Below are 112,760 nucleotides of genomic sequence, written 5' to 3' on the forward strand. Positions count from 1 at the left end.
AATGTGGCTGGTTTGGGGTGGCGTTAAAAACAAGAACCACTAACTACGAAATGTGGTTATGAAACTAGTTTGCCCCGCACGGCTACACTAACTACTAACCGCGAAATATGGATATCCAACAATCTTAAACTATAAATCAGTCCCCGATAGAGGAAGGGCCTGAAGAATCAAGAAGTTATGGGGTAAAAGAGGAAAAAAAGTGGAAGTATGAAATGGGCGCCGTCTGTCTCTAACCTTAAGAGTACGCATTGTTTTCATGACCTGCAGGGGCCATTATATTGGGATCCACTTGGGTGTGTGTCCCACTTACCCCATCTTACCCTATGCAAAATTTCTCACTGCGCTCGCATTATATGATAAGCCTAATATTTTAAATTCAGGTTCCCAAAATCTTGCTGTATAAGGAGGGGGGTGCAAAATGATATTTTGGCACATCGAAGGGGGGGTTGGCACGTCGAAAGGGGTGGGGCAAAGATTTTTTGGCACGGCCAGAGGGGGGGGGCAAACGATTTTTGGCAGACCATTTTGAAATTCACCACCCGTGGTATGACACATACGCCCTAAGTAAGTATTGCAGCACCCTAAATTACGAACTAACGAAAGTCATTATTATTAAATAATGACTAAAGATAGATATGAAATTAAATATCATTTTCACAAGAAAAAGTAGGCCCTGTCCGAATTTATACTGCTTCAGAACAAGTTTTAAAGCTAGTTTTGTTGGTGAAATATAGTGGCGTCGCTTTTCAAAAGATTTTTAATAATAAAAAACAAACAAACAAACAAACAAAAAAACCAAAAAACAACTATACAGGTAACCAAAATTAATTCTCAAATGAAAATTTAGTCCTTAATTATTAAATACCAGAGATGACGTAAAAAGTGAAAAATATTGTCACGCGGGGAGAAAACCGGGGAAAACGCCGCGTAAAATGTTGATTTTTACGTGCTTTGTAATGGAGAAGTTATTTGGTGGTATGCACCTGAACATGCTGAAGAAACGCGATACATGCTTGCCTCCAGCCAGCCTCCATGTTTTTCGCTTTATAAATACTAATAATGTAACCTAGATCCGGACTAGACTGCCAATAGATATAGAATGATTATCTGCAAAGAATATTGATACAGTCTTGCTAACCTAGAGTTGAACTTTTATTGTATAAATAGACCTTTGAATCGAACATTTCATATCTGATCATAGTACCGTATTCTGCTATTCAAAATCCAGCCGAGTCAACATGACTCAACGTTTTACGTATATATAATAGTAATTCCGTCCGACGACAAGCATTCATGATTTGAAGCACATTATATTGGTGAGTGGCTATGTTTTATGCTTAATTTCTATAATAGTTTCGCAGTGTTGTAGGTATTTTAATACCTACAAATCACAAATTTTCTCAGCTCTTAAAAGAGCTGAGAAAATTTGTGATTTGTAAAATTGGGATGGTTTATAATCAATATATTTATCGGCCGGGATTATCGGAGATATTTATTCCACACTATAAGCTTAAAAGTGGCTGTTCAGTGTTGTTTTGAAAAGCAATCAGGTCATGACATAATTATTAGTATTAAACTCCTATATGATGTAGCGTGTGGGGGTGCATACGCGTGGGTTGTGTGATGGGGTAGCACGGCACACGTTTGACAGCGGGTCAGGTACTCGGATATCCATGCATGTAGGTGATGATATAAATTATGAGAGAGAGGCATGTCGACTCATGTGTGCGTGCGACAGGTTCGTTTTGCTGCATGCATAGTGCATACTGCATATTTTTAGAGTTTCTTAAGGGCTGGGGTATGAACGTTTGGACAGTATTTATTTTGGGATATCAGAGCACATCAGACATATCGAATTGCATTCTGAATACAAAGAATGTCATTCTGATATCAAATAATTTTGATTTTTTGAAATTCGCAATTTAATACACATTTTATGGCAAATCATTAAAAATTGATATTTTTGATATTTAACAGTACTTGAAGTAAACCTTAGAAATCTGATGATTTATACTTAAAGTGTATATGTAGGTGGGATGAAAAGCCGACGATCAATTAAAAATTTTGACCTTTCGTATTGAAGATATGGATTTTTTTCCCCAAAACATCAAAAAAAATTAGGTCTTTTTGGGGAAAAATCCATATATTCAATATGAAAGGTCAAAATTTTCAATTGACCGTCGGCTTTTCCTCCCTCTAGGTGCTAGGTACACTTTTAAGAATATAACATTAGATTTATATAATTTACTTCGAGGACTGTTATATATCAAAATTTGAAAAATATCAAATTTTAATAATTTGTCATAAAATTTGTATTATATTGTGATTTTCAAAAATGACAATTATTTGATATCAGAAAGACATGCTTCGTATTCAGAATGCAATTCGATAGGTCTGAGGTGCTCTCATGTCCCACAAAAAATACTGTCGAAACGCAATAAACGCTCATTTTAGATCCCTTAAATGGGCGTTTTAAACAATTTAAATCAATTTTTAATAATTTGCCATAAAATGTGTATTACATTGCGAATTTCACAAAATCAAAATTATTTGATATCAGAAGGACATTCTTCGTATTCAGAATGCAATTCGATATGTCTGGGACATGTAAAACATTACAAATATGCAAAAAATCATATCAACAATTTCATGAAAAAAAGAAAAAAAAAACAACAACAACAACACCAAAACAAACAAAAACAGCAACGACAAAACAAAAGATAGTCCTACGTACGAGGGTCATTCAAAAGTTCTACCTGTATCGTCGCATTTCTGTTATCTTACGCGCCATGATAGTGAAATAGGCCTATAGGCCTATATTTTTTTTCTTCAATTTTTCAAATTTCATTGCTTTGGTAAAATATTAATGCTGATTAACACGTGTTTTAGTCAGCATGAATCACTTGTTTTTGTGGAACTATTAATGGTATCAGCGTTTTCTTGGCAGATGCTGAAAACTGCTAATGTTACTACATGCAGACTCGATGTAGGGCCTATTTTGTCAATTTAGCAATTAAGAAAAAAACTCTCTCTCCTCACTTTTCCAATAAGGCGGGGATGTGAAACGAATTTTAATTTTACATAGCCTAATTTATTTATTATTTATTTATTTCATTTTTAGTATAATAGGAAGCTATAACAAAGGAATATGGTGAAGGCAAAGTTAACGTATTTCAAAGGCCGTGGAAAGGCTGAAGTCATAAGATTGGCACTTGCTGTAGCTAACATTGAGGTAAGTGGGGTGTGGCCGGCGATTGACACACTCATCACCCACTTTACCCCTGTCAAAACATAAAATGTTTTGAGAAAACGTTTAAATGTCAAGGTATATAATCATGTGACGTGTCATGTCAGAAGCAGACACTTTTGGGCAGGTTGTCAATTTTAAGGTTTTTACATATCTTAAATAAAGAGATATCTTGCTCCACAACGCCGTTTTCTCCAATGAAATCGGACATTCCTAAAGCGAAGATATTGAGTTCGTAAGTTATGGTAATATAAAATTGGAAATTGAGGTATCGGCCTTTAAAAATATTATTGACAATGTTGAGAATAGGAATTAATTTGAAAAAATCTCCCAAATGCAAGATGCCAATTATATTCCGGTCTTAAACTATCAGACAATATTTTTAACAATAATAACTTTTGATATGACACGTCACATAATAAAGGGAAAAGGGTATAAAACATATTTATAAACTAAAACACATTTTTGCAAAACGTTATGTAAGTTTTGACAAAATTTAGCAAAAAAAATTTAACAGCATTTTTGAAATGTCGTTCTAGTTTTTTTTCTAGAAACGTTGAAGCCTTTATATACCCCGACATTTAAATGCTAATGCTATTTTAAAAAACATTGTGACCAAAAGCAAAGCGCATATTTATACGTTTATATATAATGTTCTATACCCTGGATTCGGTGTGGGTCGCTCTACTTGACATACTCATAACTATTAATATTTTTATTTTCATTTTATCCAAACTCAGCTTGAGCAAGAATTCGTTTATGAACTAGAAGACCTAGAGAAACTACGCCAAGGTAAGATAACACAATTATTCATATGAGCATTTTCAAGCAAACAGGGAATGACCCAATTTTCTTTGGAATTATCAGAGGCAGGAACTCTCTATTGTGCGTGATATTTACCGTAAAGCAAAGGAGTCCATGTGCGCCATTAGGCGAAACTTTACGGTATGAGTTCATTAGCTTACTAAGAATTTATATTTCTAAGTTAGAAAATCAAAATCACAGTCATGATAGCTATCTCCATAGCAATAACGATACCTGATAAATTTGTTATGATTTGTGCAGAATGGCGAATATCAATTTACTATAAATCGTGCCTATCAAACAGGCCATATTGCAAAGGAAAGGTTATTCGCCGAGCGAGAGTAGCGATTCTTTTCGGCAATATGCCGTGATCAAATGTGACGTGTCATGTCAAAAGGAGACACTTTTGGGCAGGATCGTAAATGGAGAAATAGCCCGGGTGTGGTTTTTTCACAATTTGGGTTTGTTGCGAATTTGTGATGTTATTAATGTTGCAAATATCGTCTGATAGTTTCAGACCGGAATGTAACTGGCATCTTGTATTTTTTGAGACATTTTTCAAGGTAATTCCTACTCTCAACATTGTCAATAATATTTTTAAAGGCCGATATCTCAATTTCCTATTTTATAATACCATAACTTACGACCTCAATATCTTCGCTTAGGAATGTCCGATTTCATTGGGGGAAACGGCATTGTGGAGCAAAATATCTCTATATTTAAGATATGTAAAAACCTCAAAATTGATAACCAGCCCAAAAGTGTCTTCTTTTGACATGACACGTCACAAATATGTATGTGCTTTATTTTATAATTTTATAGGCATTACGTTAAATAAATGAAATTGTGTATTTGTTGTTGTTGTACTCGAACAGATGGTAAACTTAAATTCCAGCAAATGCCACTGTTAGAGATCAACGGATTGAAACTAGTACAGTCCATGGCAGTTGTGAGATATATCGCAGACAATTATGACTTGATGGGAAAGACGCCAGAAGAAAATGCAATGTAAGAATGGTTTCAACTTTAGTTTTTAATGTTTTTTTTATTTGATTTGTTCGGATTTTGACAACCCTGGATAACCCACGAAAGCATCTATTGAAGCTTATTTCCATTGGGGTCCATTTGAATACCGGGACGGGTTAGGAACAGTCAGGGGTTAACACCCTACTCTTTCGAAACTGGCTGCGAGATACATGTACAGGTATGGCTCTCTGCACACGGGACCGACGGCTTAACGTCCCCTCCGAATGACGGAGTACTTTTATGATATGATTCATTTACCCAACTATAAATGAACCATGGGGAGAGCGGAAGTCTGAATTTATTCTACAGAGGTTGCCAACTAATTTCAGACTTTTTTTCCAAGTCAATATATCCCAGCAAATCGCCATTCGCCGGGAATTAAATCCGGGACCTCGTGTACGAAAGGCAAGTACCCTAACCATTGCGCCACACTCTCTCAAGAGTATTTTATTAAAATGTTGGATGATTAATCTACATGATAATGGTTTCAATTATTTATTATTTTACTTTATTACACTCCAAAAGACAAGGATAACATTACAAAGTATCTGGCCAGATATATACCGGATATTAAACGCATGAACTTCGTGCCCAATAATGTCCTATAAAACCAGATCAAAATGGTACCCACGTGGAATTTGTTTAAATTTGGGCTATTCCATTTAATATCCACACTACCCCTGTGGAGTTTTAGTTAAAGTCTTCCACAGAGGGAGTATAGGAGTTTTAATTAGAATAGACAAATTGGGTAACTTCCATTTTAAATACTCACTCCAATTATGGAAGATATAGGTAAAGCCATAATACAGAGGGAGTCAAAATGGTCACATAGATATTTCCTAAATCTTCCACAGGGGTAGTGTGGATTTCAACGGGAATAGCCCAGTTTGCCCCTTATAACCGTTACATGTACGTCACTGTTTGCTCTTATCGTTACCAGGCTGCATAATCTCTTCCTTTAATATGTTTTTCGTGTTTTTTTTTGTGTGTGTGCAGGATTGACATGCTATCTGATGGTGCCAGAGACATGTACGACTCTGGCTTTCATTTTGCCACATTTACATCAGACTATGAGAAGACGAAAGCCGGAGCATTAGACAAGTCAAGAACAAGATATCTGCCCGTATTTGAAAAGGTAAACATAAAACGCCTATTTGAAAGAGGGATATAAACACAGATTTTATTACCTTTTACCACGCAGTGTAACAAAATCTGTGTTTTATATTAAAAAAAATCTCAACCATTTATTGGTATTGATTGAACACTATAAAGCTGTCTGTCTTGTATTTTGTTCTCATCCATCTCGTATTTTGTTCTTTTTATTTAGTATGGTTTTAACGATGGAAATAAAATATCTATGAAGTATGATACATCTACTTCTTAAAAGAAAAACATTATGTACCTTTACAAACCGGAGCAGAAAATGTTCATGATGATGATGATTATTGTTATGATTGTAATGATGATGATGACGATAATGATGATGATGATGACGACGATGATGATGGCGATGACGACGACGATGATGATGATGATGATGATGTTGATAACGATGACGACGACGATGATTATGATAATGATGATGACGACGATGATGATGTTGACGATGGTGATGACGACGACGATGATGATGATGATGATGTTAAAGACGAAAATGAAGAACAAGATGTTGTTGACGATGATGATGTTGATGATGACGACGATGATGATGTTGACGACGACGATGATAATGATGATGATGATGACGATAAGTTTTCAGGAACTTTCTCAACTTTTTAAGAAATCTATGTAACTCGTGGAATCGCGTGCCAAATAATTGGGTGTGAGCAAGTGGGGGTGTGTCGGTGTAGTTTGGTGTATGGGTGTGTGTCAGGGGTGGAGGTGGGGGGGGTGTTGGGATGTGTCAGGGGTGGGTGGGTGGGTGTGTGAGGATAAAAATAACGAAGTTGAGGTGATAATCTTAATTTTATTTAAATCTATTTTTTCAACATAGACTTTACAAGATACTGGTAGTGGTTATCTTGTGGGTGACAAAGTCAGCATGGCAGACGTAGTATTCCTGGATGTGTTGTTATGGGTACAAGAATGGGATGAGAATCTCCTTAATGAATTTCCAGCGGTCAAGGTAATTACTGTAAGAGACCGTTCACAAACACTTGTTGGGGGGGGGGGGGATGCAAAAAAAATCATCGCGAAAAATTTGGCCCCCTTTACTAAGGCTGGCATTTTCGGTCGGGTAAACGGGTACCTGCCCGAGATTACATTACCGGTAGGAAATACCTCCCGGGTACCCAGAAATTCAAAAAAAAAAAATTACCCGAAAATGCCAGGCCTACCCTTTACAGATCACCACAATTTCAGCCCCCCCTGTTTTTGACATGAAAATTATGGGTCAACCCTGTAGAAAAGCATATAAACTCATTTTTCATAGGAAAATTTGAGGTCATTTTAGCCCCTTAGGAGGGTCAACACTTTTAAGGTCCTCCTTTTTTGTGAACGGTCCGAAAAAGGTTTATTCTTAAAAAGAAGTTCAAGAATTAAAGACAAAACGATCAAAAAACCCAAGGTAGATGCAAATTTAAAAGTTTGCTCCATTGCATGCCCTACTGATTGGTACACAACGCGTGCACTCTCGAACAAGAAAAAAATACTAGCGTCGTGCTTCCATTATTAGCACATTAAAACTAGCGTCACGCTTTCATTGATTAGAACACAAAAGTGCAACTTTTGATTTCGTTTCTTCCTTATGTTTTAGATTACCGTTTCTTTAATTCTCAACCAATTTCAACAAAATAATGAGGTCTTAAATCAGAGCTAAAGAGTACATGTATTAGCTGTTTGTTTAAATTTTGACATGTTTGTCTTTTTAAAATTTTATATACAGGTTTGAGCACAACTGGTACCCTAATATTTTGGCTTACTGTATATAAAGACTGCACAAAAAGTAACACAGCTGTTAAAATACTGTTATAAATACGTATTATTGTTTTCACAATATTTCAACAAGGATGATTTATTTACGCACATTTTCATATCACATTCATCCAATTTCGTTCAATATTAACAACACAGCACGTATTTCAGAGCAGTCGGGGGGGGCAATTTTAGAAAAATATATAAAAAACGCAGGGGGTGTCTGAGGGTGGATGTGCCCCCACCGAAGTTAGAAACTTTAGGAAAATGAACACCCAATTGAAGCCATTTAGTGGACCGTTTTGTCACTATTATTGTGTGAAATTTTAGTTTGAAAAAGCCTACAATTTGCGAAAAAAACGGCCCAGTTAAAGCCATTCGTTATTGTATTAAATATTGCTTTATATGTACCCATAAAGTTTCGTCTTTCAGAAGTGAGAAACTTTTGCAAAATGAAGACCTAATTGAAGTCATTTGGTGGACCACTTTGTCACTATTATTGTGTAAAATTTTAGTTTGAAAAAGCCGAAATTTTTTTGTTTTGAAATGACAGGCCAATTGAAGCCACTTTTTACACTGTTATTGTATAAATTATTGGTAAAAACATTAAGTGCTGGGCGTGAAATACGCAGGGGGTGTATATGCGGAAAGGTCCAATTGAAGCCGTTTGGTGCATCATTTATACATTATATATCATTGCTTTTTAAAACAAAAAAGGCCCGAACTCAATTTGCAAAATTTTAAATGTTACACTGACACTTTATAGGCCTAAGATTCCCACTAGATCTCACAGAGCTCTTATGATGCTATGCGCTCAACAGTGTATAGTATAATCACAGACTCGTAAAGGCTAGACTCGATGTGCTTGGAAATCTGGGAAATGTCTGTGTACTTAGGTGTATCGAGGTGGAAACTGTGCGTAGATGCATTTATAAGAGAATCGTTTTTATAGCCAAACCTTTTCTAGGTTACTCACTATGCCTAAATTATTATCCTCTCCCGTTCTTCTTTATCTCCATTTCCAGGCATTCTTATCGAAGATGACTTCTTTACCGTCTGTAAAAGCTCACCTAGAAGGTCCCAATCGATTCCCGCAACCAACTGATGAATACGAAGCCACTGTACGAAAAATTCTTAAATTTTGAGACTAATACAACCAAGCTCACTATATTAGAGACTGTGTCACAAAATTCGGATTCTTTAAGAATTGTCTTTTGTTACCGTTGGCAACAATATCATGGAAGAGCACACTTATGCTCATGGAAACCTGATACTCCAGTTCGAACGTAGAATAATCTAGCTATAGACGGGCAATTCCAAGCATCATTCCGCAACACTGAAGTTTTTATAGGCAAATTACTGGAAATAACGGTCGTTTGGAAAAGTTTCTCCTGCCTTAATCATTCTTTGACCAAAAATAATTCTCATTATGCTATTTACCTACATGTTTGATTCCTGCATTAAAAGGAAATTCATAATGCAAACTTCGCTTTGCGGAATGATGCGCTGGAATTGCCCAGATTTAGTATGCACCAGTTTGAACTGAAATATAATAAAAATTATTCTGATACGGATCGATGAATCCTGGATCAAAGAAAGGTTTATATTTCGTATGGATCTATATGAATTTGATTTTGAACCGGGCTTAAAGCATCTGTGCAATCTCAGACATGCTTTTAGTAAGAGTGCCGTAACTCATTAATTATTCACGCAAGATATATGAAAGTTACATATCTTTTAAAAGGCAGTTTATCAAGGAACCTTCAATAAAGATATACATTTTTTAGTAAAAACAACTATGGAGGAAATCATAAAAAAGTACATTTTTGACAAACTTTGTTTTGGTATATCGTAACGCCTGACAAATAATACTATTTTCAAAATTGTTTGTCTTAATCTCATTTCCAGGAGAGTTTTTATTTATTTACTCTTCCTATACCTTTGTACAGGAGCCAACCGTTGTTAATCCATGATGAATCCACCCTTTTACTGTAGCGTATACGCGAACGCGAGCGAGACTACGCGTTACGCGAGAGCGAGTAAAATTCGTCATGCCTGGAACCGTTGTGCGTATGCAAGCTTACAATTATTTGAATTCAGTATTTTTCAGGTAGCGGCTAAACATTGTCGTTTTATTCTGTAGTTTTATTGCTGCTATCAACAGAGAAATCATCGAAGTTTTTGTAAGGCAATGATTGACTGACATTCCTCGTAAAATAATCGTGAATTATACGATCTTTAGCTTCTTTTCGTTGTTGAAAGGGATTCAATCATGTTTCACCGTTGTTCATCACCGATTAACAACTCGCGTCTGGCGCGTCTGCGTGGTTTACTTCGCTCGGGCAGCTTTAAACCACGCAGACGACGCGGACGCATCGTTGTTAATCGGTGATGAACAACGATGAAACATGATTGAATCCATAAATAAATAAATAAATAAATAAATAATAAATAAATAAATAAATAAATAAATAAATAAATAATATTAATTATTTATTTATTTATTTATTTATTTATTTATTTATTTATTTATTTATTTATTTATTTATTTATTTATTTATTTATTTAATTATTATTATTATTATTTTTTTATTTTTATATTCGCCTTATTTTGTGAGAGATATTGACCATAATAGGCAACAAAATGAACTTTTAAAAATAGGAATAGACCAAAAAATAAAATAATTAAAAAAAAACCCGTTTCTGGAGCCGATATTGCTTACATATAGACTCACCAAACACACAACATTTTACAGAAAAGGTCGGATTAAACGTTTTAAAACGTGATGCGAAACATTCTAACAGAATGTTATTTATTTTAATGTTGCCAAAATATGTTGCAGTAATGTTTGCCCAAAATATTTTACATGAACGTTTTAGAAATGTACTCATGATTTTTATGAGATATAAATGCTATTAAAACATTTTGAAAAAAAGTTCTAAGATCATTTTTGTGTTTGCTATTGTAACCGGATTGAGTTTGGGGTCGACAATCAATCGCAAATTTTCGTCGCATTCCTAGCGGAAGGAATTTACTTATATTTTTTGACTGATATTGGCCTTATTTTTTGAGATATTGACCATAATAGGCAACAAAATGAACTTGTTAAAATTCACACATGTCAATCTGCACAAAATGATGGATAAAATTGGAAATAGAGCAAAAATTAAACAATGAAAAAAAAACCCCTGTTTCTTGAGCCGATATTGCTCACCTAAAGACTCAGCAAACACACAACGTTTTACAGAAAAGGTCGGATTAAACGTTTTAATGACATTCAAAACACAAAAACGTGATGCGAAACATTCAAACAGAATGTTATTTATTTAACTGTTGCCAAAATATATTGCAGTAATGTTTGCCCAAAATATTTTACATCACCCGACACACATGCTATTAAAACATTTTTAATTAAAGTTCTAAGAACATTTTTGTGTTTTCCTAGCGGAAGGCATCAAAACTGCATGTTTACAATAAATACACGAAGTCACATAGGTATGAAAATCATTATACTAAGTTCCCTGGGTTAATAGGATGAACACATTTTAATCTAACCAACTGAGCTAAAGAGGCACGTTGGAGAAGAGCGGAAGATATAAATCTATAGGTATCAGGTTCGAATGATGTTCGTCGCATTCCTAGCGGAAGGCCTCAGAACTGCATATTTATAACACATACACGAAATCACATAAGGGAATGTTCAGAAATACTTTGGTGGGGGGGCTGGTAAAAAGGGGGGGCCAAAAAAGTTTTGGACCTTAAAAGAGGGGGACCAAAAAGTTTTAGGTGGTAGGAAAGGGGGGGGCCAAAAAAGTTTTCCTCTTCAAAACCCAAAATTTTCACGCGCTTCGCGCGCATTGAGACCCTCTATATCACTTTTAACATGGGCAAGTTTTGGTTTTCAGTGCTTTTGGTTGAAAAAATGATGGCACTTAGTGTACATATATCTATTAATTAATATAACATTAAAGATGATCAGCAACATGCAACATCTGGGTTGGTCTAAGAAATACTGGCACTTCTTATCATAGAATTTTATATCTCTTCATAGTTGGCTACAAATAATTATGTTTATTATTGCAAATAATGCAAAAAAATTGGATTTCTTTGCACGTAAACTGCACACTTCAGTTTAGGCCTACTATTTCTCATAGCAAAATTATTTTGTACACATAGGCCCATGGGTAGATTTACCATAGGGCAGAGTGGGCACAGGCCCAGGTACCACGGTCTTTGGGGCCAAAACTGACGGGTGTACATTTGCGTGACCAAATTAATCTCATATTTGACCATTTTAGTTTTTTGCATAAATTAGTTTCAATTTTAACAATATTTGACCATTCAAGTTTCAAATGGCCAACATTTTGTGATTTGTACTATCATAATAGCCACGGATCCAAATTATGCTAATGTGCCTATGAACCGCCAAATAAATTCTCTATTTCATTGCAAAATCAGATAAACACCCTGATTGGGACAAATCTAAATTAAGTATAAAATGAAAGTTTCCTTGTGTTTGTATTTCGTGCACAATTTTCACCGGGAATGTTTCAAACATTTGCCTCCATCAATGACATGTGACCCAGATACCACACCACTGGAAACAACACTATTAAGTATGTTTGTTATACGATAATGGGGGGGGGTCAGAAAAGTTTTGTCTGTCAAAAGAGGGGGGGTCAAAAAAGTTTAGTGGTCCATCGAGGGGGGTCAAAAAGTTTTCGAGCGAAAAATTTGAGGAAGACCAGCCCCCCCTACCAAAATATTAATGAACATTCCCTAAGTATGAAAATTATTATACTTAGTGCTCTTGGGCTACACAAAAATGCCTGCCAGCAATTTAACCGGAGTAGCTTACAGCGGGTAAAGCTCATTGAACTTTACACAGGGTCGAATTACAAAGTTGCTCAAATTGTGTTAAAAACCATTGCAATGTATTTCGAAAAGGTCAAAGGTCACGTTTGCGGCTCTATGGGGGTCAAAAACATCAAAAAGCTGCGATTTTGCCAAGAGGTGTCAAATTGTTCGTTTTGATAAAACAATTCAAAGAAGGATAGGATTGCACCATCTAGGATGTTTCGTTACCTACGTAACAAAGCAAAATATATCAAGTACCATTCAGTGAATCAGGATATACATCAGTCATTGCGTGCTACAGAGCTTCAACAATCAACAAGAAGAAGGGTAGGTAACATAATAAAGCGCATGTATTCATAAAGGGTGTCCCATAATGATTTATACCGTGTTTAAACAAAGTATCAAAATATATAATAGTCAACAGTGTATCTAATTTTAACAGTGGCACACATGTCTCCTACTTATTCTGTGACTTTCATTGGAAATAGCTTGATTCGTTTTGGCGTGACGTTGCTATTACTGAAAATGGACGAAAACTGCAAATGCTTCATAACACATGGATCCTTTATTCAGATTCAGATTCAGATTAAATTTATTTCAAATTCGTGGCCCGTAGGCCAAATTACATGAAATATTACATTTGCAATGTTTACATGAAAAGACATAAAAAACCATATAAAATATACATGAAAACACCATAAAATTACTCAAAGAAATTAATTGCACTTGTTGAGGCAAAATCTCACAGTCACACAGCTCACACACTCCTACATCTTCTCCACACCTCCACACACACCCTACATACACCCCCCCTTATATACACTCACACCCGAACTATCAGCCCTCCATATACACACCCCACACATACCACAGATGCACTAAAGAATTTAATTTAATAAAACAGTAATTAATAAATAACATAACAAAATATTGCACATAAATATTTGGACCAGCCAAATTGTAAGGGACAAATTCAATACATCAAGATAAAAATGCTGTCATAAAATCACAGTTAAACACACCAGCTGAATATGAACATGATGAGATGCACTAATTAAGTAGATGAGTGAGATAGGGTATTGAGCTGTTCCCATATCTTTTTGTTTTGGTTCTGGGGACATGATACTTATTGCACTGTCTAAGGGTCATATTCATGATCAAGGGAATCTGTGTAGGATGAGTAATAAGCACCAAGGATAATGCGGCAAGCCCTCTTTTGGATGCGCTCTAATTGATGTGCCTGGTCGTTGGTAATACTACCATGCCAGACAGGGGCTGCATATTCGCATGTTGGGCGAACATAACCAATATAAACAGAGACTAGGTCACCAGTTGGAACACCAAAGCGTTTGAGACGTGAGAGCATGTACAACCTTCGACTGCTTTTTGATACCATATTGTTAACCTGACACTGCCAGCCAAGATTGGACTGGACAGTCAGGCCCAGGAGCTTAGTCTCAGACACCACCTGAAGCTCAATCCCAGCAATGCGAAGACTAGGAGGGCGGAGGTTCCTCATGAAACAAACCTGCATCACCCTGCACTTACTCGGATTGAGCTTGAGATGATTGTCTTTTGCCCAAGCATCCAAGTCCTGAACATCAGGTCCAATCTGGCTGACTTGTTTAGCAGAACGAACCTCTCCAAGGGTGAGATCATCGACATACTTAAAGCTTTTAGTCAGAGACTCCTCAGAAGCATTGTTGATTACACCAAGAAATGTGATGGGGCCCAGCTTAGTGCCTTGTGGGACACCACATGAGAGAGTTTCCCATTCTGACAGGGCAGAGTGGTACTGCACCCGTTGACGACGAGCTGTGAGGAAGTTTATAATCCACGGCAGTAACTCGCTTCTGACACCAAGCTCGTAGAGTCTCTGTATAGCTAAAGTATGGTCGATGCAATCAAATGCCTTGGGGAAGTCCGTCACAACTAGGGTTCCTACAGTTCCTCCTTTGTCTGTACCTTTGAAAAAAACATCAAGAATTTCAATTAGACAATGAGAAGTAGACGACCCTTTGATACTACCATATTGGTTGCGGTCAATTGCACTAGAAATATCATCAAGCACCCAATTTGCAACAAACCCCTCACATACTTTTGCCAAAAGGGAAGTCAATGAGATTGGCCTTAGTTTTGAGATTGTAGCAGGGGTTTCCTTTGGAATTGGGGCAATTGTTGCATCTTTCCAAACTTGGGGGACCATTCCATCTTTTAAAGATGAGTTGAATATATCTGTTACTGGGATGCTAAACTCACAGGCAAACTCTCTAATCAACCTCCCAGGAAGACTGTCAGGTCCTGCTGCTTTTTTAACATTCAGTTTTTTCAGAGCATTGTACATATCCCATACCTGGATCTGAGGTGGCAATCTTGCAGGTAGGAAGGAAGGCAGGCAGCTCCTGTGGGTTGATTGGAGGTCTACTTTGTGAGACTGAGGCAAAGTTATCATTTATAGCCCTTGCGATTGCTTTTTCATCATTTTGCTGGACACCAGGGACTGAGATAATTGGCCTTTTCTGGCATTTGTTGGTTATTAGTTGGATTCCCTTATGCCAGTCTGATGGATCACTTGACTTGAGGTTCTGAATGCGATCTTTGTAGTAAAATTTCTTCGCTTGATCGATGGCACGACTAACCTTATTGCGGAGAAAGCGCCAGAGAAACATTTTCTTCTCAGCAAAAACTACCTGACGTTTCCTGATTAGGTTCTTAATCTCTGGAGTGATCCAAGGTTTATCCTCGGAATGTAGTTTGATAACCTCAGAGGGGAAGTGAAGATCAATTGCTTCCTGGACAGTAGCATAAAATGCATTCGATTTATCACCATCGTCCAGTCGTACTGTGCAATACATTGGAGAAATCCTACATTCTTTTATAGGAAATACACCAAATTTGGCACAGATGTAGAGCTTACAATGCTAAATAATTCTTGATATGGGATTAGGTAAACATTTCAATATGACATCAGATATCCAGGTTGAAAAACATACTTTTTATGTGATTTTTACCACAATTTCTACCCCAAAATGTCATTATTACAGATGATATAACTTCCTCAAGGATCCTCCGCAGTAAAATTTACGTAGCTGTGGGTTTTCCCATATACTGTGGACATAAATGCATGCTGTGACACTAAGGACGAACCTTCTCTATACTTTTATGAAAAATCCATCTCTGCCGGCATTTCAAATGATGAAACTCGCACACCTCAATAATTGTCTTCAAAACTGCCGCCAAAGAAAGAATAGTTTAAGGTCACTCAATCGTAGCAAATCCTTTATTCCATACAATGATTGATTCGTAACATCATAGATAAACGATAGATATCTACTATTTAGTAGAAGTAAGAACATGACACAGCAATGTACTGCAGATCATTAATTTGTGCTGAACGGTTAGTAATTTTACAGATTTTCAAAATAGGTTGCTTTGTCAAAACTTGGAATTCACCATTTTTCTGCAATCCTTTCTATCTTCTACTAGAAACGTCCAATTTTTAAAATCTAAAAAATCTGAGAAAGCTAAATATATGTAGAACTAAAAATGCAAAACAATATGATCAATAGAAATGCCATTCATAGCTAAAAAGTTCCATCTTTCTCGGTATAAATCATTCTGGGACACCCTGTATTTATGTATCAGATCAATTTCAAACATTTTGTTCCTTTTCATTAAAGATTCACATATTGTTAACTTAATCAAACAATATGTTTTGTTATGCATTCTTAAGTGGATTTGGGCATACGGTGTTTTTGGCCTTGAGTCGTTATCGACTCGCAACAACAAATTCATAGTACATAAACGAAGGGGGATACCCGGGTGAAAATGTACCTCTCTACGTATAGTTCCGTATAGAACATACTGCAATAAACCAACCGAAACGGCAATCTATTTGCCCGGGGGGACACTCCAACTTTGAAGGTGACGCATATGTAGGGCTGTTAAGACCCCCTTTTTCAGCATCGCTGTCACCCAAATACCCCATATTTTTCATTCGAACACATGCTCTGTCACCCGAAGACCCCATATTTGTCATTCGAACACAAGCTCTGTCACCCGAAGACCCCCTATTTGTCCACTTAATCTGTCACCCAAAGACCCTTACAAGTTCAAGTTGAACAGCAACTTTCATTTATCGCTGATTTTGTTACTTATTTTGAAAAAACAAAGAAATTTGAAGCCATTTAGAACTAGAAATTCGATTTTCGAGGTTTCTGTGGCGCTGTTTCGGTTCTCACCCAAAGATTCCATTAAAAAAGTCATGTTCTCACCCAATGACCCCATATTTTTTACATTTTGCTCTCACCGAATGCCAAAAATCATGCTCTCACCCAATGACCCCATATTTTTTACATTTTGCTCTCACCGACTGCAAAAGTGCCAGCCCTACACCTATATCGATTTCAAATTGAAGTGGCAGCCATTTTGGTGGACAAATCTACACAAGCACGTGTTGAGACAGGTATGCAGACAACCACAACCATTCATACCGACTACCTGTTTTATTGCATTATCATGGGAAATTCCCTCTTGGAGCTCTTTTGCACGGATAATGATTTATTCACGAGGACAAGTGACGTCACAACATGGAATGAATACACAGGGAAATCCCCTGTGAAAGCAGCGATATAGCAACAATGCAGCAAATAGTACTCACCTCTCGTCACTTCACAAAAATAAAACCAAGGTAACCAACTACTAAAACACTCCAAAAGAATTCAATAGGCCTACCTGGGAAGGGGTAAAAACGTGCGAAGTTTGAGCATACGTTTTGAAAAAAAAAGCCGCAAGAAGCTCAAATAAGCTTTGGACTATTTTAACCGCATTTCGTTGTACATAAAACGCGGAGTGATTTAGAGTAGTACATTCTTGAAGGGTCCCTAGGTGCTTCACTCTATAACGCCTTAACACGGAAGTACATAGTTCTCGAATAAGGTTAATAGCTGGTGCAGGGCTTAACATAGTAAAGCAAAATTTGGTCAACACTTGAAAGTGAAATGCATCGGATTAAATTCCTCAATTTTCCATCTATACTTGCCAAGTCTTGTCGTGTAAGTCACGAATCATTTCTTGGGGATGTATTACGTCAGAGGAAGTACTTCATAGCATACAAGCCTGAAATCAATACGCCATGCGACGGAGTTGCTATAAGAAGAGCGTTCAACGTTCCGTTACCTATGAAATCTAGCTGGTTAGCTACGGTAAGGATATTAACTGCAAAATGTAATGATTGTTACAACAATGTTATGCATACTTAGTTCTTTGGTAGCTAGTTTAGTTGAGTTACAGCATTATACTGCTGATGGCGGAGAATGTCCATTATATCAGACGGTGTTTTTAAATACCGAGCTTTTTAAAAGTTTGTTTTAATCAGAAGAATCCAAGGGCGGAAATCCGTTTTTGAAAGTGTGGGGGGGGGGAGGGGGGGGCAATAATCTCCCACTGATGTCACTACCGATCCAAAATAGTTTGCTCTATCTGCGAACATTAGTTACGACGTTATGGGCAGAAATGTGTCAAAGGTCAACACGCGTTTGGCAGGGGCCAATCTAACTACCGTAAAACCCCGTCTACAAGCATATATAGTGGGTTTTTTTTTATATAAAAGCTTAATTAATTCGAAGCAAACGTTAATATGCCAATACAATTGATCGGTCTTAAAATAATACTTGTTTGTATATGCTTGGATCCGTAATTTATTTGCTCAAACTCCATAATGGCGACTGGATTAATGTAGCTTTCATCAGAAGCACACTATATGCTTGTAGACGGGGTTTCACGGTATACGGTTAAGATTGTTTAATTGGACAATGTTAACGTTTCTGCCCATTGCATCGTAACTAAACTTTGCAGATAGATCAAACTATGTATTTTTAGATTCCTTAGGTCCAAACAAATATTGTACTTTCCAACAGGATTGGGATATTTGTCGACTTGTTACCCCTGTTTGACCTTAATTTACCACTGCCCAGAACCAGAATAGTTGAATAGGGCAGTCCAAAGCTATTTTATTCAGTAAATTTAGGCAAAGTCAAAAACACTTTCAAATTTTTGTTACAACGATCTGGTCACGGAACATAGCACGGTTGCTCTACTAACATAATGTATGACGTAGTGATATTAATATTAACATATTAATGAAACCATTCTTCATAAGAGGAGTTAGTCATATCAGACCGGGCGAAATCTCTCTTCTTTCGATTCTCTCTATAATTAACGCTTCTGTTAACTGTGACTTAAAGGGCATATATTTTGCAAAAACAAGTTTAACTCCATTCGAACAGAATAATTATTACATTACAAGTTGACACTCGTTGCAATTTATTTTTATTCGGTTTTTTTTTCTGAAAAAGACAAATTGTGTTGGTAAAATGCTGGCTCGTACGTCCCTTTTCAGCGTTCGAAGCGAACTTGATTTCCAGCAGACTGATGCCGTACATTACATGAACAGTAGTCTCCTGCGCAGCTAGTTTGGTTACGCGTAACAAATTGGCTGTGTAGGACACTAAAATTAATGTTCACGAGCAGTACATACACATGAGCTCTCGGAGAACTCTTTTGATTAGAGGTTAATGACTGCGCATCAGTTGTTTTGAGGGTATTGTGAAATATGTAAACATTGTGCTTTGGAACCGAGGGATATTCCGAGGTCCAAAGCAAAATGTTTAGATTTTTCACAATGCCTGACATATAACTGATGCAAAGTTATTAACCGAATTCATAACCGTCATTTTTAACTCATGTCAAGATTTTATTCTCTGAAATTTGTTGAAATAAACAATTTTTATCAAAACTTATATTTCGCCCTTCAAAAAGTCGAACAGGCTAAAATGGACTTACCAATCACGTCATGTGCAAATATGGTAGTTGCGTGCGAGTGAAGTGTTCCGGCGCAAAAGATGCGCACACGCGGAAGTCATTGTACTGTGTAAGCATACGCGGAGGTCATTGATGGATATTCATAACCTCATTAATAAACGCGATGCGTGCGATCCAATCATATTTTAGTATTTGTGAAAACGCGAACGCAAATCGAGGTCATTAATATCTCACAATTGACCGCAAAATGCGTAATTGTTCCAATGTCGCACACAATTGACTTCTGCGTGCGCCGTATTGTGCGTCCAACGAACTGCGCGCGCGCTGGCTGCCGTATTTGGATTGCGCGCTACCATATTTGCACAGATTCTGATACGCACTTTTGTTATTGGTCGTTTTGTTTTAGCCTGATCGATTTTGGGAAAGGGAAGATGTAAGAATTGTTTATTTTACAAACTTTTGAGGACAATTTTGTGTTATTTTGTTAATTTTAAAGATCAAAGTGACGAAATGAATGAGGTTAATAACTTTGCATCGAGTTATATGTCGGGCATTGTGAAAAATCTAAACATTTTGCTTTGGACCTCGGAATATTCCTCGGTTCCAAAGGCAAAATGTTTAGATTTTTCACAATGCCCTCCAAATAACCGATGCGCAGTTATTAACCTCTAATCAATAACCTCCGCGCCGGTACACCGCGGTGTGCGTAAATCATCTAACGACCAATTTGACTGGGACGCACATATGGCGTGATACGTGATGGTTATGAATCTCCATCTGTTGCGCCGGAACACTTCACGTGCAAGCAACTACCATATTTGCACATAATCAGTTTTGATCAAGTGCGAATCTCATTGTTCAGCAAAGTCCACTGAAGACTTTCATATCCTATGCATAAAATCCTCGCAAAATTGTGCTATTGTCACCTTTCACACAATTTCTTCAGGAAAGCAGGACTGCATTGCAGTTGTCCCACTGTTTCCAATTACATTGACAGCTGTGTTGTTTTATAAACCATACTTCAGCAGGTTATTTGAAAAAACAAAACAAGCCTAGATAACAGCCTTGAAGAATATCTATTATACATGAATTATTCTTCAAGGCTATTACTTGTTATTCAAGTTTGTAAATCAGAGAAATACTGCTACTAAAAAAAAAAAAAAAAATTTTACAAAGTTGGATAAAGTTGTACATTTTAATTAATTTTGCTTCTATTGAACAGCTATCAATGCATACTAATTCAATGTGTCCCTGACTGTTCAATAGAAGCAAAGATATAGCCAAAATGTTGATAGAGATACTGCTTGACCCCTGCACAGCGACAACGCCTGTGAAATAATTACATTGTACGGTAGGGAAACAGGGGCGTAGCCAGCTTTCTTGGTCAGGGGGGGGGGGGGCAAAATAAAATTTTGGGGCACAGACGAAAAAATTGCAGTTGCATCATACAATACATAGAGACTGTATGTCTTCGAGCTTCCCGAAAAGGGCATTATTGGGATGATGTGCGCGCGTAGCGCGAAAAAAATGGCATTTTACACTAGTTTCGCCCATTATCCGATAAAAATGGGCTTTATTGTTATAATGTGCGCGCGTAGCGCGGAAAATTTTTGTATTTTACACTATTTTGGCCCTGAATTTTGCTAGAAAAGGGGCTCCTTGCCCTTTTTTCTTTTCCTTTGCCCTCCTGATTTTCTCTTTCATTTTTTTTGTCAGAGGGCACTTTTTCTTTCATTTTTTTTTGTCAGGGGGCACTCTGCCCCCTGCCCCCCTGCTGGCTACGCTACTGTAGGAAACTATACTAATACCGTATGCTATGCACGATTTGATACTCAGACGATATATCTTTACATACCGGGGTAGAAAATGATAAATATCTCCCGTAATTTTGCTTTATAAAGAAGCCAATTTGAAGGCTTGCACTTGAATATATGTGTTGAGAGAACATGAAATCAAAAACTGACAAAAATTCAGATTTTATATGGCGCAGAACAAACAAATGATCGCTGCCCTCATTCAAAAACACTCGGGTCACGGAACATAACACGGTACATGTACTAAGGTGCAGAGCATACCACTGGTGAAGGCAGTCTGAGATGACGTTCCAGGCTCCAACATCTACAGAGGTCAGTCACTAGGCTATTGTCAGTAGCCTTAGTCGGATGTCCCTCGGTCCATTATGCGTCTCAAAACTATTCAACAGGTCAGAACAAAATGGCCATGCGTGGCTGTTGAAGAACAACTGGATTCGGCCTACCATCATGGCGATTTCTGCCATGAAGATATCGAGGCGATGACACTGTGCCCTGACAGTCGTCTTAGGGCATTTAAATAAAGGCACTTAATTTAATGCCCACGTGACCAGATGGGCGCTGACATTAAAGCGTCTAGACAGGATGTCTGGAAAAGTGACCTTTGGCACTGCGGGTGGTCTTCCTGTGTATTTCAATTGGAAACGCGGGATGCGTGTCCACATTTTCTAGCAAATGTGTCATTTTTTTCGCAACTTTGTAGTATTATTGTAAGAGTTTCCGTCGATAACTTTTTTCCGTCGATCAATACTTTGAAAATTTAGTTCTTGAAAACATACTAAAAAACAGAATCCATATATAATTAAGTTGCCTTTTAAATTTTCAGCAATTTTGATGATATTTGTCTGAAAAATTCCTATCTCTTAGCATTGTAGCACATCTTCTGTTCTTGGTATGGCGGCGCCCATGGGTCATTAAATTTAGTGCCTTTTATTTAATACCCTATGGTTACTGCCTGATGACACTTTTTGACTTATGACATGTTCCTGGCATATCAATGATTCTTTTCCATGTTTAAGTCCAATTGGGCATAATCTAACATTTGACCCCATACAACCTTTGACCTCGGTTTGAAAAACAAAGACAACAATGCACGAAGGACGCAAAAGGAAGTTATGCGAAACCAGCCTCTTGTCACACTTTCACTATATCCGACGGGTACCTAACAAGCGCTACGAAATGCTTACTAGCGTTGCGTTGAGTTGCGTTCCGTTGGAGTTAGTTAGGCTACTGTTTTTTCCTCTTACTTAATAAAATAAAACGAAACAAGTTAGATTTAAAATTCTACCAAGGATCGACCGGGGTTCGAACCAGCAACCTATCGATCCATAGTCGAGGCACTACACACTATGCTACAAGTGGTTGTGCTAGAAAGCCGTCTATTTATTATACTTATTGTTATCGGAATAAAGCGCGCGCACACGGTATACTATTACTATTATATTAATAATGAATAACCCTAACCCTAACCCTAACCCTAACCCTAATCCTAATCCTAATCCTAATCCTAATCCTAATCCTAATCCTAACCCAACCCTAACCCTAACCCTAATCCTAATCCAAACCCTAACCCTAGTCCTAATGCTCTGCGCCGGGCAAAACAGGTACGCCGGGCAAAACAGGTACCTGATCGACGCTACGAAGCGAATCCCAAAAACACCTTTTGATCGCTACGAAGCGAGCTAAAATGTGACAACGGGGTGGCGAGACAAGCTCAAACTCTAAAAATCAAATGGATCCTTGATCAGACTGATCAGACGGATGGCAGTATTAAAGAAAGTGACCTTATCTTGACCCTTGGAGTGAGATGGTACTCAAGTAAAATGCATTTTCATATTATTCAGGACAACAGTTATGGAAAATTTTAAAAACATGGCTAAGTTTGATTTGGACTACTATGTCTTCACTTGATATAGTATACCCACCATATCTAATTCTTTCTGCCTAATATGAGTGCGTGGCCCCACATCTAAAATGAAACAAACGTACGGTGTACCATGGAAGAAAGAGATGAGAAGGAACCACAACGACTTCGATCGGCCAAGTTTTAATCCGCGAAAAGAAAAGCTATCAATGGTACTTACTTTCATGTATGATCCATTTACCGCGATCGATGCTTGGCGAAATCATTACTGGAAAAAAACTATAACAAACCCATCCAAGAACAAACAAACGCTACCCAGAAGTAAGATTATGGAATTTCACTGATGCTCTGAACATGTATAGTAGCTTTGTTTTGGGATCTACAGTCAAACTGTTTTCTTGATCGTGTTGTGTAGAAAATGTCCTTTAAAAAAAAAAAGGTCATTAAAATCGGCCGTTTTTTTGCTGAGTTTCATCTTTAGCAAATAAGGTAAGATTTTGGTGACTTTTTCGATGAAAAATAGATGCAAAATGTTCTTAAATAATGTACAATGTTCCGGTTGAGTCCGGTACATGAAACCTGTTTAATTTAATAGTTTATATGTGTATAATAGTAACTAGCTAACTCGTTTCAGTGCCAAAGACTGCCAACTCTGAGGAAAAAGTCATCAAAGTTCGGGAAAATTGGGCGAAATGGAAGAAAAAGATGTAGGCCATCAATGACCGATGATCACGTCACCAGAGAAAATCCTATAGAGTGCTTGCACGGAAGGTCATTAGTTCAAATCATCCTTCAGACACGCTCCAGAAGACATGCAAATACACGGAGTACAATACCAATCACCTATTTAACGCGGGGTATTGATCAAAGTAAATCCTCATGAATAACAATGTCAATTTAATGTCGGTAAAGGGAGTGGACAAAGTGAATGCGTTCGTTGTGGTTCCTTCTTATCTCTTTCTTCCAAGGGTTTACCATCTCCGCCAAATTCCTTTTTAATTCCCCCTTTTTTTAATTTCCTTTTTTTAATTTCCCTTTTTTTAATTTCCCTTTTTTTAATTTCCTTTTTTTAAATTTCCCTTTTTTGTTAATTTCCCTTTTTTTAATTTCCCTTTTTTTTTAATTTCCCTTTTTTTAATGTCCCCTTTTTTTCCCCTTTTTTAAATTTCTCTTTTTTAATTTTTTATTTTCCCTCTTCTTTTTAATTCCCCTTTTATTTTCTCACAAAGCAGAATCTTGGCCGAGACACATACTCAGTAGTTGTCCAAGAATTTGCTCGCTTCCCGCTGCGTATGCTGGTCTTTACGCACTGTAGTCTTCTTTACGTGTGACAGACCATGGATATAGTATATGGACAGACCCACTGTGTAGAAGTCAGTGGTCAGACCATGTGTGTGTATTATTTACACCACTGATATAGCCTGTGCCGGAACCTGTGTGCTAGGGCCGTAGACTTATTTCAAGTCACGGGAAAACCATAAGAATACTAGTATATAAATCGCAGTGGTTTTATCCCGGCCCGTGAGGGGGGGGGGGTGTAATTTTCCCAAGGCGTGCCAAAAAAATTGCTTGCTTCCCTTCTCGGCCTGCCCCCCCCCCCCCCTCCTTTGCACATGCCAAATGTTTTAAAATTGCCATGTAAAGGGACGGCATATTCGTACTATTTAATAGAGCTATTTTATGACTATTAGGCCTATGTGACTATTTTTGCATTTTTCTCACAAACTAATAACACACTGGTAAGGAACTGCATTGGCTTCCTGTGTTCCAATGAATTGTTGCTTAACTTATGTTGATTGTATATAAATGTAATAATGAGACGCCTATTGCTCCGTCATATTTATCTGAACTTCTTTCAAATTATGTTCCCACTCGTAGGCCTACTCTTTGATCTGGAAACATGCAACTTCTTCAAGAAACAAAATAAGAGCACATGAGTCATTTGAAATTGCAGCTCCACGTCTATGGAATGAATTGCCTATATATTTTAGAACTGCTAAAAATGTAACTATGTTTAAAAAAACTCATCTTATGTCGGGGTTTGCTCAGGGAAATTTGAAAATGCCACCAAATAGTGAAAAACTGTATAAAATGTCTAACTTTTGTGTTGATTTGTAAAATAAAACAAAGAAAAGTGATTATTTAGCAGTAATCAACCATTAAACAATCAATTCTAGCATTAATTTTAGGCCTACGATCCAAGATTCTGGCCATAGTGGACACGGAAAATCACGGAATCGTCCAATTTGCAACACGGATTTTAGATTTTGTAACACCATGAACACGGAGAAATCGTGGCTTTAGCTATAGGCCGAATAAAGACTTATACAGTGGAAGGGTCTAAATATTTAATATATTATTAACAATTATTATTCTAATCTAATTCAAATTAGGCCTTCTTTAATATAAGCCTCGTGATCACTCTATTGGATTCGGATTGTTTTACTAGGTTTGGATTTAATTTTTGTCTTCACTATAGGCCAAGATATAAAAAAAAATAGAAAGCTATGCGAGCGCTATCCATGTTGGACAGCTGTGTTCAAATATAAAGTACGGACGAAGCCTTGACTAAGGCTAATGCTCCCCGCGGTATACTAACATGAATCCACTAGCTGCAACATTATACGCACATCAAAAAAAATATCGGGGAAATTTAAAAAAAAGGGAAATTCAAAAAAAGGGAAATTAAAAAGGGAAATTATTTCGCCAAAAAAAATGCATATCTATCAAAAAATTAAACTTTGTCCGATCGGGCCCAAATTTGGTGGGTGGCATCCTTGATACAAGGGGAATATAATGCGCGAAATAAAATCGAGGTCAACCAAGGTCAAAGGTCATTACAGAGGGGTCAAATTTCAAACTTTGTCCGATCGGGCTCAAATTTGGTGGGTGGAATCCTTGATACGAGGGGAATATATTCCCGAAATAAAATTGAGGTCAAGCGAGGTCAAAGGTCATTACGGAGGGGTCAAATTTCAAACTTTGTCCGATCGGGCTCAAACTTGGTGCGTGGAATCCTTGATATGAGGGGAACACGTAAAACTTAAAATGGAGGTCATCCGAGGTCAAAGGTCATCCAGGAGCTACATTTTAAACTTAATCCCTAAGCTTCCCTGGGTGGGCGCTTTATATTGGGGCATGGGCGCTTATTGGAATGAATACGGTTGTTATCAATTAATTTATTAAATGAAAACGATTAAATAAAGAAATAAATATAAATAAAATAAATCATTAATTGATCAATAAATTAATAAATAAAAGAATTCATTGATTGATAAATAAGCACATAAATAAGCAAATAATCAATTACCGGTAATTGTTAAATAAATACATAAACAAACAAATAAATCAAGGCAGAGAATTTTATTTCAATTTTATATACGCCAAAATATTTTCTGAATTTAGTCAAAATTAACACTCTATTGATGGTAAAAATTTTATGTAATTTTTACGTAGGTCCTAGACTATGCCATAGTCGATTTTTGATAAATAAAACATGTTACTAATCATGATGAAAGCATTCAGTTGAACTCGAAATTATACTGATATTTATTACATCAAAATACTAGTAGGCCTATAAAATGGTTATGAAAAAGTTTATATAATTATAATAGTGACAGTAAAGGTAAAGTAAAGTATACGTAGGCTTATATTATTGAATGCAACATCGTGTCATTATATAAAGCACTTCAATAACTGGAAGAAACTTTGGGGGACCTACGTGTAATTATCCTATAAATTGCGAAAATCCAGACCGTGTATGCACAGGTATGCCAATGGCAGGTTCTATATGTGAACCACATGTAGGCCTATATACATGTACCAGGTATCCCGGGCCCGGTATATAGGAGTATTATAGCACGTGCAGCCGGTGCGGCCTTACGGCCTAGCGAGTTCAAATCGAAAATGTATTGTGCATGTATAATAATTGCCCATTTGTCATGTTTATTATTGTCGGATTTCTCAACAATTGAGCGCTATTAATACACATTAATGTTTTTTAGCAAATAAAATTCCGAAATATGGTACATTTTCTGCCTTTGCTTGTCACGTGGTAGGCCTATGTTGAAGTTGCGACCATATGTTCAAATAAGTTTCATATGCATAACAACATGAAAAGTGGCCGAGTGGTCTAAGGCGCTAGGCCCACAGAGTATCCAAAGCCCTGCGCCGTGATTCCGACCCCGCCTCTGCCAAATTTAATTTTACTTGGGGAAATTTAAAAAAGGGAAATTAAAAAAAGGGGAATTAAAAAAATATCGGGGAATTGAATAAAAAAAAAGGAAATTAAAAAAAAAGGAAATTCAAAAAAAGGGGAAATAAAAAAAAAGGGAAATTAAAAAGGGAAATTGCCGGAGATGGTACACCGTACAAACGAGAGGTCCCGGGTTAAATTCCTCGCAGGACCAAAAAAATCTCCGCTCTTTTCGTGGTTCATCTGGTAATGGCGGGCAGATGATCCATGATTAAGACCTCGTTTACATGTGGTTCCGATCAGGTAACGCCCGATTGTCGGCTACACTTGCCTGTCCTGTAAAAATACCCCGACCAGCTATCTACGGCGACCCCCTTCGTTCACCAGGTCACTTGTGCCTGGCTGAAGTTTCGTCAGCGTTATCTCATAGATTTCAGCTGTTGATGCCTAGATATGCCCGACATAAAAAAATGTATTTGTGGTTTTAAGATAACTCTGTATACTGTTGTGGCGATATATCATTTTATATCCCGTGCCTTCTATTTTCATTTATTTATTTAATCAAAATTATGGTGTCATTCACCCCGAGTGAGAAATCACTCTCTCGTATCATTTCGATTAGACTATCGTAAAACGTCACAATGGTCTTTTGTAAACGGAGGTCTTGTGGACGACGCAAACTGAGCATGAGTTGTAGCTTGTAGCTGTCACTCAGAGAGGTAACACCTCTCTATAAAATCTCCGTGTGCGTCAAGATTTGGACACAACTTCTTAGTTTAGAGCGAGAACAATTCACGCTAATTATTACTTTGATAATGGAGTTTGTTCTAGTCCCAGTTCACTTGTTAGTTTTAATATAAAGTTTCATACAGAATGAAGATGTAGTAAGGTAATAAATAACTTAAATATTAGTAAATTGTGGTTTTGATTGTCTTCATGTTGGTGTGATAATATTCGTGCTTGGCTGAGTCTGAAAGCCTAATTAAGACCCTGGTCGGACCTCTAGTTCTATGGAGAGCTTTTTATTAGCGTAATCAAAGAACAAGCGTAATCAAAATGACATAAAATTAAAGCTGAACACAGTGTCTTGCGTGTTTTCATGAATAAAAATTCAGCATGTCTGTACAAGAGTAATTTTGAGTCTCCCACTTGCTTTTTTGATGATATTCACCAAAAAAGAGTATTATATTAAAAACAGTGAAACTATCAACTAAATTTAGCTGCTTCCTTTTGGTACCAAATAAGATGGCCTCAGTCTTGCCAAGATGAAGAGCTTATTATCTATCATCCATTGCCTGCAAGAATCCATTTCGCGATTCAGCAATTATTTAGGGATCTTTATCAGAAACAAGCAAGGCACTATCGTCAGCGTATAAAAGTGATTTGCAGTCGACACTGATGGGCATGTCATTCACATAGCAGAAAAAAGGATAGGACCAAGGATACTGCCTTGCGGAACTCCACAGGAAATATCAAGTGGGCAGAATTAACCTGGTTAACATTGACAATTTGCCTCCTACCAATTAAATAAGATCTAAACCACTCAACCGAGGACCAAGAATAACATGTTCAACAGAATATGTTATTTCGAGGGCAACATTTCGTGGAATGACATGGTCAACATGAATTTGTTGAACAAATTCATATATGAATAATGTTGGACCGGAGAAAGAACATTTCTGTGTTTGCTGGGTGCAAATATTTTAACCTAATGTTATTTAAGTTTTAACAAAATATTTGGCAAACAATGTTTGCAAAAATAGTTTACAATAACATTTTGAACACATTTTAAAAATAGTATTGTAGTGTTTCATACAATTTTAAAACGTTTTTATGACCTTTATATAACCCGACATTTAAATGTTATTAAAACGTTTTATGAAAAAAAAAAATTAAGACATTTCTGTGTTTGCTGGGTGCAACTATTTTAACATAATGTTATTTAAGTGCATTGCATATGTACACGGTCGGGGATTAATTTCGCACGTTCCAATCTTAGAATTACTGAGAGAATATGGCGCCAGGAACTATTGCTTTTTTGAAAACGGTCTAATGCCATTGTTTAACTTAGTCGGTTTCATTTTCTTACAGGCCGCCATATTCTCCCTCCTGGATAGGAACATCAAAGAAACACAGGAGGACACCATCGCACGATATTGCAAGGATGTGCTGGAGTATATTCGCAGGAACAACCCAGAAGAATACGCCAAACTTAACGAAGACCCGGAGAAGAAGGAAAAGTTCATGCAAGCGGTGAAGGCCGCGGTCACCAAAAACATCCAAAACAAGAACTTGACATCAACGGAGTTCAAGAGCCCTCTGACGAAGGTTGCCAAGCTACTTGCAAAGGTGTTTTATTAACAAATGACATACATAATCTGACACATTATAGAGATGTTGCGATGTTCCATACGCCCTGATTCTTGTGCCCGTTCATTCGTGCTTTTAAACCGCATGATAATAGTGTACGTACATCTCAGTTGAAGACATTGTCCAGCATATGGTCACTCGAGGGCGACTAGTAATTTTTCTAAGTCTATGAAAAATACGCCGCTTAAAAAAAAATTGTATTTCAGGAATGCCTGAATATTATCGTTGCAATAAAACAAATATTATTGACCACTGCGTGCCTATATAATGTGGTTTTATATAAATTATGCCCGCGGTTTGTGTCTAAAATATATATTTTTAAATACAGCCGATATAAAGATTGATAAGATAAAAATGCTGGTCACAAAAATACCAAGTTGACAGCTTGGAGATCATAAGCAAAAGGAAAGAACCACAGGCTGCAGCATGCAGGCAAGTGCAAGGGAGCCCTCCATTGGCCACATGAGGAGAGGGAGAGAAATCCAAAGGAGAAGCTGTCTGCTGCCCTCACAGGTGGAGGCCAGGGGGGACCAAGCATGCTCCTTCTAAACCCAATTAAAGTTTTAATTAAAACTCTAATTGGTCTTTAATGGACAATCTGCACGTATGAACCGCGTGCACATCGAAGTAAAAATTTAACACCTCGCTGTAACTTTATTGATATCTTACAAACAAAATGGATCATATTAATAGTTTTCTTCGTATGTTGAATATCCTTGATTTTATTTGATATGTTTCTGTTTCCGGCACATTAGGCCTATAGCACCCCATTGAATCAAATGTGACTTCAAGAAGCAAAGTTACAAGCATTTGATTAGACGAAAATCCCGTTTTAAAAGTGACAAACAGGCCTATTCAAAACTCCACGGATTAGACATCTGGTAACTGTGTCCTACTTCAGACGGCTATATAAATAATAATTGAAAACGTCTAATTTATGCGTGCCTTTAATTTAAAACAAAAGGAACAAAAGAAAACTGAAACAAAACAAACGAACTGACAAATATAATGAGAGTTATGAAGAGTACAGAGAAGTAAAAACTCAAATAAAAACTGCTTTAAGTAGAGCTTAATTGAAGAAACTGCGTTGTCTCTTTGTTGCGCTTGTTGGAATCTTTTTGCGCCTTGTCACTTTTTAAAACTGGATCTTCGTGTATTCAATTGCTTGTACTTTTACTTCTTCAAGTCACATTGGATTCAATGTGGTGGCATAATGTGCAGGATTTGATAGTGCATCTATTAAAAACAAACTTACCCCAAATATGGTTCAGTTTTGAAATTTTGATTATTTTTCCAAGTGTAAGGATACTTTTTGGCGCAGTATATGTTCCAAGTATGAAGTTGATGTGATGTTCCATCACCAAAAAAATATATTCCCAGGTCTACCACCTTAAATGGGCGTACACGTTCACGGCGTATGGGAATCACAACGTACCTCCTGGATCGTACTCTTCTAGGGCGTGCTGGAAATAATTCCGTGAAAGCACAAGGGTAACATATATGTTTCTGGACAAGCTTAATATTGGTAGCTAATAATGTAGCTCCTAATCTTAATGTATCCCGTTTAAATAAAGAAATGATAGACAAAATCCTCCATATTTACACATTTACTGGAATAATAATCATGTTTTACATTTCCAGTCATGTTAACATTCTCTGTATATTTAGGTACGTTTGATTGATAGCTGTAAGGCATGGAATCATATGCACGATACTCCTACACAAGAAAACATGACAATATCGGAGGAAGAGGTGAAGTTTATTCTCGAAGAAAAGGTAAGGCTCACGGGCACAAATTATGAACGGTTTGCCGAGCTGTGTTAAATTAACTGATAGCACAACATATTTACCATAAGGATAATCGGCATAAATGATTTCTTATAACTGCTATCTGTGCACAAGGCTTGTGAAGCTTGGGCCAACAGTTTTTGGGCGAGAAATGCGCAGCATTCCTTGCGCTATTGCGTTGGGTTTTGGCCTATTTATTCCTCACAGCGTTGCAGAAAATAATCGTGCTGTCTATGTAATCAGGAAACTACAGAGGCGATAGTGTACATTTAAATTTGTCATTACTACTTCATGTTGATATTCAAACAGTGCTATAAAGTTGTCTTACCAAGGAATGTGTTTGTATTAAAAGAAATAATTGTTTTACAACTTGGATGAACTAGAATTACTTTTATACAAATCCCAAAATTGCAACAGATATTTTCATTTCTTTAAGATTTACCGGTAGGCTATTGCCAGATTTTACGTACAGTTGGGCTACATTAATAGCCTCATTAGTTTTATTAATACTGGCAAAATACTTGCTTGTACATTACTCGTTGATGGTCGATAAACGTCCCAATAAATCGGACTTAGTCACCGGTCAGTTCTACAGCATAGATATCCATGGCTAACGATGGTTAACTATGGAAACATGTTAAAGGACATCAAGAAAATTTTCTAAGTTATTTATTTTGAGCTCTTTCGAGACGAGTAATGGATATATTCTGATTTAGGTTTTGTCTGTGACTGCTAATGTGAGGCCATCGTAGGTCGTACGGGGCTCAAACTCGGTGGGTGGGTGTAGTTCTGTCCTGGCAAGAAGAAGTTTATGTTCGTTAAGTCATCCGACCCAGGGGCCCCCTCCAAGGGGTCATTTGAGGTCAAATGACTAAAAACTGTCATATGGGCATGAACCTAGGTCCTACGGGACTCAAACTCGGTGAGTGGGTGTAGTTCTGTCCTGGCAAGAAGATGTTCATGTTCGTTAAGTCATCCGACCCCGGGGCCCCCTCCCAGGGGTCATTTGAGGTATAATAAAATGACTAAAAACTGTCATATGGGCATGAAACTAGGTCGTACGGGGCTCAAACTCGGTGGGTGGGTGTAGTTCTGTCCTGTCAAGAAGATGTTTATGTTCGTTTTAAAGTCATCTGACACCGGGGTCCGCTCCCAGGGGTCATCTGAGGTCAAATTACTAAAAAGTGTCGTATGGGCATGAAACTTGGTAGGTACATTCAACATTTAAAACAACATTTTTTGAAGGTCATTTTGGGGTCATCCAAGGTCACCACGGGTCATCTGAGGTCAAATTAGTAAAAACTCATATATGGGCATGAAACTTGGTGGGTACAGTCAACATTTAGAGTTATAAGTTTAGATCATTTTGGGGTCATCCAAGGTCATCCAGGGGTCATCTGAGGTCAAATTACTAAAAACTGTCGTATGGGCATGAAACTTGGTGGGTACAGTTAACATTTAGAGCCAAATTTTGGAAGGTCATTTTGGGGTCGCCAGGGTCATCTGAGGTCAAATTAGTAAAACTGTCATATGGGCATGTCACCATCAGCCTGGTAATCGCGCCCAGGCGAGAACCGCCAAATATGGTAACCGCCTAGTCTATTTTAAAACTGATGCATCAATGACTATGTTCATCATGTCATTATTGTATCATTCTCACATACATTAGGAAATGTATTGGGAGAATAGAGGCCTTGCATGTGACATATCATCCCGTAAATATGGTGGACTACTCAAATGCATTCAACAAATGCATGATTGCAATCAAATAGGTTGATGACAACATTTGATTGAATGGACTGCACTCCGCCATAACTACGGTGAAGGACACCGGCTCAAATCCTTTGTTTGGAGCCAATCGATAATTTCATGCAGGGCCTCTATACTTTCTGTTTATAAAATACTATGCTGACCTCACACTCCAGTAATTACAGATCATTGAGCTCAGTAATACATCAAAGAATGTCTTCCAATTCATGAAAACAAATAGATAATCTGCATATCGGATTAAAAGCTTGAGGCATTTCAATTGCAAGGCCCATTACTTATACACCAACAACAACATAGGCCTACAAGTGTATATACATATAATGTAGCATGTGCACACATTATCATGTTGTGGATGGTGAATCAAGCTGCAGTGCCTACCCATTCCCAAATAAATGCATGTGACCAACCGGTGTTCACTCATGATTGACGTACTGATCATTATGTATGATTTAAACTCATAGGTTTTGGCAATTTGGGATGGGGTGGGTTCAAAATGATCCCATAGGATTATACGGGGGTAAAAATTTCAAATTGCTCAAATACCCCTTTCAAATATATCAAATTATTTAAATAAATAAATCAATAAATAAATAAATAAATAAATAAATAAATAAATAAACAAATAAATAAATAAATAAAAGAAAAAAATATTGAACAAATTGTAGCGTAGCATTAAAATCATAATAACCATTGCTGGCAGGCGGATTCGAACCAACGATATTGACATTACCAGTCTGATGCTCTAACACTGAGCTATGCCATCATCTGGTAATGAGGGTCGAGTTTTTAGCGTATACAGTGTCTGTCTGTGATAATGCCGCCTTGTGAAATAAATAAATATAAAGTCTCAATTTTTAATTTAAATTTATTTGATAATTTTCTAACCTATATTTTCTTTAGAGCAGGGACAAATATTTCCCCTTTTATCCAATTTGGCCGCTAAATAAGAATCTACTTCTTTACTGATTTAATTCCACGATTTATTCCATTCAGCAATATCAAAGATTAATGTAAAGCATCTCACGACAGATATTTAGTTGGCTTAGTGGTTTTGCACAGTGCTTTTTACCCGGGAGGTACCGAGATCGATTCCCACCTCTGCCGGCATTTTTTTTTCAAGACTGGGAAATAATAACCTGACATTCGCCGCTGATATTCGTACTGCAGAAGCGGAGTTGTAACTTGTTAAACTTTGCTCCTTCCGTAAAAGGGTACATTATTTTGGCACTACATTATTTCTTTTTTTTCCACATTGCTGGTATTAAATATCAAATGGTCATAATTGGCGGTCACTTCAAATCATCGCCAACTGAACGAGGTTCAGGAATGTCCTCTCATTGTTAATTGTTGGTTAACCCACCACTTGAACAGGATTTAACCAAAGCAAACAAAGACTTAAGCTTTTTTACGAATGCTATACATAACTATAAGCTTATTATCCTCTTCAACAATAGGATTAAATATTGGTGCTTGACTGGAATTATACGTGCTAGTGTCATTGGTTATTGTTAAAAGGCAATAAGGTGTGTAATTGCAATATTTCCTCTGAATAGGAAAGACTCTCTACATCGAACCATGGATGCTGGTGGTTCGAATTAAGCCCGATCCTGACTCCACTTCGCAGCGGTATGCGATGCTGCGATGCTTTTCAAACATCTCAGTATCCCGCGATGAAATTAAAATGTACAGGTGGAGTCAGTATCGGGCTTTAGGAATAAAAACCCAATTCGAAATGATGCGCTTGAGAATTCAACAATATAAATAATGGTAGCTCTATTATAATACACATTAATGATAAAATTCCAAAATATAATACGTCTTTGCTTGTCACGTGGTAGGCCTATGTTGAAGTTGCGATTATATTTTTAAATAAGTTTCAAATGAATAACAACAAGACAAGTGGTCGAGTGGTCTAAGGCGCTAGGCTCATAGAGTACTAAGCGTTGCGCCGTGAGTTCGAACCCCGCCTCTGCCAAACTTTAAAAGAAGTAAATTAAAATTTGACTTTTTTAATTTCATATTTGGGAAATGTGACTGGGAGAATTTATGTATGGTGTGGAGTGGTGTGATAGGGCATGTACTTTAACTGGCCGGCGCGGTCATTGGTCTTTATTGGGCGTTTTATCGGCAGTCAACGAGTAATGAAGAATAAAATTTGTTTATGTGCCGCTGAGAACATGTTGCCAAAATGTATGTAAAAGTTGAATATTTGAAGAGTATCTACTATTCAAGTTTTCTCTGTAGCGCTACATGACCCGTGCTGGGGGTGACCGAGGAGACGTCACTCAATCAGGGCCGTCGCTATAGACGATTTTCTCAAGGGGGGGGGGTGGGGGGTGGGGTGTCGAGATATAAATTTTGCTGGTATATATCATGGCCGGATTTACCCTTTGCTGGTCCCTGCGCAACATGGTTGCCACCTATCTTCAGTGGCGTACCGTGGCCGCTCTTACCCCGGGGGGCTGTAGGAAATTCAATTTAGCCGCCCCTTCCTCAACAGCCCGAAAAGGTTGGGGTTTTTTTCGGTGGAGAAAATCTCACGCCAAAATTGAGGTATTGTTACATAATTCAAAATATTTCGAGAATAAAAGTATGGAATCTGGCGCGATTTTGCAACTTTGTAGACCTATAACATAGGGTTGATGCTAAACTCTTTTTAGACCTACACCATTTGTATTAAAAATAAAGGAATCATGTTGAATATCTTCGATTTTGAACAGGGTTTTTTCACCTGTTGTTCTTACATAATAAGAGATAGCAAGATTAATCGAAGATCTTTCTATATGCTGGCTGCTCCGATTAAAGAATAAAATTTGTTCATCCTAACAACCCAGAAAACTAAATAATTTTCAACCACCTTGGTAAACGCCCCCAAACGCTCTTGTCACATATATTAAATGCGCCCTCTGTTGTTGTATCTATGTCAGTTTTGAAACCAACAATACTCAAATTTGCAAATAGCACATTATTTTGAGATAAGGTGACATACTGCAGTTACTGTCCGTTTTCCTATACACAATACACAGTGCTCTTACCATTGACGCGTGACCTCTACAAATAGCGTACGTTAGAAGTATGGGGATTTGCCTAGTTAACGTCGCTGTGTGAAAAATGACCGGCCAATATTAAAAGTACTCTTCTAAAGTTCTAGAAAATATAGTTTTGTAACATGTCCTAAATTTGTAGCTAATTTAGATGTTTGGAAATATGCGTACTTTGGTGTTTTAGTGTATGTTATTGGTAATAGTACATTGCCTAGTTAACGTCGCTGTGTGAAAAATAACCGGCCAATATTAAAACATACTGCAGTTACTGTCCGTTTTCCTATACACAATACACAGTGCTCTCACCATTGACGCGTGACCCCTACAAATGATGTATGTTGGGAGAATGGACACTTGCCTAGTTAACATCACTGTGTGAAAAATAACCAGCCAATATTTTATTTATTCTCCAAAACTTCTAGCAAATATATTTCTCTAACATGACCTAAAATTACAGCTAGGTTAGATGTTCAGAAATGGTCGTACTTTTGTAAAATATGAGTGAGGGCAAGGCATAGCTAGCCAACTCCCCGTGTTATTTGAATGGATATTTGACCGAAAATATTGGTATCGGACCGCTCACTTCTGAAGGATGCCACAAAAAAACCGGTAAAAGCTACATTTAAATTATTCTAAATAGGTTCTAGAAAATAAAGTTTTGTAACATGTCCTAAATTTTTAGCTAATTTAGGTGTTTGGAGAGGGTCGTACTTTTGTGTTTTAGGAAGGACATGTAAACGACAGATAACACCAAAAATATGAAGAAATTATTTCTAAACCGTGTTAAGTCAAAAATCATTATGTTGCTCATTTTCAAGAATGCTGGTTTACAAAAAGCACGACATTGTCTGATTTCGTGAACAAAGCCACACATAACATTGTTTCCTTTCGTTTCCTTTGTAATCGGTTACCCAACTGAAGCTATGAATACCAGCTTTATTGCGATATCGCACATGAAAACAGTCACTTGTGCACAACCAGAGAAGATCCGATTTAATCAGTTGAGCTGTTTCAATGAGTGTTATCTTGGTTTAATAGCTTTTAATGGGGTTAAGTCCTGCAAAGGTCGAGATGAATTCTACTGTAGACATGACTGCATCATGAGTCCTCTTCTAAAATTCTAGAAAATATAGTTTTGTAACATGTCCTAAATTTTTAGCTTATTTAGATGTTTGGAAATATGCGTACTTTGGTGTTTTAGGAAGGATTATGTAAACGACAGATAACACCAAAAAATATGAAGAAATTATTTCCAAACCGTGTTAAGTCTGCAAACCACCATGCTTCTCATTTTCAAGAACGCTGGTTAACAATAAGCACGTATTGTCTCATTTCGTAAACAAAAGCCCACATAGAATTGTTCTCTAGCGCTCGCTTTATAATCGTTCACCCAACTGAAACTATAATCCCAGCTCATTGCTCCATTGTACGTGTAAAGCAGAAACATATATTGTGTGTATTTAACCAGAGAAGATATGATTTAATCAGTTGAGCTGTTTTCAATGAGTGTTATCTTGGTTTAATAGCTTTTAATGGGGTTTATGTCCTGCAAAGGTCGTGGTGAATTCTACTGTAGACATGACTGCATCATGAATATATGAATATATTTTTGCTATCTTCACACTTTGGGGATCTGCCCAGAGGTGAACTACAGAAGTGAAAATCTAATCACGTCCCTAATAATCGTCTTCTTGAAAATCTATCTTGTGTTTGTGAGCTGCGAGTGGGCTTTGAAGCGCATGATCGAGGGCAGTCAATAAGTTTGTTGAACAAAGTACAAATTATTTGAATTAACACCCGCTAAATTCTTTGCATCTCACTTTACTTTTTAGCATGATCATTGCATAACTTAATGACCCTGTCCCTACACTCTAAAAATACCTATTCAAAAATTAATAGAATCTATTCAAATTTGAATAGGTAAACATGTACGCCGGGCACTTAAGAGAATCTATTCAAAATGAATAGACAATTCTATTCAAATAAATGATCCCAAATTCTATTCAAAAATGAAGAGGTCACTTGTCAGAAAATGAATAGTTTACTAGTTACAGTTGATTTGAATCTATTTGACTCTAGTCAACAGGGAACGAATAAGAGAGGAACACTGCGACTCATCACCGTGGTGTTGAATAGCCATCAAGTGTATTTGAGAGCAAACTTTTCGCGTACATTGTGCCCTATTATTCGATCATTTACCTTAAAATTGGCAATTTCCCGCGCTCCGCACGGAGTTTGTTTCAATAAATTCAATATGGGAGCAAAAGTCGCTAATTCGAATTGCGCGTATTTGACCAGGTGAGCGGTTCATACTTGGATCATTTTAGCTTCAAATTGGCTTAAAATTGGCACATTTTTGCACTTTGCGCGGATGTTATTAAGGGAGCAAAATACCACTTTCAAATTGCAAATTTGTGCTCGCTTAACGCGCATTTGTCTCCTTCAATGTTCATATTTGATTATTGGCAGCTAAACATGCTACTTTTGCTCCGCTTCAACATATGTTCAAGGATTTTACACCAACCTCCCTCCTCCATGTCACAAAGAAATTTACACCACTGCTACCCCTACCCCCCTCCCCCAACCCACACGCACACACTTATGAAGTCCTGCACCGTCATCACTGATCAAAGGAGCCCGTACGTTCACATTGCCCCCGGACCTGTAATGGCTCTCGGCGGCACTGTCTACGGGCCCGACCGACCCAGGTTTTGAACAAATTGGGAAATACATTTTGAACAAAATGAATGCCGAACCAAATTTCGGAAATGTTAGGAACAATTTTTTTATTTTTTTTTATTTGATTTTCTCAAATTGCAAATTATTTACAGATGATGGTGATTTTGGGTCATTTCTGAAAAAAAAAAAAAGCCCGACCGACCCAACTTGAAAGGTCCGTCCTCCCGTAGTTTTCGTCGCCTGATGGATGAGGCGCAGCCGAACCCATTATTTAAACGTTTTTACTGCCGAGGATACAATATTTGCGTGTAATGGATAATGCTGCACCATTTATTTCTATTCTATTACCACAAAATCGTGCGATTTAAAGAGAAAATATCACAGAGCCGCTAATCTGTACCACGTCCGCAATTAAGTGATATAAACGCTCATCGTGCATACAATCAATCAATCGGTCCATGAGTGGCCAAACGGTTCCTGGTAAGCCGTATACTTCTATTACAGTATATGCAGTCTACATGTTCTCTGTTGACAAGGGGCAGTCTTCATTGAACAGCTCTTCCTCAGAGCGCACAAACCTTTAATTTAGCAGATATGCGAGGTCTGCTTGTTTTCTGTTGACAAGGGGCAGTCTTCAGTGAACGGCTCTTTTCAGAGCCACCAAAACTTAAAATCAGCAGATAGGCGAGATCTGCTTGTTTCTGTAGACAAGGGGCAGTCTTCAGCAAACGGCTCTTTTCTGAGCCACCAAAACATTTATATTAGCAGATAGGCGAGATCTGCTAGTTCTCTGTAGACAAGGGGCAGTCTTCATTGAACGGCTCTTTTCAGAGCCACCAAAACTTACAAAAATCAGCAGATAGGCGAGATCTGCTAGTTTCTGTTGACAAGGGGCAGTCTTCAGCAAACGGCTCTTTTCAGAGTCATCAGTAGACAAGGGCGGTCTACATGTCTCATTCTTAGGTACTTTGTCCTGAAGAAGTCAGAGCTACTCCTGACGAAAGCTTGACAGTTCTAAACTTGTCCGACGGCGAACCCGCTAAAAACCCACTAATTGTTATGAATTCCCGTCGTAAAAGCCTATCCCACAATTAGAAAATATCACGTTTTGCCCAAATATTTGAAGCAAATAATATACATACTGCATCGCGCTTGGGGACATTCGGTGAGCGCAAAATGTACACCATATGGGGTCATTAGGTGAGAGACGGGCCGCCGTTTGGATCTATATTCGGGGGCATTGGGTGAGAGCCAAATGAAGCCTCGAAAATTGGATTTCTGGTTCTAAATGGCTTTGTTATATCCAAAGAAGTAACAAAATCAGTGATAGATGACTTGTTAATGTTCAAATGGAAATTTGATCGAAAGGAACAATATGTGGTCTTTGAGTGACAGAGCATGTGCTCATAAAAATATGGGGTCCTTGGGTTACAGCCCTACATACGCGTCTCGGTCACCTCCAAATTGGGAGTTCCCCAAAGAAGTCGAGAAACCAAAATACTCTCAAACAAACTGGGGACTAGTATAGTACATGTGAACTACTTCATGAGGTCATTTTGCGGTCCCCATTTTAAAAGGTCTTTTTTCTCTCTCCCTTGCCAAACCGTAGAAGTGGGGACATGGCCAAAATGTGGGTCCCCAGAACGCGCTAACTATACGTCCTAGCCCCGGGGTCCTAGCATTATTTTGATGTCACTAGTCGATAGAGCGCCCCCTATTTCTATTTGACATACGCCCTCAGAATTAATTCTGTGCATACGCCACTCTTACCCCCGATATATGCTTCCTTAAAAAGTGAGAGACCAAAATGCTCTCACCAAAACTGGGGACTAGTGCTTTTGACCCACACAATGGGGTCATTTTTTGGGGTCCCCACTTTTTAAAAATCCCTCTCAACTCCATACCCTACACCCTACACCCTCTCTCTCTCTCTCTCTCGCTTTGACGACTTGGGCTAGCAACAACCCTGATTAGGAAAAAAACATGTTCAGATGTTATGTCTCAAAGCCCATGGCAGTTTCAAAAACGAATGCGAAATGAGGTTTTTTTTCAGATTTTTATTTTCTAAGAACTTTTATATAAACTAAATTTTCAATTCAGATATCATTTTCGAGTTCATAAGTACACAGCATAAGATTGCGGTTGATTTACACAATACAAATATCAATTGTGTTAAACCTAAAGACCAATTCAGTGATCCCAGCGCATGTGTTAAAAAATAAAATTGTTTATAAATTGCTTAAAAGTGAAGGATAAGTCATTCAAATTGTCATTTGGTATTTTTGAAATGACAAATTTGGCAAAAACGAAGAGTGCGAGTATCGAGCCAAGTAACTTTTTTTCCAAATTTGTCTCAGAATTTTATGATTTTACGGCAAGAAACTATATAAAAAAAGGAAATAAAAAAATAATTTGCCGTTTCAGCTGACATGGACGCGCTAAGAAAAACGAACGCGCGCGGCGGCTTTGAGACATAACAATTTTTAAGCCTAGCATTCTCGCAAAATTATGTCATCTGCGCCGATCACGTCACCAACATTACTAACATCGTTTGCGACTGGGTGTTGAGACTAGTGGATGTCCCTGAATTATGATACTCTCACGTGACTCGGCACGTCAAGGGTACATAACACAAAATAGCTATTTTTAGGTCTTAAAAAGTATTTTGTTATCTTTTTCACTATATTTTGAATTTAAAGAATTGTTGGTTTATTTCCTTTTATACTTTAGACAGGATGTCGATTTCAAACACAAGTATGATAGCCGACAATTGCCATTCGTCATTTTGATGCACGGCATGAACGCATACTCATGTAATGGTTGCTGATTTGCCATTTTCATGAAGATATTAATTGATGTTAAGAGTAAACGTTTTTTGAACATCTTTTACAAGTGCATAACTTCAAAATTCAAACATTCTCAGTACGTGCAGAATATTTCTTTTAAAAAGACGAGAAATGTCAATTACCGTTCAGTTATGTTCAATGCCGTTTTGTCCAAAAAGCAAATGTAACGAATGGTTATTTGAAATTAAATATTAATATAAATTAAACTTTGAATGTTATAACAATTTACAATACTGAACAGTGGTATAAATAAATAAAGCAAACTAGAAACTTAAGGTTACACAAAGAGACGTATAAAAAACGTATAAAAGACGTATAAAGTTGTTCTCTAAAACAGAGTTTTCTCAGTAATCAAATATCGCAGCGAGTGAAATGTTGGTGCATTGGATGAAGCTTAACATTTTTGTGTGTGTTATATACAAATTATTAGAATAAATTTGAAAATCCTTCGTTTAAAGCATTTTTACCCACCATGTTCACAAGATCAAAAACACGTTCCATGAGGTTTTTTTTTCAAATGTGCGCTCCGTATAAATCCACACCGAGCGATTGTTTTCTTCTTTTCGTATTGTATTACAAATCGATCAAAGAAATAATGTTGCCATGGGGAAGAACCAAATACAGTACCGATTAAATTTTAAAAGCCCGTTTTGGGGGACAATTTTGGAGAATTTGCTTGAGAAAAAGCTGGTTTGTGAAATTATCGATATCTTGATTACGAGACGTTAATTTAGACATCTGAATACCTACATTATTTCTCAACATTCTGCCAATTGCTATTCCATTTGATTTTCACTCCAAATTGAAGCTAGTTTTGCAAAAACGAGGTTTTCCTCCATCAGTTCGTTCAAAATTTCAGCGCCGACATGCGTGTTTATTCTAAGAGCCATAATGCGGACGCGATTGTAATCATATGTAATTGCATCCAATTATAGTTATATCATCCGCTTTGAGAACAGTCAATTGCGTAAGCTGAGCTATGGCCGAGTGGATAGAGTGCTGGACTGGGAATCTAATATGAACTATTTTTGTGGGTTCGAGTCTCCGTGTGCCTGAATTTTCTTTTTACACAGCCGTGACGTTAGTCACGGCTGTGTCTTTTTTCTTACAGGTTCTTTCTTCTTCTTCTTCTTCTTCTTCTTCTTCTGTCAATTTTTACATTGCTCTAGCACTCACGTGCTTACATCGATTTTAACCTAACTTGGTCACAATGATCATTGACCGTGCCCCTACAAGTTACATGAAACTCATGGGGTCGAAGGTCACGCAGAGGTCATAGGGGTCAAAAACGTGATTTCAACTAAAAATGCATCTTCTCCCACAACTTACGTAGGACAGCGACGCCACTAGCACACATGCATTGATATTACCCAGTGTGTACGTGGTGTATACAGATTTGGGGTCAAAGGTCATTAAGGGGTCACTTCCGGTATAAAACGAAATACCTTCAAAAATTTTATTAGCTAAACAAAACATAGGCCAGTAACGGTATGTTCAGATATGAGTTGTAGTAACCCAGTGTACATGTGATATTTTTTATATGGAGTCAAAGGTCATTAAGGGGTCACTTCCGGTATAAAAACGAAATACCTTTAAAATGCATCTTCTCCCACAAATTACGTAGGACAGTGACGCCACTTGCACACATGTATTGTAATTACCTAGTGTCTATGGGGTGTACACAGATTTGGGGTCAAAGGTCATTAAGGGGTCACTTCCGGTATAAATCGAAATATCTTCAAAACATTTTATTAGCTAAGAAAAACATAGGAGAGTGATGATATGTTCACACATGAATTGTGTTTACCCAATGTATATATGGTATTTTTTTATTTGGGGTCAAAGGTCATTAAGGGGTCATTTCCGGTATAAAACGAAATACCTTTAAAATGCATCTTCTCCCACAAATTACGTAGGACAGTGATGCCACTTACACACATGCATTGTTATTTCCCAGTGTCTATGGGGTGTACACAGATTTGGGGTCAAAGGTCATTAAGGGGTCACTTCCTGTCTGAGACGAAAAACCTTCAAAATGCCCCTTCTGCCACAAATAACATGGCAAAGTAATGCCACGTGCACGCATACATTGACATTAGCCAATGTCTATGGGGTTTTCATATATTTTGGGGTCAAAGATCATTAAGGGGTCACAACACGGCTGTGTTCGTGGTCTTAGACCACAGCTAATTTTTTTCTTTTCTCATTTTACTTCCTTTCTTTCCTCTTTTCTTTCTCCCTTTCTTTTTTCTTTTCTTTTTTTTTCATTTCTTTCTTTCTTTATTTCTTTTTCGTTCATTTTCTTTCTCTCTCTTTACACAGCCGTGACGTTAGTCACGGCTGTGTCTTTTTTCTTACAGGTTCTTTACACAGCCGTGACGTTATTACACAGCCGTGACGTTAGTCACGGCTGTGTCTTTTTTCTTACAGGTTCTTTCTTTCTTCTTTCTTCTTCTGTCAACCATTACATTTGCTCTAGCACTCACATGCTTACATCGATTTTGACCTAACTTGGTCACAATGATCATTGACCATGCCCCTACATGTCACATGAAACTTGTGGGGTCAAAGGTCACGCAGGGGTCACAGGGGTCAAAAACGTGATTTCAACTAAAAATGCATCTTTTCCCACAACTTACGTAGGACAGCGACCCTACTTGCACACATGCATTGTTATTACCCAGTGTCTATGTGGTGTACACAGATTTAGGGTCAAAGGTCATTAAGGGGTCACTTCCGGTATAAAACGAAAAACCTTCAAAAATTTGTATTACCTAAGTAAAACATAGCACAGTAACGGTATATTCACATATGATCTGCAGTCACCCAATGTACATGTGGTATTTTTTTTTTATTTGGGGTCAAAGCTCATTAAGGGGTCACTTCCGGTATAAAAAGAAATGCCTTTAAAATGCATCTTCTTCCACAAATTATGTGGGACAGAGATGCCACTTGCACACATGCATTGTTATTACTCAGTGTCTATGGGGTGTACACAGATTTGGGGTCAAAGGTCATTAAGGGGTCACTTCCGGTATAAAACGAAATACCTTCAAAATTTTTTTTTTTTAAGTAAAACATGGGACAGTAACGGTATGTTCACACATGATCTGCAGTCACCCAATGTATATGTGGTATTTTTTTATTTGGGGTCAAATCTCATTAAGGGGTCACTTCCGGTATAAAACGAAATACCTTAAAATGCATCTTCTTCCACAGATTCTGTAGGACAGTGACGCCACTTGCACACATGCATTGTTATTATCCAGTGTCTATGGGGTGTACACAGATTTGGGGTCAAAGGTCATTAAGGGGTCACTTCCGGTATAAAACGAAAATCTTGAAAATGCTTCTTCTTCTTCTACTAATTACGTTGGACAGTGACACCACTTGTACACATGCATTGTTATAACACCGTGTCTATATGGTGTACACACATTTGGGGTCAAAGGTCAGTAAGGGGTTACTTCCGGTATAAAACGATATACCTTCAAAATATCCCTTCTGCCACAAAAAGCATAGCAAAGTGATGCCACGTGGACATGTGCATTGACATTAACCGATGTCTATGGGGTTTTCATATATTTTGGGGTCAAAGGTGATTAAGGGGTCACAACACGGCTGTGTTCGTGGTCTTAGACCACAGCTAAGTCTAGTTCTTTACACAGCCGTGACGTTAGTCACGGCTGTGTCTTTTTTCTTACAGGTTCTTCTTTCTTTCTTCTTCTTTCTGTCAACCATTACATTTGCTCTAGCACTCACATGCTTACATCGATTTTGACCTAACTTGGTCACAATGATCATTGACCGTGCCCCTACATGTCACATGAAACTCGTGGGGTCAAAGGTCACGCAGGGGTCATAGGGGTCAAAAACGTGATTTCAACTCAAAATGCATCTTCTCCTACAAATTACATGGGACAGTGACGCCACTTCCATACATGCATTGTCATTACCCAGTGTCTACAGGGTGTACACAGATTTGGGGTCAAAGGTCATTAAGGGGTCACTTCCGGTATAAAACGAAATACCTCCAAAAATTTTATTAGCTAAACAAAACATAGGACAGTAACGGTATGTTCACATATGGGTTACAGTTACCCAGTGTATATGTGGTATTTTTTCATTTGGGGTCAAAGGTCATTAAGGGGTCACTTCCGGTATAAAACGAAATACCTTTAAAATGCATCTACTCCCACAAATTACGTAGGACAGTGACGCCACTTGCACACATGCATTGTTATTACCCAGTGTCAAGGTGGTGTACACAGATTTGGGGTCAAAGGTCATTAAGGGGTCACTTCCGGTATAAATCGAAATATCTTCAAAAAATTGTATTAGCTAAGAAAAACATAGGAGAGTGATGGTATGTTCACATATGAATTGTGTTTACCCGATGTGTATGTGGTATTTTTCAATTTCGGGTCAAAGGTCATTAAGGGGTTACTTTCGGTCTGAGACGAAAAACCCTTCAAAATGGGCCTTCTGCCACAAATAACATGGTGTAGTGATGCCACGTGCACATGTGCATTGACATTAGCCAATGTCTATGGTCTTTTCATATATTTTGGGGTCAAAGGTCATTAAGGGGCCACAACACGGCTGTGTTCGTGGTCTTAGACCACAGCTAAGTCTAGTTCTTTCTTCTTCTTCTTCTTCTTCTTCTTCTTCTTCTTCTGTCAACCATTACATTTGCTCTAGCACTCACATGCTTACATCGATTTTGACCTAACTTGGTCACAATGATCATTGACCGTGCCCTACATGTCACATGAAACTCGTGGGGTCAAATGTCACGCAGGGGTCATAGGGTCAAAAACGTGATTTCAACTAAAAATGCATCTTCTCCCACACCTTACGTAGGACAGCGACCCCACTTGCACACATGGATTGTTATTACCCAGTGTCTATGTGGTGTACACAGATTTGGGGTCAAAGGTCATTAAGGGGTCACTTCCGGTATAAAACGAAAAACCTTCACAAATTTTTATTAGCTAAGTAAAACATAGCACAGTAACGGAATGTTCACATATGATCTGCAGTCACCCAATGTATATGTGGTATTTTTTTTATTGGGGTCAAAGCTCATTAAGGGGTCACTTCCGGTATAAAAAGAAATACATTTAAAATGCATCTTCTTCCACAAATTATGTGGGACAGAGACGCTACTTGCACAAATGCATTGTTATTACCCAGTGTCTATGGGGTGTACACAGATTTGGGGTCAAAGGTCATTAAGGGGTCACTTCCGGTATAAAACGAAATACCTTCCATTTTTTTTATTAGCTAAGTAAAACATGGGACAGTAACGATATGTTCACACATGATCTGCAGTCACCCAATGTATATGTGGTATTTTTTATTTGGGGTCAAATCTCATTAAGGGGTCACTTCCGGTATAAAACGAAATACCTTTAAAATGCATCTTCTTCCACAGATTATGTAGGACAGTGACGCCACTTGCACACATGTATTGTTATTACCCAGTGTCTATGGGGTGTACACAGATTTGGGGTCAAAGGTCATTAAGGGGTCACTTCCGGTATAAAACGAAAAACCTTCAAAAATTTTATTTGCTAAGAAAAACATAGGACAGTAACGGTATGTTCACATATGAGTTGCAGTTACTCAATGTATATGTGGTATTTTTTATTTGGGGTCAAAGGTCATTAAGGGGTCGCTTCCGGAATAAAACGAAATACCTTTAAAATGCATCTTCTCCCACAAATTACGTAGGACAGTGACACCACTTGCACATATGCATTGTTATTACCCAGTGTCAATGTGGTGTACACAGATTTGGGGTCAAAGGTCATTAAGGGGCCACTTCCGGTATAAATCGAAATATTTTCAAAAAATTTTATTAGCTAAGAAAAACATAGGAGAGTGATGGTATGTTCACTATTGAATTGTGTTTAACCAATGTATATGTGGTATTTTTTATTTGGGGTCAAAGGTCATTAAGGGGTCATTTCCGGTATAAAACGAAATACCTTTAAAATACATCTTCTCCCACAAATTACGCAGGACAGTTATGCCACTTACACACATGCATTGTTATTACCCAGTGTCTATGGGGGTACACAGATTTGGGGTCAAAGTTCATTAAGCGGTCACTTCCGGTCTGAGACGAAAAACTTTCAAAATGCCCCATCTGCCACAAATAACATGGCAAAGTAATGCCACGTGCACGCATACATTGACATTAGCCAATGTCTATGGGGTTTCATATATTTTGGGATCAAAGGTCATTAAAGGGTCACAACACGGCTGTGTTCGTGGTCTTAGACCACAGCTAAGTCTAGTTCTTTCTCTTTTCACTATTTCTTTATTCTTTCTTGCTCCTTTCTTTTTAGTTTTATTTGATTGATTCGCTGAGTGCAGTGAATCGTGATTGATTGTTTTTCACTTTATATAATTCAGAAATTTGCTGCCTGCTAAGTCTGTCTTGTTGATTTTCATCCCAAATTCGAAACAAATAATTGCTTTTTGATATTGTTGTTGTTGCCTACCCTTACATTGTAATCAGGGGAATAGCAGCATTGATTTCATCAAAGATATCAAGGCTATAAATTCAAAATCAACACATTTTCCAGGGCGTAGCTTGACGAAGTGCCCCCAATCAATTTTAAAATTTATAAAATCCTTGTGAAAATTGCCAAAAACGGCTTGTGCCACCCCCCCCCGGCATCCGAGCTCCGGGCACGAGCTAAGCCAAGTTTCATGGCCTTTTCATGTCTTGACCGTGGATCGATATTCTATTGTAAGTAGGCCTACGTCCCGGTACGCTTGTTCATTTTCTGCATGGCTGTTTCTGTTATGAACAAAAAAGAACAATGAAATTGAAAAAAAAACCCTTTGTAATTTAAACACCGATAAACAATGTTTTCAATATTTTGAAACTCTTCTTTATTCATATCAAAGGTTTCAAACTTGTATCAAAATCGGAACTTTTATTAGCTCAAAAAATCATAAATCTGCTCTTGTATGTATTGTATGAATTTAACTCTGTGGTGTGTGGCTCAATCAATTCTATAGATACAATGAGAGAGTGCAAGCTTCAATTATCCTGACTCTTTTCATTAAATGGAATGGAAGATATCTCTAGAGGTGAATTTTATTAATTCAGTTTATTTTGATCCAGCGCCTGATCATGCTGATGGTGCGTTTACATTTCCATGTGATTTCGTCTGCACAAATGTAATTATTGACCTCATGATGATGCTGTGCCCCCCCCCCCTCAGAAATCATGCGTACTGGCCTGGTTTCATATATCTTGTCTGTTGTTAAAGCCATAATGCATGATTTGCTTCAGAGCGACGCCCTCAATTTTACTCGGATTTCCACTCTTTGCATAGTTATAATGCCCAGTGGTGTACTAAAATACCACGTAAAAGACTATAGCCTGAAGTGCTTTAATAACAATAAAATTTAACTTTTAGATTAAAACCGGGAGACCCGGTTTTATTCAGAGTTCACCGATCGAGTGCTTGCTAACATGTCCCGGGATGTCACGTCAGCTTATATGTACACACGTCGAGCGCGATGCTCCGTGCAGTATTATTTGTAGTACACGCAAATTATGTAGGCGCTGGAATGAAATCTCAATTTTCTTCGTATACCTCGTTTGTTTGGCTTGAAATTAAAAGGGGATAATGTGATCAGTGAAAACAAAAATTTAAATAGGAATCTCTTCTTTATGCTTATTATTGCTTTAAATCTGGTTTGAAACAAATACCATGTGTTTGTTGATTTTTCTCCAAGTAAAATGTACTATAGGCCAGTGATTTGTATATGTTTTGAGATTAGTAAAAAAAATCTTAGTCCGAATTTAAAAAGCACTTCGCTAGTCCGTATCTGAAAAGCACTTCGCTAGTCCGAATTTAAAAAACACTGCGCTAGTCCGAATCTGAGAACACTGCGCTAGTCCGAATTTCGGACTAGCGCAGTGTTTCTCATATTCGGACTAGCGCAGTGGTTTTCAGATTCGGACTAGCGCAGTGCTTTTCAGATTCGGACTAGCGCAATGGTTTTCAGTTTCGGACTAGCGGTATGCTTTTTAAATTCGGACTAGCGCAGTGTCGGACTGAAGGAGTGTTTTCCTGATTCGGACTAGCGCCTTGTTTTTCAGTTTCGGACTAGCGCAGTGTTTTTCATATTCGGACTAGCGGAGTGTCGGACTGAAAAGTGTTTTCAGATTCGGACTAGCGGTGTGTCGGACTAGCGCATTGCATTTCATATTCGGACTAGCGGCGTGTCGGACTGGCAGAGTGTATTTTAAATTCGGACTAGCGGAGTGTCGGACTAAAAAAGTGTTTTTCAGATTCGGACTAGCGGCGTGTCGGACTAGGGGCGTGTGCACCCCGTCTTGAATCAGCAACTTGAGAATATGGCGCCAGCAAATTTGAAGGTAAGCAATCATTCCACGTTCTCAGTTGTAACCAGACCACTTGATCCAATATTTCAAATCACTTTGATAACACTATGTTTTTGAATGATGTCATACTGGTTCTTGAAAACTTTGCACCATGGGTGCCCTGGATGTTTGTTTCCAAATGGACGTGAAGCTCGAAAATATGCCTTACAAGTGCTAATGATGACTAGGTCTGGTTCTGGGGCAGTAGGCAGAATTTTGGCGAAAGAGGCTCTTCAGTTATTGTGTACTCATGCAGATTTGCAAAAAGTAGTACAATTGTCTTCGATGAATTTAGACAAGTATTACCAATGTACCATATGAATACTGTTCGACTGTAAAAACCACCACCCTAGGGGTAGTTCATTGATAGATCACCAGCGCGGTCATCTTTGGAGTCTAATTTCACCCTTATTAAGATGAGTACTCCTGGTGTAATTCTCTCTTGGTAGATGACACAATTGGAAAAGATCACTTTGTTGCACTCTAACTTACAAACAAACAAAATCAGCTTGTACTTATGCCTATGAATAACAGGGCTTAAGCTACACTATAGCAAGTGCCACACCGTTGCAACGGTCCACCCGGGTGATGTAAGGCAGCAGGCAGGACTAGTATATAGCTATGAAAAGTGTGGTTGAGGAATAGTCATTGGTAAAACATCAACACTGTCGCCATCGAAGTCTATTTTCACAGTATAACGTGCACTGGGGTATCTGAACTTAGGACCAGACTTAGGCGGGTTAACCGGATTATGAGCGCTCAACCTTACCCATTTCCCCAGGGCATATCGATGGTGTTGGTATAAACTCTATCTGTCGGAATGCCTTTGCAGTTAGCATCCTGGACAACCGATTCTTTTGTTATGCAAGGCTCACTCATTCATTTAATGAGGCAATACAAACGATCGAATTTGGTGTTGAAATGAGCTAAATTTTTAGTTACACCTTTTCGATGTAAAATTAATTTTCTCGGCCAAATGAAAAGCAACCATTTTCATTTTTTCAGTAAATGTCAGGAAAAATTGTAGTGCTTGATACTGTATTTTTTTTAAAAATTCTAGTGTTAAACTTTGGCGTGAAATTTAGTCATTTAGTGTAAGATTTTCGATTTTGATAGGCTTAAACTCTGCCCGCGAGCCTTTTTTGGATCAACCTTTAGCTTTTCAAAGTAAGATAGTTCGCTAATGAAGGATTTTTCCCAACTTTCTAACGCACATCACCGTGAGCGATATATCATAGTTTTGTCAGAATTTGCGTTTTCATTTCACCAGTTTTACTGCCGGCTGACCATTTTTTAAAATCAACGAGTGAAATCTAAGGCTAATACTAGCATTGTGGATCGATATCCCTGGGTTTAATAGGAATACCGGCATGGCTACAGTGTTGCTAGAACTTCAAAATAGCAAAGAAATTCCCAGGCCTAGAGCGCTCCTACTGATCATGTTTAACCAGAACACTCAATTGGGGATTTAGGCTAACAAATCGCTGGTCGGGCAATTTGCTTTCAATGGAAAATTGACCTGGATAAACAACAAAGGAAATATCGACTATTTCTGCTGGTTGCTCTCGAGATAAAAGTACTGAGTTAGACATGTTCGGAGCATGAAGGGAAAATGGGTAAAACAAAAACGGAAATTCTGACAAAACTATAATATATAGACCCACACGATGTGCTTTACAGAGGTGGGAAATATCTTTCTTTAGCAAACTATATTAGTTTGAGACGCTAAAAATGAATTCCGTAAAAAGCTCGCGGGCGAACTGAAGGCCTATAAAAATCAAAAATATCACACTAAAAGACACAATTTGATGCTTAATTTTAACACCAGGATTTGTAAAAAAATGTATATCCAAGCACCAAGTTTTTAACTGACATTACTGAAGAAAAAAAAAATATTGCTTTATATTTAAACGAGAAAATTAATTTCATAGCAAAAAGGTGTATCTCTGAATTGTGCTGATTTTAACATGTATCGATCGACTTTTAGCGCGACTAAGCATTTCTAAAGAATCGGTTGTCCAGGTTGCTAACTGTTTGTATTTCTGCATAGCCAGATGATGTAGCTGGCTCTCAGAGCTGGTTTGGAGGCAGTGTCTAGGATTGGTTTTCTTTGCCCCTTTGGGACTCCTAAGGCAGCTAAACACTTGGTTAGTGCTGTGTTCCGAGTATAGAAGCCTCCGCTTCCCACTTCTACTATACTGGGAAGTAAAACACAGCCCATCCTCTGTTTTCACATTCGGCTACCAGGTCTTCATATTTACACTTTTTCCTGGCGTACGCATTGGCTAGCTTCCCCTCCGATGATAATGTAAATTCTATGATGATTGCATGTTTGTTGGTGGCTGAATAGATCGTACTATTGTGATGTGCCCTGAGTAATTTAATTTGATGATTTATCTTTGTTTACAAAGTTACATGAGTGATGGCATTTTGGGGGAATTCCCCTCTCAAATTGAGCAAAACAAGTTGAATCATATCTAATTTGGAATATTTGGAAACCCCCTGAGGTTGTAAAGTGAAAATGATGTAATGGAATTCCCCTAATGAAGTGATGTAATGAGAAAGGTTAATGTTATAATTAAGGCTTGGGAATTCCCAAGATCACATTTGGCTATTAATACTTGGGATTTCCCATTGCTTGATATACAGGACTCGCTAGTATTTTGGAGGTGACCATGGAAATAGTAGATGTGAAGGAATCACAACGAAATCGATCGCCTGTGACTAATCCCTCTTTTCTATTCTTCATTACAAAGGAAGATGCAGAGAAGTCAAAACAATGCAAATATTGGGAAATTTAATCAAAATACGTTGTATTTTCGACTAAAGGCACTTTTTACAATTTGTAAGGATCGTATTTTCGCTGACCCAAAATTTAATTAAAATGTAAAGGTATAAAACAATTGTTCCGGTTGTTTCCGAAAAATGGGAACAAATTCTATCATACGACAAACGGAAAATCAATTCTATCAAATTGCGTTCATATGAGCCCCAGACCTCCCACATAGGTAAATTTGCCCCTAAATGTTTCAAATATATGACTTTCTACTTCCGATTTTTGGTAATCCTTCCCACGAAGGCATTATTTTTGGCTATGTTATCCCATATGTCCCATAGTGCATTCATATTTCCCGCCCTTTCCTGCTCACAAGGCCGCATTTAGTCTATAAGCAATGGTCGCTTGACTGCAGCCTAAGAATTGAAAATGTCATGTCATAGAAATGTTACGTCACCGATGACCATCGTGTTGGGATATAATCCGGAGGATTATGATATAACAATAGCGGTTGAAGTGTATAGAAACGTGAATGTACATGTCGGCAATGTGCTTGAACTTTGATGATGGTTCGTTGTGGTTCCTTCTCATCTACTATTTCCATGAGATGACGGAAAATGGTCCTTTCAAATATTAGATTTTTTTTGTCTTTGAATGACAAATTGGTCGAAAGAACTACATGTTTCAGCAGGTAAAGGACCATTACCTCTATCTTATCTGCCTCTACATATCATTAAATTATTTGAAAAACTGAATTTAAATGGTAAAATGTGTAGTCGAAAATTAGCAAATTTTACTGAAATAAAACCTGAATAAAATTTCACCCCACCAAAAAATAAAGGGTATCAGATGGAAGCTGAGCCTTTCAACTAAATAAAGTTCTGTGTACGTGAAGTCCAATTTGGCTTAAGAAAGTCAAGACCACGCAAAATATCAAGGTTCTCAATTATAAACAGTCGGACAACGGGTCCTCATATTGAAAACAACAGTACGATTGAATGGTTTCCTGTCAGCAAAATGCACACATCACCCTGTCCTTGTGTACTACAAAGGCCCCATTGTTATTTAGATAGATGGCTACACAACAACGCACTGCCAGGAAAAAAAAATAGGCGCGAAATTCTATCTGTATTATCAATGCAATGGTCACTGACCTCAATCAATGAACTAAATTAATAATAATATAAATAATAATAATAATAATAATGCATGATAATAATAATACATTATATAAATTAATAAAAGTTGTAAAATTAAATATTAGAAGTATTCATCTCATTCATTTAGGCCTAGGCATATCAAACTTATTTCTCCACTGGAAATTATAAAATAACTAAACAGCCAATCGATCAGAACCCATCAATCCAGAGATAAACATCCAGGCATTACCGAGACGGCGTAAGAGGATTAGGTATATAATAACAAAGAACTAGTATTATCATGGAAGAAAGAGATGAGAAGGAACCACAACGACTTCGATCGGCCAAGTTTTAATCCGCTTATCTATTGACGCATGAAAAGAAAAGCTATCAATGGTACTTACTTTCATGTATGATCCATTTACCGCGATCGATGCTTGGCGAAATCATTACTGGAAAAAAACTATAACAAACCCATCCAAGAACAAACAAACGCTACCCAGAAGTAAGATTATGGAATTTCACTGATGCTCTGAACATGTATAGTAGCTTTGTTTTGGGATCTACAGTCAAACTGTTTTCTTGATCGTGTTGTGTAGAAAATGTCCTTTAAAAAATCAAAAAGGTCATTAAAATCGGCCGTTTTTTTGCTGAGTTTCATCTTTAGCAAATAAGGTAAGATTTTGGTGACTTTTCGATGAAAAATAGATGCAAAATGTTCTTAAATAATGTACAATGTTCCGGTTGAGTCCGGTACATGAAACCTGTTTAATTTAATAGTTTATATGTGTATAATCGTAACTAGCTAACTCGTTTCAGTGCCAAAGACTGCCAACTCTGAGAAAAAAGTCATCAAAGTTCGGGAAAATTGGGCGAAATGGAAGAAAAAGATGTAGGCCATCAATGACCGATGATCACGTCACCAGAGAAAATCCTATAGAGTGCTTGCACGGAAGGTCATTAGTTCAAATCATCCTTCAGACACGCTCCAGAAGACATGCAAATACATGGAGTACAATACCAATCACCTATTTAACGCGGGTATTGATCAAAGTAAATCCTCATGAATAACAATGTCAATGAAATGTCGGTAAAGGGAGTGGACAAAGTGAATGCGTTCGTTGTGGTTCCTTCTTATCTCTTTCTTCCAAGGTATTATACAGTACGACAGCAACTTAGCTCACTTCCGGTAATTTTTACCGGCGTGATCTCTGCTGTTACGTAACGCAATGTTGAAAATCAGGTGGCAAATACGGTTTTTTAGAAAACATCAAAAAATGGAATACACGAGTCGTTTCTCCCTTCATTTCCATATTGAGCCCATAGATAAGATATGAAACATGAGTATAAGGCAAAGAATAACGTGTAAAAGTTGAATTATTGTGGAAAAAATTAATGCTTTTGGTGCGCGAAGTAGCCTAAAAAATGAGAGAAAATGCATGTCACGATCACTAAAATGGTTATATCTGCAGCTTTGAGGAAACCGCCGGACTAATGCTTTTCTGTTGTGATAAACATTAAGGGAGGTGTAATGAGCATGAACCTGGTTTGGATGCAGAGGGAGTGTGCCTGTAACAGACACAGCCACCAGAAAAGGACCAGCTCAGATCGCGCGCCAAATAAGTTTGCAGTCCAGAAATTTCATTTTTTCTCAGCCTTGCAAAAAATAGGCAGAGGCGGGAATCGAACCCGGGACCTCGGTGTTGTAAAACCTACTGCGTTACCACTGAGCCAACTGACAATCAGCTAAGAGAAGTTTGATAGTAATCCTTGATATTGCTGAATAGAATAAATCAATACTGATAGGTCTATTTATCTAATGTACGATGCTATTCAAATTGGCCTATAAACTAGGAATATAATGTGAACTGACTATCAATCGATCAATCAATTAAGTTGTCAAGTTATCAACAATCAATAATAAACCGACGTAGGCCTATCATGGAATATTACTAACTAGGCCTACTAACTAATATACCAAATAAATAAAATAAATGAATAAGTCAGTAAATAAATAAATAGGCATAGACCTAAATAAATAAATAAATAAATACATAATGCAGAATGCAGTTAGTATTTTAGTTGCAAAATTCCAAACATTCTATTCACACATTCTATTATAATTTTCTGCTATACACGCAAAGGACCTGTGCCTTTAATATGTCCGCGCCTAATCAATAATGAGTCTTTCACCATGCTCACACACCATGTTAAACTATTGTATCCCTGCAAGTATTATCTACTGACCAAGTCCTAACAATGAAATGGATGCTATAACGTACCCAATCAAGCGAACATGTCAAGGTCATATCAGGGCGTTATACAAAGAATGGTCAAAGGTCAACGTTTCCAAAGAAGTATAGTAATAGATGTAGACACAAGCTTTCGTGCGGGAAACATAAACACATAGTCGTCAGTCGTGTGGTTTTTATGAGATTTGATACGGCGCTGAAGTCTATTGGCTGTCCCAAAACCAGTACCAGACCCGGTTTCCAGACGGCAATGTGTGTGTTGTTACAAGGAATGCAAACTCATTTTATCAATGAGTGAACCACATAGAGGAATACGACATCTATCGTGAGCCAATCTGCATTCTGTTGCCTGCAAAAGCCGACGATCAGGTAAAAATTCTAAAAGCAGCGTGACTAGATCCCGGGGACTAGATATTTGCGTTAATTTCATGATACGTGTAAAACGCATTGAAAACGCCAAATTGCAGTCATAAAATATATAATATTAGTAAATCACCCAATCGAATGTTAACGTAGGTATGTGGAAAAGAACTGCAATAACAATAACAAACTATGTGCCCAAAGAGTTGTCTTTGGCATGTCGCTTTTTTGAAATATCACCAAAAATATCAAATTTTGGAAAAACGCCCCAAAATTTAAAACAAACACGAACCTTCCAAAATAAATATATATTAGCACTCGGCGGCCCAGTCACTACCTGCCGCTGTGATTTGGGGTAACTCATTGCTTCCCCTCTCCAGATACCGGTACTTCAAGGTCGCTCATACCCCAGCCCTTAATTAACCACAGCTTGTATTAAAATTTCAGCGAAAATGAGCGGTGGAAGTTGCGTTCTTTGAGTCCTCGTGCCGTAAGCGCACGTTGCAAGTGTCACGATGCTTCACGAAATGGATCCCAGCCAGCGCTGTCTATTATACATGTTATATTGATTAATATAGCAATTAAAAACGTCTATTGTTATATATTTTATAAATGCAAAATACTCTATTGTGTAACAAAATATTGTAGTCGTCAAAGAAGGTAGTATCATCTCATTTGACTGAAGTACAAGTAGTTTTGAAAAGATTGTTGTTGAGTGAGATCCTTGAACACGTTGAACGAGAAATAAGATAGCAAAAGAATAAATACCCTTTGCCCGAACAAGTTGCGATGGTTTAGTGGACAGAGCGAAGGTGTGCAGTGCCGAAGGTTGAGAGTTCGATTCCCATGTTATCTTATCGATGATGTGGAATTTTTCAGTTCGTTTTTCTTTTCTTTTTTCCTCTCCCTTTTGTCTTTAATAATATAGGCCTAATGAATGTCGGCTTGAAGGCCCCCTTTTTTCATGATTTATTTCTTGTTCATGTTTAAGGGCTGGGGTATGAACGTTTGGACAGTATTTATTGTGGGACATTAGAGCACATCAGACATATCGAATTGCATTCTGAATATGAAGAATGTCATTCTGATATCAAATAATTTTGATTTCTTGAAATTCGCAATTTAATACACATTTTATGGCAAATCATTAAAAATTGATATTTTTGATATTTAACAGTACTTGTAGTAAACTTTATAAATCTGATGATTTATACTTAAAGTGTACGTAGGTGGGATGAAAAGCCGACGATCAATTGAAAATTTTGACCTTTCGTATTGAAGATATGGATTTTTTTCCCAAAACACCACAAAAATTAGGTCTTTTTAGTAAAAATCCTCATCTTCAATATGAAAGGTCCAAATTTTCAATTGACCGTCGGCTTTTCCTCCCTGCTACATACACGTTAAGAACATATCATTAGATTTATATAATTTACTTCGAGGACTGTTATATATCAAAATTTGAAAAATATCAAATTTTTATAATTTGTCATAAAATTTGTATTATATTGTGATTTAAAAAAATGAAAATTATTTGATATCAGAAAGACATGCTTCGTATTCAGAATGCAATTCGATAGGTCTGAGGTGCTCTCATGTCCCACAAAAAATACTGTCGAAACGCAATAAACGCTCATTTTGGATCCCTTAAGCCTAATCCTACATTCGAGTTCATATCTTTTAAAAAAAATGCATTTAAGTTCAGAAGCTTTCAATATGATATAATCAAATAAAGCATGTCAAACTTAAGTAATTTTTAAAAGTTCAAGAATATATATAGGCCTATAGGCCTATCAAATAAAGGGAACGTCAACACAGATTTTCACGATTTTTTAATTGGACTAGACCCCTCCCCTATCGGCAACATATTTTATGAGCTTTTATGCATAGACCTACATATCAAATCATGAGATGCACGAATTTCAAACCTAATATTTTGGCATATTTGTAATTTTTACACAATGTTCAACTTACACCTCGGATTACACCTAATATAATTGGAATCAGCCAAGTTCGTTGTCTAGACCAATCCCCCATAGAACACCACAGTTAAGGGGTGGGGTATGAACGTTTGGACAGTATTTATTGTGGGACATTAGAGCACATCAGACATATCGAATTGCATTCTGAATACGAAGAATGTCCTTCTGATATCAAATAATTTTGATTTTTGAAATTCGCAATGTAATACACATTTTATGGCAAATGATAAAAATTTGATATTTTTGATATTTAACAGTACTCGAAGTAAACTTTATAAATCCGATGATTTATACTTAAAGTGTATGTTGGTGGGTTGAAAAGCCGACGATCAATTGAAAATTTTGACCTTTCGTATTGAAGATATGGATTTTTTCCCAAAACGCCAAAAAAAGTAGGTCTTTTTGGGAAAAAAATCCATATCTTCAATATGAAAGGTCAAAATTTTCAATTGACCGTCGGCTTTTCCTCCCACCTACATACACTTTAAGAATATATCATTAGATTTATCAAATTTACTTCGAGGACTGTTATATATCAAAAATTTGAAAAATATCAAATTTTAATAATTTGTCATAACATTTGTATTATATCGTGAATTTCAAAAATTGAAAATTATTTGATATCAAAAAGACATTCTTCGCATTCAGAATGCAATTCGATATGTCTGATGTGCTCTCATGTCCCACAAAAAATACTGTCTAAACACTCAAAACGCTCATTCCAAATCCCTTAAGCGGTCAAGATATTAAGTGTTTTCTTTCATTTTGATCTCGCTATACTTCTGCTTCAAATGTAATATTGTTATAATTTTTGGAATAACAAAACTTCAAATTTGCCCGAAACTTCGTATATTATGGCTTTAATAAAAATATGAAAACTAGGATTTAAAAATATGAGTTAAAATCAAATCAAAAATCAAAGAGAGGTGCTTGCGGGGTTCGAACCAAGATCGAACTTCCAAATACATGTTGTAACGTCCAAAACACCTTTTTGACTTTTGATGGTGTCCTTCGCCTCTTTGAGGCTCTTTCCCGATTTGTTTATTTGCGACTGGTAAAAAGACTGTTGGAAAATGGCAGCTTACAGCAAAGTTGTGTGACACGATAACGTTCTTACGAAATTGCTTATTTTAGCTGATTAAAGAACATTGTTGCAAAAAGAACCTGAAATTCGTGCAACGGAGTGAGTATAGTAATGAGTCATGAATAAGCTAATGTTATGACATGTCGTGGAGCCAAGATATAGAGCGTTTCCAACCCGGCCTTGCCGTAAAATTGAACTAAGATCCCTGTGTATCTTACAGTAAGAACGTACGCGTGCAATACGTATTTTGACAGCCAGTCGGTGAGGGCGGTATGCGAATGTCAGAATTCGTCTCAGACGGTGCCGGACCCGATTTGAACTTGCTGATTTCACAATCAACTCTCAAGTGAACTTCAAAGTCAGAATTTGCCATGGTTTACAGAACACTTTGAATTGTTTGAAGTAACATTCTGACACATCAGGAGTAGCATGATACCATTTTAGACTAGCTGAATAGGCGAATTGGAAAGACAACAGAAAGATTAAAATAACTGGATGAAATAATTGTGAGTGATAGTGTAGACCAGCAAAAACTGTTTCTCATCCTCATCTATAAATCTTGATCACTAAACCAAGTCTTGAAAGTATCTACGTGGTAAACAATAAGTGTTGACCGTTGCGTTGTCATTAGTCCAGCCTGTGGCCCAACACTTGTGCCGGCTCATTGGATGTGGAGATCCGGGAAGTCGGGGTGTAGCACTTGCTAATGACAACTGAAGTTGAAATTTGGTTCGACACAATCATAAGTAAGAAAGTGACGTGTTGGAAACTAAAAGTATGAAGCTATGAAATTGTTCCAGAAACAATTAAAGAGACGTGGTAAACAATAAGTGTTGACCGTTGCGTTATCATTAGTCCAGCCTGTGGCCCAACACTTGTGCCGGCTCATTGGATGTGGAGATCCGGGAAGTCGGGGTGTAGCACTTGCTAATGACAACTGAAGTTGAAATTTGGTTCGACACAATCATATTTAAGAAAGTGACGTGTTGGAAACTAAAGGTATGAATCCATGAAATTGTTCCAGAAACAATTAAAGAAACACAGTATTTCACACAATAAGATCTGACATTAGTCCAGCCTGTGGCCCAACACTTGTGCCGGCTCATTGGATGTGGAGATCCGGGAAGTCGGGGTGTAGCACTTGCTAGTGTTCAGAATTATCCAGTAAGCTGAACTGTGTTATCAAGAAAGAATTATTGACACTGAAAACAGTGATATTTATGTGAAACACAAATCGTGAAATGGATCCAAGAAAGATCAGTATGGCGTCAGAACCTGAAAGTAGGCCTATAGCCAGTAGAACAAGATCAAAATATGAAATGTATTCTCAGGTGAATGCAGATGCTATGTTACAACAAACAGTAATGTCACCGTATACAAAGGATGAGAATACCCTACCAGATGAGACACTTGAAGAAATTCAAGAAGCTGTTCGAAAGATGGAAGAAGAATTGAGCTTTGCCAAAGAAAGAGCACGCCGTGCACAGCAGAGACAGGAGCAGAAAGATGAAGTTAACCCAGATGACAGTGCCTCCAACATTTCATTACATTCGTCCACATCTTCTGTGCAGAAAGCAAAGGTGAAGGAAATTGAGTTAGCAGCAAAAATGGCAAACATTAGAAGAAGTAATGAAATCAAAGAAAGGAAGCGTCAACTACAGCGAAGACTTCAAGAGGCTGTTATACAACAGGAACTCGAAGCCGCAGCTTGTAGAGCAAAGGAAGAATTGAGGTTAGCACAGCAAAAGGCAGACGAAATGAATTTACGCAAAGAAATTGAGGAAGAAGAGGAACGCTTGAGCTGCTTAGAACAGGAAATGGCTATAACAACAGACTGGGAAGCGGCGAAAGCAACTACATACGCACTTGGAAGCTGCTCGTCTGAAGTTACCAGCATTGGAACCAGAAACTCAATTTACCAAGCCAGTGATAGAGATAGGTCTCCAACCGTGACAGCGCCACCACAGTACATGTATGCCGCTGGTATGCATACATTAAGTACGCCTACAGCAAGGGATGGTTTCATGTATAGGCCAGCAACTTCAAAGCAAAGATTGGAGAAAACAAGTGATGCGATACAAAGACGAACAGATACAAGGAATCAAGAGGGAGCAAGAGTCAGTGGAGAAACAAAGTCAAATTTAGCCAAGCCTACTGTAAACACAGAAACAGAGAGTAAAGATCTGTTAGTAACATTGCTGGATAAACTGGTGACTTATCAGCGAGAAGCAACACTACCACCAACAGAAGTGGAGTGTTTTGATGGTTCACCGATGCAATACAGCCGGTTCATGAAGAACTTTGAACATGCAATTGAGAGAAATACAGACGACACTTCAAGGAGACTTGAAATGCTTATCAACCATACATCAGGTGAAGCCCATGATCTTATCAAGAACTGCAGATTGATAGAATCACCTGAAGAGGGGTATAAAACAGCCATGCAGCTTCTGAAACGTGACTACGGGCAGCCAGCGCTCATTGCAGCATCATTCAAGAAGGCTGCACAAAAGTGGCCAAACATACAACCAGGTGACCGCACAAGTATAAGAAAATTCTCTGTCTTCTTGATCAATTTACTGAATGCGAAGCATGGGAACCCAGACATGACATCTCTAGACGGGAATGAATTTGTACGGGACCTAGCCACTAAGCTACCCACCCCAATCCAACAAAGATGGATAGGACAAGTTGGGAAAATAAGGGAAAGGGATATGAGATCCCCAACACTACAGGACTTTGAAAACTTTGTAGGCAAATTATCCAGAGATGAAAACGACCCATGGGTCACTGGACTGGGTTACCAGAAGAAACACAACACAAGTGAAAGAAATCAAGCACAGTGCCAAAAGGAGGAAATAAAAGGAGTGCCTTTGCAACCTCGGTGCAGAAAACAGAGACAAAAACTCCAACTAGCAGCAGTTACCACAATGGCAGCCAACCTAACACAAACAAAGTAAAGCCATCATGTGTATATTGTGGCCCAGAGACAAAACACACACTACAAGAATGCAGAAAATTCAGGTCAATTCAACCTGAAGACAAGTCAAAATTTTGCAAGGAGAAAGGACTCTGCTTCTCCTGCTTGAGATCTGGACATAGAATGATTAAATGCAAGAATCGTGAAAAATGTGGCATTTGTGGAAAGCAACACCATACCGCACTGCATGATGACTCAAGACTACAGCAATCTGTCGGCAAGCAAGAAGTTTCAACAACAAAGATGACTTCAGGCTGTGTGAATGGAGAATGTGCATCCACGAGAATGACCATATTACCAGTGACAGTGACATCCTCAGGAAACCCGTGCATCACCACATATGCCTTTATGGATGATGGCTGTGGAGGCGTTTTCATGTCACCCGAGCTCTGCAAAAAACTCAATCTGAAAACAAAGAACACAAAAATAACCCTGAAGACCCTGTCAGATGAAACCACATGTGATACAAAGATGGTTTTAGATGAACTGCAAGTCGGAGATCTTAAAGCACAATCCTTTGTTGACCTTCCCACGGTGTATGTCAAAGAGATGCCGGTTACAGGGAATGATATCCCCAAACAGACAGAGTTGGAAAAGTGGAGTCACCTGAGGGACATCAAGTTTCCGGATTTGACACAAGAACCATCAAGGCATTGTGTCCCCAGAGTGAGCTTGATGATAGGAAACAATGTTCCGGCCGCATCACAGCCGATGGAAGTAAAAACTGGCAAAATGGGAGAACCCTTTGGAATTAAATCCACCATAGGCTGGAAGATCCATGGTTTAGTGTCAGAAGAAACTCGCGAGCATCTAGCAGCCCATTTCTGTACAGCAGTTGAAACCAGCAATCAAAAGCTCGAGGAACTGTTCAGGAGCTACATACACAAGGACTTTGATGAAATAGGAGATGAAATCAAACCTTCGGTAGAGGACAAAAAATTTCTACAGATAATGAAAGACACTATACACCAAGAACCAGATGGCCATTACACTACAGCACTTCCTTTTAGAGATGCAGCTGCTGTGATGCCAAATAACAGATCACAAGCAGAGGCTTATGCTAGCAACCTCAGGAAAAGACTCGCCAAAGACAGCAACCTGTGTGAACAGTACACCCAGTTCATGGAAGACTTAGAAGTCGGTGGATACAGCGAGAAGATTCCAGATGACGAGCCAGAACGAGGAGATGGTCGCTGTTGGTATATTCCCCATCATGGTGTGTTTAATGTGAACAAACCAGGAAAGATCAGAGTAGTGTACAACTGTCCTGCCATGTACAAGGGCACGTCCTTGAATGCCCAGCTATTCCAGGGTCCTGACCTTACAAATGGATTGACTGGTGTGCTGATGAGGTGGAGGAAGGAGCCGGTAGCTGTGCAAGCGGACATAGAAAAGATGTTCTATCAAGTTAGAGTAGCTGAAAGAGACAGAGATATGCTAAGATATCTGTGGTGGTCAGGTGGTGACTTAAACAGTAAATTACAGAGCCACCGCATGAAAGTACACGTGTTCGGAGCAGTGTCATCACCAAGCTGTGTGAATTATGTGATGAAACACATAGCCAATTGTGAGAGTACAAAGCCCAAAGCATCAAATACTATTTTGAATGCATTCTATGTTGATGACATGCTGGACTCATTTGCCACTGAAGAGGGGGCTATACATGCGTCAGAGTGTATTCAAGAAACACTTGCGGAAGGAGGCTTTCGCCTTACCAAGTGGCACAGCAACAGAAGGAGAGTAATAGAAGCTTTCCCAGAAGAAGAGAGAGCCAAAGATCTCAAAGAGATAGATATTAATGTGGACAACCTTCCTTCAGACAGAGCATTAGGAGTAAGATGGGATGCTGAAACTGACAAGCTTGGATTCTTCTACAATGAAGACCAGAAATGGAATGTAAACAACAGGAGAAGCATGCTGTCAATTGTAAGCAGCATATATGATCCCATGGGCATGGTAGCACCGTATGTTGTCAAAGCAAAGATGATACTTCAAACCCTCTGTCAGCAGAAGATAGGTTGGGACGAAGAGATTCCACACCAACAAGCCCATGAATGGAACCAATGGACCAAAGAACTTCCAAAACATTAGGAGGTAAAGCTAGACAGATGTTTGAAGCCACCAAGATCTGATCAACCTACAAACATTCAGTTCCACCACTTCGCAGATGCCAGCGAACAGGGATATGGAGTGGTGAGCTATGTGAGGTACATGTACGGAACACAAATACATTGTTCCTTCTTGTCAGCAAAAGCCAGAGTAAGACCACTAAAGAAGGTGACAATACCACGACTGGAACTGACAGCTGCTGTCACTGCTGTAAGAGTGGATTGTAAACTAAGAAATGAATGGAAGAAAGGCAGTGAAGACGAGGAGATAGAGAGTCATCTTTGGACAGACAGTATGACAGTCCTAAAGTACATAGAGAATGAAACATCCCGTTTCCACACCTTTGTAGCCAACAGGGTGGAAGAAATAAGGGAAAAATCAGACCCGTCACAATGGCATTATGTGCCATCTCAAGAAAACCCAGCAGATGACTGCTCCAGAGGGCTCACCATAGAGAAACTGTTGAAATCTGAAAGGTGGTTTAATGGACCACAGTTCCTTTGGAAGCCAAAGAGCGAATGGCCAACAAGCCCAGACAAGACAGAAGAAATATCAAACCATGATCCTGAAGTCCGCATCAAAGTTGGAGTTGGACTAGTTGAATGCTCTGATGAAGTACAAGACCCTATCACTAAGGTGGTAAATCACTGTTCTGACTGGATGAAGGTGAAGAGGATAGTAGCATGGCTGCTACGCCTGAAACGAATGCTTCAGCAAAAGGCCCAGAAGAAATGTGAAACCAGAAGTGAGTCCATGGTACTCTCAGTGGAAGAACTGCAGCATGCTGAAGAAATCATAATAAAGAAAGTTCAGCAGCAAGCTTTTCCAGCAGAAATCACAGCCTTGCAGAAGTGTAGAGTGTTGACTCAGAAAGATGCCAGCAGTGAAGAGGATTTGACAAAGAAAGCTGAAGTCAAACTACAGAAGGAGATTCACAGTAAAAGTCCAATACTGAACTTGGATCCTGTACTACAAGATGGACTTTTAAGAGTAGGTGGTAGACTTAGTGCAGCAGCAATACCTGAACACTCCAAACATCAGCTGATCCTACCAAGAACCCACCGAGTCTCTGACCTCATCCTACAGCATGTGCACATCCAGAGCAATCACCAGGGCAGGAATCATGTTCTTGCTGTACTGAGAGAGAAATACTGGATACTGGGGGCCGGCGTGACAATTAAACAGTTGATGAAGAGATGCATTGTGTGCAGAAGACAACGTTGTAAACTAAATGAGCAAATGATGGCAGACTTGCCAAGCAACCGTGTCAAGCCAGATGATCCACCCTTCACCTATACAGGTATGGATTATTTTGGACCCTTCAACATTAAGCATGGAAGATCCATAAGAAAGCGCTATGGTGTACTATTCACCTGCATGAACAGCAGGGCAGTCCACATTGAGATTGCGGACTCGATGGACACCAGCTCTTGTATAAATGCGCTAAGAAGATTTCTTGCCAGAAGAGGACATGTGAAAGAAATCACATCCGACAACGGAACCAACCTAGTGGGCGCTAGCCATCAACTAGTTGAAGCCATAAAGGAGCTGGATGAAACAGCCTTGCAGCGATTTGCATCCAGCCATGAGATTCAGTGGAGGAGTGTGGGAGCGCATGATCCGCACTGTCAGGAAAATACTACAAGCCTTACTTACAGAACAGCACATCAAAGTAGCAAGATCAGATGATGAACTGCACACACTGATGTGTGAGGTGGAGAACACCATCAACAGCAGACCACTGACAAGAATGTCGGAGGACCCAACAGACCTGTGTGTACTGACCCCGAACCACTTGCTACAGCTGCGCAACCCAGAAACGCTCCCACCAGGAGTATTCACAGAGAAAGATGCCTACTCCAAAAGACGTTGGAGACAAGTACAATTCCTAGCCGACCTATTTTGGAAAAGATGGGTTGCAGAATACCTACCAATGCTCCAAACACGTCAAAAGTGGCTGAAACCCAAGAGAAATCTTCTAGTCGGGGACATAGTGCTTGTGGTAGATAATTCAGCTCCACGCAACTCTTGGCCGATGGGCAGAATAGAGAAGATTCATGTAGGAAACAAAGGCCTAGTGCGCAGTGTGACAGTGAAGACACAATCGACCACCCTGGATCGCCCTGTTAACAAACTGTGTCTTCTTCTTGAACAGGATAACTAAAGAAGTTACAGTTACAGTATGTGAGAACTATAAACTAATCAACCCACTGAAATGTAGCCAGACAAGTATCATCTCAATGTATTGACACTTCTACGGACAGAAAACTACTGAAAATCAGCCTATAGCCCTGCCAAGTTGAATAATTATTGACTTCATGTTGTGATGAACAATGCCAGTAATGAACCACACATATTTTAGTGTGCACACATCAAGTGAAGTTAGGTGCCTGTGCACACATCAAGTGAAGTTAGCTGCCTGTGCACATATCATGTGAAGTTAGCTCCCGAGTTAGCTACCTGTGCACACATCTAGTGAAGTTAACTGCCTGTGCACACATCAAGTGAATCTAACTGCCTGTGCACACCTCTAGAGAATCAGCCCTTGTGAACCACATAAAGTGAATTTCAGCCTGTGGTAAACTCATCGAGTGAATTCAGCGTGTGTGATGGAGCCAGACTGTGCAAGAATCAGCATGATGGACAATTTGACATTGAACTTCTACAGCTTGAGCAATAATATAATGTGCCTGATATGAACATTTGCGGTGGACTTTGCACCTGTCTGTATTGTTGGAGCTACATTGTGATGTGACTGATTGTGAGACCTGAGCGAACCAGATGACAGCAGAATTGGCAGTTAAAGCAACTTAATAACCAAATTTACCAAAACAAATCATGCTGGTAACATTTTTGATGGTTGAAAACTGCCATGGTACATGCGCTGGCAGTCCAAATAGTGTAAAATTTATGTGAGAAATTTGATCAATCTAAAATTCAAGATTTGCTAAAGGTTACTAACTATCTGAAAGAACAGTTTCATGATTGAAATTTTTTGATTACCAAAACTGGTTTACAATCCTAGTATGACACTCACATACCAGCTATGTTTTTGATCATTCATTCTTTGAAGGAAAGTAACTTCATTATTGATGCATGCTAGTTAAAACATTTCTTCATTCAATATTTTATATTGCAAGAGCATGTATTCAACCAATTTGTTTTGATTCAAAGTGCCAAACCAGCACTTATAGTTAATAGTGATTAGGCAACTTACAACTAAATGTGCCAGGGAGCACAATGAACATTGTAAATTTGAACTTACTGAAAGTCCTAACTGATTGACACTTTAAACAAAGGACACTTTGAACATTTTAGTTTTCATGCCAAAGAAGCATTGACTTTATTGATATTACATGACAAGTTTTATGACTTGTGAAGTTTAGAACATTGTTGTGTTACACACATTGCATTCCCAAAATTTAGGTACCAAAAATATAGGTTTTTGGGAGGTGTGTTTTGAACTTAGATTATTTATCGTCGATAAGATCCTCGACTGGGGGCCGGGATGTAACGTCCAAAACACCTTTTTGACTTTTGATGGTGTCCTTCGCCTCTTTGAGGCTCTTTCCCGATTTGTTTAATTGCGACTGGTAAAAAAGACTGTTGGAAAATGGCAGCTTACAGCAAAGTTGTGTGACACGATAACGTTCTTACGAAATTGCTTATTTTAGCTGATTAAAGAACATTGTTGCAAAAAGAACCTGAAATTCGTGCAACGGAGTGAGTATAGTAATGAGTCATGAATAAGCTAATGTTATGACATGTCGTGGAGCCAAGATATAGAGCGTTGCCAACCCGGCCTTGCCGTAAAATTGAACTAAGATCCCTGTGTATCTTACACATGTATTTACCACTAAGCCATACCAGAGATATGATTAATTCGGTGACAATAATAGCAATGTTATTCCCACTCAGTGCCTCACTCGTGTATTCTATTTCTGGAATGAATTAACACCGTCCAAATAATGTAACACAAACCTTTATGCTGATTTTTAAAATTGTTTGAACATTGGGAGTATTATTTTCAAGTTAAATAACCAACAATGGACAATTGACAATGAAAGTTTCTTTGCATGAAAAACATCGGCCGTACAATATATGGCGTGACAGTAGTCACGCACAAAGATAAACATTTCAACATGTTCAATATACGACTACGAATATACCCCAACCAAAATTCACGAAATTTTCAGGCAAGCTAACTTAAGTTATTCTATAACATGACACCCATTTTTGATTCCGGCGCATTTTCTTGCTTGATGATACGAACATTTTTGTGTTCGTGACATGCAATTTTTCTCATTTTCCGAGCTACTTTGGACATGTTCAAGCTTCTTTTTTTCCATTTAATTCAACTTTTACACGTTATTTGTTGCTTTACACAAATGTTTGATGTCTTATCTGTGGTCAGGGTACATGAATGATGCAATATACGACCCGTGTCTTCCATTTCTGGAGCTATTTTGATAAAAAGCGTTTGCCGGCTAAAATTTCAACATTGTGTTACGTAACCCGTGTTCACCAACCCGTATAAATTTTCTGTCGAACAAAAGAGGTCATGAAGTTGCTGTCGTACTGATAATAATAAAGGACGTTCCCTTGGGTTTGAACGGTTTGTAATCTACAGAATATATCCATGGCTAACTATGACCCACTATCGACGATCACCGAGTAATGTCCAAGTTTCATGCCCATAATGAGTTTTTACTCATTTGACCTCAGATGACCCGTGGTGACCTTGGATGACCCCAAAATGACCTTCAAAAAATGTTGCTTTAAATGTTAACTGTACCTACCAAGTTTCATGCCCATACGACACGTTTTAGTAATTTGACCTCAGATGACCCCTGGGAGGGGACCCCGGGGTCAGATGACTTAACGAACATAAACATCTCCTTGCTAGGACAGAACTACACCCACCCACCGAGTTTGAGCCCCGTACGACCTAGTTTCATGCCCATATAACAGTTTTAGTCATTTGACCTCAGATGACCCCTGGGAGGGGACCCCGGGGTCAGATGACATAACGAACATAAACTTCTTCTTGCCAGGACAGAACTACACCCACCCACCGAGTTTGAGCCTCGTACGACCTAGTTTCATGCCCATATGACAGTTTTTAGTCATTTGACCTCAAATGACCCCTGGGGGGGGGCCCGGGGTCGGATGACCTAACGAACATAAACATCTTCTTGCCAGGACAGAACTACACCCACCCACCGAGTTTGAGTCTCGTACGACCTAGTTTCATGCCCATATGACAGTTTTAGTCATTTGACCTCAAATGACCCCTGGGAGGGGGGCCCTGGGGTCGGATGACTTAACGAACATAAACATCTTCTTGCCAGGACAGAACTACACCCACCCACCGAGTTTGAGCCTCGTACGATCTAGTTTCATGCCCATATGACAGTTTTAGTCATTTGACCTCAAATGACCCCTGGTAGGGGGGCCCCGGGTTCGGATGACTTAACGAACATAAACTTCTTCTTGCCAGGACAGAACTACACCCACCCACCGAGTTTGAGCCCTGTATGACCTACGACGGCCTCACATTAGCATCTACAGAATATATCCATTACTCGTCGATACTCGAAAGAGCTCAAAATAAATAACTTGAAAATGTTCTTGATGTCCTTTAACATGTTTCCATAGTTAGCCATGGTTAGCCATGGGGATCTATTCTGTAGAACTGACCGCTTTATTGGGATGTCTATCGACCATCGACGAGTAATGGTGTGAGGATTTCATACGCAAGGATATTTATAAACTCAAGTGTACACTGGACAAGTGAATAAGGATATATTACATCAGTCATCCAGAACATTGCAAGAACTTTATGATCACCAAGAAGAAGAATGCTGACTAAGTACTAAATAGATAAAGAGTGATTATATTTGATTATGTATTTGATTGTGTATGTGCATTTGTTGTCATATATTGTATCAAACATAACGTGCTTTCAATTAAAGACTTAGATTTTGTTAGCTTAATCAAACAGTGTATTTGTGTTGTGCATTCGTGTGAATTCGGGTAAAAGGTGATTTTGGTCTTGAGTCAAGTACGACTCGTAACACTATCGGGCCACTTGGCTGTTTCTGCTATGTCTGAAGGAAACATTATACGGCTTGTTCTCCTCATCCATCAGGAAGGTCCAGTCTCTAGCCTTGTTCAGGACGTTTTTTACTTCTGTCTTTAGAGTACGTAGAGCTGGGTTCCTGTATGTTGTGCCATCGGCTGTACGGAAAGCAATGGTAGGGATGAAGTCTGGAGTATACTCTGTTGTTTTGCTGCTGTTATCCGCATCAATATATGGTGCAAGTAGACCTGATGCTCTTGTTCTTAGTGTTTGGTCATGGCGCCAGTCGTTACTTCCATTCTCAAGCGAGTAGCTGCAACAATTCAGGATGTGGAGCAGAGTACATTTACGGTAGTTGCAGAGTTGGCACAGTCCAAGTTTGGTTTTCCCCCACAGTTTCAGATTAGCAGGTGAAAGAAGTTTGTCTTGGATGGTATTGATTATGGAAAGACAGGAGTTCTGGTGTCCAGACATGAGCTTCTTCCATGAGGTGTCAGTCTGCATGGCGGAGTCCCATCTCAACAACTGTCTTTGTTTAGCACATCCGTAGAGGTAAATAAATTCCGAGTGAATAAAATTGAACGTAAGTCGAGAAATAGACATCAGAATCAAAAAATTAAAATGTAGCGCATAGCCTATTTTATTGTGCATCACATACGAAAATTGTATTTGATTCGATTGACTAGGTGCGAAGAAATTAAAGATTATATAATGCGCGTATCAATGCAGTTCATTCCAAGTTTGATCAACAGGCGTTTTTTCATACTCGCTCACCGCTTCAACATTATCTATTCTATAACCCGACGGTGTTAGGTTAAACATGTTTTCACTGAAGATGAATAACAGGTTGTGCAAATATGTTATAGTTTAACTTTCAAAAGATTATTGGACCCAAGAATGACAATGATCACGTGCTTACAGCTTTACGTGCGATTTTTGATACCATGCAACATTAATGTTGAAGTTTTAAAATATTTAAACTTTTCAATACAATTTCTTGGAAATATTCCAAAAAAAGATTAATGTGGGTTAAAAAATTTTAAGCCAGCTGGAATTCGTTTATGCAATAATTCTTTATGCAACATTTATATCAACATTAACGAAAAAAAAAGATACTGTAAAACACTTTAATTTCGCGGGTACTTTATTTCGCGAATTGGCAATGATCGACATTTTCGCGAGTATTTAATTTCGCGAATTTACAATTTTTCGTTATAAGCTTACACCTAAAAGTATGCCAAATGTTGAACTCCACAGAATTCTGCACTAACTTTCATATTTCTATCCGCTTACATCGCTCTAAACACTGGATAAATTTCCCTTTTCTTGGCCTCTAATGTACAAGGAATATCTAGTATTTCAGATTAAACCTTGATTTTTTATATATTTTGTCATTTTGACTGTCTATTTTGATGATAGTTTTGCGATATTTTACCACTTCCGTGTTGGGCCATGGGTGGCCATATTTGATTACCTTATTCCCAATGCCCCTTCCCTATTACCCACAATACTGTGGGTGAAATAGCCTAATTTCCTCTCCTCTTCCTAAAGATTGAAGACCGTGCATAGCTTTTAACAGACACATGGATTTAACCTATTATAAATAATAAAAATATATATATATAATACCCATAATGCCGTATGTTGTTGCATTACTGGAGTTCAGAAACAAACAACTTAACCCCATGAGAACTACCTGTCGATTGGCCAAAAAAAGTTTCCATTATCGATTGGACCAATCACCAACATTGTTAGAATAATTTCACCACGCAAAAAATGGGGTGAATTATTTGCAAAGCTCCATTCTGATTGGTGATTAAAGTGAAGATATCACATAATTGACCAATCAGAGGCAATGTTAGATCGGCAAGTAGTACTCAGGGGGTTAAAGATGGCCTCTGATAACAAAAATATCAGCTGAAAATATGTCATAAAAGAACGTCCAAACAAGTCCAGAAGGACTGAAAAATTAACAAAATGGATATGCACTAATAAAATAAAAATATTACTTTACCTCCATGCATCATGAAAAATTATTTTCATGCAGTATTCTGAGCGATGTAAATGGATATAAATATGAAGGTTTGTGCAGACAGAATAAGCTTATAATATAAAGCTTATACATAAGCTTGTTTTAAGCTTTCTGTGTGTGTTTTCAAGGATCAATTTCGCGAGTATTTAATTTCGCGAATTTATAGACCTCGCGAAATTCGCGAAATTAAATACCACGCGAAATTAAGTTGTTTTACAGTATTTACAAGTATCGAGCATCATCTTACATATTGCAAGCTTTCATTTTCAATATTGTCCAGTTTTTCAAATTTGATCAAAACCTAATTAAAGTTTTGCAAGAAACAGATTGTTTATGAAGAACAAAAAGGATTTCACCGAACAAATTATGAAGCCCATTGACAGTGTTAACCGCTGGTGCGCATTGTGTTGAATGATCTTTCTTTCAAACTTGGAATGAAGTGAATTGACGCATGCGTTATGTAATCGCTCATTGCTTCGCAATCAGTCAACCGATTTCAGTAAATTTAGCGTATATGATGCAAAATAAGATGGGCTACACGCTGATTTTTAGATTTTTGGATTATGATGTCTATTTTCTCGACTTACGTCCAAATACATTCGTCCAGTAATTTTTTTCTGGGACAACCTGTATCTTCTTCATTCATTTCTTTCACCAGATAAGTGAGGCATTTTCTGTGCTCTTTCTGGTTCATGTCCTTAAAGGGCAGGTCTATAGCAAAAACAAGTTTATCTCTATTCGAATTATCTCTATTATAATTATTACATTACAAGTTGACACTTGTTGCAATTTTTTCGTGCGTATTTCTCCTGAAAAAGGAGAAATTGTGTGGGTAAAGTTCAGCCTCGTACGTGTTCTTCCCCCGTTTGAAGCGTACGTGTTCTCCCCCCGTTTGACTGATGAAGCGGGCATTTTATCGTGCTCTCATCATACAATCAGAATCACTTTGACAAATTTGACATTAGCAACAATGAGTTGTACTATCACTTACCGTAATGCTGCATTACAACTTATGCACACCATTGTTCTCTTTCGGGAACAAAGCCCACACAGTATATTGTTAATATGCGTTTGCTTTATAATATTTCATCCAACTGAAACCATAGCATTGCAATATACAGGGAAATCAGATACATGAGTTTGTGGAGTTAAGGATACGATACATGATTTACCAACAAGTGACTCATTTCGGAATGCGATCATAAATTTTGAAGAAAAAAAAAGTTTCCACAGGCTTCGTTGGGATTCGAACCAGCGATTCGGAACTTCTTTTGATTACGCGTCTAGCACTTTACCGCTCGGCCACGGTGGCAGTTGAGTGGAGGAGTGTAATGATAAATGATTTTTTGTAAAGATAGATTAGCCGCTTTATGCATAAAGAGCACGAACGTTTGGGAAATGTTTCAAACAAATAATAAAGACACTGATGTGATGATGAAATTGCGTAAGTCGGGAAATATCTGCGTCGCAATATTTTGTTGTGGTTTTAGGAATTTGACCTTAAAATTTACGACTTCATGACATTATCATTCGAAATCAACAAAAGATATTTCAACAGTATATTGCCCCATTCTCTCTCTAGAATGTTTTGTACATGTATGTGAAATAGCTTCAACAATGGTTCGCTGCATAATGGTAAAAACAGCATTGACCTAAAAAAGGGCGAGAGGTACCATATTTACCGATTCAGGCTAAATTTAAAATTGATATAAAACGTTTGTTTTTTGATCGATTACAAAAATTAATTTTTGTCATATAAAGAAATTGTGTCTGGCGTGAATTACACTACAGTTTTTTTATATTCTTAGGGCTCTTTAACTTCTTCAAATATTTTTTTAATGATAGAGTGAATCCCCTGGCCCTCTATAATTACGCACAAAAGATCGAGCCCCCTTAACACGGTTTATGCTAGTATCAGATGAAATTATTATTATTATTTTTTAGGCCTAATATTTCTCATGATATTGATATACATATGAATTGTAATATCACAATTGTCTAATATATTAAAAAAGAAGCGGCTGATTTATGTTTAAAAACCATGAAATTTGTAATACTTAATTTGGATTTTTTTCTGTGAACAACAACAGTATACGTTCTGTCCATTTAGAGCGTTTATAGTCCCTTTTCTCACAGCGGGCACATTTCATTTCATGACGTCACCGTTTTTCTAGGCCAAATCTGTCTCGTTCGAAGGAACTCACCGCTTAAATTGGTTTTTGCGGAATATCAATTTTAAACGTCTTATTTTCTGAAAAAGTAATTTTCATTGTCCTCATAATATTAGCTTGCCAATGATATGATGTTGTTTTTGCTATATACCTGCCCTTTAATAAGCTTTGGGGTTTTCTTGAAACCAAGTCCTGCCCGGTCAGTTTGACCTCGGCTCATCTCATTTAAGATGAGGTGGCACCCCATTCCACCTCTTCTTGGTTTTCTTAGTAGTAGTAAGAGTATGAGCGGCGTGAGCCGCGAATATTCTTACAAACTAGTAGCACCCACCAAAATGCTCTTATAAGTAGGAGGTGTGCTCTTATAACCAACTGTCCTGGTCTCAAACTTGTCATCAACTCCAATTTGTTTATCTATAAACCTGTCACCAATTCCAATTCCTTTACCTTTGACAAGAGTTGATCTATATGTAGGGACAAGGCAGATAATTGGGGAAATCATTTCATGGGTCTGAAGGAGCAAGGTAGATGGTCATTGTATGTGTCTGGATTTATAGACTGGTTTTGACATTTGTTAATGTGTGACAGCCTCGATTTCTTCCTATACATTCATTTCCCATTTTTGCCTGCTTTCTTGCCTTCTTCCTTTTTCCTTTCTTCATTATTTTCTTTCATATCTTTCTTTCTTACTGTTATTCTTTCATTCCTTCTTCTTATGCATTTCTTTCTTTCTTTCCTTTCATCCTTCCTTTTTGTTTTCATTTTTTTCTTTTGTTACTTCTTTTTCCTTCCTTTCATTTTTTCTTTTCTTTCTTTCTTTCTTTCTTTCTTTTCTTTCTTTCTTTCTTTCTTTTCTTTCTTTCTTTCTTTCTTTCTTTCTTTCTTTCTTTCTTTCTTTCTTTCTTTCTTTCTTTCTTTCTTTCTTTTTCTTTCCTCAGCTTTAACCATAGCATAGGCCTTCATATTGTGATGTTTCAAACATAAGTCGAATATGGTACATGTCTGTTGTCACTACTACTGCGGTAATTGAAAGGTGGTCTCTTAACAAGAATGATCAGGTTTAGTTTTGTATGTGAGGTGAAGGTCAGAGTAGTTGTATTTGCAAATCCAAAATATTGGGTATTGGTTTTACACCCACCTAGATGTTTACAATATCAATCTGTCTCAAAAAATCTGTTATCGGTCAAGTATGTCACATATCTGTTATCACTTACTACTATTTAATTGAAAGTGTTCTCCTATAGAAAGTTCTCTTCCAGACAATGCACAGTTCATATTGCATTGTACAATTTTGATATGGGAAATTATAGCACTGCTGGAAAAGGGTACGGTGTGCTACTATTTTCCAAACAATCTCTATGTAGTGTTTGGGTCTTTCCATCTCTGGAGTATTTATTCAGATGGTATTTGATGACCTGCATGCATTTGACAGCGTTGGTGAGTTTTTTCAACTGAAGGCCATGTTTTCCTTTAATCACAAGCCTTAGAAGGTGGAAGTTTTCGTGTAGCCAGCTCATCATACTGGAAGTGATTACTAGCCATCCAATCACAAGCCAGTATCCACAATTTATTCTACATTAAATTCAATATAACTTGACCATGTTCAAGAAGTTAGCACGCTATTGTTATGCTAGATTGATCAATACACTTGATCCTGTGCTTTACAAAGAGCATGGCTATAAACATGAATATACAATATTGATTTAGCATAGGCCCTATACTTTTAGAACAATTCGTCGGCTGTATTCCATAGTGGCGCACACCGACACCGCCTGGCTAATAATTAGTTGGTGCAGAAGGGACACTAAAATGAATACACGGGATCGATACACGTGAATTGCTATGCACGATTTTGATATCAGACGAAAATCTTCTGATACCGGGTTAGAAAATGATGAATATCTCCGTCATGATTTTTTTCTCAAGAAACCAGATTTGGTCTCATAAACTTGGAAATACGTGTTGAACAGATATGATAGTCGCTAGAATGCGCTTTGAAAATTGGCCGTGCGCTTTGAACTCAAAATTTGACCATTTTATATTGCGTTGGTCCTGTTATGGACTACAGCGTGCAGCGTGTAGTACAGCTGCACTCACTGTAGGCAGTATAAAAGTCGATGACCATTGACCTCAATGGGGTATACAAGCTTAATCACGCACAACCAAGATCGATTACCCGGCTATTGTGAGTAGCCTTAGTTATGTCCCTCGACTAATTATTAGTTTAAAAGAGCTTTAAAGGTTTGAACCAAATGGCTAATCGTGGCTGTGGATTTAACCTACCATGGCGATTCCTGCCATGAAGATATAGGGTCGAAGACACTGTGTGGCGTACATAGTGATTTTTGGTCATTTTTTTGAAAATTGGCACATATGTTTTTAATGATGTTTTCTTTCATTATTCTAAGTCTCATCAGTCAAAACTAGCTAATTAATTAGTAATTAATTAATTAAATGTGGCGTATAGTTACAAAGTGAAATTGTTTGTTTTCCATAGTGGCGTATCGACCATACGCCACTTTTTATACACATTTTATAATTATGAAATATCGGCAAAATGAAAAACATTGTATGTCATAGTGGCGTACACGTCATAGTGACGTATCATACCTATACGTCACTATGGAATACAAACGACGAAAAGTAACGCCATAAGGATTACACGGCGACCGAGGTGGCGTAAGGTTAACGTTAGGTAAGGGTATTGCGTTTTGCTTGTTTTCCACAGTGACGTATAGCTTTGTGCTTTTTGTTTTCAGTTTCCCAGCAATAGTATGTATTTATTTCTTTTGAAAAAATATATAACAATAACATCTATTTAGTTTGCTACAGAAATTTCACATCATTTACAAAACATAATGAATGTCTGATTTACACAACTCGATTTTAAATTGGCAATTCTTCAAACCCGATTTTCTCGAAAAGTTGTTTATTCGCGGCGCCCCACTATACGCCACTATGGAATACAGACGACGAATTTTGGTTACATTTAGACAAGGTGAATGTGTATATTCTATGTATTCCTTACTGAAAGTAATTTCAGACTAAAATTAAGTACTTCTATGTCATCATTTTTTTTAATCATCTAAGTCTAGCTCAAACTTGAGTCAGAACCTTTTCTGGGGGTCTGGTTATATTTCAAAAGTTATAAACTCATTTTTCATAAATGTATGTAAATATTTTCCAAAATATTCCTAAGATATTAGGCAAGTCCGATATGTAAAAATCCATATGGGGTTAGTATATGAGTTTAAAAGTTATTAGGGTTTAAACTCATGCAATATCATGATATATGACCAACAACTTTGGATGACTTTCATTTCCTCACATGGCATTGTACAGTAATGTACACCTTCCAAAATTAGATCGGTCAAGTTCCATGCTTGTAGATTACAGTTAGATCATAAAACAAAATTTTTCATTGGTCAATTTTCTATACTATACAGGCCCGTATGCATGTTTTGACCAATAAATGAGGCTATTATAGCAAGTTTAACACAGTAACTTCCAGCTACCTTTTGAGGGCGGAGCTTGGTATCCAGTCAAGTGATTTTGTGGGAGGTTCTCACTCTGCTTGTGCACTTGGCAGTTAGTATTTTTTTGCAGTGGTAAATGAGCCTGAAAATGTGGAGGATTTCTCCTAATAACTCCCACTGATCTGTGTTCTCTAAGGCTGTACAATGCACTATTGATGGTGCACCTAGTGCTGGCCTATCTCTTCAATTACTTCGTACAGGTTGCCTCCAGGATCTCGATGTAGGTTTTTGGGAGATTGTATAATGAACTCCCATGTCATTTTGGGGATAATCATAATTATGATTGTATATCTAAAACATTTCCAAAGCTGCCTCTCTCTATGATTTGGTGTCTAAATAAAACGGTGTCGACTTTGCTAGGTGAGTGTTAGGACTATTGCTATTTGAAAATGGTCTAATGTCATTGTTTTTACTTCATTGTTTTGCAGGCCGTCATATCTTCCTTCAAAGAAACACGGGAGGACATTATCGAGAGATATTGCGATGATGTCCTAGATTATATTTGTAGGAACAACCCAGAAGAATACGCCAAACTTAACGAAGACCCGGAGAAGAAAGAACAGTTCATGGAAACGGTCACCGAACTCATCCAAAAGATGAACTTGACATCAACGGATTTCAATATTCCCAACCTACTTGCTAAGGTATTTGATAAACGAATGACATAATATAATCCGACACATTAGAGATGTTGCGTTGGTCCACACGCCCAAACCCTTGCGCACGTTCATTCTTGTGTTTAAACCGCGTGATATTACTGTACGTACATCCCAGTTCAAGACATTGACCACGGTTGTTTGATGGCATGTAGAATTGCATTGATTTTTAAACAAAGTTTCATAAAAATGAAAAATGTGATAAAGAAAATAAAATCGAAGTCAACAATTGCTAAAACATATGTGTTTATTCGTGTGACAGCTGTTGGTATAATGTCTAGAATTAAAAGGTATATGTTTTGTTAGGAACATTAATAAATGATCCCATCAAACAACCGCGTGCCCAGCATATGGTTACTCGAAGGCGACTGGTCATTTTTCTAGGCCTATGAAATTACGCCGGTATCAAAAAATTGCATTTCAGTACCGTACTTCCACAATATCATGGTTGCAATAAAACAAATATTTCGGTAGATTGATGACCACTGCGTGCCTATACAGGGTGTCCCAGAAAAATTACCGAGCGAATGAATTGGGACGTTAGTCGAGAAATAGATATCAGAATCCAAAAATCTAAACATCAGCGTGTAGCTCATCTTCTTCTACATCCTATGCGCCAATTTTACTGGAATCGGTTGACTGATCGCGAAGAAATGAACGATTACATAACGCATACCTCAATTCACTTCATTCCAAGTTTGAAAGAAAGATCATTCAACACAATGCGCACTAGTGGTTAGCTATTGATGTGCTGCATATATATTTTGTTCTGTGGAATCCTTCTTTGTAAAACATTTAATTAGGTTTTGTTCAAATTTGAAAACCTGCACGATATTGAAAATGAAAGATTGCATGTAAGATAATGCTCGGTAAAGATATTTTTTCATTAATGTTGATATAAATGTTGCATAAAGAATTATTGCATAAAGAATTCCAGCTGGATGAAAAAGATTCTCACACACATCAACGTTTTTTGTAATATTTGCAAGAATTTGTATATAATGCAAAGTTTAAATCTTTTAAAACCGTAACATTAATGTTACATGGTATCAGTTTAGTGATAAATGTGGCGCTGGCCATCTGGTCACGTGCGCATTTATAAAAGCGCATTTACCTGAAGTACACCTCGCTGTAACTTTATTATATTGATTTCTTACAAACAAAATGGGCGTATACGTTCACGGCGTATGGGAATCACAACGTACCTTGCATACCTGATGCGTCGTACTCTTCTAGGGCGTGCTGGAAATAATACCGTAACAACACTAGGGTAACTTAAATGCATATACCATTTAATGTTTCTGGACAAGCTAAACATTGGTAGCTAATAATGTAGTTCCTAATAATAGGGATGCCCACTCTTAATACAGTTTCCACTAGAACGTTTTTTCATTTACTGTGTGCGTGCACTCACACACGTATTGTCTATGGAGAAACTGATCGATACAAGAAATCCCAGGCCTGTTAAATGGCGTACATACTTGTTTTGATCAAAATGTAGGCCTATATCAGGGTGTTTCAAGAAATTCCTGATTCCGCCAGAAAACATTAACCAAACTTTTTCCTGTTTGGTCAGTAAATAGAGAGGACCTTCCTTCATGAAGAGATCAACTTTTTTTAATGAAACATTTAATGAGATGAGAACTACAACAGGTTGAAGTGACACCATTCCGTGCATCAGGTGTTCAAACGCAATTATCTCCGAATTTGGAGTGAATCAGACAAGCAAACTTACATACTCATAACATTTAACTATTTTTGAAGACAAAATGTGCAGGATGTTAAGAAATTTATGAATGTTTAAGCCTACCGCGGCCCATCTCAAATCATGCACTTCCCCGTGCACTTCTCACTACCATGTCCATTTCATATGCTATCCATCATGGCTTCCATGTACACACAGTGTATTGCTCAATGTAGTAAAGATAACCTTTGAGTTGGAGCAAATTTCTCAAAATTGGTAGTGATTAATGTTACCAAACTTATGCCATGATGAAATATAATAATTTTTGAAGATAAAATGTGCTGACCTTAAAAGATTGAACAATGTTTAAGACTACCGCTATTCATTTGAAATAATGCACTTATTGTTCATCTCCTCTATGGAGATATTTTCCATGGCGGCCATTTATGATCATGCTTGAGGTTTCACCAAACAAACCATGGGTTTTGAGGTCTTATATTTTTGTTGTATGTCAACAAAATCGATTAAATTTTCAGGATGATCTTATTTTCATGTTGTTATAAGCAAATATAATGTTCCAGATAACGCTAGTTAATAAATACATTAAGAAAAAGTACCTTAAAGTTGCACTTTCTGTTAGTATTCCTTTTTGGACTTTTTTTAACATGTTCTAGCAGCCCTATATAAAATCGTGACACTCGAAAGGTCATATCTCTGGAATGAAACGTCCGATTAAGATTATTTAAACACCAAAATGTTTCTTTCATCAATTCCCAGCCAATAAGTTAGGTCTGAATCAATTTAAAAGTACTTCAATTTTTAGTGGACATGCCTACTAATAATAATGTATCCCGTTTAAATATTCAAAATGATAGAAAAAATCCCCCATAATTACACATTAACTGGAATAATAATCATGTTTTACATTTCCAGTCATGTTTTACATTCTCTGTATATTTAGGTACGTTTGATTAATAGCTGCAAGGCACTGCATCATATGTATAGTTCTACTCAAGAAAACATCACCAAATCTTCGGAGCAAGCGGTAGATTCTATTCATAAACACGAGGTGAGGCTCACGCACACCGACATCGCCCGGTTAATAATTACATTATACTACCCAGAGACACTAAAATGAATACACGGGATCGATACACGTAAATGTGCTATGCACAATTGATATTCAGACGATAAATCTTTTTAAAAACTATTAAACAGGTGGGAACACCATGGCCATCCGTGGCTGTTGATTCAACCTACCATGGCATTTTCTGCCATGACGATATCGGAGCGATGACACTGTGTCACGGGCACTAAAATATGAACGGTTTGCCGAGCTGCTTTCAATATGAAATATTTTACACACAGCCCCAGCAAACACAAAACGTTTTCGACATCATTCGCAAAAGGTTATAAAAGGTTGTCAGAAAACGTTTAAATGTCGGGTTATATAAAAGGTATATTAAGAGTATAAAACGTTTTCATAACCTTAAAAAACATTTTTTGATAATCTACTGCTCAGCAAACAAAAATGTTTTACAGAAAACGTTTAAATGTCAGGTTATATAAAGGGTATAAAAACGTTTTAATAACATTCCAAAAACATTCTTGAACACCTGATACAAAACATTCTAAACAGAATGTTATTTTGGGTTGAAAAAATATTTTGCGAAAAATGTTTGCCCAAAATATTTGCAATAACGTTTTAAAAACGTTTTCATGACCTTTATATAACCCGACATTTAAATGTTATTAAAATGTTTTGAAAAAAACATTTTAAGAACATTTCTGTGTTTGCTGGATTTAAATATTTTAACATAATGTTATTTAAATATTGACAAAATATTTGGCAAAAATATTTGCAAAAATAGTTTACAATAACATTTTTTGAAAACATTTAAAAAATATTGTTGTAGTGTGTTTTCATACAACACGTTTTAAAACGTTATCATGGCCTTCATATAACCCGACATTTTAATGTTATTAAAACGTTTTTACCTAAACCAAAAGCCAAAATATAACTTATTTAAAACGTTTTTAAAACGTTTTTGTGTTTGCTGGGAGCACAACATAATTATCATAGGCATAATCGACATACTTTTGTCGCATACCTCTGAGGTCACATTCTCCTGGTAGTAATAATCCTTAGAAACAATAGTGTTAATTCAATAAAAAATGTCAATTATTTTGACAAAAACAAGTGCGCTTCGCACAGGCACAACGCATAGACGTTGATCCACACGCCTCTGCATACTTAAAGGCCAATTCAGTGATTTGCTCATCAGGGCGATCGTAAAAATCATCAAAATTCAGATATTGGTAACATAGCCTGCTAGTGGTTCAGCCGAAAATTGTGTATTTAAGACAAAAATACTTTTGTACTGACAGTATGTAAATTAGCTACATGTATTTGAATGGGATTTCAACTTCGTCAATACTGCTGATTTCTTAAAAAATACAAATTACAAATTATATTGCTTATTCTTCACTTTTGCGCTCTTTAGCAAAGGCATAGTTCATTGAATTTACAAGCGTATGACAAAACAGGCGAAAATAGTAACTTTTTGCACAAGATTTGCAATTTAAAGATAATTAGCCATTGCTCATTCTAGTGACGCCAGTATATGGACAATATAAGTCTGATTGTTCATTTAATGACATACAATTTGAAAAATATTGCAAGGAACACGTAAAGTTTTGACTTTTAAAACCTACATTTTGGTCAAAAAATGTGCTTGGATAGTTAGTTTAAAACAGATTTTCCACATTCGCCTTGCTATAACATTGAATTGCGTTATCTGTTGACCTAGTGACGAAAAGTATATTTAGGGGGAAGTGTTAGCTTTCGTTTGATATAAAAAATCGAATTGGATGAAGGGAACACTTGAGGTTTCGACAAAAACCAATCAAAGAGACCCATTTTTCAGCTATGAAGCTCCACAGCTCTTACATTGCTATACACTCAACCGTGTAGTGTAATCAATTCATTATACTTGAGAGCTTTGGACGAAAATTTGTGCTCAGGTGTATCGAGGTGGAAATTGTGCGCATGATGGTTTATAAGAGATTCGCTTTTGTATAGAAACCTTCCCATATACACTGACCACTACATTATTCCATGAACCGTTAATTAAACAACTCGGGGACTTTGCTGTTTAGAAACTCACACCCTAGCCTTCGTAGTCAGGATCAGCTACCCGAGTTTCGTAAGGATTACAACGAGACAATTAGCAGCAAGTACTTTGTCCAGGGAAATTCAAGCTAACTTAATTTTTTTTACGAGAGCGTACTAAACCACCGCCAGGGCCCGAACTCGCAACCTCTCACACCATAGTCGAACGTCTTATCAATTGAGCTAACTTGACTGGCTAAAATGTATACACAAAATAAATGTATGCTAACTGTCACTATTAGATATGTGCCTTTTCATTTCTGATGAGTTAAAATTAAACAACGCCTCAACCGATCGTTAATGATGGGGTCGATCTGCTCAGTGTAGTGAACTTCCCGTAGACTCACGCGTGCAACGAGACATTCAGAATTTTGACAAACAAATAAGGGTTGCCTCCTCAGTCAATGTTACTATATTGATCTGGAAAAGAAAGATAATTACTCATTTTTCCGAAGTTTGCATATTATACATTTGCTGTAGGTTTGATTTATTCAAAAAGACTGTTTGGGCATTCGTTTAACTTGGTCGGTTTTTATTTTTCTTATATAGGACTTCATAGTTTCCTCAAAAATCATGATCGAGCGAACTTGTGACTTGGCTCTGGAGTTTATTTGCATCGATGCCCCACCAGAATACGTAGAAAAACTAAACGGAGATTCGGAGAAGAAGGAACAGCTCATACAAGCAGCTATGGCCACGGTCACCGAATACATGTCCTTGACTGAGGAGTTCTCCGAGGGCCCGGTAACAGATATTGCTGAGCGGCTTATGAAGCATCTACCGAAGGATAGGATCGAGATGATCCAAGCTGGACTCACAATCCCGACCGTCCAGCTAGAGGTGACCAGAGGAAGTTGCATTGTGGAGGACAGTGCGGGTAACCCACTTATGACACGACCCTTAAACTCGCCAAATAATATCGACTGGGCAATCATGTTCCATTACGCCGACATTTTAGTGGAGACCGTTTTGTTACTCATGTCTGTTGCTGGAATTAGCATTCGTGTGGATCCAAGCAAAATTAGAAAGGTGTTGGAAGAGCTTACCAGCCAGACCAAACATAACTCTATATTGCTAACTGCGCTTGATGAGCTTATTAAGGGTTGGAACAAGGCAACAGAAATCGGTGGACGTTGGGTAAATTTGGAAAAAGGCAAACAAATTGTCCAACTTCTGGAACCAATATGTGACATCGCTGATTTTGTCTGGACAATCATTTGTTTACTTTATGAAGAGACGGACTGGTTCGAGAAGGTGTTGGCGGTGGTCCAACTTACCACTATGATCTATGTTGCCGTTGCTACCGGCGGCGTTGTGCTGATTGCAGAAGTCGCACTGGCAGTTTCCGATGCGATCACTTTCGCAAAGAAGTTCACCAACGTGAATGAGATGAAGAAGCTGCAACATGAGGATTGATTCGGATTTCGCTGTTCGTATTGTAGCTTTTAAAATAGTGGAGAACTCTGTTTTTGTTTTTAAATTTGGTGTAATGTTAAAACTAGTTGGAGTAGAATCCCCGTCTTTCTTACACACCTATGACGTCGCGCTATTGTTTTACCGCTCCATTATTTTCCGCGAATGGAGCGATGATCACAATAACACGCCATTCGTAAATGCCTTTCTCTTTTCTCTGAAAAGCAAATACTTTTCAAAAAAAAAAGTACTGGCATTTACGAATGTAGTGTTAATAACAATTGCACTTTCGAAAAGCAAGTATATTGTTATCATCACTTTATTCATGTAAAACAATGATACGAAAAACAACAAGACAATGATTTTGATTAATACATTATTAAGGAAGCGGGTTGCCACATTTGCACGGTATTGTTATGGGACCTCATCAGACATCGAATTTCATGCTGAATACGAGGAATGTCTTTTTGATATCAAATAATTTTGATTTAATTTGTGAAATTCGCGATACTACAAATTTTATTGCAAATTATTAAAATTTATATTTTTGAAATTTAACAGTCCTCGAAGTAAACTTTATAAATCTAATGGCATGTAATTACACTGTATGTAGCTAGGAAGAAAAGCCGACCATCAATTGACAATTTTGACCTTTCATATTGAACATACACATTTTTTTCTTCCAAAAAGACCTACATTTTTTTAGTGTTTTGAGCTATTATCTTCAATAATGAAGGTCAAAATTTTCACATGATGGACGTATGCTGTTCACCCAAACATCATACTCTTTTTAAGTGCATATCGTTAGATTTATACAATTTACTTTGAGGATTGTTAAATTTCAAAAATGTAATTAAATATTTTAATAATTTGCCATATGTGTATTATATCGCGAATTAAAAAAATCAAAATTATTTGATATCATAAGGACATTCCTCGTTTTCAAAATGCAATTCGATGTGTCTGATGGGCTCTCAGATCCCACAAAAATACGTGAAAACGTCGCTATCCGAGCCCTTAAACATAAATTTACAATGCAATCTGTGAAAAGCAAGGCAAGATCAAAACGGGCAGGTTAAACTGTTGGCCAAGTTATACTTATTATGCAAGATGTGTTTTTACCCTAGCTCCTCACTTTGGAAAATGCTTATTTCAGGCTTCATTTGGTATTATTTGGGACATTTCTTTCCACGCTCAATTTAGGTTAAAAAGAGAAGTTAAACATGTTACTGTTTTTCATAACATTTTTTCTTCTTTATATTTTCATACCTTTTTCAGTGGTTTAGGCCCTACATATAATTTGTTATTTGGGCAACATTGTTATACATAATACACATTCTACATTCTGTATCAATGCATTTAGGCCTATGCATCTGTTTATTTTTTAATTGTTTGCTTTTGGGCATGTTTAATAATGATAAAAGCCACAGTAGGTCTATTTTTTTTATTCGTATTGCATGCGTGAGCCGAGCCACACATGTATTTTCTGTATGATTTTTATTTGTCTTACGTACATTTTTTGTTTCATCTGACGGTATTTTGGCATGCTTGAATATTACTTCTAATCAGTAGGGCTATCCGATAATTAAATATATATATTATAATGTTACGGATACTCCATGGGGCTGGAAGTTTAGGTCGGAGCTTTTATTTCGCTCCGAAGTTGTCTTTTGGGGGGGTCGATGTTTTTTTTGTTGCCCTCATGCACATGAAGGCAAAATGGTTTGTAATACATATAATAGGGCCAACCCAGTTATTGTAACTACAAATTTCGAACGTTTGAGGACTATGGGGTGACAGGGTGGTAAATGGCTGCATGATGCGCATGCACTTCCAACCTTTGCTTTGCTCTCCTTACCTAACACCTCTTTCTCCCTGCATGCCCTTGCCTTTCTCCCGCATGCTGCTTACCCTTTGCTTTACTTTGATTTGCTATTCGCCACTTGCACGGTTCCGCCATTATGCACTATATGCGGGAGAGCCTCGAACTGGCAGCATACATGAAAGGAAGAATTACGTAACCTTACACAGAATGTTATATGACTGGTTCAATTCCCATTCATGTATGCTGCCAGTTCGAGGCTCTCCCGCACATAGTGCATAATGGCGGAACCGTGCAAGTGGCGAATTCTTACTATACTTAAGGTTGTAGACGCAGGAGGCAATTCAATCAGTCCTTCTGTTCCTAATCGCCTCTCTGCTCGAAGATTGCATGTCAATCGCGGACCACCTGTTACGGCTTTGCCTTGCAGCATTGTTAACAGGCGGGGGCTCTGGGGGTAATAGCCTATGGCCTGAAAGGCTGCTGGAGCAGTCTGGAAGGCTATAGAATATTGCTTACGGGAAGGAAAACCGAACAAATCCATAGGGGCCCTTACGTGTATATTTAAGGCAAGTGGCTGGTGGCCCGCCCCTATGTAAGTAATGCAACAACTCACCCGACTGGGAAGTCATTGGCCGTGTGCCCAGTATGTAAAGCAGGTCAATACTCTTAAAGAGTAATCTCCTATCATGAAAGTCGACCCCCCGTTAAGGCCCCGAGTCCCGGTGGCTGCTCGTCGACAACAGAGTGGCAGGGGTGCTAAGAATCCGCCGGATGATTGGTTGCCATCTCCACAGGTACAGCCAGAGGAAGAAACAAGGGACACAACCAGGATCAGCGTAAGTAGCCGGAAGTCGACAAAATACCCAAATGTGACAAAAGCCACAGCTAAGCAGGCCTCAAATACAAGGGGCCGCACAAATAAGCCAATAGTCACAAAACAGCCAACTCTAACAAAGACTGCTGTAGAGGAACCTACAAAGAAAAGGAGCTCCAGTGGTATTAATATAGGAACCTGGAATGTCAGGACGCTTAGGACGGAAGGTCATTGGGAAATCCTCCTTGATGAAGTTAGAAGATTTGGTCTTGACATCCTTGGACTCTGCGAAACACATGACAGAATCCGAGACACTCATCAACAAAGATGAATACACCATCCTTCTAGCAGGTAGGAAAGATGGCATTGGAAGAGAAGGTGTTGGGTTTCTAATATCACAGCCACTTCTTGAATGCCTTGTCAGCTATGAATCCGTCTCTTCTAGAATCATAACAGCTAAGTTCAAAATGAAGGATGGAATACTCAACATCATTAATGTTTACGCCCCCACCACTACGCACAGTGATGAAGAGAGTGATGAATTTTATGATGGGCTACAACATCTCCTTCAGAAAGTCAATAAGAAGGAGAAACTTATCCTTATGGGGGATTTCAACGCCAAAATAGGCTCTGACAGTAAAACTTGGACCCCCGCAATGGGCAAGTATGGTATTGGTAAGATTAACAGCAGAGGGGAGAAACTGTTGGAATTCTGCATGCTCCACAAGTTGACAGTTTGTAACACCCACTTCCAGCATAAAGCCTGTAGAAAGGTAACACTTCACCTTGTGGGAAATACAAAAATATGATTGACTTTGTCATAACTCAACAGGAGAACCTAAGTACCATCCAGAATTGCCGATCATACTGCTCAACTGATGTGGGCTCAGATCACAATCTAGTGATCGCTAAAGTGGTGTCAGCACCAGTCAGAACCAAACGCCTGAAAACAACTCCAAAATGCTATGACGTCAGTAGACGAGGTCTCCACCTCGTGTAGTCATTTCGTTTGGTCTCCTTTTATTTCTCCACCTGTCCTTGTCCTATATGTATTTTTTATTTTGTTTTTGTTTTTGATGTAATGGGCATCCCTTTAATTTAGTGATTTCACTATTGGGTTTGTCCAGGCTTTCTAGCCTATTGTTATAAATAAAAAAAAAGACTTACCAACCCCCTGATTGCAGAAGAGTTCAGAGACAAAATTGGTGGCACTTTTGAACCCCCGCTTCAACTGGAGGATACTGATGTAGAAGACCTGTGGGCTAAGTTCAGAGACACCACAAACAAAATTACTGAAGAATCAGTTGGTATTAGAAGGGCTCGCCAAGTGAAGGGATTACCTGAAGAAGTCAGGAAAATGTGCCACTTGAGAAGAAAAGCCAGAGTCTTGATGTTAAACAACCCCTCAGCTCCAAACAAGAACTGCTATCGGAAGCCGAACAAAGGGGTCAAATATCAAGTGAAGCAGTGGAAAAGAAAACTTCTTGAAAAAGACGTTCACGAAATGGAAGAAGCCCATGCAAAGAACATAAGCCATGATCTCTTCAAGAAAGTCACAAAACTAGCAGGTGATAAAACCAAAGACAAACATGGTTCACTGAAAACAGCCACAGAGGAAGTAATGAAGTGCTGGGAGGAATACTTTTGAAACATCTGAATACCGAATTCCCCAGAGACTGTAATATACTTAACTCCAACCCGGAGCCTGTTAACCCCGCTACAGCAAGTTTACCCTTTTCAATAGGTGAAGTTGAAGAGGCCATCAAGAAGCTTAAAAACAACAAAGCGTGTGGTTGGGATAAGATCTCAGCAGAAGTGTTGAAAGCAGGGGGACCCATGTTGAAACAAATGTTGTTGAAGATCATCAACACTGCCTGGGCTGAAGGAAAAATCCCTGAAGACTGGAGTAAAGGTCTAACAACCCCTGTGTCAATGCCGGGAAAAGTATTCTATAGGATGGTTCTTAACCAAATTCAACAGACTGTAGATAACCATCTGAGAGAGGAACAGTGTGGGTTCAGGAGTTCCAGAGGCACCTCACATGCGGTGTTTACAGTACGCCAAATCTTTGAAAAGGCTAAAGAAAGACGCATTCCAATACACTGGAACTTTGTAGACTTCAAAGCAGCATTTGACACCATATGGAGGGAGGCCCTTTGGAAATGTCTGCGATCAGTAGGAGTAGACACGAAACTGGTGTGCAGATGGGTGACATGTGCATTAACAACATCCGATATGCAGATGACACCACACTCATGGATATGGACTTTGAGACCCTGCAAATCTCCACGAATGAATTGGAAAGAAGCATGCAGCAGCTGGGGAATGAAAATTAACCCAACAAAATGCAAGATCCAAGAGATATCATGCTGAACCAAATGCCCATTGACAAAGTAAATAACTTTGTCTTTCTGGGTAGTAGTGTGCCCTCAATAGAAGAGGATATTAAACGTCGCACAAAGTTGGCAGCCTGGGCATTTGCCACCTATGGGTCAGAATCCTGGGCGTTACGTGAATCTGATCGACACAGATTGGATGTTTTTGAAATACGATGCCTTAGGGCAATGCTTGGAGTTTCACTACTTGACAAAATCCGCAACAATTCTATCACACAGAGTCTCAACATCACTAGCTCCATCAATGATGTTATCTGCCGGAAACGTTTGAAATGGGCTGGGCATATCTTCAGAATGCCTCTACATCGGCTTCCCTACCAAGCCTACATTAATGACTTCAGCAAGAAAAGACCACCAGGTCGTCCACCAACCAGATGGAAGGACCAAATTCAGAGGGACTTGGGAATGACCCCACATGAAGCAAAGACACAAGCAACAGACAGAACTGAGTGGAGGAGGCTTACTAGGCAGAGTGCAAAGGGCCACACCGGCTTGAGCAGATAAGTCAAGTAAGTCAAGAGGACTATTAAACTCTAAACACTAACAATGTTTAAAATTTAAACATGGTGTTTAAAAAAACGTTATATCGTTAGTGTTTATAACACTTTAATGTGTTTAAGTTTAAACGTTAGAGTGCGATTATTTGAAAATGGAAAGTGTTAGGTTTTATTTTGGATTTGTAATAATGTAGGAGTCTGAAAATACCAGTAATTTCTTGAAAATGTGGATACTAACTATTTTCAGTTTTTAATAAACACATTGGCGTGTTTAAAAAGGGTTACAGAAACCTAAACATTTTTATTTTCAGTGTGTACTTAAAATTATGGACCTTACTTTCGACGCTCAATTAAGTTAAACAAGTTGAATGTTTATTATAACATATTTTTAGTATTTGAATATTTACATTAGTTTTTTTTTCTGTTCTTTTGCTATTAAACTTTGTTTAGTTTTTCTTTTTTTTTCTTCTTTATATTTTTTTATGCGTTTTCAGTCGATTAGACCCTACGTATAATTTGTTATTTGTGAAACATTGCTACATATATACATTCTGTATCAATGCATTTAGGCCTATACATTTGTTTATTTAATAGTTTGATTTGCACATGTTTACTGGTGATAAAAGTCACAGTATGTCTATTTTTGTTTAATTTTGATATGTCTTTAATACATCTGATGTTTCATCTGATGGTATTTTGGTGATGCTTGGATATTTACTTACATCGATCAGTAGGCCTATCCGATAAATGTTAGGGACGCCCCATTTGATTTTGGGAGGGGAACTGGAAGTTGAGGTCGGGGCTTTTATTTCGCGGCGAGGGCGGCGAAGTTTTTTTATTTTTGTTTTTATTTTGTTTTTGCCGCCGAAGTTTAGTGACATGTAGGCCTAGGAAAAATGGGTTGTACGGCCAACCAAATAAAACAAATAAAAGTTTGCACATTTACAATTCTCGTACCTTTCTTCGGCTAATCGTAGAATCATGCCTGATTTAAGTCCTCCCTTCGAAAGAAATGCTACGAATCAACGATATATATCCTCGGAATGATTCCATCACATAATTACAATTATGGGTAAGTCCATATGATATCAAGGAGGTCCCCCACCTGACCCCCTCAGATTTGCTTTATATTTTAGTCATATGTTGTACCTGTAAAAACATTAAAAACCTGCAAATTTGAGGTCTGTAGCTCTTACGGATTTTCTGTGGCAGCCATTTAAAGTTGGAGTATGGGGGTCTAAATTTGGATTCAAAAGTTGCCCTTTAAATAAATGTCATCTTTGGGAGTCTGTGACTTCTTTACAAAATAAGAGAGAGGTCTGAAACCTTGTATACACACTAACTGCATGCCCAATTTGTCAAAAAGTAAAAAAAAAATCTGTAATTGCGCGTTGTGTCACGGGGTCATTAAATATGCAAGAAAAAATGTAATGTTTTGTAAACTGGCAAGTTTAGCCCCTCTAAATTCACATTTTTTGTCAGATTAATTATTTTTTTTTTTCACTGATGCTAAATATAGGATAAATACAATACATATCCAAAAAATTGAGGTCACAACTCATTCACATTTCGAACAGCGCCCTCACGAAGATGAAATTTATTGCAAATTCAACATTTTCAGGGGTCCAAAGTCGATGTGGTCCACCTTCAAAATTTATAAAACATTTTTTTATATGACTACTAGTCTTAAATTACAACTTTGCAAAGTCCCAGTAATTGTCTAGGTTGACTTCATATAAAACGACAAGCCCAAAGTTGACCATTTTCTTATGATTGCATGTACTGCAAATGTGCCGAATTTGGAAGGGTTAAAGTCAAATTGGCCCCAATATTGAAAATAAAATGGAAATTAAAGTAAATAGGGCCAATAACCGCATCTAGTCATTTATTTTCAATATTGTGGCCATTTTGACTTTAAAACCTTCCGAATTCGGCACATTTGCAGTACATACAATCATAAGACAATGGTCAACTTTGGGCTTGTCGTTTTATATGAAGTCAACCTATAAAATTACTGGGATATAGCAAAGTTGTACTTTTAAGACTAGTAGTCATATAAAAGTGATGTTTTATGAATTTTGAAGGTTGACCACATTGACTTTGGGCCCCTGAAAATGTTGAATTTGCAACTTAAATTTCATCTTTGCGAGGGCGCTGTTCGAAATGTAAATAAATTGTCACCTCTATGTCTTGGATATGCATTGTATTTGTCCTATATATCGCATCAGTGACAACAAAAAAACAATTAATCTGACAAAAAAATGTAATGTTTTGTATACTGGCAAGTTTTAGCCCCTAAATTCACATGTGCCGAATTCGGAAGGTTTAAAAGTCAAAATGGCCACAATATTGAAAATAAATGACTAGATGCGTAGTTATTGGCCCTATTTACTTTAATTTCCATTTCATTTTCAATATTGTGGCCAATTTGACTTTAAGCCTTCCAAATTCGGCACCTTTGCAGTACATGCAATCATAAGAAAATGGTCAACTTTGGGCTTGTCGTTTTATATGAAGTCAACCTAGACAATTACTGAGACTTTGCAAAGTTGTAATATAAGACTAGTAGTCATATAAAAAAAATGTTTTATAAATTTTGAAGGTGGACCACATCGACTTTGGACCCCCTGAAAATGTTGAATTTGCAATAAATTTCATCTTCGTGAGGGCGCTGTTCGAAATGTAAATGAGTTGTGACCTCAATTTTTTGGATATGTATTGTATTTATCCTATATTTAGCATCAGTGACAAAAAAAAATAATTAATCTGACAAAAAATGTGAATTTAGAGGGGCTAAACTTGCCAGTTTACAAAACATTACATTTTTCTTACATATTTAATGACCCCGTGACACAACGCGCAATTACAGATTTTTTTTTTTTACTTTTTGACAAATTGGGCATGCAGTTAGTGTGTATACAAGGTTTCAGACCTCTCTCTTTTTTGTAAAGAAGTCACAGACTCCCAAAGATGACATTTATTTAAAGGGCAACTTTTGAGTCCAAATTTTGACCCCCATACTTCAACTTTAAATGGCTGCCACAGAAAATCCGTAAGAGCTACAGACCTCAAATTTGCAGGTTTTGAATATTTTTACAGGTACAACATATGACTAAAATATAAAGCAAATCTGAGGGGGTCAGGTGGGGGACCTCCTTGATATCATATGGACTTACCCTTATCCAAATCCAACGAAGATAAAAAATAATGTCTTTAACTGCATGGTTGTTCCAAAATCGAACACTCGATTCACAGAGAAGAGTATCATTGCTCAGATATAGCACAGGTCTAGCTTTATTGAGGTACTCTGCTGTAATGATCCGCAATTGAACCTTTCATATGAACCTATGACCACTTTGCCAATTTTCCTTATTATGCAACATAGAGACCTAAACGCAACTACTTCAATAGTTAATACATTAGAAGTGGGCATAAATAACTAATTGTTGGTCTAATCACTTGAATGATTTTACAAATCTACGTTTATTCAATTCATGTAACAAACATTTTAAGGTTACACAAAGAAACGTATAAAAAACGTATAAAAGACGTATAAAGTTGTTATTTAAAACAGAGTTTTCTCAGTAATCAAATATCGCAGCGAGTGAAATGTTAGTGCATTGGATGTAGCTTAACATTTTTGTGTGTGTTATATACAAATTTTCAGAATAAATTTGAAAATCCTTCGTTTAAAGCATTTTTACGCACCATGTGCACAAGATCAAAAACACGTTCCATGAGGTTTTTTTCAAATGTGCGCCCCGTATAAATCCACGCCAAGTGATTGTTTTCTTCTTTTTCGTATTGTATTACAAATCGATCGAAAAAATAATGTTGCCATGGGGAAGAACCAAATACAGTACCTATTAAATTTTAAAAGCCCGTTTTGGAGGGAAATTTCGGAGAATTTGCTTGAGAAAAAGCTGTTTTGTGAAATTATCGATATCTTGATTACGGGACGTTAATTTAGACATCTGAATACCTACATTATTTCTCAATATTCTGCCAATTGCTATTCCATTTGATTTTCACTCCAAATTGAAGCTAGTTTTGCAAAAAACGAGGTTTTTCTCCATCGGGTTCGTCCAAAATTTCAGCGCCGACATGCGTGTTTATTCTAAGAGCCATTATGCTGACGCAATTGTAATCACGTTATTGCGTCAAATTATAATTACATATCCCATTCGAGGACAATCACTTGCGTAAGATGATGTTTGGCCGAGCGGATAGAGCGTTGGACTTTGAATCTAGTATGATTTATTTTTGTGGGTTCGAGTCCCCGTTTGGCTGAATTTTCTTGGTTTTTTCCTCTTTTCTCACTCATTTTTCTTTCTGTTCTTCCCTCTTTTCTTTCTCCTTTTTTTCTTTCTTTTTTTATTCACTATTTCTTTATTCTTTCTTGCTCCTTTCTTTTTTTAGTTTTTGTATATTTGATTGATTCGCTGACTGCAGTGATTGATTGTTTGTCACTTTATATAATTCAGAATTTGTAGGCCTGCTAAGGATGTCTTTTTGAATATTCCCAAATTCGATTTACAAATAATTGCTTTGTGATGTTGTTGTTGTTGATGTCATTTATTTATTTCATCAAAGATATCAAGGCTCTATAAAATTTAAAATCAACACATTTTCTAGACGGTGGCGTAGCTTCATGGGGCGGGATGGCCCCAATCGATTTTAAAATTTATAAAATCCTCAATTGCCGAAAACGGGTTGTCCCCCCACCCCCCCCGCATCACGAACGAGCTCCGGGCACGAGCTGAGCCAAGTTTCATGTCTTGACCGTGGATCGATATTCTATTATAATTATTAAAGTAGGCTTATACGTCCCGGTACGCTTGTTCATTTTCTGCATGGCTGTTTCTGTTATGAACTTACGCCCCTCTGAAATCAAGCGCATGAAAAACCTTTTGGCTAACCTTAAATCTTTATAATTCAAGAAGGTGGTTACGGATGATTTGAACTAAACACCTGGATCGTGATGGGTAATTCTATAGAATTTTTACATAAAGCTGACTAGTCAATGTATTTTTCAATCGCACCTGCAAAACCATTGTTATATTTACGGTATCAATCAGCAATTGATCAATTTGTCAATGAACAACCTATTTCTATAACACTCCATTATAAAATCGATAAAACAATAGCGCGACGTCATAGGTGTGTATTAAGTCGGTTAATGGCCGCGGATTAGAACGTTCGTGGATAAGAATGGCCTTTACTAGTTTTTCTTTCTTCATTTTACAGTACACAGAACGAGCGTCAAAAGGAAGGGAGAGGGGTGATTTCGTGAAGATTTTAAAGTAAAATCCATGATTTGAATGTTGCTTCTGTAAAATTGTTCTAATAGATATGGACTTTAAATTTTGAACTTAGATATGCCCCATTATGAAGTCATAGCGACATTGTGAACATATCAAATGCAACCCGGCCCCTTGGTATCCTGGGATAGCCGGGATGTGCGCAGGTTTTTTTTGGTTTAAAAGCTAACTCTCCGGCTAACACCCGGCCAAAACCTGGCTCTGGTCATAAACCTTGAGCCCCTCCTCGGCATCGGGGGCGAATATCCGATGCAAACAGCTGCAAACCCTGGGTATTCCTCGGTTCAAATTCCCGGTTCCGGGTATAGGCCTAGATTTATGGTTTTAATATCGCAGTCGTCTTGTCTCCAGTTGTTCGTCGCCAGAGAGTGCTTCTGCATGCATACATTGGTTTAAAATTCGGCAGGTATATATTTTGTGGACTGGATGGATTTTTAAGCGCTTCAAAAATAGCCTTTATATAGGCCTACGTGTATTTTCCATTGCAAATACGTCATTTAATCACCTTGCTGCGGAGCCTCTAAAATAGGTATAAAATAACGAATAAACGGGATCATCAAGATTATCATCAGCGTAGAGCGCAATTCTCAGTATGTATTAATATCCTGCGTATATACGATCCCGAGCCATTGACACTTGTGCTGTAATACAGGGTGTCCCCCAAAAAAGAGGCCCCTCATTGCGCCCTCTTTTTCTCCTATTTCTGAAAAGTTGATCAGATATATTTTGGTATGTCAAGAAACCTTGAGTCGTTAGCTTTTATAAACAAAAACAATTATATCAATGGCTCACAACTTTTGAAGAAATGTCTTTTAAAGAAATGTACCCGTTTTTCACTCTGTCCACGGAGAAGGTTTCGATACTTCAAAGATTGAAAAGAAGTACGAATACCATGCATGAATTTCAAACATTCCTCAATGATAACTTTATAAAATAACATTATTTATGGAATGGGCTTTACCTGTGGGTTTATGGGCAATGGATTTTGTTAATACATGTAGTGTCATTAATTTGTGGGTAAAATGGATGCCGAATGGGACTTCTTTTGCTTTACTTGCAATTACTTATTTTCTCTTGGTTATTTGTCTCTTTCTTACTTTGTTGTTTCTGGCTTTCTTTATTTTTTATTTACAACATAAGTCATTTCTTTTTTTAAGATAAAAGGTAGCCCTAAAAGGCTGTTTGGTTTGTCTTTGTTCTTCTGAAGTGAATTTACTGTGCTGCTCTGCTCTCTACCTGGTTGCCTCCTTGGCGAATACAGGTTTCAGCCCCGGTCATCATTGCATCAATTGCGATGCGTACCATCATTGTGCGCCGGATACTTGCGAATGCATTCATTAATACGTTTGCGAATATCTTGGATTTTGCCACAAAGGAAACAAATCAAGTGGTGTGAGGTCTGGTGATCGTGCAGGCCACTTCACAGCATGAGCCATCCCAACCACTCTGTTTGCTATCCGTGGACAGAGTGAAAAACGGGTACTTTTATTCAAAATGGCATATCTGCAAAAGTTGTGAGCCGATTGAAACAATTGTTTTGGTTTATTAAAGCTAACGAATAGAGGCTTCTTTAAAAGAGGACGCAATGAGGGGCCTCTTTTTGGGACAACCTGTATATAAATCTCAGTAGTTGGGGCGAATAAGGGGGATTTTGAACAGCGCCAAGATCAACAACGCATTACACACTGCAAACAACGCATTCCATTACGCAAACGACGCATTCCACATTGAAGGCGACGCAAATTCCTCGAAGCAATTTATTGTCTTTTGGGGAAAAAGTATATCTTCAATATGAAAGGTCAAAATTTACAATTAATCGTCGGGTTTTTGTCCCAGCTGCATTATAAACATCTCAAAAAAAGTAACTACCCCCCTTAAATAATGACCATTATAAAAAAACCGGGCAATTGTATTTTAAATCTGTAAAATGCGGTGGAAGCAGAATTTATTTCTTCACATTTTGACACCTCATTTGTAGCAATTGACTAAATATTGACGTCACGGCGTACATTTAAATCAATGTAACCCAAGATTTGAAAGCTGCAGTAAATTGTATAGATTTTGTATTCAATATAATGGAAGGGAATCTGTGTAATGATATAATGAGTGTTCTGCATTGTATGTAAGTGCAACTTTCAAATCTGCACCTCACTACATTAAATCGGCCGGTGTTTTATTGTTTTCTAGGCTATCGTATCAATTTTATTACAGATTTGTAATACGATAGTCCCTTTTTGAATAATGGCCATTATTTAAAGGGGGTTAGTTCCTTTTTTGAGATGTTTAATTTAAGTACATATCATTCATACCATTAAATGTAGAAAGTTTACTTCGAGGACTGTTAAAAATCTCAATCTAAAAAATCTCAAATTTTAATAATTTGTCATAAAATTAGTATTATATCGCGAATTAAAAAAAATTAAAGTTATTTGATATCAGAAGGACATTCCTCGCATTAATGTCTGATGTGCTCTCATGTCCCTCAAAAATATTGTCGAAACATTCATACCAGAACCCTTAAACTACTTGATGAACAATCCACACCAAAATAGCATGTTGCTATATACTGGGTTGGCTATTAATTGTAAATATTGATTGCTTCTATTCGTCAACACATTGTGTTACACATGTTCAAACGCCTGTGATAGAGAACCAAGGATTATTAAAACAGGATATAACAATTGCTCATTAGCATGTGTCCAGATACACAGTACCGTTATGTTTGATTAGTGTAGATTGTTATTTTTACACGAATACGAACACACAGACAACTACGGCGCTATGCTATAAGGTTACATGAGGTGTCAAAGGTTTTTGTGACTTAAAATGCGCACTTGTTTTTCATATCTTATAACTATCATGCATTCCCTATTGACAGTAAGTCCTAATTTCGACATTAGTCCTTATCAAATAAGAAATCTTTCTTGGTAAAAAACAAATAGCTGCTGCCTGATGGGGCATTGTAGTTGACCCACTTCCGACCGTCGTGACCGTGCTAGAGGGAGTTTTTACTCCCGTTAATAGGTTCGACTAACTACACTTACGACAGGCGGCATAGGAAGCGCAACACGTGACGTACGAGGCTGGCGAAGATACAGGGCTGACAGCCCCATTCAAAATACACGGTTAGCAATTACAAATGGAAAATTAACATACTTGCAGTGGGGTACTTTGTAGAACCCCGACGGTTTTAGAGTAAGATAATTTTGCTCTGACAGCACATAACAAATTTAGCATTGTTTGTGAAGATTTCATGATTATGTGTTAATCCAATGGCGACCTCAAAATTGGCGATATCGCTTCCATCACCGCCTGACTTACGACACATTTATGTAGCGACCTCAATCACGTGGGCCGTGTATAATCGATCGATACATTTTACTTGTTAAGAGGAAGCCAACCAAAATTCGCAATAGGTTTGCGTTGCTATATACAAAAACCGTGAATTGAGTGTATCTCCCTGACAGAGCTATATAAATATATGACACTGGAAAGCTTTGTTTTGGGATTTTAATAGTAAAGGTTGAAGCTTGCCGTTATAAGCAGACTTAAGTCAATGAAGTACTCCACTTCTACTTTCATGGTTGGAATTTACCGTTATCCATCTGCACATTAATTTCATTGGTAAGTACTTTTAGAAAGAAATCTTATACAAATATTGAATGTTTTTCACTATAATGGTAAGAATATTTTCATTCGATTAACTATTGACTGTTCCATCTAACCAGGCTATACGCACGAGTTAATAGCGTTGCCATGGTGGAACATGGACTGTTGCACTCACGCGGAGCGTAATTAATTTTTTTACAGTTGACGCTAAACATAGCAAAAATAATTAATAGTAACCAATAGTAACTAGTGTATCAAATGACAAGAATAATTATATGAGTATGATTACTACCAGCTACCTACAATAAAAGAAAGCTACGTATGTTTATCGGATGTGATGCGCTTTAATTAATGTCCATATGTAATGAGTTGAACTATCTTTAAAACTTCTTCGATTGCGGGTTTCATGCACATTAACCATGCCTTTGCATCGGGGCCTGAGATTGGAATTCCAATTTCCTTTCTCATGAAGTAAGGGCTGAGAGTAAAATTGTACTATTGTGTTTGGGAGTGGCATTCTGTCTTTTTCCTAGCTATTTTCTTCCATTTCTTGCTTTGTTTAATCAAATCTATCTAGGCCAGCATGCATATTTATTAGCCTACACTGGCTACCCAGGCTTGTGCATTTGTTTGAGCTTGGAACGGTCCATGGATTAACATGTGTCCCTCACGGACCAACCTGGGTAAACAAACAAACAAACAAACATTACTCTTCCATATACGCGCTTCCATTAACCTTCGTTCGCGTATACGCTACAAATCTTCCCCCCCATATTTTGCCAGGGTGGATGGTCTATACAATCATCCCCCAATGTTGACGCCTGTGTGAGTTTCTGACTACAATAACCTCATATTTGGCCATTAGCTACCAAAGTGCAACATTTTTGCACCCTTCTTGCGAATTTATCTCACTTTTGCACCATATCACCATATATCAGTTTGGTTTCAACGTGGCAAAACTTTTCGCGCGCATTTGTACCATAAACCTATTGTCAAAAGGTGCTTGATTCACTATACTTCAAGAAATTTGTCCAACACCATCCCCCATGTCAAAAAGAAATCTACACCACTGTCAGATATTGCGCATTTCCCTACATACATTTTATTATAAATAAATCCAAGTAAGGTAAATCATCCACAGTAAAGTGCTCAACCAAGAAGGGAGCTGGAATACATTTAAAATAGACTTGGTGATTTATTAAAGCATTATTTACAATATTGTTTCATGCAAGCCAGCCGAAGCCGACCTACACTCGTCGGAATATGCTTATCACTGGAAACTGATTTCTATTTCTAGCGCGGAATGCTCACGCCGCGAAGTGGCGACGGCGAGCGCGAAGCGCGATCACCGAGCGTAAAACGCGCGGAGCTAGTGCTAGATCTTTAGACAGTTTAATTGGCATACATTTACGGTCAAAAATGGTTACATAACATAATATAAGCAGTTCAAGTTCATGAGGACAGTCAATACTTGATATATTGATCAGTTGTAGTTGATCAAGAGATGCTTCTTCCTGTGTCTACAAGTGTTTATTAGCTCATTCCTTTTGTTCAGTGAGGAGAGATGAGGCTTAAATATGATGAAGTATTTTTCCTCTAGACAAAGTCTGCATAGTTTGTTGGTAGTTGAATAGGCCTTAGCCCGAATGATTAATTTCCATTCAGTTGAATAAGGTATTTTCTTATCCTTTAATTTCCAAATGTACTCGCTTAATGTTGTTGAATGCCTTTTGTCACTGTTATTAAAGTCACTCTTATGGCAATTAAAGCGTGTTTTGAACGAGTTAGCGGTTAGTCCAATATATGTTTCATGATGTGAATTGTCAAGTCGAGTTACCGTCGCCTGGTAAATTATACTAGAAGCTAAACAATTGCCTTGGAGGGGACAGTCAAGTTTCACTTTACAGTTGCAAGTTTTTCCATCTGGTTCCTTGGGTTCTGCTTTGCGCAAAATTGATCTGTTGTGTGAAGTTATGATTTGTTTTACATTGGTCATGCAACAATAACTAAGTTTAACAGTATTTCTGTTTAAGAGTTCGCGGCGTGAGCATTCCGCGCTAGAAATAGAAATCAGTTTCCAGTGATAAGCATATTCTGACGAGTGTAGGTCGGCTTCGGCTGGCTTGCATGAAACAATATTGTAAATAATGCTTTAATAAATCACCAAGTCTATTTTAAATGTACATTTTATTATATGCATATTTTGACTAAATCGGTTCAAGGTAAATGTAATTTAATTGTATTTAAACTATAATGGTCGTTCCGAAAAGCCTTTTTAAAAAGAGATTTAAAAGTTTGGCAACACATTTACTATTTAAAAACAGTAAATGTGTTGCCAAACTTTTAAATCTGTTTTTCTTAATTACACATTAAGTTTGTGTATGCCTATTTGCTAATTCCATGTTTTATATAAAAAACCCTGTACACACAGAGATTTATTTACATAACGTTATGTCAGTGTAAGGTCTCATAATAATTTACCAAATTATGTACAATTTTAATTTATTATATTGTGGGTCTAAACTTACATACAATGTTATGTAAACATGTGTGTAAATATATGGGTCACCAATTTCATTTTGAACTTAACACGATAACTATCTTTTGTACTGGGTTTCATGTGGGTGAGATATTCTCTGGAGTGGAAAATCGAACTAGCAAAGTAATGCTATTAATAGCATGTGCTATATACACTAGGGTCCACAACATGTTCATCTATCAGGGCACAGTTCATTAACCCTAATACACGTGTACATTCATTGAATGAACTTTAAACATGTGGGTACAAAAACTCATTCTCTACAACTAGAGTTAAATTTTTTACTACAATTGTTTTATTTAGGTTATTGGACTATGACATTGGGATGAGGCCATTGAGGTCCATAGTGATACATATATTCCGTACATAGTGTGTATGACATTGGCATCCATACGAGAAACAAAAAGTTTGTTTCAAGTTTTTGTGTGTCGTAAAGCAGGTAAGATTTTGATTAATCATCTTTGATCTCCAAAATGAGGGATATTTTAGCCATTATATGAGGACAAAATTAATACACAAAGACAAAAATTGATTAGAAACAGTGATTCATTACACCTACAACATGACAGTCAGATGTATATTATACAATGTTGTAGGATACAGATCTGTATCGGCACAGCCCTGCATAGAAGGTATTTTCTGATGCGCGAGAGGCGCGAGAAGTTTTCGCATTATTATTATGTTATTATTATTATTATTACATGTTGTCGGTGACCACTACGGCCCCACATCATTCCATAAGCCATTTAACAACAAATCAGGGACTTTGCTGCTACAAGAGCGCACACTCTAGTCATTCCACAAATAACCATCGCAACCAGGATCAGCTCCCCGAGTTTCGTACGGGTTACAACGAGACAGTTAGCAGTAAGTTCCTTGTCCAGGGGAATTTCAAGCTAACTCAATTTTTCCACGAGAGCATTCTAGGCCACGCCAGGGTTCGAACCCGCAACCTCTCGCACAGTAGTCGAACGCCTTAACGATTGAGCTAACTTGACTGCATTATTACTATTAAAGCACATTTCTATAGTGCTCTACAAAGAACACAACACCTTATACACATAAATATTCTGTTCCGTACGTACATGTAGTGTGTATGACATTGCACCCGTTCGAGAATGAGTTATGCATGATTATGTGCATTAAACTGCTAGGCCACTATTTCATCCTTTAACCATGCATTCATAACGTTAATAACAATGTGATATCTTTGCCAAGCGAATGAATCTGCACTGCAAACGTCGGTGTTAAAAGTAACACCGAGGGTGTTGATTTTAACACCGGGGTGGTGTTCTGAGAGGTCCACACTTTTCGGTGTTAATGTAACACTGGTAAGTGTTATTTTAACACTACGAAGTGTTATTTTGACACTGTATTTTGGTCTTTTTCCGGTGTTAATTTCCTATTCAACATCGCTGGGTGTTGATTTGTTCCTTTTGCCTGAATTCCCTATATTTAACACCACTGTGGTGTAAATTTAACACCACTGGGTGTTGATGAAACATATTTAACACTGCGGCGGTGTTCTGAGAGGTTCACACTCTTTGGTGAAGTGATAGGGTACTGGTACGGGTCTTGAAACTATCATCTTTAATCATTGATAACATCTTAATCAATGAGCGTGAATTGTTTCTGATGCTTCTTTTGGTTTCCACCCAAATAATAGATCACTCAGATCTACAAAAACGTTCATGCAGTGCACATTTAAGATTTTGTATTGACCCCACGTGGTGTTAGTCTAACAATCTAACACCAGAAGCTTCAACACCAGCTCGGTGTTGCATATTCAGTGTGCAATAATTTTTTTGAACATAAGCATTATGTAGCCCTAGCTTTCCTGTGGTTAAAAATATCAACCTTTTTTTTAAATAGAAAAGTAGGGGATGTGGATCACGAAATGCCCGTATAACATTCCTTCTTCACATTAGTAGTTTGGTAAGCAGACAATCATAATGATGCATCACACCGTACCATCTGCAATGAAAATACTAAATATGGAAGGGGCTGATGTAATAATCTTGCAATATAAAAGAATGTGATTCAATTTATACTTATTTCGTATGCTGTTTATAGGTTTGTTTGTTGCTTCATTTAAACAATATTTTGGCATCTTAAACATTTTTGTTTTTATTCATTCCACCCTGTTTTATATATTTACCAGACAGAAAGTTCCTTTTTCGGTTACAAAATGGCAAGACCAGCGGACGATCGCACAGTCACAGAGATTTGGGAAAAGGTTCTCAAGAAGATTCAAGAGGATGACCCGGTAGATTATGATAAGCTTATCAAAGACCCTGCAGAGTTGGAGATACTAAAGCAAGCGGTTAAGGACACAACATTCGAATGCTGCTGTCTAGAAGAGGACCTCAAGGACAAATCGAAAGACATCGAAACGTGCCTATCAAAATATCTACCCGATGACAGGATCCAGTCAATCAAAGGCGGACTCAGCATCCCGACTATACAGATAGACATAAGTGAGACACATGGAGCTTCGTAAGTCAGCTCATTAGCTTTTCTTAATACATGTATTAAAAAGTCTGTTCCTTATACTTTTCTGAACTCGGCATAAGTCTCTGGCGATATTTGTGAGTTTATATGCTAGGTGATATAGTGATATAGCCTTTACTGTTATTATCAACCTGTTATTATCGACACAAGTCTATTAAGATAGGTCAAACTATACTTTTCTGAATCGTTATGACCAGAGGAATACGTTGACAAATTCTGAGCAGCTTTGAAGTTTGTGCCCTGTTATATGAAATTAGACACCAGCCCTTGGACCTTTTTTGAATTTGTTATCATACGTTTTTGTTTTTTACGCATTTTCCTGATTTACAGACGTCAATTAGAAGTTTCTGATTTCCGAGGGTGCACGACAGCCTCTTCTTTCATTGAAGTTAACTTTTTCCACATACATTTATAATAAATATGGACTATGCAAAAATGCAAGCAAAAATGTCTTGGAAACGGCAATGGTGTATTTAAAGTAAGTCTCTGGTAATCACAACATTACGCCTTATATGTTAGATAACAATTATCAAGCACGAATCACGTTATTTTATTGAATAATAACTTACATTGATCGTAAAAACGAATACAAACAGCCAACTCTAAACACGCGATATTCAAAATTGACTAGGGTACTGACGTCATGGTTATTTGTGCTCACTGTTCTATTGTCGTCAGCCTTCATTGTATTACTGGAACGTCATTGCACCAGACAATTTCGGCGCACGGGAATTTTGAATATCGCGTGTTGAGAGACGGGTTTTTGTATTCGTTTCTATGGTCAATATGGGTTTGTTTTAAATTCGTGCTTGAAAATTATGTTTCTAACACATTAGGAAATGAATTGGGAGAAACCTTCTGACAATAAAATACTATGCTGAGTTAGCAGCCTGGGTGGCTCACGCTCCAGTAATTTCAGATGATTGAGCTCAGTAACACATCAAAGAAGGCCTTCCAATTCATGAAAACAAATAGATAATCAGCTTATCGGATTAAAAGCTTAGAGGGAAGGTCTTGCTGCTCAGCGAGTGTTTGTAATTAACAGAAGAGTTTCTCCAAATTCATTCTCTAATGAAAACATAACATAAGGCATAAATGCTGGAGACTTCCTTTAACATGCTTAAACGTATAAAACTGAACTGAACTGAACTAAAATAACTGTAAATTGAGATTCACCTTTAACATTATGTGCTAATTTTGGTTTTTGCTCTGTCACGAACCTATTTTCTTGTTATTTCTGTTGTTTATTTGGTCAATATTGACACGAGTTCACATTTGCATTTGCAAGTTTTGTTAATATTACAATTGATTGTTCTCAAGTGCAGAATATCATGTCCCATGATTGAGCACATTGTTAAGAATTATAGGATACACTCTTAAAAAGGTCTGGTCAGATTTGACTGGATTAATAGTAGATCTAGCCAGGAATCTATTCAAATTCGACTATACGTTTTTAAAGAACAATTCGGTTATCCCAACGCAAGTGTAAAAAATTAAAATTATTTACAAATTGCTTAAAAGTGAAGGATAAGTCATTCAAATTGTCATTTGGGATTTTTGCAGGAAATGGAATGAGAGCAATATAGGAGCATTATTTTAAAACAAAAGAGAGTAGGATACTTTGTATGCGTTGTACTGTTACAGTCTGTATGTGCTGTGCCCATACTGTTATTGTTACCAGTTGGGCGTTAACATTTGTTTTATTTGCATAATGCATGACGCCGTGAAGTTGAATTAGTTAACAAGCTAATTGGCTTAAATCTTTGTGCTGGTGCTTCGCCCTGAGTTGTATTCACTCAAGGCAACGGGGTACACTGACAAGTGTGTTGAATCCACCCACAGATCTAGAATGCATGATACAAGCGGTATCAAATTTTACTATCATGTCAAACAAGGGACCGTTCAAACGCTTGTTAGGAGTTACCTGATCTAAAAATACAAATTCACATTTTTTTTCAGTGCGCCTTTTTTGGACCTACAATTATTTTCAGCCCCCTCCCTATAAATTGTTGAATTGTCATGAAACGTGGTGGATGTGATTACAATTAAGTGCCACGATATTCAAGGTCGTGTCAGTGGTATCTGAGACTAGCTGTTGGATTGATGGATTGTAATGAACCTTGGTGGATGGGATCATCCATGAGCAGCGAAAATTTTCAAGGTCAGCTGAGGGTAATTGAATATAGATTTTTGGATTGTCGTGAAACTTGATGGAATTGATTTCCATTCAAATATAATGCAAACCCATTACTATAGTAATTAATCCAGTTACATGACTATTTCAACGGCGAATTGAAGCACACACGTTAATCATCCCATAATTCACTGAATAGATCATCAGGTTTGTAGGTAAACAGATTGAATACATTTCTTTTGCACGAACCAGAATTTCACAGTACGGTTTTGTTGACGGTCGACAGATCATGCTGTTCAACAAAATCGAATCATTCCCTGGGTCATCCTTTAAGGAGTGTGACACAAACTCTAGACACATCGGATAATCCATCTGGATCAAGAGAAGAGGATCATGAATAGAGACGAGGGGGCCCACTTATTAAGTCACGTGTACGATCCCCTCCTGACTGATAAGAATACATCACCTACAAAATCCGGCAAACCGGAAGTGGTAAGGATCAACCATTATCATTCTAAAGATATCTATAGATCATGATAGACGAAACCGCCAATCGTGAGCAAAATTCTTTTTAGTGCAAAAGAAATTAATTCCATTCATGTAATAATTATTCATTTTTATAGGGTCGAAGGTCGCGGAGACCGTGAAAAAACCTACTCTGCTACAACAAGTGTCAGTGGTCAGTCGGTAGAGACTCGAGATCTTTCCAGCGACAGTAATATCGCCACAACGAAATTCCAGCAATATGCCAGCATCGTAGTTGAGGTTATTACGATGGCGTGGTCGACAGTAGGTATAGTCGGAGCCATTAAACCAAACATGAAGGGCATTATTGATTGGGTTGCAGGCAATATCGAATCAACCGTGAGTTTGAGGCTTCCCATTGATCAATTCATCATATCTTGGAACAAAGCCAGTGGACATTTTGATAAAGCTAAAGTTATCTTTGATCTTCTCAAAAAGCTTTATAATGCGGGTGATTTTATCTGGAAAGTCATTCAGAAATTGTGTGAAGAGATGACATGGTACGATTGGTTGAAGATAGCGGTTAAAATTATCGCCATGCTCCTTTTTAGCTTTTCAACTGGAGGATTTGTACTGATCGCAGAAATCGCCATGGTAGTTCTCTCGATCATGGAGCTAGGCGAGATGATGTATACTTTCATAACGAAAATCCAGAATGTGGATAAATTAGATTCAATCAAACCACCCACACCCAGCAGAAGCAGGTGCTGCGCTTTGTTGTAACAAAAGGATCCAAGCGGGAGCAGAGCCACCCATTTAAAAAAAAAACTCCGCAAGCGCACTTTTCATTCGAAAAAGGTTCATATTTTGACTTATTTTCTCCGTGCAACCATAATGTGCCGCAATACCACCAACCTTTAGGGTTAGGGTTAACGGGTAGGGTTTACGCGAACTTGCCGCTTGATGCTTTAATAAGCACATAATTATTTCCAGTCTAGATTGTTATTTGTAATTTTATAGATTAGGATTAAACATACGTAAACTTAAGAATGTATTCAGTTGTTGCCTCCTGGTGTGACGGGCGTAGGCTTTGTGTTATTTATAACCCCTTTGATAACACGGTATTTTCCATTGATTTGAGATATACCAGATTTTAGTGTCCATACCAAACAAGATGTCCGCTGATATTGTACAGACGAGAGTGACGTTTACCAAATGTCCACAATTAAAGAAAAATCTCGTTATCACAAATGGAGGAGTAACCTGTGTTTTTGTTATTTTCATATCAATGTTTTATATCATACCGATCATGGAATACATATATTACCCACGACGACAGAACAGAGATAGTGGACGCCCTGGACTGTTCTTACTTAGCATTTTTAAATGATGTTATATGGTGTCGTTACTAAGAATTGTATTTGGTCGTGCCAATAACTTTAGAATTATAATCATAGAAAAAATGTTGTTGATTTACGTGTAGTATCATTTAAAGTTGCGTTTTAAATTCCATTGATAAGATTTTGTTTTGATCTACATGCTTGCGCTATTTCCGGCGAACAAGTGATAATGGAATTACTCAACTCAAAGGGAAAATGTATGTATATCTTCAATATGAAAGGTTAAAATTTCCAATTGATGGTCGGCTTTTCATCCCAGCTGCATACACTTTCAGTATTCAGTACAAATCATTAGATTTATAAAGTTTACTTCGAGGACGGTTATAAATATCAAAAATATCTATTTCTTATAATTTGCCATAAAATATGTATTATTTCGCGACTTTCAAAAAAATTAGTTGACATCAGAAGGACATTATTCGTATTAAGAATGCAATTCGATATGTCTGATGCGCTCGCAGGTCCCAGTAAGAGTACTGAGCAAACGTTGCTATCCGAGTCCTTAAGCTTGTATTTGGCAAATGTTGAAATCAATTTTTAGTTTTCAAATGTGTATATTTAGTAATTGAAATGTCGGTGAAATTTGCTACTACATCAACTTTAAGGTGTTTTAAATCTTTAACTGTTTTATAATTTGTGAAATTTGTATATTTAATTGAAACATTTAATGGTGCATGTCCTTGCTACACTATTCTTATTGTGTCTTAAATCTGAAATAATATTTTGTTTAGAAACATGGCCTTATGTTTTATTTTTAGCTCTTATTATGGCGAATCTGAAATTGTTTAAAAAAAATTAATCCCACGTTTTGTTTGGTTTTGTCTGCAAATATTTTATTCTTTTCTAGAAGTACTATGTATATATTTAACTTTAATACGCTGTGTTCGTGGTACTTAAAGTACTCTATGTATTCAAAATATTTGGTTAAATTATTTTGATGTATTTTGATGTGATGTGATCACTGTACCTCATGCGAGAACAGAGGATACCTTAAAACATCCACTATTTGAGTAAGCGAGGAAAAAGAAGAAATAAAACAAAAACAAAACAAACCTAGAAGGGTATTTTGTGTTATAAATGTGGTCGTATGGGTCATGGATGTAGAAAATGTTATCCAAAGTATGGTATTGATGGGAAACATTTAATCCCATGAGAACTACCTGCCTATTGGTCAAAAAGAGGTTATCATTATCAATTGGACGAATCAGCAACATTGTTAGAATAATTTCACCACACAAAGAAATTGGGGTGAATTATTTGCAAAGCTCCATTCTGATTGGTGATTAAAGATATCATGTAATTGACCATCAGAGAGAATATTAGATCGGCAGGTAGTGTTCAGGGCGTGTGCTAGTAAGAAAAAAAACATGTTCTAAATCATGTAGATGGATCAAAGCCTCAAAGGTTTATGCAAAAAAAAAAAAAAAAAAGCGCAGTGATTTATAGTGCGCTACGCACAGGCACAACGCCTAGACATTGATCCACAAGCCTCAGCACACTTTACAGGTTGTCGCTGACCACTATGGCCCCACATCATTCCATAAACCATTAAACAACATTTCAGGGACTTTGCTGCTTCAAGAGCGCACACCCTAGACATTCCACAAATAACCATCGCAACCAGGATCAGCTCCCCGAGTTTTCGTACGGGTTACAACGAGACAAATTAGCAGTGAGTTCCTTGTCCAGGGGAATTTCAAGCTAACTCAATTTTTCCACGAGAGCGTAATAGGCACCGCCAGGGTTCGAACTCGCAACCTCTCGCACCATAGTCGAACGCCTTTATCGATTGAGCTAACTTGACAGCAAATTCCACTCAGTAAACGTCTTTGCGGTAGAATGTTTGGTTGATACAGGTGCATCAATACAGTTTATCCATATGTGAATTCAAACTGAAGAGGAGCGCGTGGCCTAGCGGTTAAGGCATAGGACTGTGAACCCAAGGGTCAAGGGTTCGAATCCCAGGTCCGGCTCTTTGTGTCCTTGAGCAAGACACTTCACTCTACTTGCTTAGTGCTTCGGAGGGCACTTTAAGCTGTCGGTCCCGTGTACATGCATATTTTCTCACATTAATGTAGTGTGCACGTTAAAGAACGTCACAGGCTATTCGAAAAGAGCAGGGGATCATCCCGGTCATGTTGACTGTACTTCAAAATACACTCATCTACTCTAGGTTCCAGAGTAAAAATTAAGTACAGCTTGTCTGTACGCAGTGCGATAATACTCATACATATGAGGGAGGCACTTATAAGAAAGAAGAAGAAGAAACGGCGATGGTTCCCGAAGTATTCATCATTCAAACCAATAATGCACGACCTCGAAATTACTTGCATGTATTTTGCGGGCTATTTTGTATGGTTGCACATGCAGGTAGTTCTTTTGAAATTCATAAACAAGGTATATCAGTCGCTGATAGGATATGCAGCTTATAGAACACGGATTACCTGGTTGATCATGATTGGTTACATAATTATTATATTATTAATGATATGATCGATAGTTATTCTTAATTGCCTTTCCCTTTTTTAATATTCCTTGTCACTACTGAATAAGAGGCATGCCTTTGTTTAAAAGATAAAAAAATACCATTTCATAAACCGAAACACAGTAAGCCAAAGAATTAAGGTACCAGTTATATCCACCCCTGTATATCTACACAAAGACAATCGTCGGCAGTATCACATACTGACGAATTTGCAAAATAGGTATTTCCGAATAAACCGAATTAAAAAAATTAGCGATGATCATTTGCTGTATAATCTTGATTAAAACATTATTGTCGATTAAAACCTGGTTAAGAATAATGCAAATATACAATATAATTCACTTATCACTATCAGAGCATAACTTATTCTGCAAAAAGTCAATATTAAATAAAATACGTCACTATGTGGAAATGACAAATACAAGTTTACAGTGTAATGACAAAGTCGCGCATATATGTCGCGCAAATACGTCACTATGTGAAACGGCAAATTCTCAAAATTGCAGATACGACACAATGGGCTTGCGCAGTATAGGTGATCGGCAAATACGTCGGTATGTGATGCAGACATTTCAATGTTTTGCCAATACGACATAATCAAATTAATTAATATCTTACTAATTGAGGCATGGTATTTGGTGAATATATAGAGTAGAATATAACAAACTAATGTACCAATTTTCTCAAAAATGTTAAAAATGTCGAATACGTCAGTATGTGATACGGCCAACGAATATGTCAAATATAAATATACTGTATAGCTCTTATTTAAGACCTTATCGTTGAAATTGATTGAGAGTTAAACTAACGGTGATCTAAAATCTAAGAAAGAAACGAAATCAAAAGTTGCACATTGTGCTCTAATCAATGAAAGCACGATGCT

The 112,760-nt window shown here is 37.7% G+C and overlaps 4 protein-coding genes across 4 annotated transcripts; all 4 read left to right on the forward strand.

Annotated features, from left to right (window-relative positions):
* The first annotated feature begins 1,042 nt into the window (after positions 1 to 1,042).
* On the forward strand, positions 1,043 to 10,404 carry LOC140145120 (glutathione S-transferase alpha-1-like). Its single transcript, XM_072166899.1, has 7 exons — positions 1,043 to 1,316; positions 3,122 to 3,232; positions 3,988 to 4,039; positions 4,927 to 5,059; positions 6,074 to 6,212; positions 7,071 to 7,202; positions 9,016 to 10,404. Exons 2-7 carry the CDS (start codon positions 3,149 to 3,151, stop codon positions 9,133 to 9,135), a joined length of 660 nt encoding a protein of 219 aa, XP_072023000.1. The 5' UTR covers positions 1,043 to 1,316; positions 3,122 to 3,148; the 3' UTR covers positions 9,136 to 10,404.
* A 7,347-nt stretch (positions 10,405 to 17,751) lies between these two features.
* Positions 17,752 to 86,067, forward strand: LOC140145115 (uncharacterized). Its single transcript, XM_072166894.1, has 6 exons — positions 17,752 to 18,052; positions 29,632 to 29,889; positions 31,579 to 31,686; positions 79,385 to 79,600; positions 82,258 to 82,365; positions 85,018 to 86,067. Exons 1-6 carry the CDS (start codon positions 17,849 to 17,851, stop codon positions 85,882 to 85,884), a joined length of 1,761 nt encoding a protein of 586 aa, XP_072022995.1. The 5' UTR covers positions 17,752 to 17,848; the 3' UTR covers positions 85,885 to 86,067.
* Positions 86,068 to 88,723: 2,656 nt separating this feature from the next.
* Positions 88,724 to 89,329, forward strand: LOC140145119 (craniofacial development protein 2-like). The gene has a single exon (XM_072166898.1). The coding sequence runs from the start codon at positions 88,724 to 88,726 to the stop codon at positions 89,327 to 89,329; it is 606 nt and encodes a 201-aa protein (XP_072022999.1).
* A 10,894-nt stretch (positions 89,330 to 100,223) lies between these two features.
* Positions 100,224 to 109,583, forward strand: LOC140145114 (uncharacterized). The gene is made up of 4 exons (XM_072166893.1): positions 100,224 to 100,358; positions 103,186 to 103,321; positions 105,044 to 105,378; positions 108,151 to 109,583. Exons 3-4 carry the CDS (start codon positions 105,071 to 105,073, stop codon positions 108,773 to 108,775), a joined length of 933 nt encoding a protein of 310 aa, XP_072022994.1. The 5' UTR covers positions 100,224 to 100,358; positions 103,186 to 103,321; positions 105,044 to 105,070; the 3' UTR covers positions 108,776 to 109,583.
* The last annotated feature ends 3,177 nt before the right edge of the window (positions 109,584 to 112,760 follow it).

The sequence above is a fragment of the Amphiura filiformis genome, unplaced genomic scaffold (assembly GCF_039555335.1).
Source record: "Amphiura filiformis unplaced genomic scaffold, Afil_fr2py scaffold_139, whole genome shotgun sequence".
Lineage (NCBI taxonomy): Eukaryota > Metazoa > Echinodermata > Ophiuroidea > Amphilepidida > Amphiuridae > Amphiura > Amphiura filiformis.

Excerpts from the sequence above, each read along its gene's own strand:
- LOC140145120 (XM_072166899.1), top strand. The coding sequence starts at position 3,149 with ATGGTGAAGGCAAAGTTAACGTATTTCAAAGGCCGTGGAAAGGCTGAA. Across the intron at positions 3,233-3,987 it reads TTGCTGTAGCTAACATTGAG|CTTGAGCAAGAATTCGTTTA; the intron begins GTAAGTGGGGTG and ends ATCCAAACTCAG. Across the intron at positions 7,203-9,015 it reads ATGAATTTCCAGCGGTCAAG|GCATTCTTATCGAAGATGAC; the intron begins GTAATTACTGTA and ends CTCCATTTCCAG.
- LOC140145115 (XM_072166894.1), top strand. The coding sequence starts at position 17,849 with ATGCATCGGATTAAATTCCTCAATTTTCCATCTATACTTGCCAAGTCT. Across the intron at positions 31,687-79,384 it reads AGTTTATTCTCGAAGAAAAG|GCCGTCATATCTTCCTTCAA; the intron begins GTAAGGCTCACG and ends ATTGTTTTGCAG. Across the intron at positions 82,366-85,017 it reads ATTCTATTCATAAACACGAG|GACTTCATAGTTTCCTCAAA; the intron begins GTGAGGCTCACG and ends TTTCTTATATAG.
- LOC140145119 (XM_072166898.1), top strand. The coding sequence starts at position 88,724 with ATGTCAGGACGCTTAGGACGGAAGGTCATTGGGAAATCCTCCTTGATG.
- LOC140145114 (XM_072166893.1), top strand. The coding sequence starts at position 105,071 with ATGGCAAGACCAGCGGACGATCGCACAGTCACAGAGATTTGGGAAAAG. Across the intron at positions 105,379-108,150 it reads AGTGAGACACATGGAGCTTC|GGTCGAAGGTCGCGGAGACC; the intron begins GTAAGTCAGCTC and ends TCATTTTTATAG.